Source organism: Sminthopsis crassicaudata, chromosome 3, assembly GCF_048593235.1.
Source record: "Sminthopsis crassicaudata isolate SCR6 chromosome 3, ASM4859323v1, whole genome shotgun sequence".
In the NCBI taxonomy this organism is placed as follows: domain Eukaryota; kingdom Metazoa; phylum Chordata; class Mammalia; order Dasyuromorphia; family Dasyuridae; genus Sminthopsis; species Sminthopsis crassicaudata.
This window is the reverse complement of record NC_133619.1, coordinates 609,997,577-610,132,904: the sequence shown is the minus strand read 5'-3', so window position 1 is coordinate 610,132,904 and position 135,328 is coordinate 609,997,577. Positions and strand designations below refer to the sequence as shown.

The 135,328-nt window shown below is 46.7% G+C and overlaps 1 protein-coding gene across 5 annotated transcripts; it reads right to left on the bottom strand.

The window, feature by feature from the left end:
* Window positions 1-24,985: 24,985 nt before the first annotated feature.
* Window positions 24,986-134,014, bottom strand: RAP1GAP (RAP1 GTPase activating protein). Of its 5 annotated transcripts, XM_074305967.1 has the most exons (26): window positions 133,884-134,014; window positions 115,550-115,585; window positions 73,583-73,676; window positions 57,318-57,353; window positions 56,237-56,284; window positions 55,598-55,636; window positions 52,921-53,106; window positions 49,151-49,254; window positions 48,806-48,884; window positions 48,190-48,243; window positions 46,810-46,893; window positions 46,204-46,304; window positions 45,737-45,866; window positions 44,276-44,431; window positions 43,117-43,188; window positions 42,480-42,566; window positions 41,000-41,140; window positions 39,561-39,692; window positions 38,228-38,305; window positions 36,576-36,685; window positions 35,541-35,696; window positions 32,691-32,814; window positions 29,233-29,335; window positions 27,234-27,346; window positions 26,826-26,871; window positions 24,986-26,514 (listed from the first exon to the last, which is right to left on the bottom strand). In XM_074305967.1, exons 4-25 carry the CDS (start codon window positions 57,333-57,335, stop codon window positions 26,863-26,865), a joined length of 2,124 nt encoding a protein of 707 aa, XP_074162068.1. In that variant the 5' UTR covers window positions 57,336-57,353; window positions 73,583-73,676; window positions 115,550-115,585; window positions 133,884-134,014; the 3' UTR covers window positions 24,986-26,514; window positions 26,826-26,862. The 5 variants fall into 5 exon arrangements, with proteins under 5 accessions (XP_074162068.1, XP_074162067.1, XP_074162069.1 ...); XM_074305966.1 differs by lacking the exon at window positions 115,550-115,585 and having other exon boundaries at window positions 133,884-134,010; XM_074305968.1 differs by lacking the exons at window positions 73,583-73,676; window positions 115,550-115,585; window positions 133,884-134,014 and adding an exon at window positions 61,310-61,537.
* Window positions 134,015-135,328: the final 1,314 nt, after the last annotated feature.

The window sequence follows — 135,328 nt, the reverse complement described above, 5'->3', positions numbered from 1 at the left end:
TTCCCCATCTGTGAAATGGGGATATTTGTAATCCCTCATAGGCTTATTTTGAGGTAAACTTGTAATAAGTTTTATCAGTTAATATTATATACACACTATCTCCATTTCACAGATGAGGAAGCAAGCTCACAGAAGCCCACTTTGTCCATAGTCATCCAAGTAATAGATGTCCAGGTCAATATTTTATGTCCTGAGCTACCCAGTACCTACCCAATATCTATCAATATCAATATCTAATCAATTGATTTAGATGTGTCTGAGAAGTCAAAAAGAAAGACTTGAAATTGAAAAAGGATGTAGGAGGGCTCAGGGAGGACTTCCTGGAGGTGGTAGTTACCACACGCAAGTTTGCCTACTGTTCCCAGCAGGGAGAAGGTTACCCGGGAGCTCAGCAAAGTCATTCCAAGCTGCCTCCTGGGCTACAGAACAAGCCCCCCCAAGCTGTTCGGTGACTCAGAGGCCCCCATCTTACCTGGCTGCATTTGGTTACCAGATGGGACTTCTGTCTTTCTGGGCCTCGTTTACTCCACAATCTCTAGGGGAAGAGAAGGAAGAGTGGTTGCCATGGTTACCTCAGAAAAGGGAGAGTTTTTCCTGATGGATGAAGATCTTGTCTCCTGCCCAAGAAGGGGATGCACTCACTGTTGAGCATTTGGGAGAGTTTGAAGAGGAGGATCTCCTAGCTGAAGCTAGAACCTAGCTTCAGCAATGCTTAAGAACTTAGAACAGAATGTATGAATTTTGAAGGTAGAATCTAGTGTCAAGAGCTGGGAGGGCCCTTAGAACAGAAAATGTCAGGGCCTTTAGAACCCAGAAGGTCAGGGTTAGAACATAGAATGTCAAAATTGCAAAGCTGCTCCCCATTTCTATTGTCCCCTGAGAGTTACAACATGATTTTCCCGTGGGGCAGCAATTTGAATGTGGATCTACTCATTTTGCAGAAGGGGAAACTGAGTCTGAGTAAGGGAATGGTTTGCCCAGGAGGTATAGCTGAGAAGTGTCAGACCCAAGCCTGGGTCTCTCACTATAGGCCACTTCTTATGGGCACCACTCCCACCCCCCCCATCTTGGTCCCCAGTGCCATTCCAAGGATTTGGCTTCTGCTGGGAGGCTGATGTTTGGTAGGTGCTCCCCCCACAAATTCCCCTTGCCCTGCAGCCAGGCCGTATCATGTTACCTGGGTCTTAGGCCCCTGAGGTTTTGGAGGACTCTCTTCGGAGGAGACAGAAGTCTCTCCTGGCCTGGGCAGAGGCCACCCGAGTGCCTGGGATTTGGCAGAGCCCAGCGAGGCTGGCGGCCACTCCCGGGGCTTGGCCAGGCCCAACCCGGCCTGTGGTCTGGCCCAGCCAGCTCAGAAACTGCCCAAAGGGAACCACTTTCTGTCTTTGTGGGAAAGCTGACTCGGAATCTCTAGAACAAACAAGAAAGCCGCGAGTGCCTGTGGAGGGGGGTGGGGAGCTCCCCACCATTGCTCCTGCTGCCTGGTGTTTCTAGCAGCTCCTTGGGCTAAAAGTTCCCCTACCCAGAACCACCTTACAGAGCTCTAACTGTGGGGAACCTTCACAATGCTATGGGCTAACTCCTTCACCTCTCAGGTTAGGATATGGAGGCCCAGAAAGGAGGAACGTCTTGTCTGAGATGGCAGGGCAAGGTCCTCTGAGGAAGGATTCAGGACGCATTAATTAGGGCAACCATAATAGCCCACAGCTGGCTTGAATCTCACCAGCAGACCTCCACCTTCAACAGCCAAAGGCCAGTTCCCCAACGTGTGCTGGGGAGAAGATTGGGAAGGTAGAACAGAAGCTCAGCCCATGGTGAGAAGAAGCCCCAGGAGAGGGAAGGAAGCGAGTTCCAGAGCTCTAGAGGCAGGAGGGGAAGGGGCTTTGCCAGTGAAGGGGAGGGGAAAGGAGGAAGCAGCCATTTCCCACATGTGACTACCAGAACTTGGCAAGCAGATGGGGAGGGCTCAGATGGGGACGCCTGCCTGTAGGTGACATGAGAGGTGTTTGACCCTGTGCTAGTCACTTTCCCCAATTTCTTCATCTGCAAGTAAATAAGTAAATAAGGGTCCCTTCCAGCTTGTACCCTTTGGGAATTCTGGGACCACACTCAGCCTGGCAGAGGGATCCAAGGGAGGAACGTGCATCTACGAAGGATGTGGAGGATTCCTTTCTTCAGTTAGTGTTTAAGGCATCGGCCCCAAGTTGGGAAGGGGGGGCTCCTTTCCCGAGGTCCAGGACCACCCCTGGGAACCTCAGAGGGAGCGCCGTGACTGGCAGGACCATCTTGCTGATTCAGAATGACCAGGGGAAGCTAGGCCAACTTCACAAAGCCCTCAATTAGCGAACAACGGAAAGAAACATGGTGTTATTCCTTCCCAGGACATAGCCATCATAAGCTAAGATAGTCATGGTTACTAATAGGAAAAAAATGGCAAGTCCCAATAAGCCCACATTACATAATAACATATCAGCAACAGAAAGGGTCTTTTAACATTCAAGGGTTGTTTGCCGGCCCAGAAACCAAAACACATTACAGGAATGCCCTCCCCCCACCCCCAGCAGCTCCAAGCTCCCTCATTCTCTGCTTCTTGAAATCTATCATCATCTAGGCAGAGAGAGCCTTCCCTCATCTGCCCGACTAGAAACAGACTCCCTCCTTCACCTGTGCTTATAAAACACTTGTGTGTTTTTACCCTCGTGGGGCAGAACTTTTATCAGAATCTCAGTTTGCTCATCTGTAAAAGAATGTGTTTTTGTCTCAAAGAACACGAAAGGCGGTGTGGTATGGTGGATGGCGAACTGGCCTTTCCGTCAGGAAAAACTGAATTAAAATACTACTTCTCACGAAGTAGTTTTAGCTCATATAAGAATGGAAAAGTCATTTAATTTCCCAGGTGATATTCCAAGGTGCAGAACAGGTACCAAATGCATTTACAGAAGGCTCCTTCCTTATACGTGAATGGAAATGATCCTTCTGGGCTGAGCGACAACAATAAAACCAACTTATTAAATCACTTATTAAGTGTACGGTGCTCTAGATTACTAAGTGACTCCCATGGAGCGTGCTAAGAGCAGGAAAAAGAGAGAAAGGGCCAAACAGTCCTACTCTCTTAGTGTGTCTATTTTAATGGAGGAGACCACATGTGGGTAACTAGGTACATGCAGTAGAGATACACAGTGTCTATGGGGAATAACCTCAGGAATAACTGTTTTCTCTCCTATTACATTGTAACCTCTGTGAAGATACGGCACTCATCTTTGTATCCAATCTGTTCCCCTACCTCCCTCCAGCGCCTAATGTGGTCCCTGATTTTTTTTTTAATTTAATTTTCAGTGAAGATCAGTTTTCCATTCTGGAGACTGTGAACTAATGAGGATCCCATCCCCATGGCCGCCGTCACCTCCCACTTCCTTGCTCACCACTGGACTCAAACCAAATCACAAAGAAGGGGAAGAATTGGAGTTAGAAGAGCTGGGACCAGACCCAGGCAATGTCTGCAGCTGCCATGCTTGCTTTAGGGCCCGGGATGGAAACATTGAATTGGTGCTATATCTCACCTCTGGCTTTTGTCCAATGGACCAGTGACTATTGGTCTTTGTTCCTGCATCTAGCCCAGTGCCACCTACTGAACCACCCACTGAACCACCTAGTCCATTATAAATATATATAGTCCATATATTGTATTTAATTTATACTTATTGAATATATTGAACATGTAGTGGTCAACCTGCCATCTGGGGAGGGGGGAAGGAGAGGAAAAATTAGAACAAAAGGTTTGATAATTGTCAATGTTGTAAAATTACCCATGCATATATCTTGTAAATAAAAACTATTAAAATAATAAATAAATAAATAAACAAACAAACAAACAACAAATAAATAAATATGTATAGTCAATCTTACAGTTAGGCAACTCAGTGGAAAGAGTACAGGCCCTGGAGGCATGAAGAGCAGAGTTCAAAATCTGAGCTCAGATACTTAGTAGCCATGTGATCCTGAGCGGGTCACTCAACCCCGATCACCCGAAAGAGTAAAAGAAAATCTTTGGAGCTGGGAGTCTCATTTCCAATGCTTATTAGCGGTATGACTAAGAGGAAGCAACATCTTAGGACCTCAGTCTAAACTTCCTGGCTTTAGAAAAGTCTCTTATGACTCAGTTTCCCCATCTGTAAAATAAAGGACTTGAAGTTATACTTGATGGTCTTTAAGGTCCTTTCCAGCTTTAAATCCATGAGCCCGAGTAGAATCAGAAGAACGCTGTACACAGCAACAGCAAGATTATAGATGGTTAACTCTGACAGGCATGGCTCTCTCTTCAACAATGAGGTGATTCAGGCCAGTTCCAATGGCCTTGTGATGGAGAGAGCCAAACTATCCAGAGAGAGGACTGTGGGGACTGAGTGTGGACCACAACATAGCATTTTCACTCTTTTTGTTGTTGTTTGCTTTCTTTTTGTTTTCTTTCTCACTTTTTTCCTTTTTGATTTGATTTTTCTTGTGCAGCAAGAGAATTGTGGAAATAAGTATAAAAGAATTGCACATATTTAACTTATATTGGATTACGTGCTATCTAAGCTGGGGAGAGAAGAAGGAAGGGAAGGAAAAAAATTGGAACACAAGGCTTTGGAAGGGTGAATATTGGAAATTATGTGTTTTGAAAATAAAAAGCTTTAATTAAAATTTAAAAAAATTTCCATGAGCCCAGAGTGGGAGTGAGCTTTTGTAAATCTTCAAATGGTTCTATCATTGAGAACTTTAAACATTTGGATTAATAAGGTAAGACGCTGGTGCCCTCTGCTGCTGGCAGCTGGGGGAGGCACTGGGGGGACTGTGTGTGTGAGGCTCCAGCCCACCCTCAGTTCAGGGCTCGGGGAGGCCATGGCAGGAAATGCCATGGATTGGTAAGACTGTGCATCAGCCAGGCTTTCCTGAGAGGAGTGCCAGCTCTGCCTCTGGGCACTGACAACTTCACAGCTGGGCACAGCCAACTCCGTACTTGGGCACTGACCATCCAGGCGGTGGGGGGCGGGATTAGCACCTGCTTCTTGGTGAATGGTCTTCTGTCTGCCTCTACCCTCACACAGAGGTCCTTGAAATCATGGACTGTGCTTCCCTGTTCAGATTGGATGCTTCCTGAGGGCAAGAGCTGGGGCTCTTCTCGAATCCCACTTTACTGTCGGGTTGGGATGGACAGGTGATAGGGGCCTATGAAGACAGGGACTGTTCATCATCTCTAGAATTCTAGGATCCAGCTAGGAAGAAGAGCAGTAATTGTCTCCCCCTCATACTAGGAGATCTCTGAGGATGAAAACTCCTTTTTCCCTTTTTTTCTCTATAGCAACCTTTAGCCAGGGCTCAGCTGGAAGCCAATACGTAGTGTCAATTGGAGGGTTCAGGCAGTGATGTGGCTCTCTCCTGCACCCAGAGGTTCAGGGACACCAGGCCAAGCCTGTTCTACCCTACTGTCCTAATCACAGTCCTGGCTCCTGCTTGGAGCAGGGGAGAGGTATCATGGCAGCAGGAGCTTGGGGCTAGGCAGGGCTTGGAGGGCAGAAACTTGGGCAGAAAGCTCCCCAAGTTTAATTCCTTTTTTTGAAACTTGCATTTATAACTTATATTTTTTTGCAGGGTAAATTCTTTTTTTTTAATGAAAATTTTTTATTTTCAAAATGTACATAGATAATTTTCAACATTTACTCTTACAAAACCTTCTGTTCCAATTTTTCCCTCCTTTTTTTCCATCCTTTTCCCTAGATGGCAAGTAATCCAATACAGGTTAAACATGTGCAATTCTTCTATACATATTTCCACAATTATGCATGCTGCACAAGAAAAATCAGATCAAAAAGGGAAAAAATGAGAAAGAAAACAATAACAAGCAAACTACAGCCAAAAAAATACTATGTTGTGGTCCACACTCAGTTCCTATGGTTCTCTCTCTGGGTGTAGGTGGCTTTCTCCATCACAAGACCATTGGAACTGGCCTGAATCATTTAATTATTGAAGGGAACATGTCTGTCAAAATTGATCATTGTATAATGTTGCTGTTGCTGTGTACAATGTTCTCCTGGTTCTACTCACTTCACTTGGATCTTTAATTCTTTTTTTTTTTCTCCTGTTTTTTTTTTTTTTAATTTTATAATTATAACATTTTTTGACAGTACATTTGCATAGGTAATTTTTTACATTATCCCTTGTACTCCCTTCTGTTCCGAATTTTCCCCTCCTTCCCTCCACCCCCTCCCCGAGATGGCAGGCATTCCCCTACATATTAAATATGTTGTAGTATATCCTAGATACAATATATATGTGCAGAACCGAATTTTGTTGCTGCTGTTGTTGTTGTTGTTGCAAAGGAAGAATTGTATTTGGAAGGTAAAAATAACCTGGGGAAAAAAGCAAAAAAATGCTCACAGTTTACACTCATTTCCCAGTGTTCCTTCTCTGAGTATAGCTGTCCATCATTGATCAATTGGAATTGGATTAGCTCTTCTCTATGTTGAAGATTTCCACTTCCATCAGAATACATCTTCATACAGCATTGTTGTTGAAGTGTATAATGATCTCCTGGTTCTGCTCATTTCACTCAGCATCAGTTGATATAAGTCTCTCCAAGCCTCTCTGTATTCATTGGATCTTTAATTCTTAACCCTGAGAGAAAAGAGGATGAGAAAAATCCCTTTCCCTTCATTCTGGGCCTACCCCGGGTTGGACAGATGGGCCGCTTTCAGGCCTCTGTCTCCTAACCCCCTCTTCCAAAAGACACTGATTGACCCATTCTGTGATATCTCTCCTTCAGACACACCCACGTGCTATCTAGACTTCACCTCTCAGATCCTGTGGGTAAAAACTCTCATCCCAGTGTGTCAGGAAAGCCAGCTAAGTCCCCTGAAAACTCGTGGCACACTAATGAACCCAACCCAGTATCTGCAGCTGCATCAGCATGCACATCCAGGGGCCAGATTGAGAGAACAAACTGAACAACATAATTATCATTAAGGAGTGTGCCAAGGAAGCAGTGGATTGCCTTAGAGGCTGGGCTAAGCCAGCACACCTGCCCTGTCCTGGATCTGACCTGATTCTTCTCAGTATAAAAAAAGTCCTCTCTAGATTCGCCCCCTTTCCCCCCTCCCCGCCAGGAAAAATCAAGAATGTCAGAGCTGGGAGGGCCCTTAGAACACAGGAAGTCAGAGTTGAGAGGCCCTTAGAACCCAGGATGTCAGAGTTTGGGAGAGGCCATAGAACATTAATGACTGGAGCTGGCAGTCTAATCAAAGATTAGGGAATGGCAGAGATGAGATAGGACCTAGAATATCAGAGTTGAGAGAGGCCTTAGAATATAGATCATCAAAACTAGGAGTTCTGGGGGCAGCTAGGTAGCGCAGTGGATAGAGCACCAGCCCTGAATTCAGGAGGACCCGAGTTCAAATCTGGTCTCAGACACTTAACACTTCCTAGCTGTGTGACCCTAGACAAGTCACTTAATCCCAGCCTCAAAAACAAAACAAAACAAAACAAAAAAACTAGGAGTTCTGAGAATTTAGAATACAAGTTAAACTAAGCATATGAGAGCTAGAAGGGTCCTTAAAAGTTAGAATGTGAGAGCAGAAGAGACTTAGAACATCAGAGTTGGAACATGGGATTTAGAATGGAAATGTCCTTCTGTATCATCTGATCTTTCATAAGTGAAGGGGCTGAGAAGGAAATGATTGGACCAAGATCATCCATCATGTTATTGGCAAGTTTCTTATATCCCTTGGGGATGCCCACAGTCCACAGAGACATGGATGCTGATTCAAGACACAGAGTTCTGAAGTGGCTGTCCTTCTGCTCCGGGCCGTGTCAGCCAGTCCAAGCAGCCTGGACTCAGTCTGTGTTTTTGCTCTCCCCTGGCTCCTCTGAGTCCATATACCCAGAACCACAAAGTATTGGGAGTAGGAAAACAGGATAACATCTCTGAGGTTCAACAAGGATGGATCTGGCCCCCAGTTACTCAAACACTTTTCTCTCCTTGCTCCATCATCACAGCCCATACTTAATAGCCAAGACCAAGCCGGACCTTCACTGACCCCCTCTGCTCTTGGGCAGGGCATTCTCTCCAGCTGTCCAACATCTGGAATTAGGAGAGTCAGTCCCCCCCACTCCCCAGGCCCGGGCAAGGTTCCCTCCCTGGGCAAACATAGGGACATTCATAGGTTCCCAGAAAGGCCTATGGCGTCGCCAGCGCGGCTTTTAAAATTAGTCTCCCTGACCAGAGGCAGCTATTTCGGGCTGGGCCGAGCTCCCCTGGCCGCACAATCCCAGGCTGTCCCCTTGGCACAACGGGCACAGGGGGTGGAGCAGGGTGGGGTCCCTGGGCAGGGGAGAGGGAACAGCCAAGTGCTTTCCCCAAGCAGATTTATGCTACATTCCTCTGCACTCCTATCTTCTCCTAGCCAAAGTTCCAGGGGGCAATGAAGAAGGGCAGAAGGGATATTGGATTTGCAGTGAGGGAACCCGGGTTCAAATTTTTACAATTTACTAGCTATGTAATCTTGGGCAAATGGTTTCTCTGGACCTCAGTTTCCTTTTTTGTAAAATTTTGGAGTAGTTATTCTTTAAGGGGCCTTCCAGTTAAAAATAATATGAATTCTTGTCAAGTGGCTATTCCCCCCCACTTCATCTGGTACCACCTGACTATCCCTTATAGATTCAATTTGAGGCAGCTGAAGCCCCTGCTGCCTCTCCCCAGCAGAGCTGTGCCCCTGACATGTGAAGGAGAGAATGCTGTGACCTAAGGGCAGAGATGAGACCTGGTCCCTCCTTATGCCTCAGTTTCTCCATGCTAAATAAAGATAATAATAGCCACACTGCCCAGTTCCCAGACTGGCCATGAAGAAGGCATTTTGGAAACCCCAGAGCACTGAAGAAATGGGAGCTAATGTTATGGGAGCTAAGCAGGCAGTCGCTTTTTCCATCCACAAAAAAGTATTTCCAGGCAGAGCCCTGGGCTTCCCGGAGCAGGGTCCCCACCCCCACCTCAGCCTAGGACATCGTGGTCCATCCCTCCCTCCCTCCGAACCCCAGCTGGCCCTGAGACAAGGGAAACAGCTTGAGGCTGCTTTGATCTGGGGGACAGGATGACCTGAAATGCCATTCCCCCTCCCAATGAGCTGGGGGGAATGTCAGGAAGGGACTGGGCAGAGGTCTAGAAGGGAGGACGCTGTCCTCCCCTTCCTGCTCCCATCCTCGGATACCCCAGGGTCACCCTAGGACAGGAGAGCAGGAAGAGTAAGGAGAGGATGCTCTTCCAGTGGGTGACCCAAACCTTGACTGGACATGGCTTCTTGAGCCTCAAACCATAAGGCCAGAGTATTTAGAGCCTTCGGGTACCTTTGATATCATTTAGACCAACCCTCTCACTTTATGAACGAGGAAACTGAGTTTTCCTTGCTAGCTACACAGTATAAGGCAGAGAGAGAATTTTAACTTGTGTCCTTTGACATCAAAGGCAGTGCTCTTTCCATTAGTCATCTTCTTTTTAATAGAGGAAGAAATGATGGCCCAGATTGGGGAAATGATTTACCCAAGTTCACACCAATAGAAGCCAAGAATCAAGCCCAGGCTGCCCAATGCCCAACACTCCCCGTCTTGAGCTGTCCCCCATCCCCCATCATGGTACACCAAAATGACTTCAGTTCATAGGTTTTCAGAGCTGGGTGGGGACTCATCTAGTGCAGTCTTCTTATTTTATGGATGAGGAAACTGAAATCCATAGTGAGGAAAGAGTATAAGCATTTATTAAGCACCTACTATGTGCCAGGCACTAAGTTAATAAATGCTATGCACACATTATGTTACTTGATTCTCAAAACAGCCCTAGAAGTTTAAATCCTGTTATAATCCCTCTTTTATAGTTGAAGAAAGGAAGACAGAAGGAAATGACTTGCTCAGTTTGTAAATGTCTAAGGTCAGATTTGAATTCAGGTCTTGTCTAGGTCTCTAAGCTCAGTGTTCTATCAAATGTGTCACCTAATTGCTTCTAAGTACATTTGTACTTGGTCCTGTGCTAATGACTTGGAAAAGGGCATAGATGGCGTATTCATCCGAATAAGAGAGGAGACCAAGCTGGGAGAGCAGATATGTACTGTGTTGAACGGCAGAGCGAAAATTCAACAAATCTCATTAAGCTGAATTGAGTAAGATCAAATTCAAGAAGAATAAAATATACTTGCATTCAAAAATTCAGTTTCACTAGGACCACGTGGAAGGGGCACAGTTCTATAGCGGCCCCTTGGCTGGCAAAAATCTGGGGGTTTTAGCGGCCTATCATCTCAATACGAATCAACAATATGATGTGATAGACCAAAAAGTTGGCTGTTTTATCAAAGCTGTTTTGAATGCTGGTTCTTTTCCTCTAAGATAATCTTGAATTTTCCTCTTTCTAGATCTTGTTTGTATATAGTTGTTTGTATGCTGTATCTCTCATTAGACTGTGAGCTTCTTGAGGGCAAGAAGTGTGTTTTGTCTTCTTCTGCATCCCCCAGTTGACACAATGCCAGGAACAAAGTAGGCACTTGATAAATGTCCAATGCCTTCAGTTGCTAACTGGCCATCTTAGGCTACATTGAGAGAGGAATAAGGAAGAAATATCTCTTCTGTACTCTTCTCTGGGCTGACCACATCTAGCATACTATATTCAGTTCTAGGGACACAGTTTATTTATTTATTTATTTTTTATTTGAGTTACATTTATTCTTTTTTTAATCAGAATTTTTTATTAAAGCCTTTTATTTTCAAAACATATGCATAGATAATTGTCAACATTTGCCCTTGCAAAATCTTGTGTTCCAGAGTTTTTCCCTGTCTTCCCCTCCCTCCCTGAGATGGCAAATAATCCAATATATGTTAAACATATGCAATTCCTCTATTTCCACAATTATTATTCTGCACAAGAAAAATCAGATCAAAAAGGAAAAAAATGAGAAAGAAAACAAAATGCAAGCAAACAACAATAAAAAAGTGAAAATACTATGTTGTGCTCTACACTCAGTTCCCACAGTCCTCTTTCTGGGTGCAGATGGCTTTCTCTATCACAGTTCCATTGGAACTGCCCTGAATCATCTCATTGTTGAAAAGAGCTACGCCCATCAGAATCGATCATTATATATTCTTGTTGCTGTGTACAATGTTCTCTTGCTTCTATTCACTTCACTCAGCATCAGTTCACATAGGTCTCTCTAGGTTTCTCTGAAATCATCTTGCTTTTCATTTCTTTCTTTCTTTTTTATTAAAACTTTTTATTTACAAAACATATGCATGGGTAATTTTTCAACATTGATCCTTGCAAAGCCTTCTGTTCCAAATTTCCCACTCCTTTCTCTCCCCCCCCTCCCCTGGGTGGCAAGTAGTCCAATAAATGTTAAATATGTTAAAATACATGTTAAATCTAATATAGGGATTAATATTTATACAGTTATCTTGCTGCACAAGAAAAATCTGATCGACAAGGAAAAAAACCTGGGAAAGAAAACAAAATGCAAGCAAACATCAACAGAAAGAGTGAGAATGTTATGTTCTGGTCCACACTCAACTCCCATGGTCCTCTCTTTAGGTGAAGATGGCTCTCTATCACAAGTCCATTGGAATTGGCCTGAATCAACCCATTGTTGAAGAGAGTCACGTCCGTCAGAATTGATCCTTGTATAGTCTTCTTATTGCTGTGTAGAATGATCTCCTGATTCTGCTTGCTTTACTTAGCATCAGTTTATTTAAGTCTCTCCAGGCTTCTCTGAAATCATCCTGCTGGTCATTTCTTATAGAACAATCATATTCATATACCATAACTTATTCAGCCATTCTCTAACTGATGGACATCCACTCCGTTTCTAGTTTCTTGCCACTACAAAAAGGACTGCCACAAATATTTTTGCACATGTGGGCTCCTTTCCCTTCTTTATGATCTCTTTGGGATACAGGTCCAGTAGAAACACTGCTGTATCAAAAGATATGCACAATTTGATAGCACTTTGGGAATAGTTCTAAATTGCTCTCCAGAATGGTTGGATCCATTCACAGTTCCACCAACAATGCATAAGTGTCCCAGTTTTCCCACATTCCCTTCGATATTTGTCATTATCTTTTCCTAACATCTTAGTCAATCTGAGAGGTGCATAGTGATATCTCAGAGTTGTCTTAACTTGCATTTTTCCGATCAATAGTGATTTGGAGCATCTAATCATGTGGCTACAAATAGTTTCAATTTCTTCATCTGAAAATTGTCTGTTCATATCCTTTGACCATTTATCAATTGGAGAATGGCTTGAACTATTATAAATTTGAGTCAATTCTCTATATATTTTAGAAATGAGGCCTTTATCAGAACCTTTGACAGTAAAAATGTTTTCCCAGTTTATTGCTTCCCTTCTAATCTTGTCTGCATTAGTTTTGTTTGTACAAAAACTTTTTAACTTAATATAATAAAAATTATCTATTTTGTGATCAATAATTGTCTCTAGTTCTTCTTTGGTCACAAATTCTTTCCTCCTCCACAGGTCTGAGAGATAAACTATCCTACATTCCTCTAATTTATTTATAATCTCATTCTTTATGTCTAGATCATGAACCCATTTTGGTATATGGTGTTAAGTGTGGGTCCATGCCTAGTTTCTACCATATTAGTTTCCACTTTTCCCAGCAGTTTTTGTCAAATAATGAATTCTTATCTCCAAGCTGACGTCTTTGGGTTTTTCAAACACTAGATTACTATAGTCATTGACTATTTTGTTCTGTGAACCTAACCTATTCCACTGATCAACTTCTCTATTTCTTCTGCTGATCATTTCTTATACAACAATAATTTTCCATAACATTCATGTACCATAACTCATTCAGCCATTCTCCAACGGATGGGCATCCACCCAGTTTCCAGTTTCTTGTAGGGTCATAGTTTCAAAAGAACATTGATAACCTGGAGAACATCTAGAAGTAAGTGGAGAGCTTATGGTTGGAAGAATTGGGGATTTGGCCTAAAGAAAAGATGGCCCAAGTTAGACATGAGATGTGTTGAAATATTTGAAAAGGCTCTTACAAAGAAAAAGGGGTTGAGTTTATTTTGTTTGGAGCCAGAGGGCAGTGCCAAGAATAATTTGGGGAAGTTACAAAAAGACAAATTTGGCTCAATATTGGGGGAAAAAAAGTTCTTTACCATCAGAACTGTTCAAAAAGGGACTAAGGATGCTTTAAGAGTCCATGAATTTCCTTTCACTGGACGTCTTAGAGCCGAAGCTGTGAGATCATTGTTTGGTACGTTACAGTGAGATTAATCTTTGGGAATGAGTAAGGCTAGATGACCACTGAGGTCTTTTCCAATTCTGAGACTGATTCTGGGGCCCTGGGCTCTAGAGAAGTGGGCTTTCCTTGGTTGAGGGAAGAGAAGAGCAATCAGAAGCTCTGGCAGGTGAACCCAGAAGACCAGAGAGACCACTGGCTCTCTGGGAAGCATACAGACCAGACTCTTCTTGCCAAGGTGAATCTGAATGCACCTTTGATGTTATACATACCATCCAGCCTTTTCTAGCAGATTGTTTCCTCTATTATCTCCACTTAGCATCTCTCTCTAATCTTTAGTCTTTTTTCTTCTTCACTGCCTGCAAACATAGCCATGTTTTCTCCATTTTTCAGAAAACCCCCCCAAATCCTCACTTGATCCTACCAACTCTGATAGGATCTGTCCTGTATCTTTCCTCCCCTTCTTGGCTAATCTTCTTGAGAAAGACATCTATGATTGCAGCCTCCATTTTCCCTTCTCTCCCCCCATTTGAAATCCTTTATGAAATTTTTCTTCTGACCTCATCAGTTGACTGGAACTGCTTTCTCCAAAGCCTCCAAAGACTTGCTGATTGGCCCATGCAGGGCTTAGAAGAAACCAGGATTGAGCTCCTCTGTCTGTGATCTTCTTCACAACCACAATCAACCTCTGATGCCCTTTTGAGCCCCATTGTTTTCCAAAGAGCTCAAAACAACTCAAAGTGGGTGAGTGGAGAGTGGGTAAGAACTAGTGGCCTTTTCCCAGTCCTTCTCAATCTTTTTGCAGCTTTTGGCACTGCTGATCACTCCCTTTCCCTTTCCCCCCCCTTAGGTAATTGGGGTTAAGTGACTTGCCCAGTGTCTCACAGCCAGGAAGTGTTAAGTGTCTGAGACCATATTTGAACTCAGGTCCTCCTGACTTCACTGCACCACCCAGCTGCCCCCCCCCATACTCTCTCCTCTTAAGATTTTATTGACACTGCTCTCTCCTGCTTCTTCCTGACTACTGCTCCTCCAACTTCTTTCTGGATCTTCATCCAGGTCATGTCCTCGAACCATGGGAATGCCCCAAAAGTCCATTTCAGATTTCTTCTTTTCTCCTATTATACTGATTCACTCGGCAATCTCAACAAGTCCCATGGGTTCAGTCTTCATCTTTATGTGAATGATTATCTGATCTATAAGTACTAAACTGTCTCCTGACCCATCTCAGTAGCAACAACTATCTTTGGACATCTTGAATCCTAACATCCTGATTTCAACATGTCCCAAACTGAGCTCAAGGGGCAGCTAAAGGGTGCGTAGGATAGAGCACCAGCCCTGGAATCAGAAAGCTATGAGTTCAAATCTAGCCTCAGACTCTTTAACACCTACTAGCTGTGGGACCCTGGGCAAGTCATTAACCAAAATATATATATATATAAAATGACAAAACCCAAACTGAATTCATTATCTTCCTTCCTCCCCTCTCCCCCCAAAAAACCTCTTTTGACTTCCTAATAACTATTGATTGTACCACTATTCTCCCATAACCCAGGCTCACAACCTCTTGAGTCAAGGGACTTCCCTCCACACTCAATCTGTTTCCATTATTGTTTCCATCTTTACACTATCACTCATATATATTCCTCTTTCTCCATTCGCTCTAGCACAGGGTGACCTAGACATCCTGACAGTCGCCTACTTGGTTGTCACCAGACAGAGACGGGTAGTGCCCCTGGGCAGATGAGATCTAGGAAGAGTGACATGGTCAGCAGGGACCTTTCTAAAATTAGGAATTACAGAGAAAGTGCTAATGTGCATGAGTTCTGGGAGATTTCTCACCAGAGAGTCAGCTATGAAATCCCAGGCCCAATTCCTATGCTCTCCGACATTACTGCCTGTCAGTGAACAGAGATTTGGTTACTCTTAGGGAATTGTGCTCGGCTCTCACTGAAGAAAAACTGGAACCAGAACTCTGCCCAGAAGAGGCAAAGTTCTATGGTCCACATACTAGGAAGGCATTAACATTGCTGGACACCTATAGATCCCTGGCCACAGAGGGATTGCAAACAGGGTCACAGGGGCAGAGGTCAGAGTTCATCCAGTTCAATCTCTTCAGTTCACACTTCTATCACTTAATTGTGTGATTTGGGCAGAGCTCTTCCCAAATTGGGCCTCAGTTTCCCAATCTATAACATGAAGAAGGAAGACTAGTTAAGACTCCTGTGGTCTCTTCCAGTTCAGTGTTATCCCCGTGGGCGGGCAGTGCCAGACCATGGATAGTGATTAGAGAGAGCACTAAGAGGAAGTAGGAAGTAGAGATGTCTCTTTTTTTCAACCTTCCTTTAATCCTTGTGGGTAGAAGTCACAAGCTTGGGTCCCCCTTGGAGCCGGTCGGAATCACCCCTAGTCAGAGTCTAGGATGTGCCACAATTGAATCTTCCGCCCACTCCCCTCAGTCACCCGCCTTTGAGGACTGTCCCAGCCAGTAGGGAGTGGTTCTGTCCTGGAGTCTGACAGGATTTCCACCAAGTAGAGTGGGCAAAGTTCCAGGTCAGAATGACCTGTCCCAAGAGACAACGTACTAGCTCCCTCCCATTCCCCCAGGCCCGTCTAAGGTCTGGGTTGGCCACACTGGAGTTTCTAATAATAGGAGTTTCCCTTTATAGTGGCTTCTCAGAAACAAAGCCCTTTAAGCAGTCTATTGGACTGGATCCCCACATCCATGCCAGGAAGCAAGAGACTATTCCTGTTTGATGGGAAGGGAAACTGAGACTGAGAGTGACATGATTTGAAAATCACAGTAGCAATAAATGGCAGACGGGAACCTACATCTCTTGACTCCAAAGTCAGGTCTCTTCCCTTTCATCCTGGACTCTTACCCCAGACTCCTTCTCTTCTTGGCTGCCCCATGGAGAGTTTCTCTCTCCAGTCGGTGACTCCTTTCCCAGGACCACCATTTTGGGAAGGCTGCCAGCCAAGTCCCACCTCACTCTTCTAGACTTCCTCCTTCCTTCTTTGTTACCTGATTGTTGCCCTGCTGGGATACCATCCTCCTCCCTTCTAGCCTTCTGCCTCTGCTTGATTACTTGTCCTTCCCCATTAGAGTGTTAGCTTCATGAGGGAGGAACTGTCTTACTTCCTTGTTTACTTACTCCCGTGTTTAACAGTGTTGGCACAGAGTTAGCCCTTAGTAAATGTTCCATCTATCCACCCATCCATTTGCCCATCCATCCATCCATCCATCCATCTGTCCATCTATTTTCTTTCCTTCCTTCATCATTCTTCCTTCTTTCTTTCTTCCTTAATAGTATATAGAATCCTAGAACAAAAAGTCCTGTGCTCAAATTTTGCCTTATTAGTTGTGTGAATATGGCCAATCACTTCACCTCTCAGCCTCAGTTTCTTTATCTGTATACTTCTCTTACCCTATTTTTTAAATTTGAAAATTAGGGATAATAATAGCATCTACCTCTGCAGATTTTTTATAAAGATAAAAACCTTAAAGCATGATATAAATGCTCGTTATTATTGCCTCTGTGACCTATATTCTGCACCTATTTATCTATCCATTAAATCACTGTCTCAATGCTGGGGTCTCCTTCTTCCTATCCATTTGGGTCTCTACTCCCCAATCCCATTCTTTCTTCCTCTGATCTCCACACTTCTGCACTGCAGGACCTTGTAGACATGGGGGCCAACTGGCTGCTCCTTCCCGCCTCATTTCTGCCCTTCCACAGTCCCTTTCTCCTTTTCTTTCTAGTTTTATCGTGTATTATGGGACCCCTACCCTATTGCCAGCTAACTCCTCTTCATCCTAGATCTAACCCCCTTACTCTCTAACTTTCTTTTGTTCCTCATAGGAACCTGTCTTTGTCTCCAAAAGACAGCAGGGCCCTGTGTAGACTGTGTCCAGTGTAGACTTTACGCCCACAGACATGCTCCTTATCCTTTCCACTGATCTGCTATCCTGCTACGTGCCGGGGCCATGCCAAAAAATGATGGATCTCATGTTCCCCTGGAGGACACAGAATGTAAATTAATAGGTTCACATAAACTCTCCAGAAGACAATCTACATGGGGAAAGCACTAGCACCTGGTTGCACCAGGAAAGCCCTCCTGCAAAAGCAGAGATTTGAACTGGGTCTTGAAGGAAGTCAGAGAAATTAAAAATAGAAGGGAAGGGGTGAAGCACTCCTGGAATGTGGAACAGCTGCACAAATGCATGGAATGAGGGGTGCCAGATTTGAGAAATTGCAAGGAAGCCAACATGGCTGCATTAGAACGCATGGAGGGCAGTTAAAGGGAAGAAGACCAGAAAACTAGGAAGGGACCAGGTTGTGAAGTGTCTTAAATGTCAAACCAAGAAATTAGTTTATAATTGACTCTAGAGGTAATCGGGAGCCACTGGAGTTCATTGAGCAGGAAAAGTAACAGAACCAGTTACTTTAGAAAAATCACCTTGGTGGGGCAGGTATATGGGACAGTAGAGCACCAGCCCTGAAGTCAGGAGGACTTGAGTTCAAATCCAGCCTCAGATACTTAATATTTCTTACCTGTGTGACCCTGGGCAAGTCACTTCACCCCAATTGCCTTAGCAGGGGGAAAAAAAAAAAGAAAAATAACCTTAGCAACCTCATGGGTATTCCAGATCTTTTCTCCCTCCCTTCAAAACTCCCAGAGTTACTTGCCCTCATTGTCTCTACTGTCTTACCCTCCATCCCCTTCTCATCTCCTAATGGCAGGACTTCCAGATTCCATCACTAAGCTGAAACTACCCTCCAAAGCTTCCTGTGGTCTCTTAATAGACAAATCCAATGTTCTTTCTCCGTCTCCCTCCTCCTGTACCTCTCCACTGCTCCTATCGCCGTTAATGACTCTTGTTGCTCAGATATCATCTCTCCTCTTGGCTTCTCTGACAGATCTGCCTTCTGATTTTTCTTCCCCCACAATGGGCAATTCCTTCTCCATCTTTTTTGCCGCCTCATCCCTCATGTCCCATTGTCTGAGCTGGACACCCCCCAGACTTCTATACTGGGCCTTAGGAATCCAGTTCCTTCCCTCACAGGGACTCAGTTATTCTCTCTGTCCAGATGACCCTCAAACGTGGGTCTCCTATTACAGTCTCTTACCCTAAGGTGCATCTGGGGAATCTTCATCAGCCTGATAGATATGGTCACATGGCTATTCCACAGGCAACTCAAACTCGGCATCTTTCCCTCCAAAGTGTCATTTTTGCTAAGCTCCCAATCACTGGGCTCCTAACCCTGTAGAAACTTTCTCCCCACCCCCAAATCTGGTCATTTGCCAAGCGTTTCTCAACATCTCCTCAATCTGTCTCCTCTCTATCCATCTACTCTAGTCTAGGACTCATCAAGGCCTCATGGACTCTCAGCTGGGCCTTTGTAATGGCTTCCTAATACAGTTTTTTTTGTCTCTAATCTTTTCCTTCTCCATTCCATCCTCCTCCGAGCTGCCCAAAATATCTTCTAGAAGACATGCCTGACCTCCCCTCACCCGTAACCATCAGGGGCTCCCTCTGGGACAGGGGTTCTTAACTTGGAGTGTAGGAATTCAATCTGTTGATAACTATTATTTTAATATAATTCATATAATTATTTTAATATAATATAATGTAATCTTCTATATTTTATGTTATGCATTTAAAAAAAAAACATTACTCTGGAAGAGATTCCTAGGTTTCATTCTCCAGGCTGCCATAGGGAGCCAAAAAAATACAAAAAAACACAAACTTCTGTGTTCAAGGCCTGAGAAAATTTGACTCTAGACTTTGTTTTTGCATTTCTTTCACATTTTCCCCTCACACATACAGCATGATAGTCAAACAACTTACTGTCTATTCATCTCTTACACTTACATAAGTCCCCACTCCTCATGGCTGGACTGCCCTCCCTTCTCGTCTCAGTCTCTCAAAATCTTCTCTCAAGACTCAGCTTTTTGGGGGTAATGGGGTGGCACAGTGAGGAGAGCATGGGCCCCCAGTTTAAATCCAGCCTGAGACACTTAAGAGCTGTGTGACCTCAAGCAAGTCACTTAACCCTGATTGCCCCCTTCTTTCCCAAAAGATTTGGATTTTCCCAATCCACCTCTGCTCCCCCAGTTAGCGGATGTCGTCCTCCTCCTTCTTCTAAGTCACCTTGGATGTATTTTTCTGTGTCATCCCCAGCTGACTGTAAGCTGCTGGAGGGCAGACCTGATTTACTTTTTGTCTTAGAATCACATTTCTTAGCCAACCACCTCCTACTCTCATAAGAACTTAAAAGATGTGTGTTTAATTGATGACCCTCATTCTCAAGGCCAAAAGAGGCTCCTTAGGAAGCTCATAGGGGTTGATTAGTCAGGCAATCATAGGCATTTATTATGTGCCTACTATATGCCAAGTCCTGAACTAAGCGTGAGGGATACAAAGAAAGGCAGGGACAATCTCTGTTCTCAAGGAACTCACCGTCTAACGGGGAAGACAACATGCAAACTGTGTACAAATAAGATATATCTATGTCTGTGTGTGTGCATGTATATAGATAGATAGATAGATAGATTGTATGCATACATGCATTGTGGATAAACAGATAGATATGAATGGTTGGATGGACAAACAAGACAGACACAGACATAAACTGACAAATAGAGGCCGGCAGAGATAGCCAGACGGATGGAGGGATGGATGGCTAGCTAGATAGGTCGAAAGAGAAGACATAGCTAGACAGATATAGATGTTTGTATGTATGCATGTATTATGGACAAGACAGACACAGACATAGATAAATTGATAGGGACAGGCAAAGACAGATGTATGTATATGTGTATGGATAGATAGATAGGTAAGTAGGTAGATAGACAGATAGGTAGATAGATATACATAAATGGACAGACAAATGGATAGCTGGATGGACAAATAAGACAGACAGACATAGATAAGTTGATAGAGACAGGCAGAAATAGACAGATGGATGGATGGATGCATGGATAAAGACAGACAGATAAACAGGCAAGTAGATAGACAGACAGGTAGATGAATAAAAATGAATGGATGGATGGATGGACGGGCAGACAAACAAAACAGACACAGACATAGATAAATTAATAGAGACAAGCGCACAGAGAGAGACAGACAGATGGATGGATGGAGAAATAGGTAGGTAGATAGATGAACAACTAGGATAGGTAGATAGATGAACAGCTTAGATAGATAGATAGGTAGATAGGTATATAAATATAGAGGAATGGATGGATGAACAAACAGGACAGACAGATACAGACATGGATAAGTTGATAAAGAGACAGAAGCATGGCTGGATAAATAGATATAGATAGAAAGAAAGAAAGAAAGAAAGAAAGAGAAAGAGAAAGAAAGAGTGAAAGAAAGAGAAAAGAGAGAAAAAAAAGAAAGAAAGAAAGAAAGAAAGAAAGAAAGAAAGAAAGAAAGAAAGAAAGAAAGAAAGAAAGAAAGAAAGAAAGAAAGAAAGAAAGAAAGAAAGAAAGAAAGAAAGAAAGAAAGAAAGAAAGAAAGAAAGAAAGAAAGAAAGAAAGAAAGAAAGAAAGAAAGAAAGAAAGAAAGAAAGAAAGAAAGAAAGAAAGAAAGGGAGAAAGAGAGAGAGAAAGGGAGAAAGAGAGACAGGGAGAAAGAGAGAAAGAAAGAAAGAAAGAAAGAAAGAAAGAAAGAAAGAAAGAAAGAAAGAAAGAAAGAAAGAAAGAAAGAAAGAAAGAAAGAAAGAAAGAAAGAAAGAAAGAAAGAAAGAAAGAAAGAAGAAAGGAAGGAAGGAAGGAAGGAAGGAAGGAAGGAAGGAAGGAAGGAAGGAAGGAAGGAAGGAAGGAAGGAAGGAAGGAAGGAAGGAAGGAAGGAAGGAAGGAAGGAAAGAAGGGAGGGAGGGAGGGAGGGAGGGAGGGAGGAAGGAAGGAAGGAAGGAAGGAAGGAAAGAAGGAAGGAAGGAATAATGATCACCAGAAAGGGTTCCCTAATGAGGAGAAGAAAGGGGAAGAAAGATGGAAGCTCTCAGAAAATCTCCCTGGGCAGCCCCAAATCCAGCCTGTCCTGCAGGCCCTTAGTGACACCTGGTGGCACAAGAGGGAAGTTCAGGGGGCATCAGTAACTAGGAGCAGGTGCCAAGGCCCCCTTTTGCCAGCAGCCCTGGGGCCCACCATGCATTTCCTTCCCAGCTCCCCACCCCCTTGACACTGAGGAGCATCCTTGGCCCAGGCTGTCGGGGGTCTGGGGGATGACAGAGCGGACACAGACCCGGAGCTTGTTGAGGACGGAGACATCTGGAGCCGGGTTGGGACTCGATGCTGAGGTAAGCAGCCCTGTCTCCCACATGTTTGGGCCGGGCGGATCCCCCCCTTCCCCACTTCCATGGCATTTTAGAGTCTTGGAGATTATGAAGTCCTGTTGTCTTTGGGGTTCAGCTGAGGCCAGTTCTCACCCCCTGGGCCCTCATCCAATATCACGCCCATACTGTCCATGGAGTCTTCTTGGGAAAGATAACTGGTATAGTTTGCTTTTCCTTCTCCAGTTCACATTACAGATGAAGAAACTGAGGCAGACAGGGTGAAATGACTTGGGCAGGGTCACGCAGCTAGAGTGCCTCTGAGGCTGGTCTTCCTGACTCTAAGCCTGGTACTCTAACCACTGAAGACATCTAGCTGTCTCCTCAAAGCAATCAGGAAGACTTGGATTCAAATCTTACCTTAATATTTCCTAGCTGTGTTACCACAGACAAGTCACCAACTCTGAACCTTTTTCTTCATCTGTAAAATGGGATTAGTCACAGCTGTAGAATTCAGCGCAGCATTGTGAGGCTCAAGGGGAGTGAGCTTTCGGACTTCCGAATGGCCTATAATCATCAGCCTGGCCCAGTCCTTGGGGTTTGTTTCATGCTTTGTTTTTTAGACTTTATGTAGTATCTGGCCTATTGAGCCCCATCCCCACCCTGGCCCCTCTGCTCCTTGGGTTTATGTGAGTTTTCTCCTGGTTTCCTCCCACTTTTCTGGATAAATAATAGATAGAAAAATAAAATTATCACCAGAAAGAAAGGGTTCCCTAACAAGGGAAAGGAACAGAGAAAATCTTCCTCCATAGCCCGCCTTCCTCCTGGCCCTGGACACTCTCCAAAGCTCTGTCTTGACCCTTTCTCTCTCTTCCACGTTTTGGTCTGACCTCACCCCCATACCCCGGTTGCCTCCTGCCTCCTACAAAGCCCTTTCCTCACTTCCTAGGGAGCCCTTTGCTCATTCACCAGGGTCGTCCTCCCAGAAGCCTGTCTCCCTTAGGCGCTTGCTTTTCAGCTTCTTTTTAGGTGATGTCTTTCCCTAATAGAAGAAGTTTCTTGAAGGAGAAAGAATTATTTCCTTCCCACTTTCCTGACCCCAGAAACTAACAGAGTCCTTGGCACATAGTAGGTGGTTAATAAACAATTCCCAATACTTGAAAGCATTGTCTCAATACGAATTCTCATCACTGATTCAAATGATGATTGGACCAATGATAAATTGGTCCTTTAACTGAAAAGCAAACCAAGGCCCAGAGGGGGAAGGGACATGGTCAGTGACCCAGCCAGGACAAGGCCTTGGTTAGCAGCCCAGCCAGGACAGGGACTTATCCCAGCCAGGACAAGGACTTGGTTAGCAGCCCAGCCAGGACAAGGACTTGGTTAGCAGCCCAGCCAGGACAAGGACTTGGTTAGCGATCAGTCAGGACCAGGACTTGGTTAGCGACCCAGCCAGGACCAGGATTTGGTTAGTGACCCAGCCAGGACAAGGACTTGGTTAGCGACCAGCCAGGACAAGGACTTGGTTAGCAGCCCAGCCAGGACCAGGATTTGGTTAGCGACCAGTCAGGACCAGGACTTGGTTAGCGACCCAGCCAGGACCAGGATTTGGTTAGCGACCCAGCCAGGACAAGGACTTGGTTAGCGACCAGTCAGGACAGGGACTTATCCCAGCCAGGACCAGGACTTGGTTAGCGGAGCAGCCAGGACCAGGATTTGGTTAGCAACCCAGCCAGGACAAGGACTTGGTTAGTGATCAGCCAGGACTAGGACTTGGTTAGCGGACCAGTCAGGACAAGGACTTGGTTAGCGACCCAGCCAGGACCAGGACTTGGTTAGCGGACCAGCCAGGACAAGGACTTGGTTAGCGGACCAGCCAGGATCAGGACTTAATGACCAGCCAGGCCAAGAATTTGGTTAGCAGACCAGCCAGGACAAGGCCTTGGTTAGCGACCAGTCAGGACAAGGACTTGGTTAGCGACCCAGCCAGAACCAGGACTTGGTTAGCGGACCAGCCAGGACCAGGATTTGATTAGCAACCCAACCAGCACAAGGACTTGGTTAGTGACCAGCCAGGACCAGGACTTGGTTAGCAGACCAGCCAGGACCAGGATTTAATGACCAGCCAGGCCAAGGATTTGGTTAGCAGACCAGCCAGGACAGGGACTTATCCCAGCTAGGACCAGGACTTGGTTAGTGACCAGTCAGGACAAGGACTTGGTTAGCGACCCAGCCAGGACCAGGACTTGGTTAGCGGACCAGCCAGGACCAGGATTTGGTTAGCAACCCAGCCAGGACAAGGACTTGGTTAGTGACCAGCCAGGACTAGGACTTGGTTAGCGGACCAGTCAGGACAAGGACTTGGTTAGCGACCCAGCCAGGACCAGGACTTGGTTAGCGGACCAGCCAGGACCAGGATTTGGCTAACAATCAGACAGGACAAGGACTTAGTTAGTGACCAGCCAGGACCAGGACTTGGTTAGCGGACCAGCCAGGACAAGGACTTGGTTAGCGGACCAGCCAGGATCAGGACTTAATGACCAGCCAGGCCAAGAATTTGGTTAGCAGACCAGCCAGGACAAGGCCTTGGTTAGCGACCAGTCAGGACAAGGACTTGGTTAGCGACCCAGCCAGAACCAGGACTTGGTTAGCGGACCAGCCAGGACCAGGATTTGATTAGCAACCCAACCAGCACAAGGACTTGGTTAGTGACCAGCCAGGACCAGGACTTGATTAGCAGACCAGCCAGGACCAGGATTTAATGACCAGCCAGGCCAAGGATTTGGTTAGCAGACCAGCCAGGACAGGGACTTATCCCAGCTAGGACCAGGACTTGGTTAGTGACCAGTCAGGACAAGGACTTGGTTAGCGGACCAGCCAGGACCAGGACTTAATGACCAGCCAGGCCAAGGATTTGGTTAGCAGACCAGCCAGGATAAGGTCTTGGTTAGCAGCCCAGCCAGGACCAGGATTTGGTTAGCAGACCAGCCAGGACAAGGCCTTGGTTAGCAGCCCAGCCAGGACCAGGACTTGGTTAGCAGACCAGCCAGGCCCAGGACTTAATGACTAGTCAGGCCAAGGATTTGGTTAGCAGACCAGCCAGGACAGGGACTTATCCCAGCCAGGACCAGGACTTGGTTAGCGGACCAGCCAGGACCAGGACTTGGTTAACAATCAGACAGGACAAGGACTTAGTTAGTGACCCAGCCAGGACAAGGACTTGGTTAGTGCACCAACCAGGACAAAGACTTGGTTAGTGGACCAGCCAGGACCAGGACTTGGTTAGTGACCAACTAGGACATGGCTTGATGGAATAATAACTCATTTCTTCTGACTCCAAATCCATTGAACTTCCTAGCTGCACCTCCTTTGGAGCCTCAGTCCCCCATCTCATTAACAGGAAGGTGAAAGGTTAAGCCAGGCTCAGGTTACAATAGTGATAAATATAACTTTATTTTGTACACCTGTCACTGATACACACACAACTGCGGTCTCAGAAACAAGTGTTTGGTTTGGGCATCGGGCCTGGGTCCGAGGCCTTAAAAAACACAGACAAACACACACAACATGGACATACAGTAGCTCCACCATCACCCCGACTTCCGGAAGCCCCCATGGGCCAGAGGAGGGGGCGAGGAGGATGGGAACAACCTCCCATTTCCCCAGCTGTAGGTGCCACGACCATAGGCAGCACCGGAAACCAGCCCTCCCCGTGCCAAGTGTTCACAGCCTTGGCCCAGCCTGCCAGCCTCATGGGCAGGGGGTGGGGTTGGAGCTGGGGGAAGGGCATCAGGCTGCCACCTCTCCCGGTGCTGGAGACACCAGAGGTAAGGAACTGGGGAGACTGATGGGGAGAGTGAAAACTAGATAGCTGGAGTCTCAGGGGGGGCCCATCGACTCCTTCGGCGAGCCAGAATGCCAGTCTCTCCACCACGGGAAGGGACTGAGGGGCCGGTCCAAGGAGGGACACAGAGTACTGCCTGCCTCCGTGGGCAGGGGCTGAAGCAGAAGAGAGGGTCTGGGGAGGAGGCCCAGCGAGTACACCTAATTCGGCTCCCCTCAACCTGGTGGCCTGAACAGGGCCCACGAGGTAGAGGCCCCTGACTGACAGCCTGGCGTGTCAATAACGGGCAAGATTGGGCAGCCTGCAGTCCTGGATGGAGGGGGGAGGGGGGCACCTGCTCTGGGCATCACGCGGGAGGAAGAAGAAGGGGCGGGGAGACCGGCTACAAGCTACAAGCTTCCTGTCTCAGCAGGCTCCGAAATAACAGGATTCTGGAACTGGAAAAGAGGCGGGAGACCATCTAGTCTGGGTCCCCTTTACTCTAACGAGGAAACTGAAGCTTGGAGAGAAATGACGTGGCTCACATAGCTAGGAGAGAGCAGGAGGGAGACTGGGGCTGGGCCCAGGCCAGGGCTTCTTCCACTCTGCCAGAGCATCCTGCCAGCCCTAGAGATGTCTTGAACCGTGGCAGGAGCGGCTGTGTACAGTGATGCCCCAGAAGGTGCCCAACCCAGAAAGGTGCCAGCCTAGGTTTCTTCTGAGATGGGCAGGGATCTGGGTCATCCCCAGAGGGTGCAAGGAAGCAGGGCAAGGGCTCAGGCTGGAAGTTCTGGCAGCAACCTGTTCAGGCTGTGCCAGGGGTCCTCGACAGGGCTGCTAGCCTTCTGGGTGAGCACTGTACCTCTTGGCAGGCACAATGCCCACAGCTTTCTTGGGGCAGGGGCAGGCAGCTCATGGGAGCCCTGTACATTCAGGGGGGCACAGAGGGACCCCGGCGTCCTGGCCTGGCCCTGAGACCCAGGAAGCTCCGCCCTGCAGAGCTGTGGTCCTAGGCAAGGGGAGGGCACAAAAAGAGCAAAGGGACCAGTCGGGGAGGCTGGCCGTGGCGAGAAAGGCAGAGTCGCCATCTCTGCTCTGCAGCAGCGATCTCAGCTTGTGCTTCTGCCGAGGGCTCTGTGGGCAGAGAAGGAGAAGGGACTTTGGGAAGGAAGGGTCAGCAGGGAGAGAGCCTCATGTGGTGGGGGCAGGGCCTGGAGGTGACTGTGGGCAGCCACCTGCCCATGAAGCCTGCTGCCCGCCTGGCTGATGTCCAAGGGGGAGGCCTCCCTCTGGGCTTGCCCTCAGCGAAGCTCAAGTACCAGCGTGGGAGGAACTGAACCCTCCATCCACACTAACTGGGCCTTTCTGTGGCCCTGTGCCCTCTGTGTGAGCACAGCCCAAACCAGTCCCAGCTTCTCACTCCCCCTCCCTGAGCAGAGACTAACCTGGGATGTCCTATCCATGGAGGCCTGGCTGGAAGGGCTAGCAGCCCTGCACACATAGAGAAAGGTCAACAGGATGGACAGATGGCAGGCAGGGGAAAAAGAAGATACTGAGTCATTCAATGAGCCCAGATCCTTGTCCTAGACCCCCAAGAACCCCTAGAACATCCAGAGATAAAGCCCTTTCCACTTAGTAATCAGCTGTCAGGTATGGGGGGTGGGGAACAATGTCCTCTGAACCTAGAAAGAAGGGCGCCCAGAACAAACCGACTACTAGTTCTGTCTAATGGTCTGGGTCAGGGGTGGGAGAAGAGGTCACTCTACCTTGGTCTAAATTCTAGACCACTGTGTCCCTCCCTGAGCCAGTCCCGAGTATCCCTGTCTCCCTCCCCAGGGCCCCTTGCGGCTCACCAGGTGGGGCGTGTGCTGCTGCTGCTGCTCGGGTGCCTCCAGCTGGATCTTAATCTCTGGACAGGCTGGGTCCCCGGATTTCCTGGCATCTGGCTGTGGTGACCGAGAGGGGCCTGGGCAGGGGCAGAGGTTAAAAGAAGGGACAGGAGTTGGTCATTGCCGGTGGGAAGAGGGGCTACAGCTCTGACACTAAAACAGTTCCGTGGTGTGACTGGCTAGCAAGAAACAAAAATCAGGATTTGAGAGCTGAAAGCATCCTTAAAAGATTACTACATCAGGACCAAACAAAATGGAAAGAGCAGTGTAAAATATAAAATGTCTAATTTTGATTATGTAAAATTGAAAAGTTTTTGCATAAACAAAATCAATGCAATCAAAAATTATAAGGAAAGCAGAAAACGAGGAGGGAGAGAATTTATTTATTTTTTTTAACAGCAAATATCTCTGATAAAGGCTTCATTTCATGTTTATCTAAAGAAAACCAAGCCGAATTTATAAGAAAGAACCCAAGTCATTTCCCAATTGATAAGTAATCAAATGATATGAACAATTTTCAGAAAAAGAAATCATAGAGTGATATGAAAAATATTCTAAATTACTTTTGATTGGAGAAATGCAAATTAAAACAACTTTGAGGTGCCATCTCACACCTACCAGATTGGCCGATATGACAGGAAAGGAAGATGTAAATGTTGGAGGGGATAGGAGGAAACTAGCACACTAATGTACCATTGGCGGAGGTGTGAAGCATTCTGAAGAACAATTTGGAATTATGCCCAAAGGGCTGTAAAACTGCATACTCTAATCCAGTAATATCACTACCAGGTCTGTATACCAAAGAGACTCCTCCAATGGGGGAAAACCTATTGTACAAAAATATTTATAGCAGCAGTCTTAGTGGTAGCTAAGAATAGGATATGGAGGGGAATGGCTGAACAAGCTATGGTATATACTTGGAATGGAATACTAGTGTGCTATAAAAAAATGATGAGCTGGAGGACAGCTAGATGGCGCAGTAGATAGAGCCCCAGCCCTGAAGTCAGGAGGACCTGAATTCAAATCTGGTCTTAGACACTTAAGACTTCCTAGCTGTGTGGCCCTGGGCAAGTCATTTAACCCCAATTGTCTCAGCAAAAAACAAACAACAACAAAAACAAACAAACAAAAAAGAAATGATGAGCAGGATGATTTCAGAAAAACCTGGAAAGACTTACAAACTGATGCAGACTGACGTGAGCAGAACTAGAATTACACTGAACATGGTAACAGCAAATATTGTATGATGAAGAACTATGAATAACTTAGTTCTCCTCAGCAATAAAATGATCCAAGGCAGTCCCAAAAGACTCATAATGAGAACTGTTGTCCAGGACTTCCAGAGAAAGAACTGATACCGTATGAATACGGACTGAAACAAATATTTTTTCTTTCTTGTTTTGAGATTTCTTCCACAAAATGACTAATAGGGATTGCACATGGATAACCTGTATCAGATTGTTAACTGTCTCAGGCAGGTGAAAAGGGAGAGAAGAGAGGAGGGAGGGATAGAACTCAAAAATTAAAAAAAAAGAATGTTAAAATTTTTTACATGTAATTGGGAAAAAAATAAAATATTTTTTAAAACAACTGCATCCAATTCCTCCATTTTACAGATGAAAAACATCTTGCTTAAGGTCACCCATTTAAGTGAGTAGCAGAGCAGAGACACTGACCTGACACTGCCTTGGCCCCTCAGCCCCAAGCAGACCCAGGGATGGAGCCAGGCTTTGGGAAGCTTGGAGTGGCAGGGACCCCAAGGTTTGTTATGGAGAATGAGTTCCCCCACACACCAGGGTTCAGCTCTGTCCCTCCCTCTCACTAGGGTTTAGCTCTGCCCCTCCTTCCACCAGGGGTTAGTTCTGCCCCTCCCCCCACCAGGGGTCAGTTCTGTCCCTCCCCCCCACCAGGGATCAGCTCCCCCCTCCCCCCATGGGGAGGAAGGGGAAGAGTGGGATGGTACCTGGTGAGCTTCCCCCACTGGTAGTACTGACGCTGTCCTCCAGCCAAGTACTGTAGATGAAGGAGTCTCTCTTATTTGGCATCCCAGAGGAGGACACACTTTCCTGGAGGGTCACAGACAGAGGGGTACAGTCTTTCAGTTGTTGCACTCCAGTTCCACTTGGACCTTTGCAGGCCCAACATCCCTGTCCTACCAGCAGTAGTCAGCAGAGGGAGACAACTGCCTTCTCCTGGTTCCTACCTCCCAGCTCTGGCCAGCCCAGGAGTCTCTCTGTTCACATGATTATGAGATTTAAAACTTGAAGGGGTCCTAGTCTCTCTCTATTCTAAATCAACGGAGTCAGATTTAAAGCATGAAGAGATCCTAGTCTCTCTCTATTCTAAATCAACGGAGTCAGATTTAAAGCATGAAGAGATCCTAGTCTCTCTCTATTCTAAATTAAGTCAGATTTAAAGCATGAAGAGATCCTAGTCTCTCTCTATTCTAAATTAAGTCAGATTTAAAGCATGAAGAGATCCTAGTCTCTCTCTATTCTAAATTAAGTCAGATTTAAAGCATGAAGAGATCCTAGTCTCTCTCTATTCTAAATCAATGGAGTCAGATTTAAAGCATGAAGAGATCCTAGTCTCTCTCTATTCTAAATCAATGGAGTCAGATTTAAAGCATGAAGAGATCCTAGTCTCTCTCTATTCTAAATCAACATAGTCAGATTTAAAGCATGAAGAGATCCTAGTCTCTATTCTAAATTAAGTCAGATTTAAAGCATGAAGAGATCCTAGTCTCTCTCTATTCTAAATTAAGTCAGATTTAAAGCATGAAGAGATCCTAGTCTCTCTCTATTCTAAATTAATGGAGTCAGATTTAAAGCATGAAGAGATCCTAGTCTCTCTCTATTCTAAATCAATGGAGTCAGATTTAAAGCATGAAGAGATCCTAGTCTCTCTCTATTCTAAATCAATGGAGTCAGATTTAAATCATGAAGAGATCCTAGTATCTATCCATTTTAACATCCTCATCTTACATATGGGGAGACTGAGTTCTTTTGTTGTTCTTTAGTCGCTTTCAGACCTATTCCACTATTTGTGACTTCATTTCAGGTTTTCATGTCAGAGACACTAGAACGATTTGCCATTTCCTTCTCCAGTTCATTTTACTGATGAGGAAATGAGAAAACATGTGAAGTGATCTGCTCAGGGTCACACAGCTAGTACGTGTAGAATTTGATCTCAGGTTTTCCTGACTCCGAGCCCAGCACTTTATCTAACCTGCTGAGCCCTAGGGAGGTTGAATGATTTATCCCAACTCCCATAGCTAAAAGCAATAGAACTGGGATTCGAACTTGGACCTTCTGAATAAATCCAGTCCTCTTTTCAGACTCTCCCTCCGCATCACACACGTGGCATCTCAGTGATAAAGGTTCCATGTCTCCATGACTGGGCTATATCTTAGTCATATAAAGATGGGGCCCCAGGCACTCCTTCAGTTTCAGATGGTACAAATGTCTCCCAGTCACACAATAAGATTCTCATGACCACAGGGAGATGCTCCCAGACCCCAGAATATCTTTCATTCAATTAATTGAGAATTCACTCATTCAGCACACATTTCTTCTCTTTTCTTCTTTCCTTTCCAGACATGAGTCTTTTTATTTCTCCCAGAAGTTCAGGGCAACTCATGGGCTTTGATGCAGCTACTTTGACCTGCTTCGGTTCTGACCTGGGCTGGCTGGACCCGCCTTGGGTAACTGGTTGGTGCTCACTTAGGGAGTTCAATTCACCAGCCTCATCACCCGATTTTATGGGGACAAGAAGGGTGGGTCACCAGCGTGGCTAGCATTGACTTAACTGCTGACCACTCTGCTTCAGCTATATTCTATGTAAGTGGCAACGTGGCCCAGCTGATAAAGAGCTGTCTCAGTAACAGGAAGACCCTTGGAATCAAGACCCACCCCTGGCTGTGTGACAATGGACAAACACTTTCACTTTCAGGATCTTGGGCAACTTCATAAACCTCAAAGTTCAAGGATGGGTGTATTAGATGAAGGACTTTCCTTATTGGAAGTTCCCTATAAAAATAAAGTCCCAGGATTCTAGATTTACAGCCTAAAGAGGCTTCAGAGACCCTCTAGGCAACTCCTTCATTTTCAGATGAGATATTCGGATAATTTACATATGGCGCTTTGCAAACTTTCAAGGGCTATAGACAAATTAGCTATTACAGATGAGGAAACTGAGGGCCAAAGAAGCAGGCAAGCTGGGAGGAGATGTCCCGCCTATATGGCATCAGTGGGACAGCTGCCCTCCTAAAGCTCACAGCTTAATCAGAGAAAGCAGCAACACAAATACTCTCAGTGGTGTTTATGATCAAGTCTACAGTAGGAGGAATAAAGCTACATCTCCTCTGACCTCAAATATAGCATTCCCCCCTAATGCCCATGGCCTCCGGAGGGTTTGGATCCAGGAAAGAGGGCTAAGAGGAGGCAGAGCAGACTGCTAGGTGAAATCTGCAGGAATCCTTCATTACTGATGGGAGATCTGGATGGAATTCCCAGAGGGAAATGGTCCTTAAGCTGGACTTTAAAAGAGAGAGAGAAATTAAACAGGAAAAAAGAGAGGGCAATAATCAGGAACAGCTCAAACAAAGGTAAAGAACGCAAAGGGCATGAGCAGAGTTGGCCAGACTAATTAGAGATTACAATTCATAGATAGGAGAAATATGAAATGAGGCTGGAAAGGGACAGCAGCATCTGATTCCACAGAACCTCGAATGCCAGGCAAAGGATTCTAACATTTACTCTGAAAGATTTTGGAGCAGAAGAGCAAAGTGACCAATTCAGTGAGAAATCATTTTGGCTGTGGAATAAAGGACAGATTAGAAGGGAAATAGAGTGAGAGAAGAAGGAAGGAAGGAATGGGTAATAGAGAGAGACAGAAAGAGAAGAGAGGGGGGAAAAGGAAGGAAGAAAAGGGGAAAGGAGGAGAGGAGAGAAGAAAGTGGGAAAGGGAAGGAAGGGGAGAGAAGGAAGAGAGGGGAAGAGAGAGGAGGGGAGGCAGGAAGATGTTGGGAGGCTCCTGTAACAGGCCAGGAAGGTGATACACCAAGGTGATACAGTGGGGACAGAAGAGGGAATGGCCATGAGAAATGAGGAGAATGAATGGGCAGGGGCTCATAGCTGAGAGGTGTGGGGACATGAGTCTGCCCACAAGGACACTCTCTTTTATGACGTGCACTCCCACCTATCTTGACCGAGAGCACCAAAGTCCCTCCTAAGCATCTCCCAGGAGTACAAAGGGCACTCCTCGGCTGTATGCATTATCCCAAGTAATTAAGGGGAGCCCCCTGGTCTCCTTCAGAACACATCCATTCCCATTGACCCCCAAAGACACAGAGAAGCACACATCAATGTTGGGACAGGACCCCCTCCCCGTGAGGGGCAGCGCCCAAATCCCCATGGTTACCATGCCTATGTCATCTTCATTGGCACCTTCTGTCTCTTCTACCACACTGGCGAAGCTGCTGGCACTGGAGGATGACCGCGAGAAATCCTTCAGCGCCTCAGCTTTCTGGATGGCCATCTCTGCCCTGCCAACACACATTCGGGGACTGTCAGTGTTCTCCCATGTAAAGCCTGGTCGGGCCCTGTCCCACCCATCCTCCACCAAGATCCCACTTCCCAAGCCCTCCCTTTTTCCTCATTTCCCTCCTATCTGCTTAAGCCAAAGTGAGTGCTCCCTGTGAGGGATCCAGTAAAAATCTTAGTCCTCCCCTCCCCCCAAATGGCTGTAGTTGTCCCAGTCCGGGGTAATTCAGGCCCTTGCTACCAGGAAAAATAGATTCTGAAGCAGAAATTAGAAATCAGGAAGATTCAGGTGTCGTTTTCCCTAGGGGGGAAAGCAATGGTCTACTGTGCCCGAGGTAGAAAATTCAATAGGATCCCAAGGGGGAATCCTGATTTTCTAAAACAGAAAGAAAATAAGTTTCTAACTACAGGCTAGTGAAGCTGACTTCCTACAACAGATCCTTCAGTAGATGAGTGGTGAAATGTCCAGAAAGATAAGGGAGAAGTGCAGAGAGCCCTCGGGCGTCATCTCTGAATTCCTTTCTCTGTCAGGGAGAGGTAGCCAAAGTCACCTATGTGAGAAATGCTGCGGATAAAGCCTCTGATCAAGTGTCACTGCTGTTCTCGTGGATGGGTGGACAAAGGAGAACCCAGTGAGAAAGAGTCAGAAACAGCTGAATGACCAGGTTCAGAGCAGTCATCAGCACTCAGCGTCAGCCTGACAAGAGGCAGCCAGGGAGGGCCCGGGATCAGCCGCGGGCCCTGTGCTGTTGAACATTTGTTATTAACCTGTGAAAGGCAGAGATGTTATGCTTAACAGGGACCCAAAGCTGGGAGGGAGAGCTGAAATAACGGACAACAGAGGCGGATCTTAAGGATGGAGCAGAGGCGTCAAACACATGATCCGCAACAGGCCCCGTGTGGCCCGAATCAGATTCAAGTGTAAGCGAAATATTTAATAAATAAATACACAGTAGAAGAGAGATATTAAAAATTTTAACTAAGTTATACACAGCCAGGGGGGATTATTAAATATAATTTAGTGGCCCCTGGTCCTAGCTGAAGTGGGCTTGATCTAATAGATAGAAAGCTGATCATGGAGTCACAAGGACCTGAGATCAAGTTCAGCCTCAGTTGCTATTAGCTGTGTGACCCTAGGTAAGTCACTTAATCCAGTTTGCCTCAGTTTGCTCATCTGTAAAATGAGCTGGAGAAGGAAATGGCAAACCACTCCAGTATCTTTGGGAAGAAAACCCCAAATGGGGAGAATTGGATACAGCTAAACAGCAGCAACAACAAAAAGATGAAATTCAAAAGGGAAAAATGTAAAGCCTGACATTTTAAAGTCAAGTTTGCAAGTATAGGATGGAGAGGGCACGTTTAGACAATTTTTATATTGAAAAAGATCCGGTTTTACTGCCTGTGCATATCCTTTGACCATTTAACACAAGGGAGAATTTAAGGATAAAATTAAGAGAATCTATAAAACAGGGTTTCCTTAAAATAGATTAAGCAAAAATAACTTAAACAATACCTTAACAGAGTATGTTTTAAAAAAAAAATCCCAGTTAGAAAAAGAAAGCCTTATTAGAAACAAGGATAAAAATATGAACCTAACTTATAACTTTACATGTAAATGGATTAAATAATCCAAAAAAACAAAAATTGGAAATTGAATAAGAAAACAACCCCCCCAAATCTGTTGTTTATCAATATTGAGAGAGGATTTTTTTCCTTCTTTTTCCTTTATAAAACTGTCCTATGCAGAATAGTTCTAGTGAAGGGACAGGAGTAGTAGAAGAAATTTTTAAAAGTTGGAAAAAAAAAAGTAAAAGACCTGGTTTTTAGGGTAGGAAGTTGGAACAGTGATAGAGCACTGACTCTGGAATCATGAAGATCTGAATTCAAATCTGACCCCAAGCACTCAATATTTTTTATCTGTGTGCAAGCCGCTTAACCCTGACTGCCTCGCCAAAGAAGTAAATCAATCTGGTGTTAGGGGTGGCTAAGTGGTGCAGTGGATAGAGCACCAGCTCTGGAGTCGGGAGGACTAACCTCAGACACTCACTATCTATGATGTTGGGCAAGTCACCTAACCCTGATTGTCTGAAAAATAAAAATCAAATCTGGTTTTAATGGACTGTAAGCTCGATGTGAGCCAAGAGAGTGAGATAGCGGGCAAATATGCTTGTGTAATTTGTGACTGCTGTAAGAGAGGTCTAACTTGGAGGCAGAGAAAAGTGAGAGCCCCCCTCCCCATCCTCTGCTTTGGGGGACCATACCTAGAGCTCCTGTGTCAGTCGGGAGCCAGCGGTCACACTGATTGGCTAAAGGACCTGCTGGGTGTGTTTGACTGGCAGGAGAGGAGATGCTCGAGGACCGCAAGAGCTGCCTTCCACTGTGCAGGGGGCTTATGTTGGGGTGGGGGAGCAGACTTTTTCAGTTGGGCCCAGAACTAGGGACATAGTAGGGGGAGATCTATGGAGAGGGCAGCTTGCAATTCCAGGGAAGGAAAAGCTTCTCAACAGAGAGAGGGGTCCAAAAGCAAAGTTCTGGTTCTCTCTCGTGGAGGTCTTTAAGCAAAGGTGTGAATTACCATTTTGGTGGGAAGTCTGGAGAAGAGATGGCTCCCCAGGAAGGAGGCGGACTCCATCGCTCCTGAGGGGCCCCCCAGATCAAAGCTTCCGTGAGTCTATGAGGGAAATCCCCTCCCCAGCCTGGCAATATCCAAACTTGTACGGGCACCAACCTGTTTTTGGTGGTGGGCATCTCTGGGGAGCTTTGATTGGACGAATTCTCCGACTTGGGCTCCTGAGAGACATGTCCGCTGTCTGGGGTCTTCTGGCCAGCAGGGGGGCTCTCTCTTCGGGGCACCCGGGGACAGCGGGGCGATTCAGCATCAGGTCTGGCATGAGGAGAGGCAACGTGAATGGGGAGAGCTACAGGGGCACCTGCTCTGGGACGTACTTCCTGTACCTGAGCCAAACTGAGGTTGCTGATCTCGGGCCCCTGCTCCACCCCCACCCCAAGCTGGGTCTGGCTGCAGATGCCATAAGAAGGGGTGCTGAGAAGTTGGGGGGCGGGGCTTTATGAAAGCAACTTCACTGTCCCTTTCTGGCTCTTCAAAGGTTTAAATGGGGAGGGGGAGGAGCAAGGGCTCTAATCCTGGAGAAGATGGACGAGCTTATGATTCCTGTAACATCCCTCTGGGAGGATGCAGGATTGTACAGAGAGGGAGGGAGGAGCTTATAGTACCTGGAAGATCCCTCTGAGAGGATGGAGGATGACATGGAGGGGGAGGGGCTCGTAGTACTTGGAAGATTCCTCTAGGAGGATGGAGGATGGTAAGGGGAGGAAGAGGGAGGGAAAGCAGAAGGGGGGAAGGGGAAAGGGAAGACAGTAAGGTGCAATGGAAAATGATGGATTTAGAGTGGAAAAATCTATGTCCAAATCCAGCTGCTTCTACGTGTGAGGTTGGGACTCAGTTTCCTGCTCTCTAAAACAAGAATGGGATGACCCCAACAGGAGGGATGCATGAACTCTGGGATCCTTTCTAGCTCTACACCTAGGATCCCAGGACAAGATCGGGGAGCTAGAACAAGTGATCGTGATGGTTCATGCTCATAAGACGCTTTATGATTTATCTCACAACCCTGTCGGGTCAGAAGGCAAACACCCCCATTTCAGAAGGGAGGGAAGTCCGCCGGGCTTCCTGACTCCCGAACCAGAAGGTGAGGTCGCTACGGGCACCGGGGGAGGCGGGGAGGGTGAGGGAAGCACCCACCTCTTCTCCTGCACCTCCTGGATGTTCTCAATGCCAATGGCGCTGCTCCGGCGTGAGCCGAAGGGGCCCGACTTCTTCCTGGTGGGGCTCTTCCCGGGAACAATCAGTGACTGCAGAGAGAAGGCCGGGCTCAGGATCTGCCCTGGGCTCCCCAAATGCTGGCTGGGCCAGGGTCAGCATCCGGCTCCCCCTCCCTGCCCCGGGCCCGTGGCCCCTCGCCCAGGGTAGGGATCAAAGATTCTGCTGGGCCGTGCTGGCAAAGGGGAAGGACTCCCCAGGGTCCAGGATTCTGAATGGGACGGACCCTGGGGGCGTGGGACCGAGAGACCTGGACAAACCCTTCTTTGAAAGAGGGAGAGAAGAATCTTGGCACAGAGACCACTTGGTTCAAACCCCCTCATTTTAGAACTCAGAAAACACTCATTTTGCCCAAGACTGGTAAATGTCAAAGGTGGGGTTTGATCCAGGGTCCTGATGCCCCTCCCAAGGCACTCAACCAGAGAACCCCACTTTACAGATGGGAACACTGAGGCTCAAAAGAAGGACAGAGCGATGGTCAAAACCAAGGCCTTCTGACTCCTAGTTCTCTTTCTGGAGTAAGAGAGACACAGAGAGAGACCAAGAAGGGGTGAATCCTGGATTGGGAGATGGGGTGTTCCACCCCCCCTCACCTGTACCACTTTGCCCTCTCTTCCCCAACACCTCCAAGAGGCGGGCTGGGGAAGAGAGCTGGCAGTGCCCTCCCTGTCTGCCTCCTCCCAGCCCAGCCCCTCCGCCCCAGAGCTGAAAAACAGAGTCCGCTCTCTCCCGTTCTTCCCCAGCCCCCGGCCCTGCCCCCCTGGCACCTTCCGGCCAGAGGGACGCAGGACAGGCGGGCTGATGGACAGACAGACAGACGAGGTCAATGTGCAAGAACCGTGCTGAGGGAGACGGGGATCAGTGCTGTGCTCCCCCTCCCACATCGGACCCCAGGAAAGAGTCAGGCCGTATCAGGGGGCGGGGGAGAGGTGAAGGGCAGGGACCTTGGGCCGGGACACTTGCCAACATTGCCCACACCAGGCTTTGGTGCCCACTGCCAGGAGCCTTTCTCCCTCTTGTAGAGATACCATGCTGGAGGGGCATCCAGGGCAAAGTGGGAAGAGGGAGGGCAGAGAGGGGCCAGGAGTGGGGGCCTGGGCAGCTCATGCTCTGGGAGGATGGGAGGCAGGAGCAGGGAGCAGCAGGTTGTGGCCGCAGGCACCCAGGCTGGCGGGGCAGCAGGGACAGGCCGGGCACGGGCAGTGTCCCCAGGAGAGCTGGAGGCAATATTGGGGGAGCCGGTCTCTGGGACACTGCGGCTTGCCCAGGCAGGCAGGCCCAGGGACCAGAACTCAATCGAGACTAATAAGAGCAGGCCGTCCCCTGGCCTAGAGGTCCGGCCTTCTCTCCAGGCCTCTGGTGAGTTGTGCCCAGCTGGCACCCCCAAGCCCGCTCACCTCAAGAGGCCCTGGCAATGAGGGAGTGCCAGCCGCCCCCACCTCTTGGGAGCAGCAAGAGGGAGCAGCAGGGCCCATCCCCAATACGGCCTCCGTCCCCCACAAACAAGAGAGCTACATGCAAGAGCCAGCAGCCGGCCCAGCCGCGGAGGTGGCGGCAGCACCGGGTACGACAACCTCTTCTATGGTTCCTATGCCTATGGCGCTGCCCCGACGTCCGAATCTACTGGAGTTTTTCCCCGGGATAAGCAATGACTGGCAAGCGGGCAGAGGAGATAGAGAGAGCCGGGGATGGAGAGGAGAAAGAGGCGAGAAAGGAGGAGAGAATGGAGGAGAGCAAGAAGGGGGGAAAGGGGAGAAAGAAGAGAGAAAAAGGGATAGGTAAAGAGAAAAAGAGAAGACAGGGAGGAAGGAAAGAGATGAGAGAGAAGAAAAGAGAAAATCATGCAGAAATAGAACAAAAAAAAAAAAAAGAAAAACAAAACAAAACAAACAAACAAAACAAAACAAAACAAAAAAAACAAAAAAAAAACATGGTTTGGTTACTGCCCCAAAGGCTGCCCAGGCCTGGCCCCAGTGCCCTCGGGCTCCCCCATCCCGGCTAATGGGGGGCTGGACTAGGGCCTTTCACAGGGGCTTCCGCTGAGAGTGGGGGAGGCTCCAAGCAGCTTGGGATGTGGAAGACAGTGGCTGGGCAGGGATGAAGCGGGGCATCTTCTTGCAGCAGTACCCCAGAGGTCCAGGCCAAGCCGCCACTCCCTGGACCCCCAGGGGAGAAAGGGGGAGCCCCCTGTGGCCAAGGACCCAAGCCCAAAGTCTCCTCTGGTACCCAGAGCTTGGGTTGCCAGGAAGCTGTCTGGGCCATGGGCTAGAAGGGATGTGGGTGCTTCCTTCCCAGCCCTCCGTGATGGAGCTTTCAGTGGGCAAAGCCAGAGGAATTTCCAAAGGGCATGGTGACAAAGGGTCCTTTGGAAGGGGCAGCCAAGGGGGCAGGGCCAGAAGGCCTGGGGAAACACTGGCATAGGAAAAGGTGCCAGGACTTTTCTGCCGTGGCTTTCTTGAACTAGGGAAGAAGCTATTGCATGGGGGGGCATGGCCGGTGCCCGTCCTAAGTGGGCAGAGCTTTTCTGCTTGCTGATTTTTGGGCCCTCTTCCTCTCTCCCAGCTCCGTGTTATGGGCAATAGGCCCCACAGGCCCAGGGAGGAAAACCTGCCCCCGATGGGGAGGGGACGGACACCAGGGAGGGGATCAAGATGGAGAGAGGAAGCTGGTTAGCTGGAGAGGGCAGCCCAGCCTGGAAGGTGGAATAGGGAGGAGGGGAGGTGGAGTGAGGGGAAAAAAAAGGAAAGGAAGGATGAGGGAGGAAAAAGGACTGGGAATGGGGAGGGAAGAAAAGAAAGGGAGAGGGAAGGGGGAGGAAAGGGAAAGGAAGGGGAACGGGAGGAAGAGGGAGGAAGGAGAGGGGAATACTCAGGGCCTGGGAAGGTGCACGGCTCAGGGAGCACTCACTATGCCAGCTGCTTTCACCAAGTCAGGGTTGTTGGGGCCAAAGCTCCCACTGTGGCTGGTGGACACGGTGCTGGCCTTTTTGTTGCTGAGGCCCATGGCGTCCATAGACTGGCTGCGACTCCGGATCACGCGCTGGGGACAGAGACAGGGGCATCACCCAGGGAGGGGGAGAAAGAACAGAAGGGCTGACAGCTTGGGAGAAAAAGCCCAGCTCGGGCAGTCAGGAAAGCGCCCCCCCCCCCACCTCTGACCTCCCGGGTTCCAAGGGCCCTCCCAGCTCTGACCTCCCGGGTTCTAAGGGCCCTCCCAGCTCTGACCTCCCGGGTTCTAAGGGCCCTTCCAGCTCTGACCTCCCGGGTTCCAAGGGCCCTCCCAGCTCTGACCTCCCGGGTTCAAAGGGCCCTCCCAGCTCTGACCTCCCGGGTTCTAAGGGCCCTCCCAGCTCTGACCTCCCGGGTTCCAAGGGCCCTTCCAGCTCTGACCTCCTGGGTTCTAAGGGCCCTCCCAGCTCTGACCTCCCGGGTTCCAAGGGCCCTTCCAGCTCTGACCTCCCGGGTTCCAAGGGCCCTCCCAGCTCTGACCTCCCGGGTTCAAAGGGCCCTCCCAGCTCTGACCTCCCGGGTTCTAAGGGCCCTCCCAGCTCTGACCTCCCGGGTTCTAAGGGCCCTCCCAGCTCTGACCTCCTGGGTTCTAAGGGCCCTCCCAGCTCTGACCTCCTGGGTTCTAAGGGCCCTCCCAGCTCTGACCTCCTGGGTTCTAAGGGCCCTCCCAGCTCTGACCTCCTGGGTTCTAAGGGCCCTCCCAGCTCTGACCTCCTGGGTTCTAAGGGCCCTCCCAGCTCTGACCTCCTGGGTTCTAAGGGCCCTCCCAGCTCTGACCTCCCGGGTTCTAAGGGCCCTCCCAGCTCTGACCTCCCGGGTTCTAAGGGCCCTCCCAGCTCTGACCTCCCGGGTTCTAAGGGCCCTCCCAGCTCTGACCTCCTGGGTTCTAAGGGCCCTCCCAGCTCTGACCTCCTGGGTTCTAAGGGCCCTCCCAGCTCTGACCTCCCGGGTTCTAAGGGCCCTCTCAGCTCTGACCTCTGGGTTCTAAGGGCCCTCCCAGCTCTGACCTCCCGGGTTCTAAGGGCCCTCCCGGCTCTGACCTCCTGGGTTCTAAGGGCCCTCCCAGCTCTGACATCTTTTTCTGTTTTGAGGTTCCTCCCCCTAAAGGAACGAGGTGAGATCAGGGCTGGGAAGGAATGGGGTCCTGAATGTTGTTCAAACTGTTACAGCAGCCGAGGCCCCAGATGTGCTAAGGGCTTCCGAGTCTCAGATCCCTGGTTCTGCTCCTAAGCCACAGGCTTCACCCCCCACCACAGACCCTCCCCTGGCCCCCCGCATCCCCCCCCAGTCTCCCAGGCACTGCCCTCAGGTCCTGTCCATAAGCCCCAGGCACTTTACCTTGAAAGACTCAAAGAAGCCGCCACTGCCCCCTCCGCCATTCTCCATCTTGTCCTCATCTCCCCCCAAGCCCATCATGGACTGGCTGTGAATGTGCAGCTCCTCATAGAGGGTCTCCAGGAGGGCAGCCCGGGTGCGCTCCTGTGGAGAAGGATGGGGGGGTCACTGGGGAAGAGTGCCCTGGGGGACTCGCCCTTCGTCTTCCCATAGACTAGACCAAGGTCTCTGAAGCCAGATTGGGGGGGGGGAGCATGGCCTGCTTGCTCCCTCTGCCCCTTCTTCAAAAAAGCCTGCATCCGCCCATTACCCCTTGAAGCTTGAGATTCCACAGCCAGGAGGGACTTCAGGGAACCTCATCCGGCCTGAGCATTTACATGGGAGGAAACAGAGGCCCAGGGTAACTTCTCTGCCCGAGATCACACAGCTAGGTGGGGGTGGGGGTGGGGTGGAGATCTGATCCCAGGTCTGGCCGTCAATGGTATCGTTTTTTTTCTTTGCTCCAGTAAAAACGCAAACACCCCGAGGAGAGACCCTCAAGCTTGCCAGGGTTTCCCAGCTCCTCACAAGCTCTTGGTGCCCGTGGATTTGTCGGATCTTTCCCAGGAAGCAGTTTTGATAGGAAGGGGCATCGGGAAGCCAGCTCCCGGGAAATCCCTCCAAAATGCACCTTCCTTATGTTGTGCACACAGCTAGTGCTTAATGGTTGCTTAGCTGAGATGTCTATGGTCTGACCATCCTCCCACAGGGCAGTGAGGTAGGAAGCCCTTGGTTCTGGAGCCCAGGGCCCCGGCTTCCACCCCCAGTTCCGCCACCAGCTGCTGTGGTCTTGGACATGTCTCCTTAGCCTGGTGAGTCTGGCTTACCCGAGGCCCAAATGAGAGAAGGGCTTTGTAATCCGTGGCTTTGTAAGCACGATTTCTTACCAGGTTACTCCCCCCCTGAAGAACCTTCAGTGGCTCCCTTTTGCCAAGCAGCACACTATTAGTTCCTCAGTTCAATCTTAGTACACTTGCAGTCCGGCCGGCCTCGGCCTCCTGAGGACCTGTCCAGCCTTCCCGACCACGGTTTGGAAGGACCCTAGCACGGGCCAGGCCCACGAGAAGGGCGGGGAGAGGGTGAAGTGAGTGGTCTAGGAGGGGGAAGGGGAGTGAGGCTGGGGCTCCCCAGACATCTTGTACAATCTGTGCGGAGCAGGCGTGGCTTCGGGATGGATCCAGGGCCCAGAGGCCGAGTCTGGGGCTCAGCTGAGGGCCCCCAAGCTTTGCCTCAATTTCTCCCGCACATGGCAGGTCCTGGTCCCACATGCAGAAATCCTTTCTGCACCGGGCCTCTCATCGCTTCCCTCACAAACCCTGCCCCTTCTCTCCCCAGGCCTCCCCCTTCCAGCATGCTCAGTCCCGATGCCTCAGCTCCCCCCTCCACCCCCCCGGTGGGGCTCCTCTGTCCTGGCCCAGCCCAGGGGTGGACCCAGGCCTCTCACCTCCAGTTTGGCGAACTTTTCCGCCTTGTAGCAGGCGTACTCTGCATTTATCAGCTTTGTCAGCAGGAATTCCTGGAATTCGGGGCCCTGCGGACCCCACGGGGTGGAAGGGCGGGAGGGAAAGAGAGAGAGAGGAGATTGGTTACCCGAGCAGAACGGGGAACTCTTTCCATGGAGACTGGGGGGCGGAGGGGAATGGTGAGAGGGGCCACGTGGGCAGGAGAGAGAACCAGGTACGGAGACTGAAAGGAAGGGGAGAGAAGGAGGAGCGGAGCAAGGGATGCATGGCCCCGGGAGCCCGTCAGGGAGCTGAAGGTGATGCTCCAGGGCAGGCTAGGGACGTGCCCCACCCCCCTCTGGTCTCCTGGATACACAGAGCCCAGATCTTCAGGATTCATAATGGTAAGAGATCTTAGGATCCACAGAATCCAAAAAAGTACCCGGAAATCTCCCTAGGGGGGAGCTCCCATAGCTCCTTCACCTGCCCCATTGTCAGGGAAAGTCCTGGGCCTGGTACAGGGGCAGAGAGATGTGGGGGTCGGCCCCCAACACACATACACACTCACAACCACCTAATGGGGGGGCAGGAAGGAGAGGAGAAAGGGGACACAAAGTAGAACACTCGTGTCCTCCTCACCTTCCTGAAGACGGCCGGGTCCGGAAGTGGGGGCCCGAAGAAGGGCACGTCATCCCTGGCAGTAACCGACACCTGGAGGGGAGAGCAGCCATTCATTCTAGGCCCCCTCCCCATCATTTTCTTTCACTCCCTCAGGACTCCTTGGAATAGGGACATGAGATTAGCTCAACCAACAGTGAATTAGAGGGGTTTGGGGGGCCGTGAAGATGGTGAAAGGCTTGTATTCCCTCCTTTCCCTCTTGGGGCAGGCAGGAATATGTTCCTCATATTGAGGGTTGAGAAGGGCAGGCTGGGAGCTGAGGAAACCTTATAGGGCAAAAGCATGAAGGAACTGCAGAACCACATGGTATCTGCTGGGGAAATCTTAGAATATTAAAGAACACTGAATATTAAACGATATTAGAGCTGGGAGGGTTCCTAGAAAATAGAAATGTCAAAGCTAGAACGGCCCTTAGAACCCAGGAGGTCAGAGCTGGGAGGGCCCTTAGAACCCAGGAGGTCAGAGCTGGGAGGGCCCTTAGAACCCAGGAGGTCAGAGCTGGGAGGGCCCTTAGAACCCAGGAGGTCAGAGCTGGGAGGGCCCTTAGAACCCAGGAGGTCAGAGATGGGAGGGCCCTTAGAACCCGGGAGGTCAGAGCTGGGAGGGCCCTTAGAACCCGGGAGGTCAGAGCTGGGAGGGCCCTTAGAACCCGGGAGGTCGGAGCTGGGAGGGCCCTTAGAACCCGGGAGGTCGGAGCTGGGAGGGCCCTTAGAACCCGGGAGGTCGGAGCTGGGAGGGCCCTTAGAACCCGGGAGGTCAGAGCTGGGAGGGCCCTTAGAACCCGGGAGGTCAGAGCTGGGAGGGCCCTTAGAACCCGGGATGTCAGAGCTGGGAGGGCCCTTAGAACCCGGGAGGTCAGAGCTGGGAGGGCCCTTAGAACCCGGGAGGTCAGAGCTGGGAGGGCCCTTAGAACCCGGGAGGTCAGAGCTGGGAGTCAGAGCTTAGTGCTCACCTACACCAATCCTTTCAGTCCGTACTTTGGAAAAACAAGGCCTGTGACTTACCCAAAGTCACACAGAAAGTAAGTGCCTGAGCCAGGGCTGGCACCTGGTCTCATCTGTCCCTGCCCTAACCCAGGACTGTGGGCAGAGGGCTGAGCCCCTCGTGGAGCCCCCTCACCTTGTAAAAGGGCCCATCGGGGCCGGCATCCTCCGCCTGCACCACTACATAGGCATGTAGGAAGTTGGAAGCAATCATGTCAGGCACAAAGGGCGTGTTCTCATCCTGGAAGACCACAGCCACGATGTCATTCCCGATGTGCCGTTTCCTCTGTAACTGAGCACAAGGCCCCCAAAGCCCCTCAGTTGGGAACCTTGGGACAAAGAGAGGGACCCTCCTCCAGCCCCAGGCTCCTAAGGACTGTGGGAGATGGTCCGTAATTCCTGAGCATTTAGGGATTTGATGTAAGAAATTTAAATTTTGGGAGTGGGACAAGAAGCACAGGAAACAAAATTCAACATGGGATAATTTTCTTTCCTGAGAACATTTTTGATTTTCTCAAGAAACTAGAAGAGGGAAAAATCTCTCTAAATTTTTTTCCTTATTTTTTTCAACTCTCAACATATCCCAAATATGATCACTTTATGAGCAAACTAATAATACTTAAATACACACAATAATAATGTACAAAGGCGATGTGGTTATGTGGGAACTCCAGTAGGAGAAAGCTCTCCGTCAGACTTAATTTGTAAAGGTCAGAGGTGAGATCTGAACATAAGTTTTCCTGAATGAGCACAGTGCTGCACTCCACTATTGCTGAGCCCACAGTCCCGTTGTTAATAAGTGGACACATTATCTGATTCTAGGTGCGAAGCTCTTTCCACTGGACCAGGTCAGAAAACATCAGGACTAGAAGGAACCTCAGAACACAGAATGCTAGAACCACAGAACCAAGATGTCAAGGTTGGGAGGGCCCTTTGAACAGAGATTTTGGCCTGAAGGGGACTTGGAGACCAGAGCTCTACCCCTTTCAATCACAAATGAAGAAGCCTAGAGAATAAAGCTGTCGCTGACAAGTTTATTCAGTAAGTTAAAGAACATTATTTTTCTCTTTCTAAATCAACAGGATGACTTTCCACGGATGATGTTTTTCAAAAAGAAACAGTGCTCCATGTTTAATATATATTGGATAACTTGCTGTGTAGGAGGGGCTGAGGGGAAGGAAAGGGAGAAAAAATTTGAAATACAAGGTTTTACAAGGGTGAATGTTGAAAATTATCCATGTGGGGCAGCTGGGTGGCGCAGCGGATGGAGCACCGGCCCTGAAGTCTGGAGGACCCGAGTTCAAATCTCAGATACTTAACAGTTCCTAGCTGTGTGACCCTGAGCAAGTCACTTAACTCCAATTGCCTCAAAAAAATTTTAATTAATTATTATATATATAACATTATTAATTATATTATTAATTAATAATTATTAAATTATCCATGCATATGTTTTGAAAAAAAAAGTTTTAATAAAAACAAAAAAACAGTGCTCATTTTATTTTTCTGCAAACTAATCCAATTGTCCTGATTGTAAAATGCCTAGAAATATGACAACGATCCATAGGAAGAGTGAGGTGGAAGGGCCGGGTTTTACCTGTTGGGCGTCCCCCTCCGTGTAGGGCAGTTTGGTGGACACGTGGAACATAATCTCTTTGTTTCGAAAGTTGCAGTAGACGGACTCTGTCCCGGTCTGCCCGTGAGTCACATCCAGGCCGCCCCGAAACCTGCCATCCGGAGACACCACCGCAGAGACTTAGCTGCACCCAGAGTGAGCCTGGCTCGCAGCCCTCCGAACCCCACCAGGTCGGAGTGGAGGGGCTTCACTCCCTGAGACCCCCTCCCGTTTTTGAAGAATGACTCTTTCACTCTGCCCCCCATCCGCACCCACTGCCCAGCTCCCCACCTCCATTGTCTTTTCCCAAGAATCATAGAATGTTGCATCCAGAAAGGATATTAGAGATGAGCTGGTCTGATCTGTTCATTTTAGAGACGAAGAGACAGAGAGAATTTACTCACCCTTGGTCACAGAGTGAATTAAGAGACAGCCCCAGGATGACTTACCCCTTAAAGTCCTGTAGTTTGACCTTCTGACCCAGGAATTCTAGGAACTCCACAAAAGCGGGGCTCTCCTCATTGGTACTGAACAGCTCCTCCTCTGAGGTCTGCGGGGACAGGGGGCTGGGGTTGTGGGGCCACCCCCCCCAGGGCAGCATCCTTCCTCCTGCCCTCCCCCCACCACAGAGCCAGCGTCCCCCCACATCAGAGGAGCTGGGCTGGGTAAGCCTGGAGCTCTCTGGGCACCCCAACCCGACCGGGAGCTCCACGGAACCCCCAGGGAAAGTGGGAGCGCGCCATTTACCAGAGCAGGAGCATGGGCTCCGAGCTGGGAGGTCTAGACTCTAGTCCCAGCTCTCTCAATGACTCGCTGTGTGACCTTGGGCAAGTCATTAGCCTCGTCTATAAAAGAGGGGGCAGGTGGGCGGGATGACGCCCAAGGTCCTTTCTGGCTCTCACTGTCTATGATCTAAGGTGGGAGGCGATGGGACGGACCCAGCAGCTGGAGAATCCTGGAGTCTCTGGGTTGGTCACCTGCCCTGGGGGGTGGTGAGGGTGGGTCCCCCCAGGTATTGGCGGGAGGTTGATTCAGCAAAGTCCAGGGAGGCCCACCTGCCCGAGTTTCTGGTAAATGACCCCAAACTTGAAGTTATTGCTGATGACATGTTCATCAAAGGTGACGATGAGGCGGGAGGCCTGGGAAAAGCAGACAGTCAGTGTGTGTTCTCCAGCTGGCACACTTGCCAGGGTCATCGCCTTTGCTCTCCTCCCTGAAACGCACTCCCTCTTCCTGGCCAGGTCCTCCAAGGCCCCTCCGGCTCAGTCCTCCAACAAGCCTTCCCTGGCTACTCCCAGAATGCTGGACTTGGAAACCGCCAGTCTTGGCTACCTCTAAGCAGGAACCGCCTCCGATCATCCTGCTTCTACCCTGCAGAATGCCCTCAGAGGGGAGATCTCTGCATCTAGGGCCTGGCTGAGAGACTTAGGACAAGCTCCAACAAAGGGATTTTTCCTTACGGGGAGCAGAGACTTTCTTGACAGCTGCCTCCCTTTCCCCATGTTGTTCCCTCCTAGTTCTGCCTTCTGGGCTTAAGAGCACCCTGGGCATCCACATCCTTTTCCGTTCTCTCCCTCAGAGATCCAATTGCACCTGAAGTCTGTACTGCCCATTTTTAGCATTCAAATAGCTTGCCAGGTACTTATTACTCTCTTGTTTCTTGTATCTCACCACAGAGTTGTCATTCCCCTGAAGAAAGGAAATATGCCTTTTTCTGGTATTTTAAGTTCTAGGTTCTAAAGTCACTCACAGACCCAATATTCTTTTCCAGAACCCTTCTCTGTTCTATTCTAGAGTCCTTTCTGGCTCTGACTTTCTCTGTTCTAGGATCCTTTCTAGCTCTCCCATGTCCTAAGACCCCTACAGCTGACACTCTGTATTCTAGCTTCCTCCAGCTATGATATGCTTATTCTAAGATCCCTCCAGTCCTGACATTTCCTTTCTAATCTGTGATTATAGGAGAGGCTTTCTTTCCAGGCCTACCCCTAGGCACAAAATTAGAACCAGTTTTCCTTCCCAAGGCATCTTTTTTCTCCGTGGAGCTCTGGAGTCCTTTTAGACAGAGACCCTTCTGTGATGCTCCGAGCTTGCTAAGCTGGCAAGAAAGACCTGGCAGTAGCAGGGGGCAAACGTCCAGACCAACATTTCTTTACCCTACCAACCCCACCCACCCCCATAAACCCACTCTAGGCTGACAGGCCTTGTTTCAGGGCTCTGGGGCGACTCAGTCCCTTCTTATCATCATCTCCCTCCTCCAATCTTGAGACTCCCAGGAAGTTGACTATTATCCCTGAGGAGACTTGGGGTTCCAGGAATTGGGGTTCGGAATTTCCAAATATTTGGAGAGTGGAGGGGCCTTTCTGGCTCCCCATGTACCAGACAGCTCAGTTCTCACTCCCCAACAATGAGGATGGGACCCAAAAAGTCAGAGTTACCTTGGGGTAAAGCACTGGGTAGAATCGATCCACATTCACATCCTCACACACCAGCTGCAAGGAGATGATAAGGGGGCATGTGGGGCTGGGCCTTGAGCAGATGAGTCTAGGGGTACGGGGGGAGGCTGGGCAGGGAATACTCGCCTTCCTTTACTTGAGAACATGGCTCAGAACACCATAGAGAATTCGAGTTCTGGGGAGCTATGGCTAAGGCCGGCCAGGGCTGAAAAGAAGGACTGGCCCCAAGGGTCCCCTTAGCCAGGGCCGGAGACACATTTGGAGGACTATGTGAGGTTGGGCGCCTGACCAGAGTGAGCAAACACAGCGATGGGGGCTCATGCGGATGTGTGGGAAAAAGTACAAACATGAGGGGAGTGTATGAGAGTATGCGACTGTGTAAGATGGGCAAGGAGGGGATTATATTGTCTGGGCCACACATTCCCATGGAAACCTCAGGAACATGGAGATTGGTGGGGGGCTTATTCAAGCTCATCTGCAGCGGATTAAGCATGGAGGGCATGCAGGTACTGGCAGAAAGGGCAGGCCTCCCCCTCCCGGTCCACCCAAGATCAGGGCCTGAGGCCACCCAGAGGGCCAGGAGGCAGGGAGGTCAAACCTTGGCCATCTGGACTACGTTGGGAAACTCTGTGAGGCAGGAGATGGGGATGACGTCATGGTAGGTCCTACACTTCGTCCTGGAGGAGAGAAGGTAGAGTGAGAGAAGCAGAGGAAGCTGGGGGATCAGGTCTGACCCAAGTGGGTGGGAAGGCGGGCCCAGAGAGGGATGGAAAGAATAGGCTGAGGGAGAAAAGTCCTGCATTTCAGTCCTTGACTTTTCCCTTTGGATGCCTCAGTTTCTCCTTCTGTAAAACCAATGAATGGAGCTCCTTTTTTCTCAGGTCCATAATACTTCATGACTTCCCTCCCACCCCAGCCTTCATCATCAGGACCCCGAGCTCACCTGAGCAGCAAACGGAGGTGTTCCTGATCCCCGATTACATCGTACTTGAGTGAGAACACCAGATGGCCCAGGGCAGTGTCCAGGGCATAGTAGTTGAAGTGTTCCTAGGGGAAGGATGGAAGAAAGGGGACTCAGTGCCACAGAAGCAGATCAGGAACCTCCCCAGCTGCGTCTGCTCCACTTCTGACCCACGCCACAGCACTGCCAACAAGCAGCCATCCAGCTGCCATTCGAAGACCTCCAGAGACGGGAGCTCGCTACCTCCTAAAGCCTCTCATATCCTATAAGGAAGGCACCCCAAGACTGTAGCTAAAGCTGGAAGGAACCCCCTCATTCACAAATGAGGAAAATGGGCCCAGAGAAGGCCCGAGGGCACACGGGGACGCGGGTCAGCCAGCCGACGTGCAGTTTATTCAATGCTCTGTGCTGGGCCGACACGGCACAACGCCCGCCCTCAAGGAGCTTGCATCCTCCCAGAAGAGACTGGGTTAACGTCCACATTTATTCCTGATCTCCTGTTTGCACCTGCTTGTTCTCCTGCTGCCCCCTCTGAGACTTTCAGTCCCATCATTTTTCAGTCATGTCTGACTGCCCATGACCCCACCTGGGGTTTTCTTGGCAGAGACACTGGAGCAGTTTGCCATTTCCTTCTCTGGCTCGTTTTACTGATGAGGAAACTGAGGCAGGCCGGCTGGAGCCACTGGCCCGGGGCCACACAGCTGCTTGAGGCCGCACTTGAACTCAGGGCCTCCTGACTCCTTTGGCCCTCCACCCAGCTATCTGCCCCCCCCCCCCCGCAATGTTACAGTAGAAAGGGCTCATTTAGCACAAAACTGAGGACCAGCAAGGCTTCCTGGGAAGCTCCTCGGGGAGTCCGCTCACTTTATCTGTGAGAGAACCGGGGGGAGTGACCCAGAGGCCCGGGGCTCCGATGACTCCAGAGCCGGGAATGTTCTCCCTCCGCCCCCGTGGGCCCAGGTACCCACGGAGCGGGGCACAAGCATCCCAGGGCTCCAAGGTGAATCACGCCCTAATTGTTTTCTGCCTCTCGTCACTCAGCTGGGTCTTTCCCCGTGGGCAGGGACAGGGCCGTCCCTTAGTAAGTGGGTGACTTGGAGGAAGTGAAATGCGTCCCAAACAGGAGGCACGGGGAGCTAGGGGACAGCCTCTCGGGAGAAGGGGCCTGGGTGGCGGGGACTGCCGTCTAGGTCCCAGGAAGCCAGCCCAGAGGCAGGGATCTGGGAGGGGAAGCTCTGGGCCCCACACCCCCTGACCCCGCCCGGCCCAGCCCAGCGAGTGCAGCCGGCTCCCCTGGCCAACGCCCACTCCAGGAATCAGCCGGAAGTGAGCTCCTGTTTAAACATGAACCTCTCTCTAGGCATGGGGCAGGGGAGTGTCCTAGGATGACAGGGCCGGAAGGAACCTTACAGGACTCTGGTCCAGCCCACTCATTTTACAGAGGGGCAAACTGAGGCAGGGTAGAGATAAATGACTTGCTGCCTGTGGCCACAGAGGGAACATTAGCAGAGAAAACATGTTCCCATAGGCACCTGATTCCAGATCCAGTGCTCCAGAGGGATAAAGGTGGGCACCCCTGTCCCCCTGCCCTGGTGCTCTGCCCCCTTCTCCCCATCCCCACCTCCTGCCGGCACAAGGGGCTGGGGAGGCCCCGGCTGCTCCAAAGGGAAGGGCACCTTGTCCAAAGGGACTTGTCAGAGAAGGAGCTCACGGACCTAAGCTGAGGCTACCCCCCCCCTTCCCTCCCTGGATCTTCAGCGGGTCACGTCCCCAGGTTGGGGGTGGGGGAACCAGCAGGAGGAGGCAGTGGGGTGGGCAGGCTCAGAACCTCGTGATGTTGGCTCACCTGCTGCCTTGGCATCAACACCAGCAAGCCCAAGGTCATCCTGTCCTCTCCCCCAACCCCCACTCCCTCCCTCCATGAGCACAGCCTGGGGCGGGGGGAGCACTCAGTGTCTGGGTGATTCTCACATCCCTCCCCCCAGGATCTCTTGATCTCCCCTCATCCCAGTGCCCTGGAAAGGGTCTTCTACCAGACCTAGATCAACAACCTAGATCTAGGTCCTTCCTTGTCCTCCCAATATTTGGAAGGCAAGGTCAAGGGCTACCTAGAAGAGACTCTGGAAATGTGGAATGGTAGAATGTCAATGAACATATTTGAAGCAGCCCTAGAACACAGAATTTAGGGGTAGAGTCTTAGAACCCAGGAGGTCAGAGCTGGGAGGGCCCTTAGAACCCGGGAGGTCAGAGCTGGGGGGGCCCTTAGAACCCGGGAGGTCAGAGCTGGGGGGGCCCTTAGAACCCGGGAGGTCAGAGCTGGGAGGGCCCTTAGAACCCGGGAGGTCAGAGCTGGGAGGGCCCTTAGAACCCGGGAGGTCAGAGCTGGGAGGGCCCTTAGAACCCGGGAGGTCAGAGCTGGGGGGGGGCCCTTAGAACCCAGGAGGTCAGAGCTGGGAGGGCCCTTAGAACCCGGGAGGTCAGAGCTGGGGGGGCCCTTAGAACCCGGGAGGTCAGAGCTGGGGGGGCCCTTAGAACACAGGAGGTCAGAGCTGGGGGGGCCCTTAGAACCCGGGAGGTCAGAGCTGGGAGGGCCCTTAGAACCCAGGATGTCAGAGCTGGGAGGGTCCTTAGAACCCGGGAGGTCAGAGCTGGGAGGGCCCTTAGAACCCGGGAGGTCAGAGCTGGGAGGGCCCTTAGAACCCAGGAAGTCAGAGCTGGGAGGGCCCTTAGAACCCGGGAGGTCAGAGCTGGGAGGGCCCTTAGAACCCAGTATGTCAGAGCTGGGAGGGTCCTTAGAACCCAGGAAGTCAGAGCTGGGAGGGCCCTTAGAACCCGGGAGGTCAGAGCTGGGAGGGCCCTTAGAACCCAGGATGTCAGAGCTGGGAGGGTCCTTAGAACCCAGGATGTCAGAGCCGGAATAAAGCCTATAATGCTGAATGTCAGAGCCAGAAGGGATTTCAGAGATTGTCAGGTCTTATCCCTTCCTTCCTTTTACAAATGAAGCCTTAAGAGTGATCTCCAGATCACCCAGTTCAGAAGGATGGAGAGAACACCTGAATCCAGCTTTTGGCCTTGTCTCCCAGTGCTGCCCTCCTGGAAGTCCTCCCTAGTTCTTGGGTCCCCGGGGGTCTCCAGTCTGGGGCAGCAGCTACCTTGGGATGCTTCTATTATTGGGAGGACTTCTCTAGTCTTCCCGCTTCTTTGCATCTCCCACCCCTGCCCTTGGCTCTGCCCTCCAGGAACTTAATCCCTGCGGACAGCTGACCCACGTCCCTTCTCCTATCTGCTCAGTTCACTCGCTTCTCCTTATGTGGGAGGCTCCTGGTGTCTCAGCTCCAGCCTTGGCCACTCATGACCTGGATGGTCTTGGACAAAACACTTCCTTTCCCTGACCTCAGTTATTTTATCTGTAAAATGAGCCAGCTACACTAAAAGGCCTCTGAGGTCCCCGCCAGCTCCACATGGCCTGCCTATGGCAGAGCGGGCAGCCTCTGCTTTCTGGCCACCTAATCACACTTGCTGACTCATTCTCAGCTCACCAAGACCCCTCCCCAAGAAACCACAATCTGAATGGGCCTGGAAGGCCGTTTGATGATCCCCATCCCACCCTCTGCCCGCCAGAGCTCCTCTTGCCCTGAGGAAGCTGCCTCTGAGTCCCAGGTCCACGGAGAATACCGACAGGGCACCTCCCAAGTCAAGGTCACGCCCCCACTCTGGCAGCCTTCCTGCCATCCCCAGGCCAGACAGCTCACCTTGCCTAAGAAGTACTTCCGGTAGAGCCGAGCTGTGTGGTTACACTCCAGCTTCACTTTGGACGTGGGGGACTGGAGCTGCTCAGTCTCCGGGATGCTGCTGAGCTCATGGTTGGTGCCTTCGATCCAATAACCCCCAAACTGAGGCAGCAGGATGAGGGGGAAGGGCCCTTCCCGCCCCAGGACCTGGAAGAGGAGATGGACCAGATCAGCCCCATGTCACCAGCCACTCCAGATGCAGCGGATACGGCTCTGGGGTCAGAAGCCTGGGTCGGACCCCCGATCCGGATACTTACTTACTGTGTGAGCTTGGGCTGAGCTAACTACAAAACTGGGACAATAATGGTAACCACCCCCTGAGCTCTTGCAAGGGTCAAATGGAAGAACTAACAGACGCAGAGGGCTTTGGAGACCTTGAAAAGCTAAGGCTATGTCAGCTCTTACAATCATTAACTCCTGGACCACTTCAGCACTGACAAAGCACTTTCCTGGCAACAATCCCACGAGCGAGTTTGTTGTTGTTATTATTGTTTTATATTATCTGATTATTATTATTAGAGATGAGCAAACTATAGCTCTGAAAGGAGAAATGATTTGTCCAGTCCTTAAGCTAGGACTCCTGACTAAGTAATACGGACTCTTTCCCCTATGTTGTGTTTCCTTTGAACTTGTGCCGGCTTTCATAGGTTTCCCAGCCCCTCCAGGGACTGCAGTCCTCTCAGGCTGAAACCTTCCCAAAAAACAGAAAGGAAACCAAGAATTCTTCTCCAGAAGCCTTAGGGGCCACAACCCCAGCCTTGCTGATCCCCTTCCCTACATTCATGGCCAGTCCCCAGAAGTGCCCCCAAAGGGGCAGAGATGCTGCATTGGAGGCATCTGGGGGATCAGTGAGATGGAAAAGAAGGCTGATTTCTGGGGACCCCTGACCTTTCTCTTAAAGGAGCCTTCAGCCTGGAGAACCTATTCCCACTGTAGCTAATCCTTTTTCCATGCCGCACCACTAACATGGGTGTGCTCCCCCAAAGGTCCTTCCTGGGCCCTCTTCTTCTCTCTCTCTCTGTCTCTGTCTCTCTCCCTCTCTCTCTCTCTCTCTCTCCCTCTCTCTCTCTCTCTCTCTCTCTCTCTCTCTCTCTCTCTCTCTCTCTCTCTCTCTCTCTCTCCCTCTCTCTCTCTCCCTCTCCCTCTCCCTCTCTCTCTCCCTCTCCCTCTCCCTCTCCCTCTCTCCCTCTCCACTGAGTATCTTGATGGTTTCATCTGCTCTTAAAGGTTTAATTATCATCGCCCCACAGAAGACTCCCAGATTTTTTTTATCCAGACCCACATTTCTGGAACTGGAAGCCTCCCAAACATCCTAAACTCCCAAACTGAACTCTGAGAGTGATCTTTCCCAAATACTACCCTGTTTCCAACTCCCCATCCTCCCAGTCACCCCGGCTCAAAACCTCCATTTCATCGGAAATTATTCACTTCTTCCACATGCCTGACAGATAATCAGTTACAAAAACTCCAGGTTTAAATCTTCACAAAATCTCTCCTAATTTCCTTTAGTCTCTCCTCACATCACTACCCCTGGAGCTCAGAACCTCATCGCGACTTATCAGATCTACTGTATTAGCTTTTTCTATGATCTCCCACCATCAAAGCTTTCTGTCCCAATTCATCCATCATTACAGCCACCAAAGGGATTTTTCCAAAGTCTAAGTGTGGTCACATCACACACTCTTCTTGTTAAGTTCCAGTAGCTTCCTAGTTCCTCCAAAATCAAATATAAATTCTTCTCTTTGGTACTTAAAAAAAAATCTTCAAAATGTGGCCCCTTCCTCCCTTTCCTGACTTGTTACACCTTGCTCCCCTCCACACATCCCATGACCCAATTACAATGGCCTTCTTGCATGTCTTCAAGCATGTCACTCCATCTCCTACCTCCACACCTTTGTCTCCCACGCCTGGGATCACCTGCCTCATAGCTTCCCTGATTTTCTTCAAAACTCATCTCAAAACCCCACTTTCCTCCCCAGTTCCATTCCCCAAGCCCCCTGCTGTTACTGCCTTCCTCTCGAGATCACCTCACCTCTGTCTTTTATATATCTTATACAGTCTTAGTTACTTCTACATCTGTTTCGTCAGACCGTAAGCTCTCTGAGGGAAAGGACAATTTAAACTTTTTCTCTGATTCTCCAATTCTTGCCTGGCACATAATAAATGTTTGCTGCCTGACTGGAATTGCTTTAATTATAATCTGCTTCTCATCAAGTCATTCAGCCCCTCTCCTCTCCCCAGAACCCTGGGGCTTTCCACATGGGAATTTCCACCTGCCCCCTAAAACACAGGCTGTCTCTCATGCCTAGAATTCACATCCTACTTACCACTACCTTTTAGAATATGTAGGTGGTGCTCTAGAACTAGCATCTCTTTGAACCACTACTCATCTAAGTCACTGCAGAATCAACACTTGTTGAATGTACAGAAGCCAGAGCCACCCGCCATTCCCCAACAAAAAGGGAGATCAGGGTGATAGGGGAGGAGGCAAAGTCTTGGTCTGTGGCCCCTGAGTTCCTCTTTCCCCAGAGGGAAAGACTAAGAGCTGCCAGAGACTCTTAACTGGGATGATTAACCTTCCCAGGGGAGTGAGGGATCATGGAGGTGGGGAAAGGGGCCGGTAACTATCTTGGATTACCTCATGGACACTGGGATACGGGATGTAATCCTCTTCTGTCTGAAAAACACAAACAAGCCAGAAGTAAGCTAGACTTACCAGCCCTAAGACTACCCTCTTTTCTGGCCCAAATCATTTGTCAAAACATCTTATAATCATTTGATTCACCTGTCCACTTTTTTGGGGGGAAAGACATGAGATTGGCAAGGAGAAAGGGGAAAAAGATCAAGGATCATCCTGTTCTATAGAACCCAGGAGGTCAGAGCTGGGAGGGCCCTTAGAACATAGAATGTCAGAGCAGGGAGGAATCTGAGAACATGGAAAGTCAGTTCCCATTCTCCAAGTTGCCTTGTGGACTTCCAGTGATCTTAGAATAGCGGAGAAATAGCCAGCTGAGAAATACTGTCCTTTTCTCCACAGAAGCACACCCTCCTGAACCTTAGAAATCTACATCTCTACCTTTATCCCATAATATCCAAAGAAATCCACAAGTTCTATAGAGGGTGAATAGCCTGGAGAGAGAGGCAAGGGGATGGTATGGGGTACATGGTGAAGAATCAGTTTTGAAGTAAAGGTGAGATCCAGGACAGCATTTTCCTGGGACAGGAACTGGCACTCCCCCATCATTTCCTTATTTACTAAGAGAGGACGAGGACTTACTTTGAGAGGTGGTGGGAAGGAGCATCTTTGTTCGTCCATCCTGCTTCCCTGAAAAGATAAAGAGTTTAAAGTAAAGGCAATCTTTGTAGATGGAAATACTCAGCTCCTCCAAATACACTGACATGGCATCTGTTAGCATGAAATGACCCATATACTATGAAAGTTAGAAGGTCCTTTAGGACACGATGTCAGAGCTAGGAGGGCCTTTAAAATACAGAATATCAGAGCTGAAGGGGGCTTGGAACAAGAGATGTCAGAGGTGGGAGGGCCCTTAGAACATGGAATGTCAGAGCTGGAGAGGGTTTAAAACATAGGATGACAGAAATGTCGGAGCTGGAGACAGTGAATGTCAGAGCTGGTTGGGAATTCTTTCTCATGTTGGAGAGCAAAAACTAAGCCCCAAAGGAACCAAGCAGCCCAAAGCAGTTCTGTGCCTATAATCCTGCCTAATACGTTTTTACTATACTACCATGCAAAAAGTGGAATTCTCTCTGAACTAGAACAAAAGGGTGGAAATTATAGGGAACTAGATTTGGGTTCTTCCAAAGGGAGAATAATCTATCAGTGAAAGTTCTGCAAAATGGACTGGGTTACTTTCAAAGGTAGAGAGCTCTCTATTATAGGGAGGATTCAGCCAAAGGCTAGATGCCCCTCATTAGGGTTCTTGTAGAGGGGCATCATGCTTCAGTTGAGAGGTCAGCTGGATAAACTCAAAGATCCCAGTGATGCTCTCATTCTGTGAGGCTCCAAGTGGAACGGACCCTGATTGGATGAGACCTTGGCCTAGAGACATGAAGAGCTGGCTCTGAGCCCCCACAGTCAAAGGCAAAGCCAAACTGGAAAAGAGGACCCCATGGACAGAAGGACCCTCAGGATGAGGATGGGAACCTGGGGATTGAGACCCGGAACCCAGCAGACTGATGCAGGCATTGCTCAGTGCTCAGGCATGACCCACCTCCCCTGCCCCAGGGGAGTGCTGCTGCCTCTTCCCAGCAGAACAGTAACGATCGATCCAGGCCGAAAAGAGTATCAGCCACCCCTTTAGGACTCCCTAGAGCAGATCCAAAATATGGCCACTTACCTGCATCTTCTCAATCATCTCAAACAAGTCTGAGTTCTGCAAAAGAGAAAACAAGAGGAAGGGCAAGGTCAGGTCACAGAAACCTAAGTTCCTAGATCTAGATCTGGTCAGGACCACAGAGACAAACTCCAGCCCCTCTCTTTACACATGAGGCACATGGAGATTTGCCAGAGATAATAGGAAGTAGGTGGAAAGGCTGGATCAGAATTCAGGTCCTCTGTTTCCAGATGTAGTGCTTCCCCCTATAGCACAGCTTGGTTCATTTCTCCTCTGAATCCTTCAAGCTTCCCTCCCTCATCCAGCAACATCAGCCACAGTAGCAACCTGAGGCCCTGAGATGCCGTGGGGGGACTGAGTTTTGGGTCTCCTCGGGGCTTTTCTGCCCACACCCAGAGCTGGGGAGGATACTAAGAGCCCAGAGCCAAGCCTCTACTCTGTCAGCTATGGAGTTCACAGAATCTTGGGATAAAATAGATTGAACTGGACCTTAGATCAGGTCCTCACTTAAGTCTCTTTTTTAATAGTCTGTGTTACATCAGACCATTATAGTTTCTCCCAGCTCTGACATCCCAGGTTCTAAGGGCCCTGACATCCTATGTTCTAAGGGCCCTCCCAGCTCTGACTTTCTGGGTTCCCTCCCAGCTCTGACTTTCTGGGTTCCCTCCCAGCTCTGATTTTCTGGGTTCTAAGGGATATTCTACGTTCTAAATTTTTTTAATGAAGAGGAAATTATGGCCTAGAGACATTATGTGCCAGACATAAGGTCATGCAGGGATTAGTAGCCGATCTGGAAAGTGAGCCCATATTCTCTGATTGCAAATCCAATCCTCTTTCCTACTCTATTTCAAAGAATCCCAGGCTTGGAAGGGACTTTGGCTCACTGATCCAGAGCTGGTAGCAGCCTCCTAATCTCGCTCGTGCAACTGCCTCATTGCCAAGAGGAGATCAGTTACAGACACAGGTCTTCTAACCCCAGACCTTAAGGAGTCAGTTTTGCCCACTGAGACCAGGCCCACAGAGCCTAAGCCCTGGGAGGTGAGCTGTCACCATCTCCTCGATTCTCTTGGGGTTGCCGTCCCTGCTTATTACTTCTATTCTATTCTTCCTAATCCAAAATGGGAAGAGGCCCCCTCTTTAAGGAGCCAGGGCCAAATCCTCCCCCTTCTAACTTGATCCTAGGCCAACAAGAATTCCCTTAATTCCCAAACCTTGTCTCCTCAACAGATCTGTGTGGAGAGGCTCCAACCTAGGTCCCAGCCTTCTCAATGATGAAGCAGCATGGAAAAAAGCATTTGGACTCAGGAGGTGACTTTGAATCCTAAATCTAGTCCCTTATTAACCACACAACTTTCCGACTGATCTTGCTCTCTTCTTGGGCCTCAGTTTGCTTATCTGCAAGATGAAATAATCTTCAAGGCCTTTTGCTTCTCTTAAATTTTACAATGGGGAGACAATAGCGCTAACAGCAGCAGCCACTGGGGACCCCGATCCCACCCAGACAAGCGCCAGGCTGCAGACAGAAAGGGAGTGTGCCAGACCCCGGCATGTGGACACAGAAAAACAGTTGGAAGTCCCCAATTCCATTCCCAAAGGGTATTTTGACCCAATTTAGGGAAGCCTAGGGACAAATCCGAGGGGACCCCCTAGTGACTAGGTATATGGTTCCCATCTCCAAGTGAAGTCTGAGACCCCAGTACAAGTACAGGGAACACAAGTCTGTTAAGAGAGCTCCCTCCCTCTGCTCCTCCATCCAGACAGGACTGGGGCTGACCACGCCCAGCATCAATACCCACTTCACTCACCTCTTCTCTCTTCTGCCTGTTTCCCTCCCTCCACTCCCCCCCTCCTCTCCCTTTTTCCTCCTTCTGTCTCTCTTTCCCCCTTTGTCTCTAACGCACACGTGCACACACACACACACACACACACACACACATACACACACACATACACACTTCTCTATGTCTGATCTTTCTTTCCTTCTTCCTTCCTTCCTTCCCCCCCTTTCTATCTCCTCTATGTCTTATTCGTCTCTTCCTCCTTCCCTCTTCTCTCTTTCCCTCTTTCTTCCCCATCACATATTTTTTCTCTCTCACCCACATCTTCTCTCTCTCACTTTCTTTCTTCTCTCTGTCTCTTTCTCTCACTCTCTCTCTTTCTCTGTCTCTAACTCTCTGTCTTCTCTCTCTCTCTCTCTCTCACTCTCTCTTTCCTCTCTCTGTCTCTGTGTGTGTATGTCTCTCTCTCTCTCTGTCTCTCACTCTCTTTCCTCTCTGTCTCTTTCTCTCTCTCTCACTCTCTTTCTTCTTTCACTCTCTTTCCTCTCTCTCTCTCTTTCTCACTCTATTTTCTCTCTCTCTGTCTCTCTCACTCTCTCTCTTTCCTCTCTCTGACTCTGTGTGTGTGTCTCTCTCTGTCTCTGTCTCTCTCTCTCTGTCTCTGTCTGTCTCTGTCTCTCTCTCTGTCTCTCTCCTCTCTCTCTCTCTCTCTCTGTCTCTCTCTCTCTCTCTCTCTCTCTCTTTGTCTCTCTCTCTCTCATTCACACACACACAATTATAATCAGCCCCCCTTTCTCTGTGCCCCCATTTTCCCTGAGCCCCCAGCCCAGATGAATGTTATGGCCACATACATGTGGCTTGAAGCTCTGCCACTTCCAGGCTGGGCTTCCGAGTCTGCCAGCTCCTGCCTGGAGTGCCAATGAGGTTTCCTGAAGGGAAGGCCAGCCCCAGCTGGCAGGGCCGGGGGAGCTTTCCAAGACCAATGCTCTAATCCCCTGCCAGTGCCCCAGCGCCGGCCCTGTGCTCTGTACTCTCGGTGGAAGGGGCAGACCATCCATCTGGGTACTCCGACCCCGGCAGGGGGGCACCCCAACAATCACAAGGACACCGTGACACACCAGAAGTGTGTTTGTGTGCACTCTGGAAAGGGCATGCTACACACGGTCCCCTGTCTAAACTCTGGCACACCAGGACGCACGCAGAGACGGACAGCTATACAGGAGCTTCTCGTTGGGGGCAAAGCTTTGGGGGCTGGAGGAGGAAGTCTGCTCCTAATCATGGTGTCAGAAACAAGTGGGCCCTCCAGATGCACCAGGCCGCACAGCCAGGCAGGTAACATCATACAGGAATCCGGGATACAGCCACACAAACAACAACTCCTGTATCTCCAGGCTGCGAGGGAATATCCCCACGATAATCCTGGCAAGCAGGGAGGGCGGTCACCCAAAGTGGGGCTAACCGGTCGGGGGTCACAAAGGCGACAGGACAGATGTCACGCAGACCAAGGCCGATTAGCCCGGGAGCGAGAAGGGTCGGGCCTGGCGGCAGGAGAGCGGCCCACAGCCGGGCTCTGCCTCCGCCTCCCAAACTCAGAGTCTGCCTGAAATCCTCCCCTAAAAGGGTCCCAGAAGCCGGCCTGAGATCTGCCATTTCTGACACAGTAGCCTCCCGGTCCGGCGTTCTCTGAGCTACACTTTGGATAGATAGTAACAGCTTGTAACACACACACAGAGCCGGCTCCGAGTCCCACCAACACACCCTGGGAGAGTGTTACACAGTGTCGGTGATTAAGAACTCCAGGAAGACAATTTCACAACTCGGGTGTGATCCACACACACACATGCAGTCCTGCACACAGACACACAAGCCAGCCTGGACCACTTCAACCCAGAGCACTGCAAGGTGCCACTAGGACCCCCAAGAACAACACTGCACTGGAAAGCGGTTCACTGACCCCTGGGAGACTCCTGGCAGGGCACTGGGACACACCCCTCCCCCACAGTCAGTCTTACACACACACACACACACACACACACACACACACACACACACACACACACACACACACACACACACTCTCACTCTCACTCTTTCTCTCTTTCCCTCCCTTCCCCCCTCTCTCTCACACAACACACACACAGCCCGGCTCCAGGTCCCACCCCTCCCCGCCCCCCACCTCACCCCATCCCGATCTCCCTCGGCCCGGGCCCCGCTCACCTGCCAGGCGGCGCCGGTGGGCAGAGAGCCCCTCCGCGGGCGGCCGGGGGGCGCCGGGGGCCGCGGCTGCGCCATCCCGAGCCGGCCCCGGGCCCCCGCGGCGCCTCGCGTCCCCTCCGCCCGCGGCCCGGCCCCCGCTCTCGCCAGCTGTCCCGCGGCCCCGGCAGCCCCGGCGGTCCCGGCCCCGCTGGCTCCGGGCTCGGGCTCCGGCTCGGCAGTGGCGCTGGCGGGGGCTCGGCCGGTCGGGAGGGGGACCGAGGGGGCGGGCCCGCAGGTACGGGCGGCGCGGGGCGGGGGCAGGGGCGGGCAGAGGCGGGCGGGCCCGCCCCCGGCCCAGCCGGCCCTACCGCTCCTGGTCCCGCCTGGCTCGGACCGCCCACCCCGCTGCCGCCCGGATCTCGCGCACTTCCACCTCACTGCTCCCCTAAAGTGTCTGAGAGCCGGGGCGCTCTCGTCCCCAAACTTTCCTCTGCCAATCAGCGGGTGTCGGAGCTGGGAAAGCCCGAGCTGAGAAGGGCTTGGGACGCTATGTAGGAGCTGGAAGGAACCTCCGGACGCGCAATGTCAGAGCCGGGAGGGCCTTAGAACCCAGAGAACCCAGAATACCAGTTTCTAGAACGTCAGATCTGGAAGGAAGTTGAGTACACGGAATACCGGAGCCGGGAGGGCCATTAGAACAAAGTTTGAATAGTAGAATGTTAGAGTTGCCTTCAGAGAAAAAGAGAAGGGAGCCAGCATTTATTAAGCATCTACTGTATACCAGAGAATTTTCCAATGTTGTCTCTTCTGCTCCTCCCAACAACCCTGTAAAGCAGGTGCTGTCATTTATCCCCTTTTTTACGTGCAGGCAGATTAAGTGACTGGTCCAAGGTCACACTGCTAATACATGCGGAGGTCACATTTGAACTCTGGTCTCCCTGATTCCAGCTTAGCACTCAATCCACTGAAGCACCAGGTACCTTCAAGGTCATCAACTTTGGGAACTGAAGCCCAGAAGGGGAAATGTCTTGTCACTCAGGGAGTCAGTGACAGCCACTCCTGCCGTCCTTCCGTGGCATTGCTCATCCTTGCTTCTCCCTTCCAAAGCAGTTAACTGAGACCCACAGAGTGGTTAAGGCCACGGCTACTTCCCAGGTGCAAGTGAGACAAAGAGTCTCAGGGCCCAGGTTGTCTCCCAGAGGAAGAAGGGGGAACACCTCTCCCATTCACTTCCTCGAGAACAACTTGTGAGGAGGAGGATTACTGTGTCAGAGATTAGCTAGTCCGATCCCATTTTTCAGATCAGGAAACTGAAACCCAAAGAGCCCCATAAGGAATAAATGGCAGTCAGGATTTGAATCCAGGTCTTTTGGAGCCAAATCCTGTACTCTTCACTGCATCACAGCTTTGGCAGCAGACTCCCAGCTGAATTCTGGTTGCCTTCCCCGTCTCTCCTTGATGGCCTGAGTCCTAGGAACCTTCCAGGCCTCTGGCAATGGGTCAAGATGTGATGCTCCCAGTCTTCTATAACTACAGAATTTTTCCTGGGCAGAGTCTCTGGAAATGATGGGCAAGGAGTCCTGAACTGGAAGGAAGCCGACCTGCTTCTAAAGACATTAAAATTCCCTTCCTGCTCTGACAATCTGTATTTTAAGAGCTCTCTCAGCTCTGACCTCTTGGGTTCTAAGGGCCCTCCCAGCTCTGACCTCCCGGGTTCTAAGGGCCCTCCCAGCTCTGACCTCCCGGGTTCTAAGGGCCCTCCCAGCTCTGACCTCCCGGGTTCTAAGGGCCCTCCCAGCTCTGACCTCCCGGGTTCTAAGGGCCCTCCCAGCTCTGACCTCCTGGGTTCTAAGGGCCCTCCCATCTCTGACCTCCCGGGTTCTAAGGGCCCTCCCAGCTCTGACATCCTGTGTTTTTAAGGGCTTTCCCAGCTCTTATATCTTGTGTTCTAAGGATCCTCCTAGCTATTCTATGTTCTAAGGTCCCTTCAAACTGTGACATTCTATGTCATTAATGAGATAATAAGTATGTGATGCTCTTTATAAGTCTGTCATCTATTATGATGGTGATGATGATGATTTTTTTTTTTTTTAGCAGTCTAAGTCCCACCCCACCCTTCTAGGATCTATGAATCTATGAATCTAAATGGTGGTTGCAGCCATCAATTCAGGAAACAGTCCTCCAAATCCCTGAACAGGCAGAAATCCTGCTCTGAAGCAGAGAGACTTGGGATTCTACCTCCTAGAGATGCTGAGGAAGTATCTAAGCATTCCCACACACTGCCAAGGAAGCCAGAGGTTCTTGAGCTGTCCTAGAAGGCTGGACCTAAGCCTGGCCTCCAGAGCTCTCAAAGGGGCTCCCACAGCTTCCTGGAACCAGGCCCCTGAAATGCCCAGCTAGCTTTTGGCTAGAGCTTTGGGCTCAGGAAGCTGGCGGCAGCAGGAACTCCGCAGATGTATGTTCCAGCCATAGCCCCGGCTTTGGTTTTAATAATTAACAACAGCAAATATTGATTTACACAACTGGCTCCTTAGACCCAAGTGCTTCCGGGCACCTATCGCAATGCAGCCCTGAGAAAGCCTTGCATTCCCACAGCCCCAGGGGGAAGGGAGGGTCATGCTAGCATGGGGATGTCTGGGGATCCGGCAAACTAGGGCAGGTGTGCTTGGGTCTGTGTGTGTGTGTGTGTGTGTGTGTGTGTGTGTGTGTGTGTGTGTGTGTGTGTGTTATGTATGTTTGATTATGTCACATGGATCAATAGAAAGGGCAGGGACAAATCCTTCTAGAGGGCTGTCTTCACAACATCCTGATGAGGAAGGTGGCAACCATGTTATTGTCTCATTTTACAAATGGGGAAACTGAGGTCACTTAGGAAGTGTTAGAGTTGGCACCAGGACCCGGTAACTTGATTCCAAGTTCAGTGCTCTTTCTGGTACTTTCATACACATTGTGCTTTTGGGCACACACGCTTAGATAGAAATCTGTGCTTATGGGGCTCCCGGTATGTATATGTATGCACATATATGTACATATTCATCCCATTTCAACCTGTGTATGTGTGTACACAGATATATATACACTCATATCTACTGACATTTCTTATGCACCTACTATGTGCCAAGCACTGTACTAGGAGCTGGGGATACAAAGACATGAATTAAACAGTCTTGGCCCTCAGTGATCTTATAATATAATGGGGAAGATAACAAGAATGTATGAAAACATATGGAAAATAAACACAAGGCAAATTCATATTTTATATAAGGAATATATGCTTTGCATAAGAGTATATTTAATTATGGGTGCCATTTTGCTCCTTCTCTCTGTCTCCTGGATTACATGGCTTCTTTTAACATTCAATTTAAATCCCACTTTCTGCAAAATTTCTTTCTTAGTCTCTCCCATCACTGCACACCCTGACTCCCCTGGCTAGGCTAGTGCCTTTACGTGAAATTATCTTCTACCTACCCTGCCTATGCCTTGTGTGTGCAGAGTTGATTGTATGTTGTGCTCTCCTTGTTTTAATAAATATGAGTTTCCCTAAGGGGAGAGTTTCTGCCTTTCTTTGTAACTCTAATACTTTCTTGTTGACTGCTTGAATGGATATAGATATAGACATAGATATAAATACAGATACAGATGTAGATATGTACACATTCATATGCTGGTATGGAAATAGGTGCATGTCCATACAGGAATGTGGTCTGTGTTCATATGGCTGCATGGATGTGTATGGGCTGGTGGCCATATTCTGCCTCTCATCTATGGTATTTAGAAGGAACCTCCTCAAAACATCAGAAACATGCTGATAACAATCACTGTCCCTCATATTTCCCATGTATTTTCTCATTGGATTCCCACAGAATCCTTGCGTAGGTAGGTGATAGGTCAGGGAATTTTCTCCCATTTCCTAGAGGGATGAACTGAGACTCGGTGAGGGGGGGAAAAAAAACCTCAGCCAAGCAAACACAGTGAGTTGGTGACAGAGGCTAGAATAGAACCCAGCTCATATGATCTGTCCAATCAAGTCAATATAGTTTTATTTATTTATTTGCTTGTTTATTTATTTGTTCATTCATTCGTTTGTTTCTTATTTATTTATCTAGAGGTTGGTTTCCTTATCTCACAGAGGGCCACGCATGGGCTGACCCCACTATTGATTGTAGGTCTGGGCTGGTAAATCTCTCCTTAGGTGGTCTGGTAGCCTTCCATCTTGGAACCACTGTATATACCTTTCTTTACTCCTATTGCAGCTCAGGACTCCTGGGCACAAGCAATCCCCAAACCTCAGCCCCACAGCAGCAGGGATTAGAGATACAGATATAGATATAGGGACTATATTGGCAAGCAATTATTAAGTGCTTACTATGTGCCAAATAAAGCATTACATACATTATCTTATTAATGACATAGAATGTTATAGTTTGAAGGGATCTTAGAACATAGAATAGCTGGGAGGACCCTACAGAGATAGGACTCCCCCAAAAACCCAAATCCACAGTGATTAGATGGATTTGTGAAATGTCTTTCCTTCTGGTTATTCTTTCATTTCTTCCTTACAAAAGGAACAGCAGGGCCAGGGGAGACAAAGCTGCCTGCCAAGTTCCAAGTCTCAATCAAGTCAATGGCCTTGGCATTTTCCCTTGCTGTGGGCCCAATACGTGCTGCAAACACCTGGTGCTATTCACCTGAGCCTGCCTATGTCACGTAGAGCCCAGGGCCAGATGCCAGAACTGGCAGCTCAAGTCAAGTAATGGTAGTTCATCCCATTTCAGTGGTCAGCGGCCCCCTTATCACATTCCCAGGATCAGCAAGGTAGAGAGGACAGAGCACATGTTTTGTACAATAACCTACGACTAGATATCCTGGCAGAGAGACGATTTCTTTAACTCCCTCCTCCAAAGCACTTAAAACTCTCCCCCAAAGAAAGGCTATGCAGTAATCCCAGTCTGGGACTAAAGGAGTCTAGAGGAGTCAAATGAGAAAATATTCCATAAGCTGTCCCTGGGTGACTGGCAGGGAACGTCTATCTTGACTTCAACCTGTTAGGTTCACAAGACATCAGAACAGAATGTCAGCACTGAGAAAGCCCTTAGGATACAAAATGTCAGAGCTAGGAGGACCTTTTGGATACAAGAGGTCAAAGGTAGGAGAACCCTTAGAACCCAGGATGTCAGAGGTAGGAGGGTCCTTAGAACACAGGATGTCAGAACTGGAAGAGCCCTTAGAAAGGTCAGAGGGAAGAGGGCTTTAGGAACACAGAAGGTCAGAGCTAAGAGGGATTTTAGAACACAGGATATCAGAGCTAGGAGGAATATTAGAATGTCAGAGAATCTTAGGATGTCAGAGAATTTAGAACATGGGATGTCAAAGATGGAAGACAGAATCTAAGAACTCTCCCTATGCCCTCAAAAATAATGTTAAATAAAACCACTAAAAGAATCTGGAGTGACACAATTTTATATCACAAAATAATTTAGAAGGACTTTAGGGAAGATCTTTCTCACTTGGGGAGTGCAATCCAATAGAAGGAATACCTAGGTAAGCTAGAAGAAGGCTCTTAGCCACAGTACAGATCAGAAAATAGGCCCCATGATCCAGACTCAGTGGGCCAACTGTGAATCCTCTACCCCCAGTGTGTCAGGCAAATTGCCAGCCCCGAAACCCAGAGCACAAAAGGCACAACTTGATGTGTTCACTCTGATGCAATGGGCAAACTGCCAGAAGCCCCAATGCACAGAAAGTCAGTGACCAACATCTCTGACCTTCAGTACAAGAGCTTGGAATTCCCAAAGCAGAGCTCAACTTTTAAAAATGAGCAAAAACCAAAAAAGAATACCGACCATAAAACGCTACTATGGCAATAGAAAGTTACCATGGCAATAGAAAAGATCAAACACAAACTCGGAAGAGGACAACAAATGTCAAAATGCCTACATGAAAATCCTCAAAGAGGAATATGAATTGGTTTCAAGCTCAAAAAGTCCTATTAGAAGAGCTCAAAAAGAATTTTAAAATCAAGTAAGAAAGGTAGAAAAAAATTGGGAAAAGAGAGTTTCCAGAGAATTATGAAAAAAAATAGACAACAATTTGGAAAACAAAGAACAAAAATTGACTGAAAACACAACTCCTTAAAAAATAAAATTGGCCAAATGGGGGAAAAATCTACTAAAGAAAAAAAATTCTTTAAAAGTAAAATTGGTCAAATGGTAAAGGAAGTACAAACACTAAGATGAAAACAACCTATTAAAAAGTAGAATTGGGCAAATGGAAGCTGATGACCATGAGAATCAGGAATTAGTCAAACAACATCCAAAAAGTGAAAAAAAAAAAGAAAAAAGGAAATGTAAAATACTTAACTGGAAAAACAACTAATTTGGAAAATAGGTCCAGTAGAGTTTAAAATGCTTGAAAGATGATCATAGCTTTAAAGTATTCTTTTCTTGAATTTCTTGAATACTTTAAAGCCATGATCATCTTTCAAGCATCTTACAAGAAACTGTAAAGAAAAGTGTCCTGCTATCTTGAAACCAGAGGATAAGAAAGCCATTGAAAGAATACACTAATCACTTGCTGAAAGAGATCCTAAAATAAAAACTCCAAGAAATATTGTAGCAAATTCCAGAATTTTCAGGTCAAGGAGAAAATACTTCAAGAAGCCAGAAAGAAACAAATATCAAGAAACCATAGTCAAAATTACACAAGACTTAACAGTTTCTACATTAAATGATCAGAGAACTTGGGAATATGGCATCGTAGAAGTCAAAAGAGGTTGGAATACAACCAAGAATCAGCTACTCAGAAAAACTGAACATAATCTTTCAGGGGAAAAGATGGACATTCATTGAAAATGGGGACTTTCAACATTTTCCAATGAAAATACAAGAGCTGAACAGAAAATCTAATCTTCAAATACAGGACTCAAGAGAAGCATAAAAAAGTAAACAGGAAAGAACAAAAAAACATGATATTCAATAAGATTAAATTGTTTACATCTACATAGGAAAATAATATATATATAACTCTCAAGAACAACATCTCTATTAGGGCAGTTAGAAGAAGTATACTTAGACAGATGGTGTGAATAAAAGTTGACTTTGATGTGATGATAATTAAATAAGAAGCAAAAAGGGGGATTTTATTGGGAGAAGAGGAAAGGGGGAGACAGAATAGGGTAAATTATATCATATGAAGAGGCATGAAAGACTATTAATTATATCATATAAATAGACATGAAAGACCTATTATAGTGGAAAGGAGGGAGGGAACATTGATTGAACCTTACTCTCATAGAATTTAGCTAAAGGGGGGGAATAACATACACGCTCAATGGGGTAAAGAAATCTATCTTACTCTATAGGGAAGTAGAAGGGGAAGGGGAAAATAAAAGCAGGAAACTGATAAAAGGAAGGACAGCTTGAAGGAAGTAGTAGTCAAAAGCAAAACACTAGCGAGGAGAGAAGTATAAATTGGGGGAAAATAGGATGGAGAGAAAAACACAGTTAGTAATCATAACTATGGATATGAATGGGATGAATTCTCACATAAAATGAAAGTAGATAGCAGAGTGAATTAAAAACCAGAATCCTACAATATGTTGTTTACAAGAAACACATGTGAAGCAGAGACACACACAGAATAAAAGTAAATGGCTAGAACATAATATATTATGCTTCAGCTGAAGTAAAAACAAAACAAAAAAAAAACAGGGGTAACAATGCTTATTTCACTCAAAACAAAAGCAAAAATAGACCTAATTAAAAGAGACAAAGATGTTACATTTTGCTAAAAAAGGTACCATAGACAACAAAGTACTGTCAATATTAAACACATATGCACAAATGGTATAGCATCCAAATTCTTAGAAGTTAAGTGAGTTACAGGAAGAAATAGACAGCAAAACTATACTAGAAGGGGACCTCAAACTCCCCGTTTCAGACCTAACAAAGAAGAAAGAGTTTAAGGAGTTAAGTAGAATTTTAGAAAAATTTGATATGATGGACCTCTGGAGAAAACTGAATGGTAATAGAGAGAAATATACATTTTTTTTCAGAGATATATAGCATCTGCACAAAAATTGATCATGTATTGGGACATGAAAAGTTAACAATCAAATTCATTCAGAATGAGTGAGTCAAATAAATCATAGAAATAACAATTTCCCCAATGATAATTACAATAATGAGACAACATATAAAAATGTATGGGATGCAGCCAAAGCAGTACTAAGGGGAAATGTTATATCTCTAAATGCTTACATGAATAAAATAAAGAGCAGATCAACAAATTGGGCATGCAATTTTAAAAGTTAGAAAAAAAAACAAATTAAAAATTGCCAATTAAACATCAAATTAGAAATTCTGAAAATGAAAGGAGAGATTAATAAAATCCAAAGCAAGAAAAGTATAGAACTAATAAGTAAAACTAAGAGCTGGTTTTATGAAAAAAATAAACTAGATAAATCTTTGATTAAAGATGAAAACTAAATTGCTAGTATAAAAAATGAAAAGGGTGAATTTATCATCAATGAAATAAAAATTAAAGCAATAATTAGGAGCTATTTTGTCTAACTGTATGCCAATAAATCTGATAATATAAGAGAAATGGATGAATATTTACAAAAACATAAGCTGCCCAGATTAACAGAAAAGGAAATATAATAATTAAATAACCCCATTTTAGAAAAAGAAATTGAACAAGCCATCAATGAACTTCCTAAGGAAAAACTCTCCAGAGCCATACAAATTTAGAAGTGAATTCTACCAGACATTTAAAAAACAATTAATTCTAATATCATGTAAACTATCCGGAAAAATGAAAGGAGGAGTCCTACAAAATTCCTTTTATGATATAGGAAAATCCAAAATAGAGAAAGAAAATTATAGACTAATTTCCCTAATAAATATTGATGCAAAAATTTTAAATAAAATATTAGCAAAGATAGTACTTCAATTTATCATAAAGATAATACACTATGACCAGGTAGAATGTACAGTAGGAATCTAGGGCTGGTTCAGTGTTAGGAAAACCATTAGCATAATTGACCATATATCAAAACCAAACCCAACAGAAATCATATGACTATCTCAATAGATATAGAAAAAGCTTTTGACAAAATATGCCACCCATTTCTATTAAAAACACTAGAGAGCATAGGAATAAATGTTAAGTTGGTTGGTCATTGTCCTTTGTTTTCTAATAGTATCTAGCTAAAACTATAAGCAAGCATTATCTGTAAAGCCAGAAACCTTCCCAATAAGATTAGAGGAGAAAGAATGACCATTGTCACCACTATTATTTATCATTGTTCTAGAAATCTTAGCTTTAGCAACAAAAGAGGAAAAAGAAATTGAAAGAATTAGAGTAGGCAATGTGAAAGAAACGATCACTTTGCAGAAAACATAAATTACTTGAGTTTAAAAGCAACTTCAGCAAAGCTGCAGGATATAAAATAAATCCACATAAAATATCAGCATTTCTAGATGGTACCAACAAAGTTCAATAACAAAAGAAAGAAAGAGAAATACCATTTAAAATAACTGAAAGGCAAAAAATTAAAATAATCAAATAAAATAACTGTAGGCAAAATAAAATACTTGGAGTCTATTTGCCAAGATAAACCTAGGAACCACATGAACACAATTACAAATAAACACACAAATAAAATCAGTTCTAAACAATAGGAAAAATATCAATTGTTCATAGAATTAATATAATAAAAATGATAATTCTACCTAATCAATTTACTTAGTGCCATACTATCAAACTACCAAAAAATCATTTTATAGAGATACAAAAAATAAAATAAACAATAAAAACAAAATTCATCTGGAAGAACAAAAACTCAAGAATATCAAGGGAATTAAGGGAAAAAATGAGAAGGAAGATGACCTTACCAGATCTAAAACTATATTAGAAAGCAGCAATCATCAAATCTATTGGTACAGGCTAAGAAACTGAATGGTGGAATAATGGAATAGATATGGTACGTAAGATTAGTAATCGTATATAAACAGTAGTAAAATATACAAACCCAAAGACTCCGGCTTCTGGGATAAGAACTCATTATTTGACAAAAATTGCTGAGAAAATTGAAAAATAGTATGGAAGAAACTAGACATAGATCAACATCTCACATCCTATACCAAGAAAAGTTATGTGATCCCCAAAATGGGTTATGTGATTTAGACATAAAGTGTGGTACCATAAGCAAATTAGAAGAGCAAGGAATAGTTTACCTGTCAGATCTATGGCAAAGGAAAAATTGTATCATCAAAAAAGAGATAGAGAACATTTTAAAATGCAAAATAGGTAATTTTGATTACATTAAATTTATAAGTGTTTGCACAAATAAACCAATGCAACCAAGATTAGAAGAAAAACAGATTTACAGCCAGTGTTACTGATAAGGGCCTCATTTCTCAAATATATAGGGAAATGAGTCAAACTTATCATAATAGAAGTCATTGCCCAATTGTTAAATGATCAAAGAATATGAAGAGGCAATTTTCAGATAAAGAAATTAAAACTATCTGTAGTCATGTGAAAAAATGCTCGAAATCACAATTGATTAGTGCAATGAAAATTAAAATAAATCTGAGTTACCACCTCATGCCTATCAATTGGCTCATGTGACAGAAAAGAGAAATGATATGGTGGAGAAAATATGCAAAAATTGGAACCTAATACACTGTTGGTAAAGTTATGAACTAACCCAACCATTATGTAGAGCAATTTTGAACTATTCCTAAAAGGTAATCAAACTGCATACCCTTCGATCCAATAGGGGTATTGCGCTACTAAGTCTGTATTCCAAAGAGATCATAAAAAAGGGAAAAGAGCCCACAAGTACAAAAATATTTATAGCAGTTCTTTTTAATGGTGGCAAAGAATTGGAAATTGAGGGCATGCCTATCAATTGGAGAATGGCTGAACAGATTGTGGTATGTGATTGTAATGGAATATTATTGTGTTATAAGGAATGATGAGCAGAGTGATTTCAGAAAAGCTTGGAAAGACTTATATGAACATTACAGAATGAAGGGAGCAGAACCAGAAGAACACCGTATACAGTAGCAGCAATATTGTTTGATGATCAACAAGCGACTTAGTTCTTCTCAGCAATGCAATGGTCCAAGACAATTCCAAAAGACTTACGAAAGAACATCGTATCTACATCTAGAGAAATAACTATGGAGTCTGAATGAAGATTCAAGCATCCTATTTTCGCTTTTTAAAAATTTTGTGTCTTTTGTTCTGTTTCTTTTTTTTTTTCACAGTATGACTAATGTAGAAATATGTTTCCATGATTGCAAATGTATAACCTATATCAGATTGCTTGCTGCCTTGGGGAGGGAGGAGGAAAGGGAAGAAGGGAGAAAGATTTGGAACTCAAAATCGTACAAAAATTAATATTGAAAAGTCTCCATATAGTTGGGGGGGAAATTAAATACTATTTCCAAAAAAAGAGTCATTAACCTAAAGCTTTAGTTGATATAAAAAAAGTACAGAGACTATCAGAACTTGGAGGATCCTTAGGACAAAGGATGTCAAAGATGGAAGGGACCTTGGAGAAGAAGAAGGGAATAAGAATTTGTTTGCACATGGCAGGCACTGTGCCAACAATTTTTTTGTTTCTCCTTTGTTTCTCATAATCTTGAAAGGTAGATATTATTATGAATGTCATTTTACAGTTGAGGAAACTGAGGCAAACAGGTTAAATAGCTTGTTTAGACTAACAGAGCTAGGAAATATCTGATATTGGATTTGAATTTAAGTCTTCCTGACGCTAGACCCAGCACTCTAACCATCAGTTTCTATATACCCCCTGTCAAGAACTAGGAGACTGGTGATAGTGAATGATGATGATGATGATGATGATGATGATGATGGTGATACTATGATAACAACTCTCTCTTCTATAGAACTTAAGGAATTAAAAAAAATCACTTTCCTCATAACCAAGGGAGATAGCAATATAAATATTATCATCCTCATTTTAAGGATAAGGAAACTGAGGCTCAGAGAAGTTATATGGTTATACAGCTAGAGTTCCATAGGACCTCCAGCCCAATCCCATCACTGACAGTCATTCATAGAGAGGTCACTTGTCGGTATTCCCCAATTAGGAAGTGACACTGGCGAGATTCCAATTCAGATCCCCTGACTCTAATTCTCCAATATCAAGCCCATCTCTTGGGGCTGTGAAAAGCCCAGGCTCATCTCATTTCACGATCCTGCTCCATACTCCCTTCACTGAAGATTTCCTGAGATGGGGAGGAGAGGTCACCTTACCTTGGGATAGAGGGAAGCTGTGTGGGGAGGAGCAGAATCCACTCGAGGCAGGTCTAATGCAGGAGGGAAGGGCTGGCTCTGTCCATCACTCCTCCTGTAAGAGAAAAGGAGCAAGAGGTCAGAGTAAGCCCCAAACAGAGGAGAATGAAAGGAAGAGTCAGAAGCATAAGACTAACAGCTCATACGAACACAGCACTTACTATGCTCACAGCACTGCACTGAGCGAAGCACTTTACAATTATTATCTCATTTGATGCCCACTACAACCCTGGGATATAGATATTATTATTATCCCCAGTTTACAAAGGAGGAAACTGAGATAAATAGAAGTTCAGTGACTTGCCAGGAGTCAAAAAGTTAGTATTAGAGATTAGATCTGAACTCTGGTCTTCCTGACTCCAGGCTCTATCCACTGCATCACCTAGCCGAAGATACTATAAGGTTCAGAGACAAATTCATTTAATAATAATTTAATATGGGCAGCTAGCTGGTGCAGTGGATACAGCAGCAGTCTTGAAGTCAAGAGAATCCAAGTTCAAATCTGGTCTCAGACACTTAACACTTCCCAGCTGTGTGACCCTGGGCAAGTTACTTATCTCAATTGTCTCAGCAAAATAAATAAATAATAATTATTATTATTATAAATAATAACTTAATTTTCAAAATAATAAAAATTTTACTTTATTTTTATTCATATAACAAAATATTTATTAAATTATATTTAAAAGTAAATATTGAAAATAAATTATGTTAACAATAAAATTACTAAAAATTTAATAATTGACCTCCTGAGAGTAGAAAAGAGTAAAAAATTTCAGGAACCAACATCATTCCCACAATGTCTGGCCAGGGAGAGGTTACTACAAAAACCATGGGGGCAGATCCAGAACTCATTAATGTCTCTCCAGCAAGCTTCGGTTTTGTTCTCTGTTCATTCCTATCTATGTGGTTCCCATGGACAGCTCACAGGATAAAGGGGGCAGATTTATTAGGTTATTATAATAGTCCAAGAGGAGTTGAGGACTGTATAGCAGTAGGAATAAAAAGGAAGGATTCTGCAAAGATAAAATCCACAAGACTTGGTCACCAATTAGATATGACTCTTGATTCCTGGCACCATTGCCCGCCATGTTGGAAGGCACCTCAGTGGCCACCCAGTCCAACTCATATACCAAAGGAATCCCAACTATAACCGACATGAAGATTTGTTTTCTGGCTCTGTTTTAAAACCTGTAGGGAGAGAGATAGTACTTCCTCTGGAGATGGCCCACTGCACTTATGGACAGCTACAATGGCTTGGAAGCTTTTCCAGCTGGTCAAGGCCAAGGGCAATATTTTTTAGTCTCACCCTCTGTGACTGACACTGTCCTCAAGGACTAAACAGAACAAACCTAATCCCTATTCCATTCAATCCCCTTTAGTAGGCTTCCATTCTTCTCTTTTCCAAAATAAATCTCCCTCCCTAATCTCAATCACTTTCTTACTCCAGGAAACAATACCCCTTTTAATCTAACAGGAGATTTCTCTAGCTTTTTTGGGGGAAGCTCATTTGACCATTCATATTGAATTTGTGGTCCACTAGAACCCCCAGATCTCTACCTAACCATACTCCTCCATAATAATATTAGCTGCAATTGACATATTGAAGACTTGCAAAGTGTATATATGTTTTCTCATTGAACCTCATGCAAAAACCCCAAAGATAGTTGCTATTATTACCATTTTATAGAGAAGGAAATTGAAGCAAGTTGTCACTTACTCAGTGTCACACAGCTAGTTAAAGTCTGACTCAGGATTTGAATTCATGTCTTGCTGAATCAGGAATCAATACTATATCCCTTTTGCTACTTAGCGGCCTCTTAGGAAACTGATTTTTCAACCCAACTATAAAATAGTTCTAATATGTAATACAACCCAACTATAGTGTAGGTCTAATGATAATATAGCTCTAAATCTAAACAAACAAACAAACAAAAAAACCACCTTAAGAAGTGGAATAGAAGTTGGAAAGAAACAGGAAAGTGATGGAGGTTCACATAGAAGTGGACCAGAGCTGGACGGGACCAGTTGCCACGCTCAGCTTCCCAAGGTCCTTTCCCTATACTTCAATAGCCAGACTTGAGTGACCAAGTGAGCACAATCTAGGACCTAAACCCAGAGGCCTATAATTGTCTGGCCGGGGAAGACCAGGAACTTGCCCTTTTCCAGGGAAGAGAAAGTGCTAGAACTTGGAGGGCTCCTGGGAAGGGCTTGGAAAGGGGAACTTCTTGCCTCTCAAATAACATCCTTCCTAAATAGCCATTTGGTGTAGGGATTGGATGACTTCCTGGACACTATGAACTAGGACCAGGGGTAGGCCAGCCTGGGTGTGTGAAATGTCCTCCCTGCCCCAAGGAGAATGCTAAGGCTTTACCCGCCCAGCTGAGAATGAGTCAGGAGTGGGTGTAGCCTTATAGCTCCAGCCTGAGTCACATTTCCATTCTGGGCAGCCCAAGACTCTCCACACCCTGAGACTGGGGGGGGGGGGGGCAATGCTGCCAGGGACCCCAGCCTCTTAGGAAGAGAGGGGGGAACCCAGGTGGTCAAGATGACTAGCCTAGGGCATCTTAAACTTTTTACACTTGTGATCTCTTTTCACCAGGGAATTTTTTATATGATCCTAGATATATAGACATATAAAATAGGTAATATCAAGTGGAAAATGGCTCAATAAGTTATGGTGTATGTAGATAATGGAATATTATTGTTCTGTAAGAAACAATCAGCAGGATGATTTCATAAAGGCCAAGGGAGACTTACAGGAACTGATGTTGAGTGAAGTGAGTAGAACCAGATCATTGGGCACAGCAACAACAAGATTATGCGATGGACTTGTCTCTTTTCAACAATGAGGTGATTCAAAGCAATTCCAATAGACTTGGGATGGAAAGTATCATCCACATCCAGAGAGAATATGGAGACTGGATGTTAATGGAAGCATACTATTTTTATTTTTCTTTGTTTGTTTGTTTGCTTTTTCTTTCTTGTGGTTTTTCCCTTTTGTTCTGATTTTTCTTACACAACATGACTCATGTGGAAATCTGTCTAAAACGATTGTACATGTATAACCTGTATCAGATTGCTTGAGGTCTTGGGGAGGGAAGGGTGGAGATAGGAGAGGGAGAGAGAATAAATTTGGAACTCAAAATTTTACAAAAAATGAATGTTGAAAACTAAAAAAAAAATAGGTATACAAATCAAACATTTATTAATAATAAATCACAATTTAATGACCCCACATTCACTTTTTGAGACCCCATATGAGAGCCAAAGTTTAAGAAGTTTTCTTCTGATTCATCTTGACCCTGGCCTCTCAGAAAGCAACTGTTCAGAAAATGTTAGTCTCCTGGGCTTGGAAACACCCACAAGTCAATCTATAAAGTCAGAGAAGATTCAAAGATTGAATGGCAGAATAGTAAGAACTTTAGGACCTTATAATTATTCTCATTAATACATATATATTGTGCCCTAAGGTTTAAAAATAGCCTTTCTTACAAAGATTATCTCTTTCCTAACAACCCTGTAAGATAGGGACTACCTGTTTATTAGACCCACTTTACAGATGAGAAAAATAAGACCTATGGTCACACAACTAGCTAAATGTTGGAAGCAAGATTCAAAACCTAGGATTAGAAGATCCAGGATTCTGGATTTCAAATCTAGCACATCTTTAGAATAGAGAATGCTAGAGCTGAGATGTTATTATCACTGTTATAAAAATAACAGGTGATATATATAAATAATGCTCTAAGTAAAGTACAAAGTACTTTACACACATTATCTCATTTGCTTCCATAACAATCATGGGAGTGAGGTGCTATTATTATTCTCAGTTTATAGAGAAGGAAACAGACTCAAAGTTTAAATCATCTATTGAGCCATGATGTCTCAGTCAGGGAAAAAATATATATATTAGAAGCAGGAAGATTTAGAACATAGAATGTTAGCCCCAATAGAGTCCTCAGAACAAGGAATGTCAGAGCTGAGAGGACCCTTAGAACACAGAATGTCAGAGCTGGGAAGGGTCTTAGAACCCAGAATGTCAGGGCCAGGAGGGGCCTCAGAACACAGGATTCAGAGCTGATGGGTCCCTTGGGACCCACATCTAACCCAATCTCCTCACTTTACATGATGCCCAACAAATGGAATCAGTGATGGAAGCAGGACCCCCAGTGCTCTTTTCATCACCCACAAGTTCTCCCTTTGCTGCACCCCCTCTCTTAGGCTCACAGATGCTCTCAGGCTGCCTGGGCTTCTCCTTTGAGGAAAGCTGTATCAGATGAGTTCATTCACAATTTAAGGTTGGGGATTTAAAAGAAGATTCTGGAGGAAATCAATGTTTACTTGAACTCCCATCTGGATTTGGAGGGTCTGTGGGCTTCAGTGGGAGAGGATTTCTTGGTAGTCAGGGAGACTTTGCTGAAGTCTAGAAGTCCCTTAGCTTACTTGCACCATAGGGAGAGTGAGGAGGGACCCCTTGCCTGAGGCTGCTTTCACTGGTGACTGAGACCCAGGCCAGATGACCATTACCGAGGAAAGGTGTCCTGGGAGCAGACCAACTTCTCCATTCTCCCTCACCCCAAGCTCGCTCCCAACCTCTCAATCTCTCTTAAGAATGACCCGTCTCCCTCTCCAAACTCCTTTTTGTCCTTTCAGTACAGTTCAGTGGGAAGAGTGCTGGATTTAGTCAGAGGACAGGATTCAAATCCTGGGAACATATATATTCTCCATGTAGTTTTATATCTATAGCTGTTCATCCCTCCCCCAACTTTTCCTTCTCTCACGCTTTCCTTCCTTCATTCAACTTCTCCATCCCCTTTCCAAAATCACTCACCCAACATCCTTACTCTTCTCTCCCCAATCTACCTTCTTTCTCCATATCTTTCTATCCTCATTCTCTCCCAAATTCTGAATTTCTCCCCCTAGTTTTGGTTCCTCTCTCTGGACCTTTTCGTCCTTCCTCCAATCTCATCCCTCCTTCAAGTTTGACCTCCCCTTTCTAACTCCTCCATTCTTCCCTCCCAGCTTTGACATCCTTTTCCCTAACTTTTTCTTTCTTCTCTCTTCCTTCTCAATTTTTTCATCCTTTACCTGACTTCTTCCTCTCTCTCCAATTCATTTCTCTCTCCCAAGAACTCTTTATCCCTCTCCAAGGCATTCTAACACCTCTCTCTCTCTCTGTATCTGTCTATCTCTCTGTCTGTTTCTAGTCCTCTGTATCTATCTATCTATATATATGCCTCTTTCTGTTTATCTATATCAATATGCATATATCTTTCTCTCTGTATCTATCTATATGTCTATATGACTGTCTCTTTCTCTCTCTCTCTCTCTCTCTCTCTCTCTCTCTCTCTCTCTCTCTCTCTCTCTCTCTCTCTGTCTCTGTCTCTCTGTCTCTGCCACTATTTATATGTCTCTGTGTCTGCTAGCTCTTTTCTCTGTCTCCTGTATTTCTCACTTCTCTCTCTGTCTCTGTCTCAATTTCTCTATCTCTCTGTATCTAGCTATATATAGATATAGAACAACGTATCTGTCTCTTTGTTTATATGTATATGTATATGTCTCTCTTTCTCTTTCTGTATGTTTGTCTCTCTGTTTATCTATATCTATATCTATATATGTCTCTCTGTCACTATCTAAATATGTCTGTGTCTGCTCTTTCTTTTTTCTCTCTCCTGTCTGTATCTCTCTGTCTCTCTCTGTCTGTCTCTGTCTGTCTGTCTGTCTATCATCACCCAATCTATCCATCCCTTTTAAAAAACTCAGTGTTTTTGCTTCTCTGGCTAGATTTCCTTTCCTAATTCTGTTGCTCAGATTCATGACAAGATGTGTTCGAATTCTCTAAGGATCATCGGTTTGGAACTGGAAGGACCTTTGTTATCATTTAGTCTAACTCCTTGATTTAAGAAGGAGGAAGCTGAGACCTGGATCAATGAAACAACTTGGTAAAATATCATAGCTACTAAGTGGCAGAATCAGGCTTCAAGCTCAAATCCTCCGATTTCCAAGCCAGCCTCCCTTCTGTGATGCCGCAAATGGAAGAAGAGGAACCCCAAAGCAGGGGTGGACCTCAGAACCTCCAGTAGAGATACATGGAGTAACTCCAAGTGGCCATACTGTGAATTATTAATCACCAGTTGTATGCAGAGCATTGTAGACAGTGAGGAAGATACACAGTTAAGACTGGGCCATGACACTAATACACAATAGGAACTGATAAATACATCAGAAAGGGATAGAACAGAGGTTGATGTGAAGACCCAGGAGGATCAGGGAAGACATCCAGCAGGAGACATTGTGTGAGTTGGGCTTTAAAGTATAAACACTCCCTGCTATTGAAGCTGGGACTCCCCACAGAGCTCTGTTCCCAGGTCACCTTCAGGACTTGCTTCCCAGGCTGATCATTTGGCAACTGTCCCAGGACTTCAGTTCTCACCTTGCTCAGGGTCAGGACAAGGTAATTAAGGGAATGGGGTGGAAGGGGCTGTCCAGACAGCACCAAGTTCCCAGGCAAGGCAGAATGAACTTGGAAAGGGAATGGAGGTGCCTTATCTGTTTCCTGGCTCTTTTCCTCCTCTCCTATCTCAAATCTGAGATAACAATGACAACCATCAGTATCATGTCTCCCAAGGTTCAGCTCTTTGCCAAGCCCTTTCACTTACACTATCTGATTAGATACAGAAAGCCAGTTAAAAAAAAAAAAAAAAAAAAAAAAAAAGGTGAGGCAGGGATCATTCATCTCACTTCAAAGAAAGTTCATCTCATATATTCAGTGGGAACAATTCTGAGACATGTCACAAGATCTGAATTCTAGTCCTGACTCCTTCATTCACTTACTTTGAACAAGTCACTTCTTCACCCAGTAGGTCCCTCATTTTTAAAAGAAGGGGTTACCCCCTTTGAGACCCCTTCTAAGTGAGAAAAGCCTACAGTTCTAAAGCCCAGAGGGATGAAGAGGTTCCAGACAAAGAGATGGGGGAAAGGCAAAAGAAGGTGCTATTCCACTAGTAAAATTTAATCAACCGCAATGACCACTGTGGAGTGGCTCTAATTGTTATTAAGTTTTTTTTCTGATAGTGAACTTAAATTGTCTCTTTACAGCTTCCACCCAGATCTGTCCTCTTGGGTCAAATAGAACAGATTAAATCCCTATTCAAACAGACAGTCCTTCAAATATTTGCCAAAGTACTGTGCACAGAGCTTGGCATACAGTAAGCACTTAAGAAATGCTTGCCACCTTGCTTGAAGATGGCAATTCTGTTCCCCTAGAGTCTTGCTTTTCCTGGCTGAATCTCACCAGTTCCTTTACCTGGATTCAACTTTCACCTTCCTGGCTCCCCTCTTCTAGACCTTTTCCAGCTTATCCATATCTTTCTTAAACAATGGTAGCTAGAACTGAATATAATATTTCAGCTGTGGTGTGATCAGGGCAAAGGACAGTGGGATTATGACCTCCTTCACTAGATGTATTGTGCTTTTCTGAGGCACTCTGGCAACAGAGTGCTGAGCCTAGAGTCAAGAAGATAGAGTTAAAAGCCACCCTCAAAAAATTACTAACTATATGACTTTGAGCAAGTGACTGAACTTCTGGCTGCCTCACTTTTCTCAATTGCAAAATGGGAATGATAATAACGCCTACTTCACAGGCTTGTGTTATGAGGATCAAATCAGATAATATTTGTAAATACAGTAAGCACTTAGCAAATTCTTGCTCCCTCTCCCTCTTCATGCAGGCTAAGACTTCATTAGTTTTCTAGACTGTCATATCATACTGTTGGGAAAAAAAAAAAATAGCTTGTAGTCCATTAAGCCCTGCAGATATTTTTTTCAGAATTGCTGTCTAGCTGTGTTTCTCTTGTCTTGTTCTTGTGAAGCTGATTTAAAAAAAATCTGAACAGAAGATTTTATATTTATTCCTACAAAATTTCATTCTATGCAGATTAAAACATATTATTTTCACTTTTTTCTTTTTTGTGGTTTTTCTTTTTTGTTTATTTTTTTAGAATATTAGCATCTCAGTCATATAATAATAAATATGTCTATATATTTAGAGAATATAAATAAATAACCACTGTGGAAATATATTTAATATGATTGTATATGAATAACTGGAGAAAAAATAAATTACATTCTTTGAAATTTGGCTCCATGTTCCAGCCTGTCAAGATCATTTTAGATCTTGACTCTGTGTGTTAAACATCCCTTTCAGCTTTGTTATCATTTGTCAATTTGATCAACATGCCATCTGTGCCCTTATCTAAGTCATTGATGAAAATGTTCAATGGTACACGGCCAAGCCCATCCCCTTGGACTCTATGACTCCATTGGAAATCTCCTTCCATGTGATGATTCTTAACCTCTGATCCCTGAACTAGTGCCAAACATCCACGTCCCTTCACCTTTTTCACAAGAATATGAAGTACTTTATGCTTTGCAAAAATTGTGGTAAATTCTGTCTTCAACATACCCCTGATCTACCAGCAGTTCAGTAACTCTGTCAACAAAGGAAATAAGGTTGGTCTGGAATGACCTGTTGTTGAAGAAGCCAAGTTGCTTCCTAACTATTCACTAGGTTACCTTTTACTCCTTTTTTTTTTTTTTTTTTGAAGGATCCATAGCTTCATTGATAGATGAGGAACTCCCATCATGGAAACCTTCCTCCCCTGATGCAGATCACTGATTAGTCTAAAACTTATAGTCTCACTTCGAGAGTTACTTGGGAACACAGAGTTAAAATGACTAAAGTCAAGCTCACCGGACCATGGTATACAGCCTCTGTTCTCTTCCCATTCCTGGAAATCAGGACATTTGCCTTTCTTGGATCCTGCCGGAGCTCTCTTATTGACAGTGACGCATGAATCATATCTTTCAGAACTAGGGATGAAGTTCATTTGACTCAGAGATTTAAATTCATGAAAGGAGGCTAAGGCATCTCTCATAATCTTCTTATTTTTTCTAAGCTGACTTATATTGGCCATTTGTTCAAGCTTTTCCATCTCAAAGTCATTTTCCTTGGCAGAGAAAGTGGAGGCTAAATAAGAATTGAGCAGCTGTGTTCTGTCTTTCACAAGCTATCATCATCCCATCCACCCCAAGCAGCAGTTCTAGCCTTTCTTAGATTCTCCTTTATTCACATTATAGCAAAAAAATTTTTTTCTAAAGCAATCGGCTCATCTTCGTCGTTTGGTTTGTCTTCCAAACAGGTAGGTACCAGATCATCATCGTCCCATCTACGCCAAGCAGCAGTTCTAGCCTTTCTTGGGTTCTCCTTTTTTCACATTATAGCCAAAAAAAGTTTTATAGTTCTTTGTTTCCTAAATGGTTTCCCTCTTCTGTTCCTCTTCCAAACAGGTACCAGATTATCATCATTCCATCCATCCCAAGCAGTAGTTCTAGCCTTTCTGGATCCTTCTTTTTTTTTTCACATTATAGCCAAAATATTCTTTTTGTTATTGTTCTTTGCCTCCTAAATGGTTTACCTCTTTGGTTCCTCTTCCAAACAGAGGCCAGAATGACTTTTCTTATATGCATGTGGAAAAGACAGTACCTCATAAAAGCATGGGGTGTAACGTTTGGCTCACAGTATGAAAATGAGATAGATATCTCTAGCCTCTCCTCTCCTCTCCCCACCCGTATCTAAGAGATTTTCATTCCTGCCAGAGAGGAAATAGTAAGTGGAGAGCAGAGACCAACTGTTCTGCTCTCCTCAGAGAAAGGGGGTACCTGGCTAGATTTAGATGTCTGTTCCCTTAGACATTATTCGTCTAAGAGATGTCATTTTCAAGTTCAAGCTCAACTTCTGATCACTATTCATTAATGGTGAAAGCAGGACCCTAAGCTATATATCCAAGGCTTGATTTTTCTCAACAAATACTAGTTCCACAATGAATACATATGTTAGGATTACCAGGTGAGAACTCAGGTTGTCTGGACAGTGACAAGGTGAGAACTCAGATTGTCTTGGACAGTGACAAGGTGAGAATTCAGGTTGACTTGACAGTTCTCTAGCTCAGACCTTTGGTTCAGGCCTTTAAAGGGAGTTTACACCTTAGGAATTCTAGGAGGAGCAAGCTCATTGGTTGGAGTACTTCTTCCCCAGCTTAGATTCTAAAGGAGAAGATAAAAAATTAGATATATAATTATAAACAGAATAAATAAAAGTAGAATGAATACAAATACAAAGTAGAAGGGAGAGGCACCAGAAGCCCTTGCATTATCCCACGCCCATTCTCTAATTCTCACCTTGTCACTGTCCAAGACAATCTGAGTTCTCACCTTGTCACTGTCCAGACAACCTGAGTTCTCACCTGGTGATCCTAACATACATAAATATCAAATAAAGAAAAAACAAATCTGAAACAAACAAAAAAGGCTATCCAAGTTGATAGACAGTAGAACAGGAATCAGAGGAAGTTACAGATGGGCAAATACATACTAGACAATATAGAGTGAAAGAGCTCTCTCATTGGGAATGAAGTAACTCAGTCCAACCAAAAGAGTCCTAGATCTCAACCATAGAAAATTCCCAGGAGTCTGTAGTGTTATAAGCTAGGAATAGGGACATTATGAAGATTGCCAGTTCCTCTCTTGTCAGCTTCTTCCCAGAATCTTCTCCCTTTAACCATCTGAAGGGAAGATGGCAACAGCCATTTTCTATCTCAAAGCTGGAAACCAGAAGCACCAGGGTCACAGAGTTAATTAATATCTGAGGCTGGATTTTAATTTGGGTCTTCCTGACTCCAGGTACACTGAGACTCCTCGTACTGCCTCTCTTACTTGATTAGCTTCCATTTATTCTGAACTTTAGCACTGTTTCCTGTTACATACTTTGTTTCCATTTTCTAAATATATTTTAAACATCTAAGTTGTAAGTTGAACCTTATTAAAAAGGAGCTGGACATAAAAATGTAGTCTAACTCCTTGAGCACAGAGATAATTGCTTCTTTTTGAGTTTGTATTCCCAGTATCTGGTATTGAATATATGAACTCTAAAGATAAATATATATGTATATAGATATAAAGAACAAAATATAAATAAATAAACCTAAATTAAAAGGTGAGATCCCTGTGCATCCTCATCTGTCTCTTTAGAAATTTCCTCGTTTCTTCTTATTAGAATTGTGTCTTAGTGTCTTCAAAATTTCATTCTGGAGATCTCATTCTTCCAAGACTGACTCATTTATGTGTTCCTTTTATCCTCCATACCCTTTTGCTGAGTTCTTTGAAGTTTGCTCTCCTGAGATCTGAGAGGAACTAGATTATCTCTGACTCTCATCTCCTTCCTATCACAAATTCCAATGTGGAATGGTCTAAAGTCCCCTGTTTTTACCTCAGCAACCAGAATCTAGATTTTTTTTTTTAATGAAAATCAAACCCAGTAATGAATTTCTTCTTACTGCTTTCTCCATTTTTGCAAGGATGATGTTCTCATGCTTGTTGATTTAATTTGAGTTGAATTAAAACATTAAAGATAAATCTAGAAATTACTAACTGTTCTACTTTGGTCATAGAGCAAGCTTTGATAGTTAAGTGAAGTCTCCCAAACCTATTTCATCGTGCTTCTGTGACAGACTTGGGAGCAGGAATTGTTTTTCAAGTAGGGCAATTGTTTATTCTCATTGCTACTGTTTCCTGTGGAAGGTTACAGTAAATACGCTCTAGGTTGCACATCCATGAAAGAACAAGTAAGAGGTTCAGATAAGCAGAAGATACAATCCCAGATATTTTGTTCCCTGATGAAACCGATTTTCCCTGATCATGAGCTGAGAGAAACCATCTGGTAAGTTTGCCAAGCCTGCCCAACGTGTGCCCAGGAGAACCCTGAAGGGGTCACAAACATCCCCCTTCTTTTAAAACCTGTTCAGAGAAGGGCTATCTACCCAAGAGAAGACTGGCAGGTAGACTTTACACATATACCTATATGCAAGGTATTACTTCTGACTTTAGTTGACACCTTTACCAACTGGGTGAAGGCCTTTCCTTGCAGGGCTGAAAAAGCTCAGGAGGTAACAAGTTTTTATTAAAAGAGATCATACCTCGATTTGGGCAGCCTAGCTTTTCACAGAGTGAAGACGGTTCAGTCTTCACATCCCAAACGACTCAAACTGTGGCAGAGAACTTAAAATGACTTATCTCCCCTCTGCCTGGATCCTTACCCCCTTACCCCTTCTCATTATTTGGTTTTCTGTCCTTGTTTTGGAAATCTTTTAACTCAGTTTGTCACAGTCTAGCCCTCCATTAATTTCCAGATGCTCTTGCTTCCAATCAGGGCTTCTCATCCTCTTAATCTGGCACAGGTGTGATTTTCCCCATTTCCACCCTCTCAACACTGGGCTGTAGACAAGGGCCTTTTCAGCCTGAAGAAGCTATGAAAGCTAAGATCTTTCTCCCTCTCCCAATGAATCTGGGTACCAGCTCTTTGATGAGATCCCAGCCCAAACCCCACAGAAATCCTTAATCACTTGCTGACAGATATAGATGTACATGGTCTGTAACTCCATCATCCATCAAGTTTAGCCAATGCTAAATAGGATATAGACCAGGACATGGAACCACAAATTTCAATAAATCTTTCTCCCAACACGGCGCCTGTGCACTATCCTTCTCTGCTCTTCTGTGGATGAACTTATGACAAAATCAGGCTAATTATAATATCATTACCATACATTAACACTCCCACTCCCAGTGGGATTTTCTGAATGCATCCTGGGTAACCCACATGCAGTAGTTCCATCAAGGACTAAGGACTTCTTCATGTTAGCAAACTCCCATAACTTGTGACGAAGTCAGATTCTATAAATATCTTTCTTTTTCTTTGCTGGGCTGCTAACTCCTGAGAGGAACGCGGTCTGCTCTGAATGCAGGATTCTCAGCACATCTTAATAAATGCTTTTACTTGATTTGGAGACTGAATTCTTTCAAAGAGGACGATGCAAATTATCTGCTTGAACCCCAATACTTTCACTCTTTGTTTTTGGTCACCACCTACTTCAAATGGGACAGACCAGCCTTCATGTCCAGCGTATTTCTGGTCTGCACGGCCACCCAGTCTTCAGAAATGGTAGGAGAGCACTTCTCCCAGATGATGATAAAAGCATTCAAGCCAATGAAAACACTGCTGCCCCTAAAACCACTTTCTACTCATTGGTAAATTTCTTCGTATCAGGTTTGCAATCCATTTTCTGAACCCATCTATTTTCTCTTTCTGTCCAGGTGATCTGCTGTAGATTTTGACAGCAATATTGCTCTTCAGCCAAATGCTCTTCAGGCTTTCCCTGCTCCTATGTGGCTCATATACTTATATATTAATCTTAATATATGATGTTAACCTATTCCACCTTCTCTTATTTTCTCCACTTTTTCTTGTTTTTTATTTTATTATTTTCTTTTTTATTTTCTTTTTTTTTCTTTTTTCTCCACTTTCCTGACTTCCTTTAAATCTTAATTAAAATCCCACCTCCCACAGGAAGTCTTCCTTGACTCCTCTTAATTCCATTCTTTCCCCTCTTTTAATTAATCTCTTTATCCTGGGAATAGCTTTTTGTTTTCATCTTGTCTCCTCCTTTAGACCGCAGGAACTGTATTTTGTCTTTTTGGTTTCCCTAGAGCTTAGCACAGGGCCTGGCACATAGTTAGTGCTTAATATTTGTTTACTGAATTAAATTAATTCATACTTGTAGGTCATTTTACACTTAACAAAGAGCTCTTCCTATAATCATCCAATGAGGCAGGTAATTCAAGGATTATCTTTGAGACTGAGAAGGGCTAAATAATTTGTTCAAGAGTACACACCTAATTAGCAGAACAAGGGGAACAAGCATTTATTAAGCACCTACTATGAGCCAGGCACCGTACTAAACATTTCACAATTTAGGGTTGTATTCTCTGCTCTCTGTTCCTCTATCCTGGTGTATCTCTGTGACATTCTGAAGCTATGAATAACTGAGGTTCCCACCAATAAAGAATGTATCAAACCAGGCATCCGAGCCACTGTTCCTTCCTTTCTCCCTAATGCTTTTTTGGGGGAGGGGGCTGCCTTTGAGTCCCTATTTCCTAGAATCTTTCTACCTCTTGACATTAAAGTATTTCAAAGTTGCAAGGAACAGCAGAGATCATCTCTCCTCTCTCTCCCCTACCTGACAGAACACCTCCTATCCAATGACCTCACCGATTATCATATAGACTCTGATGAAGATGTCTTTCAGGAAGTTCTTCATACCGACCCCAAATCTACTTCCTCAGAAACATCTGTGCACTGCTTTTAACTCTGCCCTCTAGAGCTAAACAGGACAAGACCAAACCCTCTTCCACATGATAGCCCATCAAATATTTGAAGACTGCTATCATGTCCCACCACTCCCAAGTTCCCATAGAACACCTGGGCCCGAATCTGATTTTTACTGGGTGAGACTGTGTATGTATATTTGTGGGGAGGACAGAGGAAGGGAGAGGGAAGAGATCAGGGAGAACATCAGCTATCCTTCTAATATCCTTGCCCTATGGATTGTAAGAAGCAGGATCCTGTTCAGAGTTGGAGACACGCCAGCAAGGCAGAAAGGGAAATGGGTTGCCATAAAAACTGGGACAACAACCATAGCAGAAAGCCTTTAAAGAAGGTGAACAAGCTGAGCAAAAACACTGAAACCATCACTGTAGAGGCAGCAGACCAAGACATGGAATACTGCAAAATAATATAAGATTTTTTTATTATGGGTAATTTGGCTGAACTTTTCTCCTCTGTATTATTCTTATTTTAAATGAAGGAATGGCTTTCTACAAGGAGGAATATATTGGGAAATGTAATTTCTCTAAATGAAGCAACTCTAAGAAAATACCTCATACATGTCAAATTAGCTAATATTACAGAAATGTAAATTTTCAAAAATATATATTAATAAAATTTTTATTTTAAAAATATTTCAAAAACTAGATTGAGAGAAAGCAGACAAGTTATGATCAAAGCAGATTGGTTATCAAGAGGATCAAAGCAGATAAGTTATAATAGAGCAAGCTGCCAAACCCACAGAAAGCAGCCATATTGGAATGGGAGCACAGCACTATTATCCACCTGGGGCCGACCATCCCCCAAAAGACAAGCCTGCTGGGATGGCCTGAACGCTGATCCTCGGAGTCGACTCACAGTCCCCACTAGAACAAGCATATTGTTCTAGCTGCTGCAGGCTGTTACAATGAGCACCAACATCCAGAGGCGTTGAATGATAAAAGCCACAATGGGATGAGTGTCTCAGAGAGAACAAACATATGGCAATGGAGTGGGCAATAATAATAACAATAATTTGTCATTTCAAAACTTTCTATGACATTGTAAAGTTTGTAATAAACTTCACCTATATTATCTCATTTGGGCCTTCCAATAACCTTGTGAAGTAGGTGCTATTATTAAGCCCCATTTTACAGATGAGGAACCTAAGGTTGAAATGGACAAATTACTAAGTGTCTGAGGCAAAATCTGAATTCAGGTCTTTTGTCCATTCCAGGTCCAATGGTCTATTCCCTACACCAGTGGTGTCAAATTCAAATAGAAGCAGAAGCCACATGAGAATCCCTGAGAGCCATCTATTGATTTAGAAAACCACATATTAATATTATCTGTTTTAGTGTATTTTTATCTATTTGTTTAAAAAATTCCCATAGTTCCTCCTGTCCTAGGGAGAGATATGGGTATGCAGGTGTTTGTTGTCACCATTAACACTGAAAATCAGAGCAGACTGAGTGTCCCCCCAAATAACAAGCATGCAGGGTACAAGAAAAGGCTTAGACCTTCTCCAACAGAGATCACGTGTCATGGCAGGAAGCTGACTGTCCCAACTACAGCAGGCACAATGTGACTCCCAGAACAAGCTGCCCAAACATTACCAACCCAAAGTCTGATAAATGAGTCTTCTACCCCCTTGTTTTTCATCTCTTGAGATCCAGAGAAAATATTTACATAGTGCTTTAAGATTTTCAAAGCAAAATATTATCTTACAATCTTGGGAGGGAGATGCTATTATCCCCATCTTAAAGATGATGGAACTGAGAAAGACAGAGGTTAAGTGACTTTTTGACAATTGCATAGCTAGCAAGTATCTGAGACAGGATTTGAAATCAGGTCTTCCTGACTCCAGATCTGGTGTTCTAACTACTGTGCTGCTTAGATTCCTCAGAGATCAGGGAAGGGACAATTTGCCCAGAGAAATCTCAGCTCAAGAAGAAGGCAGGGAAGTTAGACCAACCCAGGGCAGAGGGACTTTCGGGCTTGGTTGGCTCAGTTCAACCATGTCCTCAGAGGTGGGGAACATTGTGGGGATGGGGGAATGTGGAATGCTCCTGTCTTACTGGGCTATTCCTATGAGGTTCCTTAGAACTAAATTTTGTTTGGTTCATTCCATAAATTTAAATTAAAAAAAACAACAAACTAAGTTTCAAGAGATGGTAATGTAGTATTATCAGAAACAGAAAACTGAAGCTAGGGGATGGAAAAGCATTAGTGTAGTGTGGCCCTGAGGGGCCCAGCTATCTTCTTGACAGGGCTCAGAGCTATCTACTTAAAGGGGTTGGTCTAAAGCTGTCTGTCTGAGGGGACTCAGAGCCGTCTGCTTGTGGGGGCACAGAGCTTTTTGCCTGTGGCTCACCAATTCTATCAGTATGGAGGCTTAGAGCTATCTGCATGTGGAGGCTCAGAGGTATCTACTTGTGGCTCACCAGAGCTGTCTACTTGTGGGGGCTCAGAGCTATCTACTTATAGGGGTTTAGAGCTATCTGTTTGTGGGGGCTCAGAGCTGTCTGTCTGTGGGGGCTCAGAGCTGTCTGTCTGTGGGGGCTCAGAGGTATCTACTTATGGGGTTTAGAACTGTCTTCCTGTGGGGGCTCAGAACTGTCTGTCTGTGGGGGCTCAGAACTATCTGTCTGTGGGGGCTCAGAGCTTTCTGTCTGTGGGGGCTCAGAGCTGTCTGTCTGTGGGGGCTCAGAGGTAGCTACTTATGGGGTTTAGAACTGTCTTCCTGTGGGGGCTCAGAGCTTTCTGTCTGTTGGGGCTCAGAGTGGTCTGTCTGTTGGGGCTCAGAGCTGTCTGTCTGTGGGGGCTCAGAGATAGCTACTTATGGGGTTTAGAACTGTCTTCCTGTGGGGGCTCAGAGCTGTCTGTGGAGGCTCAGAGCTTTCTGATTGTGGGGGCTCAGAGCTGTCTGTCTGTGGGGGCTCAGAGGTAGCTACTTATGGGGTTTAGAACTGTCTTCCTGTGGGGGCTCAGAGCTGTCTGTGGAGGCTCAGAGCTTTCTGTCTGTTGGGGCTCAGAGCGGTCTGTCTGTGAGGGCTCAGAACTGTCTGTCTGTGGGGGCTCAGAGCTTTCTGTCTGTGGGGGCTCAGAGGTATCTACTTATGGGGTTTAGAACTGTCTTCCTGTGGGGGCTCAGAGCTGTCTGTCTGTGGGGGCTCAGAACTATCTGTCTGTGGGGGCTCAGAGCTTTCTGTCTGTGGGGGCTCAGAGGTATCTACTTATGGGGTTTAGAACTGTCTTCCTGTGGGGGCTCAGAGCTGTCTGTCTGTGGGGGCTCAGAACTATCTGTCTGTGGGGGCTCAGAGCTTTCTGTCTGTGGGGGCTCAGAGTAGGGAAAAGACAGGGGCCAAGAACTGGCAGCCATCTCTTCTCATGATGGGCAGAGAGGACAGATGTCGGTGGCTGGTCTTGCTGGTGACAAAACTGGACAGGAGATGGCAAAAGGGGCTCAAGGGCAGAGCTTTGGATTTGAATTCTTACAGCCGACTGCCCGCTACCTGTGTGATCTTGGACAAATTACTGATACCTTCTGGTCCTCTGAACTAAATGATCCTTTAGGTATCTTTCAGTCCTAAATCCCATAATCCCATGATCCTGACACATTGTTCACACAGGCTTCTGGATTCTGCTGTGACCCTGGGGAAATCTCTTCTCTGGACCTCAATTTATCTATAAGATGAAAGAGTTAAATTTGATAATCCTTAAGGGCCTTCCAGCTCAAAAGTCTGTGATTCCCCACTCTGGAGAAGCAGCCCAGGCCCAGAGGAGAGGAGGGCTAAGTGGCAGCTAATCCTGGGATAATTGAGCCCCAGCCCAGCCCCAGGCTGCCAGTTCCAGAGCTGGGGCCACAGAACACCTATTGTCTACTCTTTTGGGCTCTGTCCCATCCCAACACTCCTCCCCCATGTTGTACCTGTCAGTGGGCCCTATGTGAATGGGATGGGCAGGCTGGGCTGGTTTCAGATTCTAAACCACAGGGCAGCTCTGAGACCCTAGAAAGCTCACCTCCCCTTTCAGCCTCCCCCCACCCCCCACCAGGCAGACATCCGGCTCTGCTCCTTGGATTTCACTTCCTGCTGGGTCTCTTTAACCTTTGCCAACAAGTCCAGGGTGAGATGTCCAGCCATCCAGCCCACTACAGCCCCTACTTCTCAGGTTGCCTGTGCCCACCTATGGAGGTAAGGAGAGCCGGTCACTCCAAATGTGGCCTCCAGAGCTCAAGCAGGAAAAAGCAGGACAATGGGGGCAGGAGTCAGAGAGCCCACCCCCATCTCCCGTGCTGGCTCCAAGCCTAGTCTCCCGGATCCTGGTGGCCTGGCCAAGCAACCACCTCCTTTGCAAATAAGGAGCTGGCACGCTGGGGCCCAACATCATGGGACCAACTGCAGTCCCTGCTGCCACCCCTGTGACCCCGGCACCAGGTGACTGCATGCCGGGAATCTGTGGCCCTGGGACCATTTCAGGGGGGACCTTGGAAAAAAACAGAGAGAGAGAGAGACTGGGGAACAGAAAGGGTGTGATCCTGTCAACACTGGAAGGATACTTGCTGCAGAATGCCAGGGGTCTTACAACATGGCCCCCATCCCATCCACCTGGCTCACTCCTAAGATGCTGAATAAATGCTGGATATTCTTCTGGAGTCCCACATGGCCCTTCCTCCTTAGAATGTAAACTCCCTGAAGGCAGGGATGGTTCTCCCTAAATTTCTGTAACCCCAGGAGTAGCACTAAGCCTGATAGCAGAAGGTGCTTTAATGCCGGATTGACCTAAGAGCTGGGAAGAGACTTGGGAAGTGGGAGACAAAGATGGTCTCTCTGGGAGAGGCTTTAAATTGTAGAATGAGCTGATTAGAGATTAGAGGATGTTAAGGAGGAGAGAGGACTTGCCCCCCTGGGTTAATGAGCAGTGTGCTCAGTTAACTCCCAGCTCTATTCCCTGGCTCCTGGGCCCTCCCAGAAAACCTTGGCTCTGGAGAAAAGGGGCATGCTGGCTGGGCTCACCTGTCTGAAGGATGGCTATGCAGAAGCATTCTGTCTTTGGCCCAGAAAGCCAAATCCGACGGAGGGAAGTCCAGGAGAGCCCTGAAAGCTCACTGTGACAACTTTCTAGCAGTCAGAGCCCACCCCAAATAGCATGGGAGCGTCCGCTTGCTACCAATGTGACTCTCCATGCTTCGGTTTCTTATTCTGTAAAATGGGAGTATTCTGCTTGACTTCTAATGTTTTTTCGAGCTCATCTATGATGTCATAAGAAAAATATATGTAAACTCAGCCAAATGCTATGTAAATGAAAACTAAACTGTTGGGGGGCAGTGAGTTTCCTCACCATGGGAAGTGGCTGAGCGTGGCCTGGAAGATGCCCCGGCAGAAGTCCTTCACCGGATGGGAGAACCACTAAACTCCGAAGGATCTTAGGACGTCCTGGGCCCCCCTGTCTCCTGGGGCACTGGGTTTCAGGACCGGGGGATGCTGGGAGCATGTGACTCTGGCTGCCCAGCAGGCGAGAGAGCAGTCAAATTCTCCAGGCTGGCAGGCTCATTTGAATGTGGAACAGTGGGTTCCCCGTTCCCCTCTTCCCTCCCCCCCACGCCTCCATGCCAAGCCCAGGATCACAGGGCAAGGTAGGCATGAGGTGCTCAGGCTGCCAGCCCCTTCCCTTCCCTGGGGCTCCTCGTGACTTTGCAGACAGCCTCCTCTAGTCCTGAGAGAGCTCAGCCTTCAAGGTCGGGAGTCCAGCCTCCTCTGGACCAGGAGAAAGGAGGGAGACCATGTTATGAATGCCCCTGCCTTCATGTAGTCCTGTGGGCAAGTGGGGGTCAGAACAGCAAGTGGGGCTCTGAGCTGAAGGGGCTTCAGAGGAGGACTGGGCCAGCCCCCTTATCTTCCTGATGCCAGAAAAGAGACTGGCCTGAACGTACACGGGGGAAGGGGAAGAGGAGGCTTGTTTACAAGTATACTGGAGTTCTTGTGGGTCTGTGTGTGCGCCGGCTGTGGGGGTGTGAGCAAAGGACCCTCCCTAACCTCCAGAGTGAAAGCCGTGGGTGCAAATCCAGCAGGGCTCAGTGAAGCCCTCCTCCTCTTCCCAGGACTCCCTGAGTACATAGTGGGGAAGAGACAGAGAGGAGGAGACAGAGACCCAGAGAGAGACACAAAAACAGAGACACAGAAACACACACAGAAACAGAGACACAGAAATATGCAGAGAGATATACAGAGACAGACACAGAAACACAGAGATAGAGATACAGAGACAGAGACACAGAAACACACACAGAGAGACAGAGACACAGAAATATGCAGAGAGATATACAGAGACAGACACAGAAACACAGAGATAGAGATACAGAGACAGAGACACAGAAACACACACACAGAGACAGAGACAGAGAGAACTCCATGTGCCTTATCTGAAGGCGTATTTGTGTAGAGGCAGCATCTTTATGCTACCATAAGACCACTGACTTGGACCTTCAAGGCCTTCCAGTCTCACCTCATTTTATAGATGAATAAAGTAAGGCACAGAGAGGTTGTGACATCCAGGATCCCACGGATGGTGAGGGGTAGAGCCAGAATCCAAACTCAGTCCCCATCCATTAAGTCCATAAAATGGGCTGGTGTCTGAGAAGGGCAGGTCTGAATATTAAGGTGTAGGAGAAAGTCTTGTCATTTTGACCTTAGGACAGTCTAGGGTTCAATCTGAGCCTTAGTTTTCTCAGCTGCAAAATGGGAGTATTGATAATTGTAATTCCAACCTCACAGATTTTGTGACAAGCCAATGAGATAATGGATATAAAGAGCTTTGCAAACCTTGTTATATAAATGGCAGCTATTATTGTGGGAGAGAATGAGACTCTTTGTATGTTTAAGAGAATGTGCCCGAGTCTGGCAGGGTGTGTGTGTGTGTGTGTGTGTGTGTGTGTGTGTGTGTGTACATTTCTCCCAAGACACCTGTGTCTGGGGGTATGGATCCACACTGGCGCTGGGGCTGCAAGCCCAGGGAGCAGGCAGTTAGCCGGAAAGGGGACGGCTCCCCCACTCACCACAGCCAATGCTGACCAGCAGGCAGAGTTCTACCTCTCCTACTTCTCCAGGGTCCCTTCCAACAGACAGATCTCTGGTGCTCAGCTGGAGTCCACCTGTCAAACCTGGCAGCACAGCAGGGCTCGGTGGGCTCCTAGTATAGAGTCTGTGGCCTCTTGCCTGCATCAGGATGCAGGATGTAGCCGGGAGAACCTTCTGGGCCTCACATGGCCGCTGTCCCCCACCAGCTCCTAAACTGACAGCTCTCAGTTTGTGTTAATTACACTCATATTTGACAGGTGAGGAATGGAACAGATTGCAAGGACAACCTCCAACTACTTGCCCCCTCCTGGGTCTCCCTCATCCTGTCCCTGACAGCCACTGAGCCTAAGAGAGACGCTCTTCCCCAGGCCTGCCATCTGGCTCCCAGTCCTCCTGCTGTACCGAGGGGTGATGTGGAGCATGTTTGTTTCTAGGAGAATGACAGGGGAAAAGATCCTTGAAATTAGAGCAGGAAATAGCTTAAGAACAGAGATTGTCAGAGCTGGGAGGATCCTTAGAATCCAGGGAGTCAGGGCTGGGAGGGCCTTTAGAACCCAGGAGGTCAGAGCCGGGAGGGCCCTTAGAACCCAGGAGGTCAGAGCTTGGAGGATCCTTAGAATCCAGGAGGTCAGAGCTGGGAGGGCCCTTAGAACCCAGGTGGTCAGAGCTGGGAGGGCCCTTAGAACCCAGGAGGTCAGAGCTGGGAGGGCCCTTAGAACCCAGGAGGTCAGAGCTGGGAGGGCCCTTAGAACCCAGGAGGTCAGAGCTGGGAGGGTCCTTAGAACCTGGGATGTCACAGCTGGGAGGGCTCTTAGAACCCGAGATGTCACAGCTGGGAGGATCCTTAGAACCCAGGAGGTCAGAGCTGGGAGGGCCCTTAGAACCCGGGATGTCACAGCTGGGAGGATCCTTAGAACCCAGGAGGTCAGAGCTGGGAGGTCCCTTAGAACCCAGGAGGTCAGAGCTGGGAGGTCCCTTAGAACCCAGGAGGTCAGAGCTGGGAGGGCCCTTAGAACCCGGGAGGTCAGAGCTGGGAGGCCTTTAGAACCCAGGAGGTCAGAGCTGGGAGGTCCCTTAGAACCCAGGAGGTCAGAGCTGGGAGGGCCCTTAGAACCTAGGAGGTCAGAGCTGGGAGGGCCCTTAGAACCCGGGAGGTCAGAGTTGGGAGGGCCCTTAGAACCCAGGAGGTCAGAGCTGGGAGGGCCCTTAGAACCCAGGAGGTCAGAGCTGGGAGGGCCCTTAGAACCTAGGAGGTCAGAGCTGGGAGGGCCCTTAGAACCCGGGATGTCAGAGCTGGGAGGGCCTTTAGAACCCAGGAGGTCAGAGCTGGGAGGGCCCTTAGAACCCGGAATGTCACAGCTGGGAGGATCCTTAAAGCACAAAATATAGAGCTGGGAAGGCCCTTGGAACAGAAATGGCAGAGCTACCCTTTTTGTTCTAAGGGCCTTCCCCCATCTAATATTTCATGTTCTAAGGCCTCTCCCAGTTCTTTGATGAGCCAGCTCAGCTCTATGTCCCATAATCTTGGAAGTCCCAGTCTTCCAAGTATAGAGAGCTGGGGAAATGGGGTGAGAGAACTCCGGGACTGGATGGTTAGTGTGTACCCTATGGCAGATCAACACTGGGAGACAGGATCCATTCAACTCATCAGGGAACCGGGTCTGTGAAGGGCGCCATAGAGACAGTGTTTCCTTTCTCTGCTGTCTGATCCCTTTCTCAGCTCCTTGAGGCCCTTTGATTCCCAGAAGCCTACAGTGATGTCCTGGGAAGCTCTCAGACACTCCCCTTGCATTACCCACATGGTCCCTCCACCCCACAGACACGGAAAGGACCTCAAAGAGGGGCAACATCTGTCCTCTTGGTGTAGAAATCTTCAGTGGTTTCCCATTGCCACTCCATAAAGTCAAGCTGGTATTCAAGTCTCTTAGAGTTCTCCCTATTTCTAGTCTAGTCCCTCCTTTACATAGCTACAGAATAGTCTTCCCAATGCAGAGCTCAGACAAGATTCTCCCCTGTTCCAAAGCCTTCCCTCTTACCTCTCTGGTAAAATCCCAACTCCTCGGCCCTGGAGGTTCTCCACAATTGGATTACTGTATCAACCATATTTCACATCCTTCCCTTTCACCAGCCATGACAAACTTACAGCCCCATGAGGCTGTAGACAACACTTCTGACTGAATTGGATTAAAATGTAATTGGAAAATGTTGAACAAGATAAATAAGAAATATATAATGAAATTTAGAAAGTGTTACAACAAGGGTTTTGAAGTCATTAAACAGCTAGCAGAGATCACGGACAGTTTAGTTGAACTCCCCACCCCCACCCCCCGCCTTTCACAGACTCAAAGTTCCTACCAATCTAGATGACTTTTGCTCTCCAAAGTGGCCACATGCCATCTCCAGATTGGTGCATTTTCACAAAGCAACACCACGTCTGCAACAACTCTTTCATTTCCCTTTCTCAAAATGCTTATTTTCCTCCAGTTCAGCCCTGGACTCTTCCATGCTCTTTCCCTGATTTCCCCACCACCACCTTGAAGGGGACCGATTTTTGTTTTTGCCTTTTTATTTTCCTAATAATTAATCAACATTGCTGGAGTGCTCCTCCTCCCATTTTTGCAGACATGGAGGACTATGGTTATCATCATAGATCGATCATATACCATCAGATTCCGTTGCTTTGTTGGTAAATTTTGTAAAACTGTTTCTTTTCCTCTTTCTTTTGCATTCCTTATTGTAAGAGTAGGATCACTAGATGTATGTGGGGGCAGGAGAGGGATATATTTAGAAATGAAGGCAGTGCTAAAACAAAGACATCAATTGAAAAATCAAAAAGGAAAAAAACCCCAAATGTTTGTTGAATTTTATTATATTTATAACCACTTCCCCATAATTTGCTTCTATCTCAGAAAAGAAAGAATGATAAATGTAGAAAGAATGAAGGCTCTGGAGTAATGATCCTGGATTCAAATCCTGCTTTGTTCTTTATTAGCTGTGTGATGTTAGTTTCCTTATTTGTTAAATAAAGACACCAGGCTAGATGATCTGTGATATCCCTTTAGTTCTAGAATCTTACCTTTCCAACATTTCCAAAAATGTATTAAGAACTTGTGAGTCAGGCACAGTGGATAGAGCACCAGCCCTGAATTCAGGAGGAGTTCAAATCTGGTCTCAGACACTTAACACTTCCTAGCTGTGTGACCCTGGGCAAGTCACTTAACCCCAGCCTCAGGAAAAAAAACAAAAACAAAAACAAAACAAAACAAAACAAAAAAAACCTTGTGAGTGAATATCTACTTAGTACTAGGAGTGATACTCATTTAGAGAAGATCTAGTCTCTGCTCTCATAGAGCTAACTGTTTAGTAGGAGCTTAAGAACCATAAACAGCTGGTAATACTAACAACAATAACCAATAATAGCCAGCACCTATTTATCACTTTAAGGTTTATAAAGAGTTTAGCTTTTGTTATCTCATTTGATCCTCACAACAATTCTATGAAATAGGTGCCATTTATTATTCCCATTTCACTGATGAGGAAACTGAGACCGAGAGACCCAGGATCACACAGCTAGTAAGTGTCTGAGGCTGGATTTAAATTTGGGAAGATGAGTCCTCCTGACTCCTGACTGGCACTCTACATAAGATAACAATTTATTGCCTAGATAATTATAATTCAAAGTATCTAAAGATAAATGCAGTAGAGGAACATCTAGGTGGAACTTTGAGGAATGAGTAGGAATTCAACAGGTAAATACGGAAGATGGGGAGAGGAAGGCATTCTAGAAATTATGAACAATGTGAGCAAAGGCAAGCTCAAAGAAAAGGCATGGGGGCAAAATATCTTTGCAGCAAGTTCTCTAATAAAGTTCTCATTTTTAAGATATATAAGGAACTGAGTCAAATGTGTAAGAATAAGAGCCATTCCTCAATTAATAAATGGTCAAAGGATATGAACAGTTTTCAGAGGAAGAAATCTGAACTATCAATAGTCACATAAAAATTAGAGAATCGAATTAAAGAATTAAAGAATCCAAATTAAAGTAATTCTGATGCTCTACCTCATTCCCTTCAGATCGACAAAGCTGACCAAAAAAGGAAAATAGCAAATACTGGAGGAACTGTGGGAAAGCAGATACCGAATTGCACTGCTGAGCCCCGTAAACCTATCTAGTCATTTTGGAAAGCAATTTGAAACTGTGCACCAAAAGATAATAAACTGAGCATATATTTTGATCGGTACCACTACCGTGTCTGTACCCCAAAGAAATCAAAGGAAGATGAAAAAGACCCAAATGTACCAAAAAGTTTCTGGCAGCTCTTTCTGTAGTGGCAAAGAAGCAGACATCAAGGGGTTTGCCCATCAATTAGCGAATGGCTAAACAAGTGATGGTATGTGAATGTGATGGAATATTTTTGTGTTTTAAGAAATGATGGGGGGCAGCTAGGGGGCGCAGTGGATAGAGCACCAGCCCTGAATTCAGGAGGACCCGAGTTCAAATCTGGTCTCAGACACTTAACACTTCCTAGCTGTGTGACCCTGGGCAAGTCACTTAACCCCAGCCTCAGGAAAAAGGGGGGGGGGGAAAAACTTTAAAAAAAAAAAAAAAGAAAAAGAAATGATGGACAGGGTTATTTCAGGAGAACCTGGAAAGACTTATATTAACTAATGTACAGGAAGGAAATCAGAACCAAAAGAACAATTTACATATTAGTAATATAGTAAAAACAATCAACTTTGAAAGGCAGAAATTTTGGTCATTACAATAACCAATCATGATTCCAAAGACTCAAGAAGAAACAGATCACCTACCTCCTGATAGAGAGGGCAGGAAAGTGCAGGTTGAGACGTGATTTTTTGGGACATGGCCAGTGCCCAGTGTTTTGCCTCACTTTAAAATTTTCTAAGAGGGATTTTATTTTTGTTTGTTTGTTTTCTCAGTTGGTTGAGGGGAGAGAGCAAAAAGGGAAGAAGGAGAAAAGCAGATGCTTGTCTGAAAAAAAAGTGATAAAAAGAGAAAGGCCATTACAACAGTCCAGCAAGGTGGTGAGGAGAACGTACAGGAGGAAGTGAACACCGTGAAGATGAGGGGCAGGACATGGTAACTGACTAAATCCCAGATCATGGAACTTTCAAAGTTCCACAGCAAAAAAACTAAAGGAACCTTGACTTCCTAACACGTTCCCCGTCAGGCTTCCTGGAATCACACTGACTCCACAGACATGCTCCAAGTTCCCTCTTGGTTCAGATAGTCTAGATTCTAAGGTTCTTTCCATCTTGGACACTCTTGGTTCTAAGCTCTAACATTTAATATTCTAAGGGCCTTTCACCTCTGACATTGCAAGACCTCTACAATCCCAGATATCAGAGCATGACTGACTGATCCCAGACAAGGTTTCTGCAAGAAAGGGGTGTGCAGGATCCCACAGGCCAAGATGGGACTCTAGCAGAGTCCGGGCTCCCCGTGCCCCCTGGTGGTCGCATCACCACACTGCAGCTGAGGACGACTTAGGGGGCCGGTCCAGGTAGGAGGTTCTGGGAAGAAGCAGCCAGACCCACCTTCCATCATGGCGCCACAGAGGAATTACTCTAGCCAGCTAGATCTCCTTTACCCACACACCCACTTCACTATTAGAGACTAATTTAGTTTACTATGGGTGGAACAGTGGCTGGAACGTTGCACTAGAAAACGGGAAGACCTGAGCTGAATTCTGCCTCAAACTGAGTGTCCCTGGCCAAGTACTTGACCTCTCTCCCCTCACTTACTCATCCACAAACTGAGGATCACAGAGTATTTACCTCAGGGTGTTGTAAGGATCAAATGGGAATAAAGCACTTTGCAAATTCCCCCCTCCCCCCTCGGAGGCAACTGGGACTAAGTGACTTGCCCAGGATCACACAGCTAGGGTCTGAGGCCAGATTTGACTCAGGTCCTCCTGACTTCAGGGCTGGCGCTCCATCCAATGCGCCCCCTAGCTGTCCCATCTTGCAAATCTTAAAAATATCTCTAGTCATTAAAAATACGTGGAAGATGTCACACTTTTTTGGCTATTCACACTTCAGTATGAATTAGTTGATCCCACTATTTGTTAGATCCACCTGGGACCACGAGGAGACAGTGGCTGGAGAATGAATTTTATCCTAGAGAGGGAATTCTTGGAGATGGAGGAGAGGAGGCAGGATGGTGTACTGGGATGGACTATGTTTGCATGCTTAGGATCAGCCCACTCAAGTTTGGGGAAGCTCAGCAATGCCTTTTGGAGGCTGCAAGAAGACACAAAAACTAAGGTCGGTGTCATAAATGGTAGCACCCACACCGATGCCATTGGGAACCTCGAGTATTAAAATTATCATTTTTAATATTATCGTTATGATTATGATTATCCAGTAAGAGCCGCCAAGAGAGAACTAATGGACTGAGAAAAGTATTCGGCCTCATCCCCATTGTCGGTCCCTTCCCCCGGCACAGGGAAGCTGACGCCCAGCCTCTCTCCCGTCCCTCTCTCCCAGATGGCCGTCTGCGAGCTGACACACTGCACTGCCACTCTGCCATGGGCACCGCTCTGGGAGGCTCTATGGGTAGGAGGCAACCCCCTGGCTGTGCCACATTGAAAAATGCAGAGAGCCAAATACATAATTGAGTAGGGAGCCCAGCAGGGATGTGCCCAACTTGCTTTGCCTGGCCTTTGCAAGTTGCTAATGAGCTCTGGTGTTTCCTGCTTCTTTGCTCAGATCCCCCAGGGCTAAGGTCTCCCTGAGCTGGCCTTCTGTGGGAAGATCACCTGAGGACAGGGTCAGCCCATCCTCTCCTGCTTCACCACTCTGAGGAGGTCAGAGCATCATAGGATTTAGAGCTAGAAGGAACCTTAGCAACTATCTGGTCCAGAGAGTCTCAATGCATGATCTGGGGGACCCCCCAAGACCATTTCTTGGGGCTCTGCAGAATCAAAACTATTTTCATAATAACAGGAAGATGTTTTAGTTTCTAATGTGGCAAACATCAATAACTACAATCCATATCATAACCCATGGGGGAGCCTTCAATAATTTTTAGGAGTGCAAAGGGGTCCTGAGACCAAAAAGGTGGAGAATCACCTTGAGATATTGTCTTACAACTCTGAGATACCACTACACACCTGTCAGATTGACTAAGATGACAGGAACAAATAATGATGAATGTTGGAGGGATGTGGGAAAACTGGGACACTAATACATTGTTGGTGGTATTGAGAACGGATCCAACCATTCTGGAGAGCAATCTGGAATTATGCCCAAATAGTTATCAACCTGTGCATACCCTTTGATCCAGCAGTGCTGCTACTGGGCTTATATCCCAAGGAAATACTAAAGAAGGGAAAGGGACCTGTATGTGCCAAAATGTTTATGGCAGCCCTTTACATAGTGGCTAAAAACTGGAAGATGAACGGATGCCCATCAATTGGCGAATGGTTGGGTAAATTGTGGTATATGAAGGTTATGGAATATTATTGCTCTGTAAGAAATGACCAGCAGGAGGAATACAGAGAGGCTTGGAGAGACTTACATGAACTGATGCTAAATGAAAAGAGCAGAACCAGAAGATCATTATACACTTCCACAACAATACTGTATGAGGATGTATTCTGATGGAAGTGGAAATCTTCAACATAAAGAAGATCCAACTCACTTCCAGTTGATCAATGATGGACAGAAATAACTACACCCAGAGAAGGAACACTGGGAAGTGAATGTAAATTGTTAGCACTACTGTCTGTCTACCCGGGTTACTTATACCTTCGGAAGCTAATAATTAATGTGTAACAAGAAAATTGGATTTATACACATATATTATATCTAGGTTATTTTGTAACACATGTAAAATGTATGGGATTGCCTGTCATCTAGGGGAGGGAGTAGAGGGAGGAAGGGGAAAATTTGGAAAAATAAATACAAGGGATAATGTTATAAAAAAAATTACTCATGCATATATACTGTCAAAAAAAATTTTATAAATAAAAAAGTCATTTCAAAAAAAAGAGAGAGAGAGAGAGAGAGAGAGAAAGAGAGAGAGAGAGAGAGAGAGAGAGAGAGAGAGAGAGAGAGATTGGTCTTATCTCCTTGTTTTATAGAGAAAACTATGACCCAGAAAAGGAGAGTGATTTTCTCAAGCAAGGATTGAACTCAGGTGCTTGGTCTTCAAATCACTGCTCTTTCTACCCCAGTGACAGAAGGGGGAATCTAGTTCCTATTGTCGGTGTGCATCGAGACTAGGGGACAGCAGCTTCCCTGTGTAGATGCTTTCAGGGCATTCTGTGATTGACACATATCTTGGCTTCTTAGTCACTCCCCTGGTCCTTCTCTCTAAAACCAGACACATGTAATGGGGCATAGTCTGGGGATATAAAAAGATCACAAATCCACTTCAAGATCCATATCTGTCGTTTTTAAGATCCCTCTCCCACATCCCCCAAGGCATCCCACTGTGCTTTAGTTCACCTCTACTGCTTAGGAAGTTTACCTTATCTCTGTATAACTGGCACCTATAATGTCCACTTCTGCCTGCTGGGGTCAAGCTGAACAAGGTCCTTCAAACATAGCCCATAAATATCTTCTGCTTGAGGCAAAATATCTCCAGCTTCTTTAAACAGGGATCAAAGGGTTCCTCATCACTCTGGTTGCCCTCATTTGGACCTTCTCTTGCTAATCATTGTTCTTATAATGGGATGTCTGGAACTGTGCATATTTTCCAGATTGGACCAAGACAGAGATCAGTGGGATCAGTTACCTCACCAGATCCTAGACACAAACCTCTCTCGAGGCTGCCTGGAATTATATTAGTTTTCTTGTTATTCTTCTCTAGAGTATAATTCCCTCATCTGTAGTTTAAGGGATTCGACTTAATAGTCCCCTAAAATTAATTCTATATTCTGACATTCTGTGTTTTCAGAGCCAACTCTGACATGCTGTATTCTAAGGGCCCTCCCAGCTCTGACTTCCTGTGTTCTAAGGGTCCTCCCAGCTCTGACTTTTTGTGTTCTAAAGGTCTTCCCAGCTCTGACCTCCTGGGTTCTAAGGGTCCTCCCAGCTCTGACCTCCTGGGTTCTAAGGGCCCTCCCAGCTCTGACCTCCTGGGTTCTAAGGGTCTTCCCAGCTCTGACCTCCTGGGTTCTAAGGGCCCTCCCAGCTCTGACCTCCTGGGTTCTAAGGGCCCTCCCAGCTCTGACCTCCTGGGTTCTAAGGGCCCTCCCAGCTCTGACCTCCTGGGTTCTAAGGGCCCTCCCAGCTCTGACCTCCTGGGTTCTAAGGGTCTTCCCAGCTCTGACCTCCTGGGTTCTAAGGACCCTCCCAGCTCTGACATCCTGGGTTCTAAGGGTCTTCCCAGCTTTGACATCCTGGGTTCTAAGGGTCCTCCCAGCTCTGACATCCTGGGTTCTAAGGGTCCTCCCAGCTCTGACTTTTTGTGTTCTAAGGGTCTTCCCAGCTCTGACCTCCTGGGTTCTAAGGGCCCTCCCAGCTCTGACCTCCCGGGTTCTAAGGGCCCTCCCAGCTCTGACCTCCCGGGTTCTAAGGGCCCTCCCAGCTCTGATATTCTGGGTTCTAAGGGCCCTCCCAGCTCTGACATTCTGTGTTCTAAGGGCCCTCCCAGCTCTGACATTCTGTGTTCTAAGGGCCCTCCCAGATCTGACATTCTGTGTTCTAAGGGCTCTTCTAATTCTGACATTCTGTGTTCTAAGGGCTCTTCTAATTCTGACATTCTGTGTTCTAAGGCCCTTCCTAGGTCTATATTCTTAGATCCCTTTTATTTTCATTCTGGCTTCTAACCATATCTTTTAAGTGAAATTGCTTTCTCCAGTGTTACTAACAATCTCTCAACTACCAAGTCTGGGGGCCTTTGGTCACTCTTCATCATTCTCTGCTGCTGACCACTATCTCCTTTTGTATAATCTCCCCTTTGGGGTTTTCTTGGAATTTATCTCTCTTGATTCTTCTTCTACCTGTTTGACCATTCCTTCTCAGTCTTTCTGGCCATCATCCACATTACATCCCTTAACTGTGGCCATCACCCCTTCTTCAAGGTTGTTAGGGATCCTCTTCTCTCTACATCTCCTCTCAGAGATTTCATTAGTGCTACAGATTCAATGATCATTTCGTACATATGACAGACAAGTTTACATACCCAGCCCCAGTCCTGAGCTTCATCCCACACATCCATCACTCCAATGGCTATTTCAAACTGAATATCTCAGGCATTTGAAACACAACACATTCAAAACAAAACTCATTATTTTCACTTCTCCCCCCTAAAAAAAATTTCCACACTTCCCTATTTCTGGGTATTGAAGATACCCAGATTCAAAACCTTTGTGTCATCCTCAACTCTTCCTTCTTGTCTCATTATTTTCACTTCTCCCCCAAGAAAAATTCTACCTTTTCTCTGAACGTCTGTATTTCTACTGAAGGCACCCAGCTTCACAATCTTCATCTTCAATTCTCCCCTCTCCCTCATCCCTCCTCCCCATATGTCCAATTGCTTGCTGATTCATCCTTGTCTCATTCCCCTTTGCTCCCTTCACATGGCCTCAGGACTTCATGACCTTTCCCATCTTATGACTTCAATATTTTCCTAATTGAACTCCCTGATCTTTCTCTTCTCCACTCCATCCTCAAAATAACTATCAAAGTAATATTCCTAAAATACAAATTTCCTGTCCAAAAAGCTCCAGTGATTCCTTACTGCCTTTAAGAAAAAATATAAACTCCTTTGTTTATCATTCAAAGCCCTTCACGGCTACCTTTCCGGACTTATTACCCTTTACTCCCTTTTCTGAATTATGTCCCAGCCAAACTGGCTTACTTTTCCTCATTTCATTTCCCATCTCCACACCTTTGCACAAGCAGCTGGGATGCACTCCATCCTCACTGCTACTCTCAGAATTCCATGTATCCTTCAAAGCACGTGAGTGCCACTGACTGCATGAGGCTTTCCTTAAGGTACTCCCAGTCCAGCTGCTTGTTCGAGCCTCCCTCCCCGATTACTATATTTACTTAGTCTAGAATCCATATTTATTTAACTATGTGAAATCAAATGAGATAATATTTGTAAAGAGTTTAGCACGGTGCCTAGCACATAGTCGACACTATATAAATACTAGTGTTGTTATTATTAAATGTACATTTCTCTCCCTATATGAGGACAGAGGAAATTTTGGTTCTTGAATATATGTCTCCAGTGCCAAGCACAGAACCTAAGATATAGCAAACACCTAATAAATGCTTGTTGATAGATTAATTGATTCTTGATTTATCTGCGAATGGATTATGGTGATATGTGATATGTACACATGAATGCATGAGTTTCTGTAGAATTACAATTATTCGGGGCAGCTAGGTGGCGCAGTGGATAGAGCACCAACCCTGAAGTTAGGAGGACCTGAGTTCAAATATGACCTCTACACTTAATACTTCCTAGCTGTGTGACCTTGGGCAAGTCACTTAACCCTAATTGCCTCAGCCCAAAAAAAAAAAATTACAATCATCCATTTGTCTTAAAACTTGAGAAGGTGAGGGAGCCTTAGAATACATAATGTTAAAGCCAAAAGAATTCTTAGAACATGGAATGTCAACATTGGAAGAGACCTTAGAATAGTCAGGATATTTGAACTTTCTTTCATTTGGAGTAATATTTGAAGTAACATTTAGAGTATTAGTGCTTAGATCAGAATATATCAAAACAACTAAGTACTAAAAACATGGAATATTGGAATAGAAATTGTCAGAACTGGAAGGGACCTTAGAAATTATCTAATTCTTTTATTTTATAAAAGAATCCTAGAAATGCAAAATGGCTTGCCCCACATCAAATTGTTAATTAATGGGAAAGCCAAGTCTAGATCTCTTGACCCCTATCTTGTGTTCAAGAAGATTAATTCTGACTTTTCCATCCAATGCCTAAGATTAGGGACACCGCAAAAATGCATGCAATCAATAAATGTTTATTATCACTGATAATAATTATTATGCTTGAAGAAACAGAATGGATTAAAAGGGAATGGGTTAATTGTCCTGTGATATTTCCAGCTTTGATGAGTTTTTTAAGAAGAGTACTGGTCTGGGATTAGGAGACTTGGGTTCTAGCTCAATTTATATCACTAGTCAATGAGTGACATTGGGTAAGAACCTTTATCTCTCTTATCTCCAGCTTCCTAATTTGTAAAATTAAGGTTGGAACTGGATGATCTATGATCTCAGATCCCCTCCCATTTTACGTTTCTATGTGTATGATGTGATCTATCACAAAGTGGCTGATGTTGCTCTCCAAGGTTCTGGAAGCCACAATCTCTGGCTACAACCTAGAGATAAGTTGTAGGGCTCACTAGCAGCTGCTACAGTGATTCTGGAACCAGTACTGAAGGCCCAGGAGTGCACGGAATAGATAACATAGGAGGGTGGATATTCTTTTAATCTCTTCCAAATATGACAGTTTGTGAGTGCATCTCCCTCTGGTCCTCCTGGATATTAGACTATGCCCTATGTGGTGATAACATCTCCACTTTACCTAGAAATGACCTAATCCTAATCTCAGTAACTCAAGATACTGACCTGCCAGTGGATAGTAAAGGACAGATTTACAGTACCAGAGGATGCACACTCCACTGCCCACCTATATGATCCCTTATAAGGAATATTTATAACTACATCTAAAAGAAGGTATCTGTATATATCTTTAGGCAGCCAGGTGTAGCAATGAATACAGTACTGGTCTTGGAATAAAAAAAAACCTGAGTTCAAATTCAACCTTGAGCATCAAAACACTGTGTGATCCTGGACAAGTCACTTAATCCTGTTTGCCTCAGTTTCCTCATCTGTAAAATGAACTGGAAAAGGAAATGGCAAACTACTTCAGTATCTCTGCCAAGAAAACCCCAAGTAAAATCACAAAGAGTCCATTATGACTGCAATGACGCAATTACAATAAACTTCAAAATATTATGTTATTAATGTTATTACATAATATCTTATAAAGATCAAGAAAATGGCACTCCTTGAAACCAAGCAGAGCCCGAATTTATCACTCTAGCCACTATTTGTGAGGATTTTGTTTCCTGGATTTAAGATCTACATAAACTCATACATAGTATCACAGATTTAGCTCTAGGAGGAATGTAATTTTATAAATGAGTAAATTGAGGCCCATAGTGCACAGAGTGCCAGACCTGGAGTCAGGAAGACTCAACTTCTCCTTGAGTTCAAATCTGGCCTCAGACAGTAGCTGGGTGACCCTAAGCAAGTCACTTAATCCCATTTGCCTCAGTTTCCTAAGTGGTAAAATGACATGGAGAAGGAAATGGTAAACCATTGTGGTATCTTTGCCATGAAAACCCCAAATGGGATAGTGAAGAATCAGACACAGCCTGTGACTGAACAAGCAATTTAGAAGTAGACCTCCAGTAAAACATTCCATGGATTTGTGCCTTTGCTATTAAATATTTTTGTGATGATCTGGTAAAAGGCAGAGATGGCATGTTCATCAAGTCCACAGATGACATGAAGCTAAGGTTTCCTTACCGTATATTGACAGAGGACCCAAAAAAATTATAACAGGCAAGAATAGAGATCCAAATCTAGGAAGATGGGATTGAATAGGAATAAATATAAACACTATTCTTGGGTTCAAAAAAATCAACTTCCAAAGTCATACAGCTATACAGCAATATATCTGAAAAAGATAAAATAAGATCATATTTGGAACATACTAAGCCCAATGCCCAGCCCAGTTAAGTACTACATAAATATTAGCTATTATTACTATTATCAAAAATCTGAACATTACAGCAGGCTTTAAGCTCGATAAGAGATAACAAAAAGCTAATTCAATTTTGTGCTACATTGAGAGAGGCCTGGTGAGCCTAACACAAGAAGCATAGCCCTTTAGCCTTTTCTCTCATCAGACTGAACCAGGGCTTCCCTTCCTAGCTTGGGAGGCCTGTGCAAGTCTGACAAACTGGAGAACATCCAGAGGAGGGTGGTTAGATCGCAAAAGGTCACAAAATTATCATAGCACATGAGGATTAGCTGAAGAAACAGACTGTTCATTTTAAAGAAAGGACAATTTTTGGTGGTGGGAGGTACATAATAGCTATTTTCAAGTATTTAAAGGAAGAGACATTATCCTTGTTCTTGCCACCTTGTTCTCTTGAGAGAAAGCTGTAGAAAAGTGTTTCTGGGTTTTCTATAGAGAAAGAAATTATAATAATTAGACCTCTCCAAAAGTAGCTAGAGCAGCTAAGTGATGAAGTAGATAGAGTGCCAGGCACAGAATCAGGAATTCCTCCTGAGTTCAAATCTGGCCTCAGATACCTACTACGTATGTGACTCTGGGCAAGTCACTTCAACCTCTTTGCCTCAATTTTCTCATCTGAAAAAATTACCTGGAGAAGGAAACAGCAAAACACTTCATACCTTTGCCAAGAAAACCCCAAACAGATCACAAAGAGTCCATCACTACAGAAATGACTGAACAAAAAGTGGAAGTTTTTGAGCAAAGGCTGAATGACTACCTGGGTATTTTCTAGAGGGATTCCAATTCAGATATAGGTTTATAAGATCATAGATTTAGAATTGGGAATGACATTAAAGATTACCTGGTCCCATCCCTTTGTTTTGCAGATAAGGAAACCTCAGCTCAGAAAAGGGAAATGTCCAAGGTCAAACAAACTGGTTCCAAAGTAAAGGCTCTTTCCACTGCACCACACTGTCTCTGAGGTCTCTTCCAACACAGAGTAACTGTGATGCTGTGAATTTGTCTTCTTTGAATCAAATACTGCCTTTTTTCCTGTTTTTTTCCAATTTCTGTGAATAGCACCAGGAGCTTCTTGATCGCCCAAGCTGGAATCCATGGAATTCTCTTGGCCACTTGCATGCCTCCTTTTTCCCACATCCACAAGCTGCCACATCTTGCCAATGGTGCTCCCATAATACCTTTCAACTTCACCCTTCTCCCCAGTCAGATTCACAAATGAATCCTACCAAACATTTAAAGAACCCCAAATTCCAACACTATAAACTATCTGGAGCAACAGGCAAATAAAATGTTCCACCCTTCTCCTTAACCAGAAAGATTCACAAACAAATCCTATGAAACATTTAAAGAACAAATTCCAAAAGTATAGAAACCATTTGGAAAAACAGAAGAAAATGTTCTACTCTTCTCTTTAACCGGAAAGATTCACAAACAAATCCTATGAAATCCTATTTAAAGAGCAATAAATTCCAGTAGCATAGAAACCATTTGGAACAACAGGAGAAGAAAATGTTCTACCCTTCTCCTCTCTACTCCAACAAGCTAGCTTGGGCTTCCTGGAATCTCTTATCTAGAGCATTCCTGGAAGCTCACCAAACTGGTCTCCCTGAGTTCAGAGTCTCCCCCCTCCATCACATCTCAGTCAGCCCCCAAATAATCCTCCTATTTCAGATGTCTGCTCAAATCCTTGCTCTGCTCGGTAATTCCTCCATTGCCTCCTAAATAAAATACAAACTCTCTAGATAGGCGTCCAAGGCTATCTATGCCCTGGCTCCAGCTGGAGGAAAGAGCACAAAATCAAAAGATGAGTTGGGATTCTGCTCTCTTTCTTTCTCCTTCTTTATGTAACCTTTAGTGAATCACTTAATGTTCCTGTGCCTCAGTTTCCTCATCTATAAAATGAGGAGCTTGGACAGTGTGATTTTTAAGGTCCCTTTCAGATCCAAATCCATCCATTCTATTATCCCTTTGTCTCCAGCTCAACTGAATGAGCAATTTTTGGATGGATTTCATCATTTTTTTTTTCCTGGCTCAAGGCACACTCATAGTCATTCATCCCCTATGCCTAGATGGCATCTCTCAGCAGAGCCAGGAAAACATTGTACTCAATGACTAAAACAATTTAAATGAAAAGAATAGTAACAATACAATGCTGTGAAATTATGATGACTCAGCTTGGCCCCCAAAAGAGGCATCTGAATGTACTTTCCTGCCTTTTTTGCAGGAGGAAGGGACTATTGAATATAAAATAAATTGGTTGGGGCATTAGTTAGTTTTTGCTGAACTATTTTCTTCTCAATTATAAAATTCTTTTTTCCCCTTAAAGAATTGTTCTCTGAGAAAGCAGGGATATATTGGGAATTTGGAAAAAATATTTAAGGAAATAGATAATATATATGACATATAAATAGAATAAATTATCTATTATAAAACATACATAATATATGGTATTCTATAATATGTAAAATTATAATATACAACGCAAAATATTTTTTAAATATAAATAATTTTTTTTTAAATTTGATGTCTCTCAGTTCAATTTTCAGGGGCCTCTGCTGGTCCCTGGTCCCACCCCTAACTCTCCAAATTGCTACTGCCTCATTTTTTTTTAAATTATCTTCTTTAATTGTCTGTTTCTTGTATATGTACTTAATTAGATGCTGTGTCCTCCATTAAAGTGGGCCTTGAGGGCAAAAAAAAAGAAAAAAGAAGGTGATATCTGTATGTTTCTACCTGTTGAAAAGCCTTCCCTTCCTTTGAGACCCACCTTCTCCAGGAAGTTTTCCCTGCTCTTCCCAGCTAGAAGGGATTCCCCAACTTTGAGTAAATTTAGGTAATTCCTCTTCACCCCCAGGGCCTCAGTTTCCTCATCTGTAGAATTAAAGTAGACAGATCAGACTAGATGCCTTCTTCTAACTCCCTGTCTCCATCCCTAAGAATTCCTCATCTCTTTATTCTGAATTGCTCCCTAACCATTGACTGCCTGGGACCACAGTCACAGCTAATAAGACTCTAAAACCAGACTCAAATGCACCTTTTCCAGCTCTAAGCCCCATCTCCCCTCCATTACTCCTCAGACATCAGAGGTGGCCCAGCTGAAAGCTCATTCCACCTACCAGTGACAAAGGATTGGGAGCCCCTTTTGGAAATGCCAGGCACTAGTGCCCATGCGGGGGCAGAGAGAGTGGCTTCCACTCTGGGGTCTCTGCTCCTGACTGAAGACGTATTTCTCCACCATGATTGAGCAGTCTTCTCCCTCTGGAAGACCTTTCCTCCCCTTGGGGGACCCTCATTTTATAGAAAGTGCCCAGAAATCCTTTCTGATTCACTCTTGACTTCATATTTCTTTCCCTCCCACACCAGCCCTGGGATACCTTCCCTCTCATCCCCTCACTCTTCATCTTTCCTTTATGTGTTGTCTTTCTCAGTTAGAACATAAGCTCCTTGAGAGCACCGACCATTTGATCTGGCCTTTCTTTTTTTGCTTGCATTTGTATTCCCAGCCCTTCGCACCATGCCTGACACACAGGACACATTTAATAAATGTTTGTGGCCTTAGCGGAGTGGAGGCCATGGGATCTCGGGAAGACCTTGAGCTGAGTGGGAAGGTGTCTCAGGAATTATGCAAGGACATTGCATCAGAGCCGGAGTGAAAACAGAGGCAGCCAGAGCACATGGCGCACGTGGTACCCGTGTTAGGGAAGCCGGAGAGGCACCCGACTGCCAGGGCATCTGTTTACTGCAAATCCCCAGGAAGTGTGGCGCTCCCTCCCACCCCATGTGTTGGGAAAGCTCCTGAGCTGTCACCTCGCTGATGACACTCAGCTTCCCTCCAACGAGGGAGGGAAACGGCCTCCTCAGAGGAGCAGGAAAGCAGGGCCAGAAAGCAGAGAGCTGTGGGCAAAAGAAGGGAACCTGGGCACATGGGGAGAGTGTGGAAGCCTTTCTGAGAGGAAGAGACTGAGAGGAAAGGAAAGAGAAGGGCTTGGAGGAATGGAGAGATCAGGGCAATATGGCGGAGGGAGATGGAAAAAGGATGAGAACGGGCTTGGAGGGCACTGGTGGGAAGAGAAAGAGTGGGAGGTGAGAGAGAAATAAGAACACAGGGACTTGGCAAAGGAAGAAAGTAATGAGGGAAGAGAGACGGGGAAGGGGAAACTGGGAACTAGAGGTCCAGGGAGCAGAAGAGGAAGAGGTGTGGGATCTCTGGATGCGAGAGTAGAGAGTAGGACGAAGGGAGAGGTGACTGTGGGAAGGGGGAGGAACTATATGGGGCACACTGTGGTTGTGGGGGAAGAGAGATCTGAGACCAGGATTAGAACCCAAAAAAGTGCCCCACTCAGTGAATTACTAATCTTTTACATCTGCATTCTCCAGAGCTCATAGGATCATTCAGCTGAGACAGAACTCAAAGGGAGAGTAATCCAAGCCATTCCTAGACAGGAATCTCTTCCACGATGTCCCACCAAGTAGCCACTCCAGAAGTCTTCCAGTGACAGAAAGCACTTTACCTGCATTATCACGGAGGGACAAGCAGGAAGATTTAAGGCTTACTGGGTTCGGGTCATGGCTCAGACACAAATGATTACTAGTTGTGTGCCCTAACGTCAGCAAGGAGTTTCATCTCTGAAGCCTCAGCCTCCTCAGCTGCAAAGTGGAAATCACAACATTTGAACCCACAGAGATATTGTGAGAAAAGTATTTTATATTCTTTAGAGCAAGTTAGAAATGCGAATTATGATTTGGAAAAATGAATAAAATAAAATAAAAAAAGAAATGCGAATTATGATTATAAATATTAGCCTGTTCCATTTCTGGAGAGTTCTAATTGTTAGAATGTCTTTCCTCAACTCCCAATCATCTCTCCTAGGTCTGCCTGATGGGAGATTGAGGTCCTCCAAGCACAAGTCTATGCTCCATAGAAACTGAACTAGGGGCAGCTAGATGGTATAGTGGACAGAGCACCAGCTCTGAAGTCAGGAGGACCTGAGTTCAAATCTGACCTCAGACACTTAATACTTCTTAGACCCTGGGCAAGTCACTTAATTTAACCCCAAATGCCTCAGAGGAAAAAAGAAAAGAAAAGAAAATAGAGCTAGCAGGGCAGAAATAAATCAGGCAAAGTAAGCAAATAAGGAAGATGAGGCTGCAACTTAAAATCCTGTCCCTGCTTCACCAAAGACTGATTTGCCCAGAGGGAATCCCTCTTTCTTTATTCTCTTCCTCTGCTTTTTTGTATCCAGAAGGACTGGTTGAGGAGGGTTCTGTGAGGGAGAGGAGAGAAAAGACAGCTTCTGGGAATTTGACAAAATTTGACAAAAACTGCTGAGAAAACTGGAAAACAGTGTGGCCGAAATTAAATGTAGACTTACATCTTAAACCATATACCAAGATAAGATCAAAATTAGGACATGATTTAGACATAAAGAGTAAAAGCAAATTAGGAGAGCAAGAGATAGCTTACGTGTAAGATCTATAGAAAAGGGAAGGATTTTTGATGAAACAAGAGAACATTATTAAGTGTAAAAGGGATAATTTTGATTATATTAAACTAAAAGGTTTTTTTATACAAATAAAATCAAGGCAAACAAGATTCAAAGGAAAACAGAAGGAGACAATTTTTACAGTAAGATAAAACCCTCAATGACTGAGTAAAATTTGTAATAACACAAGTTGTTTCCCAATTGATAAATGATCAAAGGATATGAGCAGGCAGTTTTCAGATGAAATCAAAACTATCTATAGTCATAAAATAAAAAGCTCGAAAGCACTATTAACTAGAGAAAGGCAAATTCAAACAGCTCTGAGGTACCATGTCACATGTATCAGATTAGCTAATATGGTATGAAAGGAAAATAATAAAGGTTGGAGAAGTGGAAAAATTGGGACACATACACTGTTGATGAAGTTGTGAACTAATCCAATCCTTCTGGAAAGCAATCTGGGACTTAACCAAATATTCATACCCTTTTATCCAGCAATACCACTACTAGGTCTGTTTCCCAAAGAAATGGTAAAAATGGGTAGCTAGTTGGTGTAGTGGCTAGAGCATCAGCCCTGAAGTCAGGAGAACCTGAGTTCAAATCTGGCCTTAGATACTTAACACTTCCCGGCTGTGTGAATCTGAGCAAATCACTTAAACCCAATTGCCTCAGGAAAAAAAAAAAAGATTAAAAAAAGGAAAAGAAGCTACAAGTACAAAAATATTTATGGCAGTTCTTTTTGTGTTGACATAGAATTGGAAATTATGGGGATGCCCATCAATGGCAGAGTGGCTGAACACTTGTGCTATAAGAAATGACAAGCAGGTGGATTTCAGTAAAATCTGGGAAGACTTACATGAACTGATGCAAAATGAAGCAAAACCAGGAGAACATTTTACATGGTAACGGCAGCCTTGTGTGATGATCAATCATAAATAGCTTAGCTCTAGTCTCAACAATATGAAGATTCAAGATTTTTCCAAAGGCTCGTGATTAAAAATGCTATCCACCTCCACAGAAAGAACTCATGGAGTCTGAATGCAGATCCAAGCAAACTATTTTCACTTTCTTTAATTTTTTCATGAGTTTGTCCTTTTGCAAACTAATTCTTTTGCAAACAGTTTCTTCTTTCACAACATGACTAATATGAAAATAGGTTTTACATGATTGCACATATATAATTTACATTAAGTTGCTTATCATCTTAGGGAAGGGGGAGATGAGGGAATGAGGGAGAAAATTTAGAGCTCAAAATCTTATTAAAAAAATGAATGTTAAGAAAAAATAGAATGAGGAGCAGAGTCCCCCTGAGGGGCAGGTACTCACCACGGGTTTCGGTTGCGCACAAAGGATTTGTCCAACCTGAAACACAGCAAGAGGGGAAGAGGGAAGGTGAAACTGGCAGCTGTCATTTCCACACATGTGTCCTTCAGGGTCCCAGGGATACCCTCTGTCCACAGCAGAAAGGGAGGGGCAGGCTCTATGGCCAAAGGGACTGGAGGAGGACAGGGACTAGCTCATTTTACAGAATGGGGAAACTGAGGCACAGAGAGGCAAAACAATTTGATTAAAAAGCACACAGTAAAATCTGGATTTCAACCCACACCCTCTGCTTCCAGTTCCACTAAGACATTATAAGATGCGTCCCTGACTTTAGGTGCTCATGAGGCCCAGGGCAGGACAGACACAATTGCACAGAAGGTCCCAGTCTCTGCTGCTTTGTGGGCCTGTTCAAGGATATCCTTTTTCTTAATCCTCCAGCAGTAATTTTTGAGCCTAATCAACACTCAGAGTAGGGGGCACCTCCATGGTCAAATCTGGCTGCTTCTAGAAAGGGGGAGCTGGCCTAAGCTAGCTGAAATTCCAGTTCCTGCTCTCTGGCCTAGTCTGAGGCGGCTGGGGAAGGGGGTTTGCAGAACTTCTCTGTTGTGAAAACAAACAGCCCCTTCTCCACCTGCCCCCAGCCCAGACAACAGGAGGAAAAGGGGAAGGAGGGGTGGGCACTGTGAGGGAGGGATGCAGAGCCACATAATCACAAGACCCAGAGATTCAGGGCTGGAAAGGACCTCCAAGAGCAACTATTCCAAGCCCCCTTGTTGACAACTGAGATCTAAACAGGGAAGTAGCTTGCCGCAGGTCACAAAGAACCAGGACTCCAGCTTGAATCAGGAGATTCTCTCAGACAACTGCTTTCCTCACCATCCTCCCACTCCTCTCACCTTGCTCTGTGTGCCTCACTTTAAGCAAACGTGTCACGAGAACAGAGGGATTTACAAAACAAGCAGACCAAGAGATGGTTATTCAGTTTACAAAAAAAAAAAAAAAAAATTAACTCTAGCTGCATTTTCCTCCCTCCTTAATGATTTTCCAGAGGTTTTTGGTGATTCGGCTTTGCAAATCAGTGATCAATATTCTAAATGTAAGTTTAATACATTTAGAAAATGAAATGAAAAACATTTAGGAAAAAAACTTTTAAAATATAAGTTTTACTCCCTCCTTTCTTCTCATCTCCCCAGTTCAATGGGAACGAAGGTAGAAAGAGAATCACAGTCTTAGAAAATCAGAGCTAGAAGAACCCATAGAACAGAGCTGGAAGAGAGAGATGTGGGCAATGTAGCATGTCAGAGTTCAAAGGGACCACAGAGAACCCCTTTATTTTAGAGTTGAGAAAAAACTGAAGCTTAGAAGAGTGAAGGATCTTGCTCAAGGTCACAAAGCTAATTAGTGGTAAAGTTGAGGAAGAAAAGTCCTAGATCTCCTGGTTCCCAGGCTCACAATTTTTTCCATGGCGTAGGATCATAGACTACTGGGAATTAATGAAGACCCCGGGGTCATCTCCCCTACAACCTCCTACTTGGGAAGGAGGGAGTCATCCATCTTCCGTGTATTCAATAATTCTCTCAACATCACCTAATAAGGACTCTCTGAGCTTAACCTCCAAGAATCCTAGGGTGAGTGGGTGGTTTGGGAAGGGGAGGGGAATGCAGAGGGGGAGGCCCAGCAAAGGTCACTATACAGGGGGGACAGAAACTTAGGAGCATCCCCCCATACTCACTGGTCCCGCCTGCCTCGTGCCCGCCCCACTGTTGGCAGTGAGCCCACCTGCAGCATTCCCGTGGGGGGGCCCATCCCTTGTTCCAAACACCCAGCCCTGGAGACAGGGTAATGATAGTGGAGTGCCCGGGCCCCGCCTCTGCCTAGCACGGACACCCCGCACCAATTACACACATTAAGGAAAGGCCCACACGGGCACACAGTCACCAGCGAGAAAGCAGGCTGGGAGGAGATGGCAGAAACAGCTGAAAATCCAGTGTTCCCTATTGAGGGAACTATCATTCTCCCCCTGCTAACCTTTGAGTTATCTTTGACTCATTCCTCCCCCTCACCTCCCATATCCAATCAATTGTGAAGTCCCGTTAATTCCACCTCCATATTTCTCAGTTTATATTACCTCACCTCCTTCCATTTAGATATTCTCCATTTAATCCAGGCACTCTCTCCCCCTTCCTGCCTTGCCTGTTTTAATAAATTCTCAATTTCTCTGCCTGCTTCAATCCTTCCCCTTTTTTTTTTGGGGGGGGGGGACAAGGGAAGGTAATAAGTTTAAGTGACTTGCCCAGGGTCACACACTAGTAAGTGTCAGAGACCAGATTTGAACTCCCGGCTCCAGGACTGGCTCTCTATCACTGCCCCCCACCATCTGCCCTGAGCCTCTCCACCTTCCAAGCCATTCTCCATACATCTTCCCAAGGCACAGGTCTAAACAATGTCACTCCAGTGCTCAAAAACCATCAGTGGCTCCCCAACGTCTAGCAGAAAATACAACTTGGCATTTTTAGGCCCTCTCCCACCTGATTCCGGCTAGAAGTCCCAGTTTTATCCCCCACACCTCCTCATGCTCTGCCTTCTTGCCAAACAGAACTACAAGTTTTTCCTTTAACTCGATCTTCTATTTCACACGTCTGCCCAAGGCATTCCCTGTGCCTACAAAGCACAGCTTCCTCCTCTCTGCCTGTCAGAATATTTCCATTTTCCATGGCTAAGCTCAGGCGGCAGCATCACAGAAAGACTTCCCTGAGCCCCACGGATTTTACTGCTTTCTTCTTCCTCAAGTGACTTCCTCAAATCACAAACACAATAAAAATAATACCGACACTTACATAACACTATACTTTGCCAAGTACTTCATGCACTTTATCTCATGTGTGTCTCCCATCAAACCCAGGGAGGGAGGTTCTACAGGGTATTATTATTCTCAAAAAGGCTGAATTATCTGCCTAAGGTCACGCAGCTCACTGTGACAGAGAGGACCACAAAGCCACAGGATCTGCTAGAAAATTGGATCCAAGGGAAGAGGGGGCAAATAAAGGAAGCACAGGTGCGTGCTTCTCCAGACTCCTTTTTAAAAATTTTATTGTTTTTACTTCTCTTTTTTTAGCTCCTATATTTGTTTTGTTTTTATTTCTGAGAGGAAGGAGAGGATGACTCCCTGCCCTTCTGTCAAGGTTCTCCTAAGCCCTGGGAACCTGGGGCCCTAGGAACTCGGTCACTTTTCAAGGAAGTGCTGTTTGCTTGTCCAATATTTGATGTTTAACTATTGCCCAAAAGTTGCCTTTGCACAAGGAGGGAATTGGGCTAGATCATTTCTAAGGTTCTTTCCAGCTGTTAGAATGTAAGCTTCCCGAGGGGCGAGGCATTCTCATTTTTTTGTCATTATGTCCTCAAGGGCTTAGTACAGAAAAGGGCTGCCTTGTCTAAGGTAACTTAACTAGGAAATATCAGAGCCAGAATCCAAGTCCTAGCTTCTTCCCATTAGGATCAGCTAGGAGAGGTCTTCAGAGAAGCATTGTGGGACTTAGAACTGGCAGATACCCAATGGAAAAGGGCCCAGATCAGATAAAGAATGGGGACCAATCCCACGGTCGCCCTTGCACCAGGCCCCAAGGCCCAACAGGAGCTTCTTCCCAATGCCATGCCCTCTGTGGGCCAGGACCGTGCCCCAATGCCCAACAGGAGCTCCTGTCAGGTATCCAGTGCACCCTCTCTCTGGCCCACTTCAGAGGCCAGCCCATGCTCCCAGCTCTGGACTTGGCAGGGCCAGATAAGCCTTGGGCAGCCCAGACAGACGGGCCTTGGGAAGTGACTGGCTCTGTGGGGATGCTGCCTCCCCGTCCCCTCTGCCAAGAGTGATGTCAGACCGTCTGCCCAGAGCAGAGCATCCACACCCAGACGCTGCCCTATTTTTCTCTGGGTCAGGACAACGTCTGCTCCACCTCTCTGTCCCAGAGAGCCGGCAGCCCCTCGGGTTTAAGGGCTGGCTTGGGGAGCCCTTGCAGGGAGGGAGGGAAGCTGCTGTCCCTATTCCCCACCTGGGACCAGAACCCGGGGGATGGGAGAGAGAAGCTGGCTCCAGGGCAGTTCTCCCCTGGGAGCCAGCCCTCTCTGGCCCCAGGCAGCTCTCTGTAACCTTCTCTCTCCCAGCTGCCCCAGAGGGCCCAGCGGGGTCCCTTGGTCCCAGCCCCCAGCGGCTCCCACACCTACCCGCCGTAGGCTCCAAAGGTGAAACTCCGCTTCCTGCTGCTCATGGTGCCCACTGGTATAATGTGCCCACCGGGCCTGCTGCTCGCTCCTCCGGGGACCGCCTCCCTCTCCTGCTGGGCCCCCAGGCTCCAGCTTCCTCCAAGCTGCAGCTGGCTGCCTCCAAACCTGGACGGAGCTGCCTCCCGGGCTGCCCAGTCACCTTGGCAACAGCCCAGGGCCTCTGGGGCCCCTGTTTACACCTCGAGCCCCAAGAGCAAGGTCTCTCCTAAGGCAGGAGTGGCAGCCCAGTAGGGTCATCCTCGGGGATCCCTGCCCTCGGGTCAGAGGCCGGGATCTCCATCCCTCCTGAGCTGCAGCGGCTGCCCCAGGCCCAGCCCTGGTTCCAGGGCCCGAGAGGAAGCTGGGGAGGGAGGGGGGCGGGAGGAGGCAGGCCGGGACAGAGGCCTCCCAGCCCAGAGCTCCACAAGCTGGGATTGTTCTCCGGCGGGCGGCTCTGCCCCGCACAGCGCAGCCCAGGAATGTCCCAGCTGCTGGGGGGAGAATGAGCAGCCTTGTTCAGGGTCCCGGGAACTCGCCCCCTCCCACCAACACTGGGGCTTTCTTCCCAGGCCAGGCGGGGGCAGGGAGAGGGGCGCTGGCGGGGAAGGGCAGCCGGGCCAGAATTTCCAGAGAGGGAGCCAGCCAAGCTCTGGGGAGATGCCCGCTCTGAGTAAAAGGACTGTGTTTCCCAGGGCTTGGGGCGAGAGAGAAAGGAAGCAGTAACAGCCCGGAGCCTCGGCTTCCAAGGGGCCCCTCCCATCCCCTGGGCTTCTGTTTCTGCAGCTAAAATCCTGTCCAAAAAGGCTCCTCTGCCACTAGGACTGGGCAAGCAGAGCTCTGCCCCAGGAGGCGAACTTTACAGGGGCACTGCAGCCCTTCTCACAGCAGGGCCTGAGCACCCAGTTAACAAGAGTAATTGTTTAAGACAGGGAGCCACAAGGGCTAACACATAACTCCAAGGCACTAAGATTAGACAGAAGCTCAGGTTTAGAATGGGATTCTGGAGCCCTGTGGCTCTCTGGCAAAGCCTGGGGACACCCGTGACTTTTAGACAGAAGATACAAAGACGACACTGAAATACGGTCACCAACATTCTTTTATCAAACCCACAAATCTGGGGACTGCAGGTGAAGAACCCCTGAGGTGGCTCTCCCAGGGCCATGGAGACTGTGAATGTTCCTGGGTCCTCCACGGATGGGGAAGGAGACGCCCGAAGGGCCTCGAGGCTCGCCTGGATTCAACACTTATAAGAAGTGTCCAAGACAGGGTCCGACCCAGTTTTTCTGATTCCAGGCCCACTCTGTGCCCTCTCTATCACACGTCACTCCCCTCCCCACCCTCCCCTGTCAGCCGTCCCAGGAGCAGACTGACACACCATCCTCCCCCCGCCCCGTCTTTGCTCTGTCCATCTGTCCAAAGCAAAATAATAATAATAATAATCCCAGTTATATACTGCTGTGCTCCCCAGACCTTGAGCCATCTAGAAAACTAGGTACAGAAATCTGGAGTCAGGAAGCCCAGTCCTGAGTTCAAAACCAGCCCCAACCATGTACTGACTATATGACCATGCATATGACTATATATTGATACTTAACCACTTTTTACCTCAAAATCTCAACTGAGAATGGGGGGAATACTAGCACCTGTCCTGCAGAATTGGTGTGAGATCAAATGAGAACGCATTTGTGAAGCGCCCAGCCCAGGGCCTGGCCCATGGCAGATGTTTAGTGAATGACATTTATATTATATATTCTATAGATTTACATATAATGAGAGTCAGAGGGTCCCCTCTGGAGTCTCTTCCAGCTCTGGATTTATGACCTTGTGAAGAAAAGCGACGACTGGTCCCCGTCCGCCCCCACTCCATCCCAACCTCCCTGCAACATCCCCAGGACTGTCACAGGAAGTGCTCCCTCTCACTGGAGGCCAGATGGACAGGCTGGAGTAGCACTCGTAACAATAATAATGGCTGGCATTTCAGTAGGTCCAAAGTCCTGTATCTACAGTATCTAATTTAAGTTTTATTTTTCTATCTAATTTCGGCTCCCTTCCACAAAGCCATCCACTGCTGCCACCCTGGATCATTGCTGTCCCTATTTAACTTTTGAGGATCAGGTTCAGAAAAGTTAAGTGATTTACATTAAGTCACGCAGCCAATTAGGGATCAGAGGTCGGATTCCAATTCCCGTCCTCCTGAATGCAAAGTCCATAGTTTACCTACTAAATCTCACGGCCTAATAGGAGATGCCGACAATAGGATTCTTGCATCAGGCAGGGCCTGGATGACATGACAGCATCAAGGGTGGGTTCTCCACAATCACTCTTTCCAAATCCCTCCTTCTAGAATCTTTCTCATCAGTCCCCATTTATTTGCCAGCACCAAAAAGCTTCGTCCACAGGGAGTCAGAGCTGCCCACCGTGGAAGGGCTCACGAAGCTTCTCAGAGCACAAAATATAGAAAGCAAAACGGCCTTTTCCAGAAATCTACATTTTAAAGGTCCAGAGATGTTGGTGTCTCAGTTAAGATCACACAGCAGATGCAGAACCAAGACCCCCAGCTGACTTACTCCCAGCGCTGTTTCCATCACGATGAAGGTCCCTTCCTCTTAGTCTCCCTGCCCTGCCCCTGCTTCTGCCGCTTCTCTGGGTCCAAACTTCAAAGGGCAAGACTAGCCCCCAGAGGGACGTCCTCCTGACTGACCAATTAGATCCTGGCCTAGTGAAAGCTTTCCACCCGTGCTTAGATTTTTCCCTGGAAAATGGGAATGGATGATCCCTGGGTTTGTCCCCAATACTGGGGAAACTGAGATTGGGGCTCTCTTTGGAGTGGGGTCAAGTTCAATAAAAACAGGATTATCCTTCTATTTTCTAGATGGTGAAACTGAGGTCCAGAGAAGGACCCTGACCAAGGTCGAGGTCACAGAGTGTCAGTCAGGACTGGAATTCGGCCAGGTCTCCTGATCCCAGCTTAGGACTGCCTACTATGTGTCCTGCTGCCTTTGGGCCCTCCCTCCCCTCCTCCATTCCCTGGCACTCCCTCCCTCGCCCAGGATTGTGGGAAGATGGCTCACAGGTCCTTGTGACACTGCAGCCTTGAGAAGACACCCTGAGGGGGCAGGGGAGTTCCCATGGCAGGACAATAGACCACAGTCAAGGCTGGGTCATCCCTTCCCCTGGCACAGCTGCCAGCTCCAGGAGCCGGAGCCCAGGGAAGGGGGAGGGTCAGGGAGGGAAGGGCCCTTGAAACATCATGAGCAAGGGAGAGGTTACTCAGGAGGGAGGATTACCCAGATGGCTGAAAAGCCAAGCCAGCTGATCGGAGAGGGCAAGAGCCACTTCCTGCTCCCTGTCACTCAGAAGGCTTCATGCAGCAGGGATCATGCTGTGGCAGGGCTTCCCTGGGCTGCCTGCTGTAGGCCTGGACACTTGGCAAGATCTGGGGTCAAACATCAGATGCTACTGGCTACCAGTGAAACAGGCACCAAATGTCGGAACTGGGAAGGATCCCAAAAGAGAGAATGTTAGGGCTGGGAGGGCCCTTAGAACCCAGAATGTCAGAGCTGGGGAGGCCCTTAGAACCCAGGGTGTCAGAGCTGGGAGGGCCCTTAGAACCCAGAATGTCAGAGCTGGGGAGGCCCTTAGAACCCAGGAGGTCAGAGCTGGGAGGGCCCTTAGAACCCAGAATGTCAGAGCTGGGGAGGCCCTTAGAACCCAGGGTGTCAGAGCTGGGAGGGCCCTTAGAACCCAGGAGGTTAGAGCTGGGAGGGCCCTTAGAACACAGGAAGTTAGAGCTGGGAGGGCCCTTAGAACCCAGGAGGTCAGAGCTGGGAGGGCCCTTAGAACCCAGGAGGTTAGAGCTGGGAGGGCCCTTAGAACCCAGGAGGTTAGAGCTGGGAGGGCCCTTAGAACCCGGGAGGTCAGAGCTGGGAGGGCCCTTAGAACCCAGGAGGTCAGAGCCGGGAGGGCCCTTAGAACTCAGGAGGTTAGAGCTGGGAGGGCCCTTAGAACCCGGGATGTCAGAGCTGGGAGGGCCCTTAGAACCCAGGAGGTCAGAGCTGGGAGGGCCCTTAGAACCCAGGAGGTCAGAGCTGAGAAGGACACAAGAATATAAAATGTCCAAACTAGGGGGAAAAAACTCATAAAAGAGGGAACATTAAGAGTTAAAATGGACATTAGAGGCCCTCCTCCTGGCCATTTGGAGGAGGACTTCATAGATAAGGAAACTCTCTGGCCCCTGGGGGGAGGTGGAAGGAAATGTGAATAAATAGAGCAACCAAGGGGCAGTTAGTGTCAGAGCTCCAGTCAGGTGTGCTTTATATATACAAGACTTCCTTAGGCTGCCAAAATGCTGCAAGATCAGAACTGGGTGTTAAGCAAATGTGGGAGGGCCAAGCTGACTAAGTAACAGCAGGGTGGGAAAGAGCCCTGAATGGGACCTTCTCTTTCTCCTCTGGAAAATAAGGAGCTGGATAACATGTTCTTCAAGGTCTCTACTCTAGTGCCTTCTAGCCTTCCATGGGTACCTCTCCATGAGTATTTGGGAAGAGAGAGGAAGACCTGAAAGGGACACCCTACAGGGCCTCCAAACTTGAGATTTCCACTTTAAAGATTCACTTTTGAGATGAACTCTGAGTGCTCCCACCCACCTCTCCCAGGAGCCCGGTCCCACTCCCCACCTCCCCAGCCTACTTGTAGAGAAATGTCAAGGCTGAGCCAGGCTGCCTGCCTGCATTGAATGTTCCTGAGACAGCACTGACAGACACTTATGAAGGAATAATAGCTCTGAGCTCAGGCAGGGGAGGGGGGGGGAGCTGGTCCACCCACATACCCAAATCCAAGGCAACACCCATCCCAGGAACCAGGAAAAGGCTCCCCTTGGACAGCATAGGGGGCTCTACTGAAGGACAATACCAACCCTATGATGCTGGGACCGCTGCCCCAGAGTTGAATAAAGTAGAAAAAGACCCGGCCTGGGAATCAGCAGGTCTGAGTCCCAGTTCCTGAACCTCCACTCACTCACTGTGTGACCTTTTCTTTTGTCAAGTGAGGCTGACAGCCTCTATCTTACCTACATCACAGGGCTGTTGTGCAACTGAAATTAGTGAGTGTATGCAAAAATGTCCTGAAAAGAGTTTAAATCTCTTTTTTGTGGAGACAAATAAGTGGTATTATTTTAAATTATAGATTAATTTCTTATTACTAATAAAAATCCACAGCTTATTCTGCTATCTGGCTTCAAGATTCCTTTCCACTCATATCTCCCACTATTCCCCTTAATATTCCTTCTCTCTCTCTCTCTTTTTTTTTTCCTGAGGCAATCGGGGTTAAGTGACCTGCCCAGGGTCACACAGCCAGGAAGTGTTAGGTGTCTGAGACCAGATTTGAACTCCAGTCCTCCTGACATCAGGGACAGCACTCTAGCCACTGTGCCATCTAGCTGCCCCTTTAATGTTTCTTCTCCAACCAAAATGGATTGGAAGTTGTTTGGAGAGTCTGTCCTGCCCTCTGCCTGCAGGCTGTCCCATATCCTCACAATACATTCCCTTCTCTTGAAATCCTTTTCCCAAGGCCTAACTCGGGCATTATCAGCTCCCTCCTGAGCTCTCTTGTCTCTCAGTGTCTTAAGGCACCTTGTCTGTCTCGCTCCTTGGCCTCCATTCCCTTCCGTGCTGCTTAGCACTCCGTGTGTCCATCCCATTACCCCCAGGAGGATGTTTAGTTCCTTTCCCTTTGCATCCCTAGCATTTAGCACTGAGTTTACACGCAGCTGGTGCTGAAGAGACTCGTGTCAGCTTTATCATTATTATTAGTGATAATGACAACAGATGTTTCTGCCTCCCCCCCTCCCTGCTTACCCTGATCGCTGCTCCTGCCGGGACGGTAACTGAATGGAAAGAGCCTGGGATTTGGAGCTAGAGGACCTGAATTCAAGCCCCTGCTTGACTACTTATTGCTTGTGTTGCCTGGCCAAGCATTTTCTTTTATCTTGATTTCACTTTCCTTATCTGTAAAATATAATGATAAAAATGTGGGGTCAATGATTTCAAAGGTCTCTTTCAAGTCTATATCCTATGAAGACCATGCAACTAGAGATCTTAGAGATCCCTTCAAACAGACATTGGGAAAAGTTGGGCAACCCTTCTATTAGTGATGCATCTTCTTCCTTCCCTTCAGGGCTCTTTCCCTTTGCCTGCCCCAGGAGTGACCCTCCCTTATACAAGCAGCACAGCAATGATCATTCTCCCTGACCCTTCTGCTCCGTTCCCCATATCCTGTCACTCCTGGGATCCGTCAGAGGCCTCCCAGCACCCTGAAAAAACAAAGCAATCAATCAAGCCTTGTCAGGTATCCCTGGCAACAGAAAGGCATCCTTCTTCGGAGCCAAAATGGTTCAAAATGAGCACCTTCTGTCCTTCTCACCTCTCTCCAAGTACTTCCCACTAAAGTACTTCCTAAAGAAACAGGACCCCTGAGATTACCTAAGTAGCAAAACAACTCTGGGTCTTTATGCACCCCCGCCATGTACACATAGAAGTACATACACACATCAAGCCCACGCACACTAAACACAAACACGAACACGCACACAAAACCAGTCAACCAGCAGGAAGGAACAAAGGAAAGAGAGAACAACATAGGCTCCTCTGGGGCTGGTGAGGGTGGTTTGTGGGTTACAATTGCTGCAGCCATAGGAAGGGCAAAGGGGAGAATCAAAGATGTTTCCCACATAGCACTGGGGCTGGAAACATGCCATCAAGCAATGGCTGGCCCTGCTGCAAATCGCAAGTATAGACAAGGACACAGAGCTGGACTGCAGAACTTCAGAGAAGCCCCATCTGTGCCGTATCCATCCCTGCCCACTCTCTAGGGACAGCTGAGCTAAGCTGGGATACCAAGGAGCAGAATTGGTTTGATGCCCTAGGGGTCAAAGTCTCAAATGGTACCACATTTTCCTCCTCTGTAAAGTGAAGGAGTTGACCTAGATATCTCCTAATGCTCACATTCTATGTTTTGAGATCACTCCTACCTCTAATATTTTATGTTCCAGAGCTGTTTACAGGTCTGATATTCGACATCCCCAAGGGTTCTCCAAAATTCAAGGACTTTATGAATCATTAAGTATCCCCATACTTGGTGGATTTGTTCCCCACTTCCTACCCTCTGAATGGTTATTTCTGGGACATTACGCTTTACATATCAAAATAAGATCCCAGTTTGGGGGATTTCCCCCCACCCCCTTTTCCCTTTCCCACTTGTGCCAAATACTGGACAATGGTGTGGGGCAGCCCTCTTCTGGCCAGTATAAGAACTACATAGTGATGGACAGCCAAAGTTTCAGGACCTTGGAGAGCACACACTGGAGAAGGAAATTCTGCTCCAGCATTTGAATCCACAAATCCAAATCTCTCCATCCCAACATATACAGAGCACCATGGCAATGCACTTGAACTTCATCTTCGCAAGTTTATCTTTCACATATCACTATAATTAAGGTTCCCTTCCAATTGGAGAGGTTCACATCTGTTCTGAACATCAACCAAGGTCAAACCATTTTCATTATGCCCCGGGAATCTCTTAGAGATCCTTACCCATCAAATACTTCAAAGTAATAAGGGATAAACAATGAAACACCTGCACCCCAAACACAATGCAAACCCCTACTCAAAGCACCTGTCCCTATTCCCTAACAAACGGGAACAATCTTCTCTCCACCATCAAAAAGCACCTATATGGGTTAAACACAGAGAGACAGAGACAGAAAGAAACAGAGAATTTAAGTACCATAAGGAATCTAAGAACATAGAATGTTAGATCAGAAAAGGACATTAGGGATTCAATCATCTCATATAATTATCCTGAATGACATTTGAGACCTTGGTCCTTGGGCCTCAGGACAGCCACTGGGCTCCATGGTTTAGCTCAGCTGACCAGAGGGCAGAGAAGAAACAGAAATCCTTCCTATTCTCATTCTCTACTATCTTCTCATGGATCCTTTCCAGTCCTCTCTCCTTATATAAATTTTCTCAGTGGCCCAGATACATCATACATGATTTTTAAATGTCTTTGTTTATGTATGTGTGTGTGAGTTGACTGTAAACACTAAAGTGAAGTGCAATGAGATGTTCTTTAGTCTGATGTGGCCTATCATAGTCCCTGACCAACTGTAACAATGTCCTTCCCTATCAATCTCTCCTTTCATGAAATTCTCACATCCAGCCATCTTTTAATAGAAGATAATCCTCTAAAGACTCACTAAGATCATGGAATTTTCAGATCCAAAATCTAGGATCTCTCCAGGATGCTCCCTCCACTCTAGGCAGCTAGAAAAGCTCTTAGAAAAGGATTTCAGAGCCTGATGGGATCTTGAAACACCATGACAGAGCCAGCACTAAATATTAGTGCTATGGAAGACATTAGAACATAGAATGTTAGAGCTATAGTTAGAAGAGAATATTATGGCTAATAGAAAAATATGTTTTGCATGATTTCACATGAATAATCAATATCAAACAGGAGTGGGAAGAATAAAAGGACAGAAAAGAATTTGGAACACATTTTTTTAAATGATTGTTAAAAATTTACATATAACTGGAAAAGGGTTAATAAAATAAATGTTACTGTTGTTGTTCAATCATTTCAGGAATATCCAACTCTTTGTGATCCCATTTGAGATTTACTTTGCAAAGATAATGGCGTAATTTGCCATTTCCTTCTCCAGTTCATTTTACAGATGAAGAAATTAAGGCAAATAGGGTAAAGTGACTTATTCAGAGCCACACAGTTTGTCTGGAAGAACAAAATTCTCTCAAAGAACCTCTCCAGCTGCAAATCCTTTAAACCTATAACTCCCCACACAGGACTCCTTGCTTCTCTGTTTTTCCTTCTCTCTGCTTGAGTCACTGCCCTAAAAATAGTGCATACTCGGGGATAAAAATACTCAAAGCGATGTAAACACAAAATCTTGCAGCCCCTTGCCCTGAGCTGGAAACCCCTTTTCTATTTGGGATCCTTAGGGAAGAGGATAGAGATAGAATCCAGGGTTCATGAGGGCCCCTTCTCCTTAGCACAGGTGGCTGCTCCCTGTATCTGGTCGGGCAAGGCCTGAAGAGGGAGGGCAGAGAAGCAGCAATCCCCCATCTGGAAGCAGGAATGGAGTCAGTTTTCCCAACAGCAAGAAGATAACCAGAGCAAACCTTTCTAACCACTCTACTTCTAACCTTAACTAGACCTGAGCCTCCTTATTCTTGTTGTTGTTCAGCTGTGTGTATTTTTTTGTGAATCCATGGACCATACTGTCCATGGGGTTTTCTGGGCAAAGATTAACCATTTCCTTTTCCAGGGGATTAAGGCAAACAGGGTAAAGTGACTTGTCCAGGACCTCATAACTATTAAGTGTCTATGGTTACATCTGAACTCATCTTTCTGACTCTAGGCCCACTGAATCACCTATACAGCTACTATTGAACAGCCAGAATGCTCTTCCTTTTCAGACTCAAAACTCTTCACTTCTCTCTGGAAGAGGCAGGCTGGGGAAGTTACTCATCATGGCTCTTGACACTTTCTGGGCTTTATGATATTAGGCAAATCATCTAACCTCTCTGAACCTCTCTTTCCTTCTCTACAAAAAGGTCACAATAAAACTTACTGTTTGTAACTGATGTGAGGAAAATACTTTGAACCTTAAGATGTTACAGAAATGTGTATGCTCATCTTCATTATCATCATTAGACAGCCTCAGAGAAAAACAGCTATGGGTCCCAAGTCAGACAGTAAATTTGGATTATACGTAGTTCGGAGTTGAAAGGATCTAGTCCAACCTCCTACTTCCCATTTTACAGATGAAAAAACAGACCCAACAGGTGAAGTGACTTTTCATAGCTGTGTAAGAAACACAGCCAAAATTCAAAACTGGGTCATCTGGCTCCAAATGCCAAGTTCTTTCCAGCTGGCCACCCTGCCTCCCATGCCTAGAAGAGAGAGGGGGAGGGAGAAATAATTGTTGTTCTGGCCCTGGGGTACAGCCCCTATTTCCAAGCCAGTGCAGCAGGAAGGAAGTAATCTGAAGGAGAAGAGGGAATTCGACCTAGAGGAAAATAGCTAGTGACAGGCCAGGCCAGAAGCAGAGGAAGGGGGTGCTGCTAGAACCAAGGGGCCTTCTACAGCAGGGGTGAGGGGAGGCTGACCCCTGGGTGTGTCTAAGTCAGCAGATGTGTGTGTGTGAGTGCCCCTGGGTTCTGTGGGCATGTCTCTGTCTGGCTTCAGGATGAGCAGAGCAGGGATGGACAGGAATGTGTGCACTCCCCAGCCCCAACCACAGAATCTGACCTATCACAGCTGCTTAAAGGTGCCTGCTGAATGGAATGAAACTGAATGTGTAAATCGATCAGTCGATCAGCAGATATTGATCGCAAATCTAGGTTCTGGGTAAATATGTACCATGGCACTGGTGGGTTGTGTATGTGCGAGCAGACTGGTAGGTGAATACCTATTTGTGTTCCATCTCTATGCAGAAAGACATCCATTCACATCCTTGTGTGTGTGTGTGTGTGTGTGTGTGTGTGTGTGTGTGAGAGAGAGAGAGAGAGAGAGAGAGATCCTGTCTGCCATATGCAGACACACATATGTGTATCCATGAAGGTGTATTTGCATCTCAGTATCAACGGGCCTGTGCACACAAAGGCTTCTCCTGCATGCAGGTGCCTGTCTGCAGCTGCCTCTGTAGACATATCTGCTCTTGCATCTGGGAACGCATGCATGTGCACATGTGGGAACGTGCATGTGTGTCTGTCTGACAGCAGAGCTGAAGGGCTACCACAGCCAGACTGCAAGGCTATCCCACCTTGAGACTCCTTGGGTCCTACTATCTGTTCTCATCATCTCCAAAGAATAAATGAATAAGGACAGCCCAGAGAGGGCAATGCAGTCATAGGGACTAGAGCTCTCCACCCCAATGGCTGCAAGTCCATTTCAAGGGCTGCCCAAAGGGAATGGCAATTAAGTTTAATTCAATTTAACAGACTATTATTAAACCCCTTATATTAAGCAAAATATGAGCTAGTCCCTGCCCGCCAGAGACTATAATGCCGCAATAGTGAAGGACAGGGGAGACCGGACAGAGGACGGAGCAGACGATGTAAATTGTAGCGTTGTTCTGGGCCCCCATGAGGGTAGAGCTTGCTTCTATGAGAGCACCGAACAGGAGCCCAAAAAAGCTTAAGAAAAAGACTGTAATATATTTTAGCATATTTAACATGTATTGGATTACCTGCCATCTAGAGGAAGAAAAATTTGGAACATAAGGTTTTGCAAGGGTCAGTGTTGAAAAATTACCCATGCATATGTTTTGTAAATAAATAGCTTTAATAAAAAAGAAAAGAAAAAGACTGTAAGAATGGTAAATGAATAATGGCAGTTCCCATTTCTACAATGTCTTAATGTCTACTATTCACAAAGACTCTGTGGATGTAGAGAGGGCAGGTATTATTATCCCCTTTTTCAGATGAGAAAATGGGGCTCACATTAAATAGCCTGACCAGTGTCACAACAACTGAGCTGGGACAGAAGTAAGCCAATTGTGCTCTTCCCCTTCCCAACTCCCTTGAGGCTTCCTCAGTTGGATGATGAGGACTACAGAGATGAAGACATGGGGGGGGGGAGGAGATATCTGAATTCAGGAATAGGGAAAGAGCCTCCAGAGTACAGAATCCTTCAAAGGGAGGAGGGAAGAGAACATGGATTGGAGGAAAGCAATAAGCCATCAAGACAATAACTAGGTTCTCTTCTTTGAGGTCTAATCTTCAAGTGCCCATTGAGCTGGCAGAGCCCCAGCCTTAAATCCAGTTTCTCTCTGGCTTCAGTTAAATTGCTCTGTCCCCCCTTTCTCTCCCCAGCTCTAACTAACAAGCCTGGCAGAGTTGAGAAGGAAGGAAAGCTGGTGATCATTATTACTATAAAGACGTCCAAACTTGCCTGGGCTAGGGGATGGGAACTGCATGACCCATTTGGAGGGCATTGATTCCCCTCATTTCAAGGGTACTCCTAGATTTTCAGATGAGGTGGGTGAAAGTTGATCAAACTCCCTATCTCTGATGAATTGAGGGCAAGGAAAAGAGATGTGGTTGGAGACTGGGGGATAAGGAGAGTGGAGAGACTCCTAGTATACCTGACCCCATCCATATTTTACTTCTTTCCAGGTCAAAGGCCTATCCTAGGATATTTGATATAGCAGAAGCAACCTGGAGATAGACCAGTTCAAGTATCCCGGTTCTCACTTAGATGGACCAAAGTCACATAATCTCTTGGGGCCTCAGTTTCCTCATCTGTGAAATGAAAATAATACCCTGAACCATCTAATTCACAGGATGGCAGTGAAGAAAGTTAATTTATAAATTTACAATACTAGCAAAAGTGTGAGGTATTATTATTATACCTAAACACACAGAAGATAATAGTTTGATGGAATGGAAAGGACATTGCATTTGTGGTCTGGGGAAGTAGATTTGAATTCGAACTCTTTCATTTATTGGCAAGTCACTCCCTCTTTCTGATCTTTAGTTGTTCCTTAAGTAAAATGAGGGAACTGGTCAACACAATCTCCTAAGTCTCTTCTAGCTTCAAATTCTGTGACCTTAGAGGTCATTTAGTCCAACCCCTCGATTTTACATTAGCCTTGAGATCCCCAGGACAGCATCTCCTCTAGTTGGAAGCTCTGGGGGCATCTGTTCTTGCCCCCTCTTCTCTCCCAGAAAGCTGCTGACTTCCCAGCCCAGACCCCCTTCTTGTAGCCCACCATCCCCTCCTGAATTTGGTGAGCCAGACATCTCCTGACAGACATTTCCTAACCATGGGAGCTTTCTCCTAGTGTCCTCTGCCCGAAGCTTTCTAGGGAACCACCTGTCCAAGCCTCTGAGACATCATTCCTCTCAAGGTTCCTGAAGGCCCTGGGAAGGTGGTGGGTTTTGGGGAGTGGGCTGCCCTGGAGAAGGGATAGGGACCTTCTAGATCACGTGGAAGAAAGCAAAGAAAAATCGTTTTGAGAGCTGGAAGGAACTGAGAAGTCACCTAACCCAATAAATTCAGGTGAAAAACAACTGGGCTCAAAGGTTAAATATATTAACTAACCGGGAACTTGAACCCAGATCTGTTATCCATAAACATAACTTGGAAGGGGCGCAGCCCCTCCCCACCCTCCTGTGCCAATGTGCTCCAAGCATCCCTCAGCCCTGTCTCACAGCTCCTTTGGCCGGAGGAAGAGCCCACTGCTGTGCTCTGTATTGCCGCTCCAGCCGCCTGGGAGGGCCCGGGATCGGGCTCCGGGACAGTCTCCAAGGGCATTGTCCGGGCACTCTCTCCTCCCGCTGGGGAAGGCCCATCGGATGACTTGTAACAAGGACTCTGGGGTCACCCGGACTGGATGGTGCAGCATGATGCCAACAGGCGGCCCTGGACGGATCCCCTCCGACACTCCCCGCCCGCGGGCGGCCACCTGAGCCCGGGGGATCGGAGCGCGCTGGGAGGAGCCGGGGGTGCCAGCCCCAGGTGCCCCGAAGGGGGCACAGGTACCCACTGCCTGACACAAAGCCCGTTGTAAATTCCCCGCGAGTCCTTAGAATCCCGCTGGTCCCCCCTGGGGACAGAAGCAAGAGACAGCTGTGAGCAGATCTGCCGCAGGTGCCCGAAGGGCAGAGCCCCTTCCTCAAAAGCTCCCGCCCTGAGTCACGGGGAGTGGGGGTGGGGTGGGAGCGAAGGGAGAGTGACCCCGGCCCTCCCCCGGGACCGGAGCCCAGCCCCTGGCAGGGGCACCCAGCGGCGCCCGCCTCCGCGGCAGCCTCCCGTGCCCTTCAGGAGCCTGGCCCTCGGCCCGCGGGCACCCGCCTGGGCTGTCGCCGCCGGGGGTCACCTGTTCGCGGCCCTCCCCAGCCTCGGGCAGGCGCCGAGGGGTCTGGGCCGGCGAGGGGGAGGGGAGAGGCGGGCAGGTGCCCGCTGGGGCTGGGGGCGCGGGATCGCGCCACGCATCCTTCCCTCCCTCCCTCTCCGCTCCCGCCCCGGGCCTGGGCCCGACCGGGGGGTGCCAACTCACCCTCAGGGCCTGGGAGAGGGCGCGGGGTCCCGGGGCTCCGCTCGGCGCCGGTGCTGGCCGCAGCAGCCCGGCTCGGACGCAGCTCGGCTCCCGCTGCTGCTCCCGCCGCCGCTGCCACCGCCGCTGCAGTTGGGGGGGGGGGGGGGAGGGAGGACTGTCACGTGGCCGCCGAGCGCTCCTCGCTTTGCGCCGCCCCCCCTCCCCTCACTGCGGAGCCCGAGCATCTTCTATCTCCCCCCCCAACCTCACACCACATTTCCCCCGGCCGCGGGCGGGGCAGAGGAGGCAGGGTACACTGCGCCCCTAACCCTCCGCCCAGCGAAGCCCGCCCCAGCCTCCGGAGCCTGCGGGCTCCCACCTGCAGCGCCGTCATTCATCTTCCTCCCCTCAAGGTTGAGGATCCCTCCGACGCCCTCCCCCCAATTCTGAAAACTCTCCCCATTTTATGGAAGAAAAGACTGAGATCTTCGGCGCAGGGGGGGGGGGACCAGGAAGGGCCTGTATTTGGGGGGAGGGGGTGGTCGACGCCTGACTTTTAGGCCCAACTATGAGAAAGTGTAGGGCGGTGAGAAAAGAGCCGCCGGGTGCGGAGGGAGAGAAACCCGGCCCGTCTGGCCCCTTGGTCCCCTCCCCTCGGGCCTCGGGTCGTCTTGTGAAAAGACAGGGCTGGCGGGAGAAATGCTGAGGGCCCATGGTCCTGTGGTCCACCCGAGGTCACTCAGCGCGTGAATGAAAAAAGTGGAACAGTTACGGGACTCCCCTGTCTACGCTCTCTTACCTCTGGAAATGGCTAATTCTTGAGTTTCACCCTATTAAAAAAAAAAAAAAAAAAGCCCGTAGGGATGCTTGTGGGGGAAGGGGAAGGGGGGCAACTGGTCCCAGCGCACCAAACTGCAGTGGAAGGATTTGGGGGGTAGGGAAGCAGAACCCTGGACCAAGCAGCCTGTGATCTATGTCTGGACTGGAGTCTGGACTGTGGCCGAACACCTTAACTCCCTTTCTCCTTGGAACCTCCTGACAACCCCTGGCTGGGTGCGGAGGAGAAATCAGCCCTCAGCAGTGGAATCCTGGGTCCCCCTGGCTGGCAAGGCCAGCATTCTCTCCCTTCCACCCAAGTGCCTCCGGAGATCTTCATTCATTCAATAAACATCTATGAAGTCAAGCAGTCGGTGCACATTTATTAAGTGCCTACTACAGAGTTCATCTTGGGAGGTCTTGGACGAGAGGCTGGACAAGCCCTTGTTGGGGAAGCCCCCGTGGGGATTCCCGACCAGCTCCACCTGTCCTTACAGAATTGTTGAATTTAAAACAAACTAGAAGATGTGGAAATTCTCTCTCATCTGATAACTGAGGAAAATCTATGTTTCTAAGACAGGCTCGAGAACTAGAAGACCCAGATTCTATCACTTTCTGAGTTACTCTAGGCCCCAGCTGACTCTTGCAGT

Excerpts from the sequence above, each read along its gene's own strand:
- RAP1GAP (XM_074305968.1), bottom strand. The coding sequence starts at position 61,384 with ATGGCGCAGCCGCGGCCCCCGGCGCCCCCCGGCCGCCCGCGGAGGGGC. Across the intron at positions 57,354-61,309 it reads CCACCGGCGCCGCCTGGCAG|AACTCAGACTTGTTTGAGAT; the intron begins GTGAGCGGGGCC and ends TCTCTTTTGCAG. Across the intron at positions 48,244-48,805 it reads ACGTAGTCCAGATGGCCAAG|CTGGTGTGTGAGGATGTGAA; the intron begins GTTTGACCTCCC and ends ATCTCCTTGCAG.